This window comes from Cottoperca gobio, chromosome 23, assembly GCF_900634415.1.
Source record: "Cottoperca gobio chromosome 23, fCotGob3.1, whole genome shotgun sequence".
NCBI lineage: Eukaryota > Metazoa > Chordata > Actinopteri > Perciformes > Bovichtidae > Cottoperca > Cottoperca gobio.
This window is the reverse complement of record NC_041377.1, coordinates 10,591,693-10,735,871: the sequence shown is the minus strand read 5'-3', so window position 1 is coordinate 10,735,871 and position 144,179 is coordinate 10,591,693. Positions and strand designations below refer to the sequence as shown.

At 43.5% G+C, this 144,179-nt stretch overlaps 2 protein-coding genes and 1 long non-coding RNA gene across 10 annotated transcripts in view; 2 read left to right on the top strand and 1 right to left on the bottom strand.

Moving 5' to 3' along the window:
* etnk1 (ethanolamine kinase 1) overlaps positions 1 to 13,415 on the top strand; it is a 14,913-nt gene extending 1,498 nt beyond the window's left edge. Inside the window, exons 2-8 of the mRNA XM_029462027.1 lie at positions 119 to 378; positions 1,833 to 1,973; positions 4,493 to 4,635; positions 9,040 to 9,123; positions 9,230 to 9,390; positions 10,383 to 10,456; positions 10,673 to 13,415. Coding sequence (XP_029317887.1) covers positions 119 to 378; positions 1,833 to 1,973; positions 4,493 to 4,635; positions 9,040 to 9,123; positions 9,230 to 9,390; positions 10,383 to 10,456; positions 10,673 to 10,745 — 936 coding nt within the window. The 3' untranslated portion in view covers positions 10,746 to 13,415. The remainder of the gene's footprint in view (positions 1 to 118; positions 379 to 1,832; positions 1,974 to 4,492; positions 4,636 to 9,039; positions 9,124 to 9,229; positions 9,391 to 10,382; positions 10,457 to 10,672) is intronic.
* Positions 13,416 to 44,862: 31,447 nt separating this feature from the next.
* On the bottom strand, positions 44,863 to 126,478 carry sox5 (SRY-box transcription factor 5). 8 transcript variants are annotated; one of them, XM_029461899.1, is made up of 15 exons: positions 126,127 to 126,478; positions 114,332 to 114,526; positions 106,810 to 107,027; positions 86,243 to 86,329; positions 81,734 to 81,906; positions 80,438 to 80,506; positions 72,308 to 72,434; positions 69,388 to 69,482; positions 62,260 to 62,424; positions 57,002 to 57,191; positions 53,305 to 53,480; positions 50,190 to 50,292; positions 49,754 to 49,927; positions 48,443 to 48,659; positions 44,863 to 47,973 (listed from the first exon to the last, which is right to left on the bottom strand). In XM_029461899.1, exons 1-15 carry the CDS (start codon positions 126,201 to 126,203, stop codon positions 47,679 to 47,681), a joined length of 2,361 nt encoding a protein of 786 aa, XP_029317759.1. In that variant the 5' UTR covers positions 126,204 to 126,478; the 3' UTR covers positions 44,863 to 47,678. The 8 variants fall into 8 exon arrangements, with proteins under 8 accessions (XP_029317759.1, XP_029317760.1, XP_029317766.1 ...); XM_029461900.1 differs by having other exon boundaries at positions 53,305 to 53,477; XM_029461906.1 differs by having other exon boundaries at positions 57,002 to 57,101.
* On the top strand, positions 46,461 to 53,691 carry LOC115028260 (uncharacterized). Its single transcript, XR_003834550.1, has 2 exons — positions 46,461 to 46,587; positions 53,652 to 53,691. It is a non-coding gene; the product is annotated as an uncharacterized LOC115028260 (long non-coding RNA).
* Positions 126,479 to 144,179: the final 17,701 nt, after the last annotated feature.

The following is a 144,179-nucleotide window of genomic DNA, read 5'->3' as shown; positions in this document are numbered from 1 at the left end:
GTAGGTTTTCATGCACAGTACTTGTATAGAATAATGTGGAGGATGGTCCCACTGTCAAACTAGATTGACAAACTTGATTCAACTGTTCTTCACTCTTTCCCCTGTTTTGTCTCCACAGTTTTTCACAGACGGGATAACTAATAAGCTGCTGGGATGCTACGTGGGTGCTTTCATGCAGGATGTGGTTCTGGTCCGTATTTATGGCAACAAAACAGAATTGTTGGTTGACCGGGAAAATGAAGTGAAAAGTTTCAGAGTACTACATGCAAACCGCTGTGCCCCACACCTATACTGCACCTTCAACAATGGCCTTTGTTATGAATTTCTGCAAGGAACTGCCCTGGAGCCTGAGCACATTCGCAGCCAACCTGTGTTCAGGTAAATACAAAATATTGCTTTGTCAAGAGTCTTGAGGTGGTTTTCAACAATGTCACCTGACTGTCACCTGTGCCTAAAATCCGAGGCTCCTCGTGCAGGCTTAATAGACACACACCTACACACACACACGCTGCTTCACAAAATGTACACGGTTGCAGAGCTGTCAGTCATTGCCTTAACCACTTAACGGGTGGACGGCCCGCTGGCTGGCTGTCATGTGATAGTGTTGCAGATTTTCAGAGAGGCTGTATCTTTCCCTGTGTTCCTTACAGTCCGCCATGATGGAGTTGTTACGCAACGCCACATATCGTTAGAAAGCTTAGAATCTCGTCTATTTAGTGAGGAAAAACTGTTTTGAGATCAGAATCACAACACCAAGTACAGTAGGCATCTCACACAAGCAAACAAACTCACAATCAAACCCAAAATGTTGAGCCAACTCGCCTATGAAGTCTCTTCATAATCCTGTAATCAATATTAATCCAAAAAACACACTCCTAGTGTCATTGCCAAAGGTCCAATAGAACATTTCCAGTAAAATATATCCATCTTGAACATTGTCACATTGATAAAAGCCCATGAACAGCTGTTGCAATCTTTGAAATCAGCTGATCGATGTGTTTATTTTTGCGGTGATAATCAATTAAAAATGGCACGTAGCAAGCTGTTAGCTTTATTTTGATATTGGGATGCTGAAGTCTGACCTTTCGATTGACACCTCATTTGGAGCCAATCGGAGCTTCCATGCGTTATTTATAGTCATCAAGAGCCAATGAGTGTCAACTTGATAAGGAAGTGCCAGCCCTCTTCTTTTGTTTACAGAGGGAGCCAGGAGCAGCCCAGTCTCCCGGTGACTCTTGTGTCGTGTAGCCAATGAACTGCTCAAGCTTTAGACATGTGACAAGCTTGGTTTTATTTTTACAAATGTTATTCTTTTTTTCATAATAGTATTAACCTCTTAAGAGGTTAAAGACTTCACCAAAAATGTAGGGCCAGCTGAGGAGAATCATTCATGAACTGCAACCTGATGGAGATTATGAATTCCACTGATTTTATTCAGAAGTATAAAACTAATTTAACTCATTTTCAACTTTTGTTTTATAGTTTCACCAAAATACTAATTTACCTGCTCAAATTACTCTTGTATCCGTTCAAACTGTAGACTGTAAATGTTAAAACGGATTTGATAGACAGGAGATATTTGATCTATGAGCTGTAGTAAATTATCTTAAACGATGGCTTAAGTTGCTTTAAAACATTGTTATTAGTTTATCATAATAACACTCTTTGTAAACAGATTTGTTTCTGTAACCTGCATCTTATTCCAATTGTTTGTTTAGTTTTTTAACAATAATATCCCATTTCATTGATGAAAAGATTTCTCTAATGTTTTCCTCTGGAGCCCAGTTGCATATTTCTGCTCTAATTCAAATCATCTCCTTTCTACCTTGCAGCCTAATTGCCAAGCAGCTGGCCAAGTACCATGTCATCCATGCTCACAATGGCTGGATGCCCCAGTCTGACCTGTGGCTGAAGATGGGCAAGTACTTTGCTCTCATCCAAAAGTACCTCAAGGACCCTGAGCGGAACACCAGGTGAGACCATGTACAGTATTATACTTACTGACCCTTAAAGGCTCTGACACACCAAGCCGACGTCGGCCGTTTGGCCAATGTCGGGCTGTCGGTGAGTGTTTGTCGCCAGAGTTTTTGCGGTGGGACCCGCACTGCTAGCACTAGTCGGACCTTGTCGTCAGCTTTTCTGCCAATTCACCATGTTGTATCGCGATGGAGCCCGTCGATGAGAGAAATCGCTCTGATTGGCTGTTCAGCTTCAGCGAATCAGTGCACAAGAAGAGAAACGGACGTGAGGAAAACAGGCAAACAACAAAGTGAAAAGGGCAAACAGAGGCTCTTTTAATTGTTCCTCTTTATTTCATCTGATCACTCAAATGCACAAATATTTTTCGGACGTGGCCATCTGGAATGAAGCAAAGTGGCGTGAAAATGGTCGGCAAACGCTGCTTTGTTTAATGTGTGTATCATATCAACGGCTTGTATATCGGCAGCCCTAAGTTTTTCGGTTTCCATGTTTGAATGATGAATACAGACTCCGGCCGCCAGCTGGTATGGAGAATTATTCCCTCACGCAGGCGCAGAACAAACGTGCTATTTTGCCGTCGCCTCTAGTCTTTGTGTTGTGTTCAAGTGCTTTTTGGCCCAGACAGGAGGCCACTCAACAGTCGCCGCTAGTTCTTTGATGTCGGTTTAGTGTGTCTGGGCTTTGTTCTGAGAGACTGTCAGCCTTTTCCCTGTTGCTCTATAAATGATTTGACACAATAAGTTTGAAAACTTTGTGCAGTTTATGACTTACTGATCAGGTTATCTGCAGCTTTTAAATTGGCTATATTTAGACCAATAAAGATGGCATAGTAGCACTTAAACTTGAAATTACACCAATTGAAAATGTTGAAACCTTTTAAAAGCAGTTTACTGATTGAAATAAAAAGTTTGACGTTCCGGCGGGGAGTCGGCTAAATCAGTGCTAACTGCTAACAGAAGATCTGTCCGTCTCTCTCGCACCGGCACAGCGGCCACCTGGCCGCGGTGAGGACGAGGCGATGCTGCGAGTCGTTTTCTCGTTTCTGCCACTTTAGATTTAATCAAAACAAACTATCAAAGCGTGCAGAGATCATGGATGTAATGTGAACCAGCCTGAGCTGTACTTCTTCTCCCTCTGGTCTGAGGGCAGACTGACGCTACAGTGAATCACTATTCATCGGAGACGTTACGGGCCGGAAGTGTTAGTGTGCTAACTTCAGTAGATATGTCTGCAACACAACACACAGACGTCTTCACATTCTGTAGATGATGTTAGTTTATCGATTTAATGTTTTCAGTTTCAATCTTACACATTGGACCTTTGAGACTGAAGAGTAAGAAGTGGAAACTTTATCTTTACCTGTTGTATATTTCTGTTGTCATTATCTCCACGTGGAACTATGACTCACTACCTCTAGTTTCCATTATCAGTTGTAGATGTGTTTCAAGAAGTTTTCGGAATTCCTTTCATAATGTCCGTAGTGTGTCAGTATTTACACAAAATAATACAGGTGCGCTACATCACAAGCAAATTAAGTCTTGATTGTTTGAACATTGCGTTTGCACAACTACCTTCGTATATATGTTGGCCCCCAAAATGAGTCCAAAACAAACACTGACTTGGCAGGTTGTAGATTTTCTAGGAGCCTTTCAAATATTAACACTGTAAGAAAAACGCTGATGAAGACTCTGACACCCGCAGCATGTTGGGGATTAATTTATGTTGAACAAAAACAATGACATAGGTGGAGCACTTGGCACGTGACTCAGGACCACGAGGTTTGCACAATGTATTGCACAATGTTTAGTTTCATTGTCTCCTGATCAACAAAATGTTAGTATTGTAAAGTCTGACAAATAAACTAATCAACTGAACTAAACCAAGCAGCCAGGGAAAAGCTATTTTGCTTATTTGCATTAAATAAAGGGCATTTTCTAGAAACTAGTATACAGCTATATGTATGCAAGTATCACTGCGTGAGCAGTCTGTCATTAAGGGTGAAGTTAATGTAATCATAGATCCTAATCTAACAGGCAGGAAATGTAGTTGTAAAGAAGCTGTAGTGAGGATTTATGTAGAGTCACAAATTATTTTATTCTAGTAGTAACATCGGGAGGATGTTTACTTTTTCACAACTGTTTTCATGCTAAATTGATTAAATATTATATAATTTAGAGCCTCTGTGTACCCATATCATGAGTTTTCTTTGTTATGGATTCATTTACATACGTACATCATAATTAAATAACTTTTTATTTTCCCCACTTTTGCAACATTAATTGTATTGCAAAGCCTGTTTGTAAAAAATAGAATATGTTATTTGTTTCCCTCTCTTCCCTTTTCATGTTTCTTATTTTCAGTTCCCTTTTCCTATCCTCACCCTTATTTGTAAGTCTACTTTCAGGTTCCCTTTACTGACTGTACCTCCATCTGTCTTTCTTTTAATACAATTAATGCTCCTGCTGATTTTCAATATACAATATTCACCCTCTTTGCTCTCTGCCCCCTCCAGGTTGAGTATGGAGGTGCCCAACCAACGGTGCCTCCGAGAAGAGCTGGTGTGGCTCCAGCAGAGCTTGTCTGTGCTGGGCTCCCCTGTAGTTCTCTGCCACAATGACCTTCTCTGCAAAAACATAATCTATAATGAGGAGGAAGGTGAGTATTAACTGCACAAGTGTAGTCATAGACATTACTGTGTGACTGAATTGTGTTGTAGTGTGAACTGCATTGGTCTCTGCGCTCAGGTAGGACTGCATTAACTGCACTTCCTCAACCCTAGTCACATGCTTCACTCATTGTCAGTGTTTGCATTGGGCTGCAGGCGTAGAATTAGAACGATCAGAAAAGACTTTAACTAAAGTTGTGTTGATTGATTTGGATTGGAGCATGAGGCAAAGTTTTGTGTATCTGCCTCCAATACATTCAGCAATGTATTAAAGAAAACTCATCTGTCACAGATTTGATTTAATCTTCTCAATTTTAAATTTCCCAAACTTTTTAAAAACTCCTGTGAGAGCCCCTGTCACAAAGTGAAGCCTTTTCTAACATGGATTTCATTCTCTTTTCAAAATGTTGTCTGATCTGTCCTTCTGATTCTGTGCTTAAAACCTAGAACGTAAACCACTGTTATCAGCCTGAACAAACAATGCCATTACATCATACCACATACCAAGTCTTAGTTGTATTGACAGCACATGTTTTTGGTGCTTTTAGAAATGTTTTTTTTGATGAAGGTCAAGCAAGCTGTCCTCAGACAAACTCATAAGCTTGCTTTTGCAAGGGGGGAAAGACGAGAGTTCAGGGGGTTTTTATGCATGTGGGAGGTGGGGTGGGGGTGTTTGAGAGCTGTCAGCCCCCTCGTCGGTTCGCGACGAGGGGCGGGGCCCTTCTCACAGCTCCTTGTGTCTAGCCTTTCTCCCATAGGAATGACAGCCGAGGCTGTGGCTGCCCTGCGCCGCCCTGCCCTGGGGAGGCAATGGAGAGAGACAAACCTCACGCACAGTCGGCTTTGAGGGCCCTCGCGTAGTCTGCCCACTGCTCAGGCTAATCGGGATGAGTTCATGGCAGCAGTAGGAGCCACGTACCTACCTATTACCCTCCAATGCTACTCACCCACCAGTTTTCCCTCTGACTGTAGTGAGGCCACGTACAATGCTGGTTATTACACAAATGTTTATATGGTTTGCACTTGCTTTAAGTCACTCTGAGCACCAGCCAAATGCCTAAGTGTAAAGCTACTATCCGTCACTGCTCCTTACTCCGCAATTTCCATTTCATAGCATCAAAGTTGATCACTGGGCAGACCATATTAGTGGAAATAAATGTCTGGCGATATTCTTTATTGTTCTTATTAACAATAAATCTCATCAAAACAATCAAAACCAACATTGAATTCATTAAACTAAAGAATATATGTGTATATATTATATTCCTTCATTGTCCTGGTTGACATGATGAACACAAACAATGTAGTTAAATTTGAGTCGATACATCATACACCATCCTGCTGCTATAAATCATTAGTGCACCAAATGTGTATTAATCTACAGCTGAAAATGGTCAATAAATTCACTGTTTATTCATGTATGAGACGCTAGAAAGTTAGTGTCCAGCTATTTTAGGAAACTACTAAGCCTTTGTTTTTGTACCCCATTTTTAGAAGGTATGCATGTGCTGGGAAAGACAACCAGGCTGTGGGAGTTGGAAAGTATAGAGAGACGGAGTAACGCATTGTTGGTTTTGGTCTTTTCATGGGATTTGTTGACATTAACAATAATATAGAATATCATCAGCTTTAACCTTTTTGAAGCTGAAACATGGTTCTGGAAAAATACGGGGAAATACCTTTTGCCTGAGCGCACAGAAAAAGAGTTTCTGGGTAACCGTAGACCTGCACACCTGCAGAATTTTATTTGAATTATGGTTTTGCATATGAGGGAAGTGCTGCAAGGAAAGATGCCCAGTTTCTCTGGGATTGTGCTGACTTGTGGAACTCCCTAAATTCTTGAAATTCAGTTGGAAGAAATACTGTTAATCTAATGTAAATGAAGTTTAGATCTCTTGTACACACACACACACACACACACACACGTCAATGCAGACTTGCAGAATCATGTTTCAGGCTTCAATAAGTGAGGCTACAATTATCAGAAAAGTATTAATAAGAGCCAGAATCAAAAAGAATGTTCCCTTATCCCACTACCTCTAGTTGAATCACATTATGTCTCAACACTAACTAGACCACACCTACAGATGACGACCACAATGGGATGGACGCCACAATAGAGTCCGGAGACTTCAGCTCCAAGCAATAATAAGATTTGTGGCCGCGCCCAACTCAAGTTGTCTAAACCGTCGGTGCAGACTCAATCCTCATTTCTTTAGTTGACTTGAAAACAAGAGTAGGCAGGAGGAGAGACTGAACAGCTATCACGCCGCTTTACTTCTCAGCTGTAGTTGAAACCACTTGTATGCCAGACGCGACAGAAGAGTGCCACCACTTCCTGTATTGATAAAACCATAAACAGAAGTGGTGGAAACTTAATTATTTTTCTCAGTTTTCCAAAGACGATGTTAAAAGTTTCCAATATACCCCTCAACAAGTGCTTTATTACTTTTCTTCTGTATTTTCTCTCAGTCGGCAACACAGGCTGCTTTAGTTTCCCTGCCCCTTTCACTTTTCTCAGCTGTTTGCGTAGAAAAGAAATCTGCGCACATTTTACTAGGACCCAAGGGGCAACAAAAACTGCAGCTCAGCAGCCAACAGGAAGCCTCTCAAAGATTCTGTCATTTGCAGAAGCTGCAGAGGTGTCATGCTATTGGGTTCACAACGGACCAATGGGAAGGGAGCATTGGAGGGGTGTGTTGTGAGAAGGGGAAGTGAGGTTGCATGTGAGGGGGGGAGGGTTGGCAGCAAGGCCTGATGTTTTTCGACACTGCGTGGGAGAAGGAATGGATAAAAGACAAAAATGTCCGTGTGTGTGTGAGTGAGCATGTGTGAAAGATGTGTTTGCCCCAACCTTTTCATCTGCTGCACAGGGGGGCTATAGCCACTGCCTGGAGGTGTTCAGTTGTGTCCCGCTAGGACCTACACGCCGGCTGGTAACCCACCTCAAAGTGTCTTTCTCTGTAGTCCAGCACCACCTCAAAAACTAATGTTCCATATGTTAAGCCAAAGTAATTAGCCAAAAGCCAAACCAATCAAAAACATTTAAAAGTGGAGACATTTGATTAAATGTGTTGTTCTTTAAAATCATATTTGTATTTGTTAATATCTCTGTAACAACCGGGCTTGTAAAAGTAAGGGTTTGTATTTTGAGATCAATTGCCACCATTTTGAGATCAATGCTTCCCTCTTTGTCCATCGTTAATGCCGACGCCGCATATTCCCACTGGTCTACAAATGCAATCAACACATTCTTTGACCCGTTCCTCTCCATGCACGAGCATTGGATGTAAACGTTTAAAGAGACCCCTTTTGCAGATGCCAAGAATGTATTTTAAGCATTCGAGCAATTTTATTAGAACTCTTGGGTTGTCTTCAACATGTATGAGACCCTCGTAAAAATGACAGGACTATAAAAAAAAAACCTTTTTAAATTGGCGTGTCTCAAAGGTTCAGTGTGTATCTAAGAGCTGTTACTGCAGTTGGCTCTCAGTTACAGACTGGTGCATTGTCTGCTGTTAGTCGACAACGTTCTGAGAGAGTGTGTATCAAACAGTGTGTTGCTTTACATTTGCTTTGGCAGCTCACTGTACTTTTCTACAGACCACTTTAGTGTCTTTGTGTTTTACTTCCTCCCTTTGTCCCTCTGCTTTCTTTGCCCTTTTTAACCCCTTCTCTTCAAAACATAACTTTGATTTGGCCATTTTCCCTTTTTTCTTTGCATGTATCCAAAAACAACATTCTTTGAAAAGCCAGATGTACTCCTTTCTCCCCCTAGATTTGTGTATGCATTCCATTTGTTGCATCAGTATTTGCATATTTTCATCACTGCTAATGTATCCCGGCTGCTTATTTTGTGGTCTTGTAGAATGAAGGCTGATAAGTTGGGTTACTAGTACATCTAACCTGTTCACTAAGATATCATTGGAGACTGAATGCCCAACCTCCATGAAGATATGCAAGATGTCTGTATGTTCTTGTTTTGTATGCTTCCCTTGTAGTCCTAAACTTCCCCACACTTACTTAAGATCTTTTATTCTGATTATATCGGTTGACTCCGACTTCCCTCAATCTTAACAGCATGATTGTATCTGTCCTTAACAACATTATAATGCATGCGTAGAAGTGTTTGTCAGAAGTTATTTTCAGGAGAATGCTTCTTAAAGTTTATTCCATTTCCTGTGCTAAAGTCTCCCTCTACAGTCTACTTTCCTCAAAATGCAAGCTCTTACTCCTTGTCCCACATCTGCTAACTAGTCAGCCAGACCAGTCAGACAGGAAGTTACAGTATAAAATGAAAAGCATTCTGAGTTATAAAAGGGGAAAACCCATCATAATCATTTCTTGTCTGCTTCCTGTGTCTCCTGTCTAAACAACACTGCTTCTTTTTCCAGGCAATGTAAAGTTCATTGACTACGAGTATGCTGGGTACAATTACCAAGCCTATGACATTGGGAACCATTTCAACGAGTTTGCTGGTCAGTAAAACTTGTTAACATGTAAAAAAAAATTAAAGGTGTGTGTGTATGCAATGTTCACTTGGTGTCTAACTTGTGTGTGTGTGTGTGTGTGTGTGTGTTGCAGGGCTGAATGAGGTGGATTATAGTCACTACCCTCAGCGGGCCTTTCAGCTGCAGTGGCTGCGCTTCTACCTGGAGGCCTATAAGGAGAATAAAGGTCAGGGCAGTGAAGTGACCGACAGGGAGGTGGAGATTCTTTATGTCCAAGTCAACCGATTTGCCCTGGTAAGCATTCGTATTGCATGTGCAGCGTTATATTATAATATCCTGAACCCCATGAGATTACAGAGTCATTCTGCACCCGGCTAATCTTTATGGTCAAGTCTCGTGTTTTAATGACCAAGATGGTGACGTATATGTAAGAATCTAAATGTTTATCGGTCTCAGTTTCTGACTCGATTCAGATGATTTTTTTTGTATGTTTCTTTTCTACAAAAGAACTGAGATATTGCTACTGATGGACGGTAATCTTACACACCACAAAGCATCATTGAGTGATTTGTTTTACGGTGTTTTGTGTACAATTTATTATGAAAGTCACTGAGAATTGAAGGAATACTAAAAATGAATAAATGTTAATTTTACATTCTTGCAATAAGTTGATATACATTTTTCAATTATTAAAAACTCCATAATCTTATACACACTGTATCGTTAGCAACATGGCTAACGTTAATGTCCAGAGCGAGAAACAACCGAAGAATTACAAAGAACTACAAACCCTCAGTGCTTTAATAAAGGCAGAGTAAAAGTGGCCTTTTAAATAGTTACTTAATAATTATGCTCAAGAAAATAGTCAAAGAATGGAAATCGAACACTTGTAGAGCTCTGAGGGGATTTTCCTGCTGCCAGGTGTGTTTAATCAGCAAACATGAATGATAGTGTGATGTAGTAAACAGAGTGATGTGGGCTATAACCTGCACGACCTGCTCTGCGTACGAGTGAGGGGTGTGATGTGCGGCCACATATGGGAGTAAGACGTGTGCCCTCTCCCATGAGCCACTCTCTGCCTTGTTTACTGGCGAGAAGAAAAGAAGGCAGTGTGGAGGATGGGCAGGAGAAGCATTTCAGCTATTTTTGCATTGTTGCCATGGGGCTTCTGCTGGCTTTGTATATGCTTCAGTGTGCGGTGTTGGGTAATTAGATACGACATTTATGTTTTAGACTGTGAGTACACGCTAATCTTTTGTGTCTCTGTGTTCTTCCTCTATGTCCAGGCATCTCATTTCTTCTGGGGTCTCTGGGCTCTCATTCAGACCAAGGTCTCCACCATCGACTTTGATTTCTTGGGGTATGTTGCGATCTTAAAATAAACCACCAAGCACACTTTATCAGCAGCCATTTAATTTTACTATGCCAAGCAGATCCAGTTAGTTAATCATATCAGATGTGTAAGAACAAAATGTGAAGCATCCAAGTTGATATCTGTGTCACAGTGTGTTTAAACAGTTTGCCGGTATCTAAAAGATGTTATCGCTGACGCAGCTCTTCTCTCTGTGTGTCTCAGATATGCAGTTGTGCGCTTCAACCAGTACTTCAAGATGAAACTGGAGGTGGCTGCGCTGAACTTACCTGAATAAAAGCCCCCACTCATCATCTTCTCCTCCTGCTCTTCCTCCCTTCCAATCTGCTCTGAGCTTCACATGACGACTACAAAGCGCCCTGTGGGAGTCTGTGTAGACTGAGAGTCTGTCCTGCTCAGTGCCTACAGGTCCCTTCTACATGTCCTTATCGCTAAAGATTGAATGGACCACAAGCTTTTCCATCCTTTGCTGCCACACCTTTTGTTATCCGGTAGCCCAAATCATTTGTAATGTGGGCGTGTGTGAAGTACAGATTTAAGACCTGCTACAATGTGAAGCCCGCATGGCCAAATTTGTGGTTGTGGTCATTTATTCTAATAGAAATTAGGATATCAACGTGATGTATATCATTTACATGTAAGCAGCTATTCTCGTAGCTCAACTCTCCATGAATAAGACGGAGGTGGAATGTCACGTTATTCACAACCCACACATTGTAACCACCTACATGACTGACAGGTGGCCCAAACACTAACCTGATTGCCTGGAGACACCTTCATATGCACGTTCATGGGGGAAACGCTCGAGGGACAGCCCAGCTAACGACCACATTTACAACAACATGAAAGCAACACAAAGCCTGCATTGTTTGCTGAAGCACCAAGATGAAAGGAAAAAAAGAAAAGAAAGGCCAACTTGGAAAGGCCAGAGCTGTCCCTTAATCCCATGTGAGACTGGGCCAAATCATTTAACAAAAAAAAAAAAAAAAGAAAGTTGTGGCCTGCCTTGTGACTCTTGTTTTCACCCTTATTTTCCTCAGCATACTGGTATGCATGGGTGGTAGGCCAGAATAGCCGCGTAGTCATTGTTGCTGTGTAGTTTGGTGAGGGCTCATGTGTTTTGACTTTCTGGACTGAAGGTAGAAACATTGAGTTGTAGGAGAGCATCTCGTGTTTACATCTAACCTCTCCCTCCAGTTAAACGGTTGTACTGTGTCAGTGAGCAGTCTTTTGACTTGAGGGAGATTTTCACTGTAATGTACGTTTCATGTTTGTTTTTGACACTTGGCCTTTTTGTCTAAATCTGAACTGAGGACAAGCTTGCTGTAATTTGAACATTCCATGTTCATAATTCTAGATAGGACATTTGGTTGTAGTTCACATGCTAAAGTTAGCAGTGTTGGGGACTAAATTCACTCATCGACTGTAAGACATGTTGTACTAAACAAGACCAAACCCTTATACAGTATGCTCTGTCAAGGAACGTTTGGGGATCCTCTTAATATTCTAAAACACTGCTGTTCAGTCCCAATGAAGTAAGGACATTGTATACACTTGTAGACCAGTTTTTATTCAAGTATGTATTGAGAGAAGTGTGTCGGATTGCTGAGCCACTGTTGGAAAATTATAATTTTAAGCGCCCGATGTTGAAAGTCTGTTGAAAAGTGGAATTTAGGTGGAAAAAAGAGAAAGAAAGTGGAGTTGTTTGGTTACATACATCTGTGTTAAGTTAAAAACAATGTAATGAAAGTCAGCTGTTTGTGGGACCTGAGGGGCAACAGCACCATCTGGTGGAGAAAAACTATTATGGCTGCTGTCAGTAACTTCTTGATATTAACTTTGACCTTCATGTTAATGTTTTTGAATGAGCTTTAGGAGACCCTAAAAAACATCATCTCTTGGTTACTTTAACAAGCCTACACCAAAGAGCTGTCATGTGTTTTTTGCTTGTACATAATGCACACTGTATCATTTTCAATGTAGCACAAAGAGAACTAGAATAACGGTTATATAGATTTTTTTATACTTGTTGTTGAGGCCGAGGTCTTTAAAAGTGTGTGGATGTTTGCTGATGCAGCAGCAGATGACTCTTGGGACAAATATAGAATATTTTAAAGTGCCAGAAGAGCACCTTATCTTCAGCTTCCTGAGCCATTTAAACGTAAATGTCATGTAGAATATGTTGGAACAAGTTTTCTTGTTTACTCCAAAACAGTTGCCCAGGTGCTCTCTGCTGTAACATCTCTGCAAAGCTCCGTGGAGAGACAATTACTGACCAGATGTCTGCCGGTGTGCCTGTGAAAGCTCTTATTTTTTGTACTAAAGTTGGAAGGTTAGGCGCATTTCTCCTCCTCTGTCTTTAATTTAGTGTTGTGTTTTTCCATGCAGATGAATCAAGGTGGAAGAATTAAGAAGTAGTTTGAATTAGGCCTAAAGTATGTTGGCTTCTAAGATATGTGATGCTGATGTTATCGGTTCAACTTGTGTTGGAGGGTAACGTTAAGGGGCTGTGAAAGATTGGTTTCTGTTGATTAGTACCTCGTCAGACGACATTTACACATAAATTAATGCATTGTGTCGAATTTGACTGAAATATATCCTCTAGGCTTTATTTCCACACCTATCTGAAACAAATACATTTTCATTGTTCATACATAGGTCATCTGAGTACTGCTAATAATATGAACCTTAACTACTATTAAACATTGTACAAAGGTCTGTCCTTAAATATCTCTGGCCACTTTAGCATTTGTTTATATGTACAGTAAACCCATGTAATAATATCTTTGCTTGTTCTCAAATGTGAATGAATGTACATAGAGGGAGTTCTTTTTTTTTTCTAAAAGTTGCATTAAAGTGAATAGTTGCCTGGGGTAAGAGGTGAAATAAAAACATGACATTTTCAATACTGTAAACATGCTTTGAAAATAAAGTCTATTTACCCTTATCTGTGTCTTGTTTTAATCTTGTGTCTCTGGGGGTTTTCTGTCTTGGTGCCGGTTTACCAGTTTAAATAATTAAATTCTCAGCAGGATTACAGTAAAACTGCTGGCTCGATTTCCACAACACTTGGTGGAAGGGTCAAGGAAGAACCCATTAAAATGTGGGTCTTTTAATGAAATAAAATATAAAATTAGAATGAATGAGGTCTGCTCAGAGTGCACTTTAGTTTCTATGTTGTGACCTTGTCTTCACGTTCACTCAGCTTAATTGAGTGAAACAGTGCCACTCCGTGGTAAAGGCTGGAACTGCACCCGGTCGTGACTTACTGGGTCACGTGATGGACAATTAACAAACTCAGTCTCACCTGTGTGGTTTATGTGTCGCTAGTTAGTTAGCAGTAAAGGAGAAATCTGTAATTCTATAAACAAACAAACACGGACATTCAGTTGGATATTATATCACATGGATGCTTCAAGAAAGAATGTCAACAAACGTGAGTCAACAACACTTTATTATTTTCTGTCTCGCTGGTTTCTTTCCATTAGTTGTGAGTCTTTGTGGTGGCTGTGGGTGTTGACCTCGGTGCTGCACAGTTACTAGCTGTAGTTCTGCTGTGTTGAATAATGAGCTGGTCGGTCAGCCTGTTGAGTTGTGAGTTAGCACGTGCAGTTTGATGTTATTTACTGTTATGTTGCATAGAGACATGTTTGATTCTTCTGTTTTTAACTTGAATACTGAAGGTATTTGAAGATATCTTGGGTATGCCAAGCACATATATAAAAGTCATGTATTTGATATGATCTGTGTATGTTATTTTTGGTAAATCCTTTTGGTCTTCAGATCTGTGTATCAAGATCATTCGCTTTGTAGTACCGTATGTTAAGAAATATATTTAAATGTGAACAAATCTGTTGCCTAAAAAACATACTTACTAAACTGAAAGTCATTTCATGTAGTTTCTCGTGTGACACCACGATAGTGATATTGCAAATTATGATTGAACTCTGTTTGTCAAGAGACATGGCATCTTATTTAAAGGAGACATGTTATGCGTAATTGTATAAAGTTGTTTGTATCTTGAGAGATCCTGACTTCTTCAGTTTCCCTTCAGCATCAGCTGGCCTTGGACTGAAGCTGTAGTATGTGTGTAGAAGCTGTATCATAGATGACCGCAAGATGGCAGCACATCCCATAGAAAGAAATGTGCACAGGTCCCCAAACCTGGAATAAAGCTCACCACAGGGTACAAAAATAATCCTTTTCGACATTTAATATTTTTGATATGCTTGTGATAATGCTTATTAACAGATTTCTATATTTAAAATAAAGGCAGCTCATTAATATGCCTTGTATTGAACCTCTCTATTCAAAGAGAATAGGAAAATACTGAATTCAGAAAACATCACATTGAAACCGGCTTAGATTGCTTTGCGACATTGAGCCCTGGGCCAGTTCTCCTTTTTTGTGGAGGAGCAAATGTGGTTATTCAGCCTGGATGTAAGAAATGAGTCTAAATAAAGGCGATATGGAATTAATTAAAAAAGTAAGGTCTAGAGGGCTCACGCCTGATGTCAGACATAACATCTGTTGTCATTGAAAACTACTATAAAATGAAAAAGTGTGAAGCGTTAGTTTGCGTATGTTCTGCAGAAGTGCTGTCAGTAAATAAGAAGTGCACAGACGGGCTTTAGTGCTACACATGTTTACAGTTTGCCATCCCAAGGGTTAAATTAGAAACTCATTCATGCCTCACCCCCCAAAACCAAACAAGTAATTTCTTACCATTCTCTCGAAGCAAATCAGGCCTGCCTTTCGTCTCCCTAATGTGAGCACTGTCTTATACAGTCCAACAATTACAACAGTGCATTATCCAACTCGCTGACTGTAATTCAATTAACTTCCTCCCCCCGGCTTCATCCACCCGGATAATACACACATTAATTAACAACAGAATCCAATATCGGCTGTTCTGCGCCTCCACTTATTTTCATTTCCCATAAAAAGGTCATAGCAGCCACTTTCAGCTGAAGACAATTGGTGTAAGTGTGTAGTAATGGATTACAAAGTTGTATATCACCAGAGCTCAGAGTGTGTGTGATGGGGAAGTGGTCCGAGGCTGAGGCCTGGGAGAAGTGCTGACACAGCTGTAATGCACATCCATCACAGTTGTCATTTCACCAAACTCATAAGGCTACGTCCCCGTGGAGCCGAGTCTCAGCCACAAACATTTCAGGCAGAACAATCTCATTTCTCTGCAGGCAGAACAAGTTAAACCTCAATGGAGGATTTCTCTTTCTCTAAACAGTCAACAGTGGCTCGCAATTGTTAAATCGTAATTTAAAATTCTCATATCATTATCGGTAGGCCTCAACAATCCTGCATCAGATTTATAATGCAGATTCATCCAAATATCACATTTTAGCAGTTTATATAAGACGACTTGAAATTGCTCACATAGTTTTAACTGCCACTCAAGTAATACTTTTATTATAATATGCATCAAAGAAGTAAGCAAATAGAGAATCTGGGAAACTTTACTTGGTGAAGGTTTTGGTAGCTTTACTTAAATAAACAAATACTCATTTATTATGCTTGTGTTTCAATGAATGGACTGCAGTTATCTTCTTTATTCTAGCAATTATTCTACTCTCTAGTAGCTTTTAATCATTTCAAGCTATTAAAAATCAACTAATATTGAAATTGTATTCAAGCTTAAATATTACAAAAACTAATTTGTTTCAAGTTTTCCATTTTTGAAATCAATGTACACATGGACGCCAACGTGTTTTGTGAGTGTCGCCTCAAAATAATATACAAAAGTAATATAATGCTAATATAATATTAATTCAAGTTGTATGAGCAAGGCTGTGTCTATGGGGGGGCGGGGGGGCGGGGGGCTGTATTCCCCCTCACATGCAGATCAGAAACAGAAGGTGTGTGTCTCACCTTGAGGCTTCCTGGTAAAAATGTCCACAACAAACCACTCAAGTGAAACATGTATCCTGCTACAGAGGAGCAGAGAGCGAAACAGAACTGTTGAGGGGTGTGTGTGTGTGAGGGGGGGGGGGGGGGGGGGGGTCAGGGCAGTCTCATTCATCCCCATTCAACATGCCAACCTAATTGCCAGAGGAGAGGGAAACAGTAATTAGCAGCAAGTCTCACCTCGTTAATCACAAAAGGCTCCTTCGCTCTATTTATATCTGATTTAATGGCTTGCTTAAGCACAGCGAGATATTTATGTGTCTGTTAATTGTGAGCTGCTTGTATCCGCTCCGCTCGCTGCGGCTTGCTCGCACCCCCGACTGACACACACAATGATACAGACACACCTCTGCTATAACTACCTCGTCTTATTACAGGCTCCTGCTCATACAGTCATTTACCTGATTTGTTTGTAAATGATAATTAGACCATTAGCTTGGATCTGTTGTCTACCATTAGAGGAGACATGTTGATGACTCTCAGTGCATGTAAGTGTAAATATGTAATAATGAAGCGGAGCAGCAGTGGTGTCAGGTGGACTTTATGTTTGCACCGGCTTCGCCTTTCTGTTTAACATATATACATATATATATATACATATTTTTTGCCTTTTTCTTTATCCACTTATCAATGTTTTTGCCACCTAAAATACAGTATGGACACTTTAATATTCACAAACATGTCAAAGAATATAAGAGATGTAACGTGTGACACTTCTGGTGGAAATCTTTGAGGGAATGGAGATGAAAATCTTGAATATTTATGGTTCTGGCAGGAGGGAGGAGACTTTGAGGATGCTGGAAACGTCTTCAAAACGGTTAACTTGTGAGAATCTACCTGCCAGTTTACCACATTTTGGCTTGATTTTTGGAGAAAACAGTGGCTTAGACTCTATCTTTTAACTTAAATACTTGAAAATGAAGTTCACCAAAAGTCCCAGGAACTTTTATTCCCAGGAACTAAAAGGTTCCATCTGGATCGGATTATGTTAGTTAGAAACTTTTCTTTGGTTTAACCACAGTGTGTTAAAAACAATGCAGAACACCTGACCATGAAACAGGAATGGCTGTATTCTTACTGGTCTGTACTGGTGCACAACCGTGCTCCTAACCTCTGGCAATGGAGAACTCATGAAGGGCTGCAGATGTCTTGTCCTGTCTGTTTGACGAGCTGTGACGGATGAAAAAGTTCCGCGAGAGACGCACGTGGAAAAACAAAAACATCTGTTAATAGACGAGCGTCTGATGGGAGCATTGAGAATTATTTCTCTCTCTCTCTTTCCTTTTCTCCCCGACATTCCTGCACAGCTTTGCCAGACTGGTTGTGATGGGAAGGGAGGCATAATGGGAGAGGATCAAAGAGCTAAACGAGGGGCTAAAGATACTGAAGCAGATTAGCAGCACTTCCCACAATGCCGACAGCTGCTCATAACCACGCTGGGCCTAAAGGTAGCTGCCGTCTGCTGCCCATAACACAATAGGAGAGGGAGGATCAGCGCGCACACTGAAAAACATGTGTTATCATCACAAAGGGATTGTCAGCTTCAAACGCCTTACATCCCTCTGCCATCCCTCTGGATCAAACAGGCTGTTGTCTGGCAGTTATCACAGAGCTCTCTTCTAGTCACATCTATTCTCCACTCTTCACTCTCTTTCTCACTCTTCTCTTTTCGCCCCCTCTTTCTCTTTTCCTTTCTCTTTCTCAGCGGGGCCTAATCTCAATCACTGTTATCCTCCAAGCCATCGTTGTTCATTATATGCTCCTGACATCGCTGACGGACAAATAATCAAGACAATCCCTTTTGTTTGGAGTTTGCCTCTGTCTCAGTCCCCCCCCCCCCCCCCCTTTGCCTCTCTTTTCAAAATGATCACCAACACAGGATCTTATTGTGGAGCGCTTGATACATCTCAAAGCAATACATTGTTTGTCTGAATTCTCTGACAAGCGCCGAGCCATACTCAGCATCATAAAGAGAGAAATGTCTGAAACAGATAGGGGAGCGCTTTGTTCTTTATTGTAATGGATGAACTCTAACTGCAGCGTCCTAAACAGGCTGCAGCTGAATGCATTTGCTCATATGAATGTTTCATATTATGAGGCAACAATTACAAGAATTAGATGAGAATTGTGCTCTGCGAAGTAAATCACAGTAATCACATTCCTGCACACGGGAGATCTTTTCCATCGCTGTTCCCCCGACAAGCTCTCTCATCCCTGGAGTGACACGTGGACGTACACGCACACGCACACGCACACGCACACGCACACGCACACAATTATATTACTCAAATCGTCTTTAAGTTTGTATTTTGATCTAACTTTGTTCCTGAACAGACTTTTAGTAGCTGCACAGTAAATAATGGTCCGTCTGATATGACGTATGCATGTCGTTATTATTGACAGTCTTTGTGTTTAACACCATATTTAATGCACTTTTAACTCGCGCTGTTGTACACACTGTGCTCCTCGGGCTCCAGACAGAGAAGCGTTTATAACAGTCAGTGATTCTGTATGAATAACGTGTGTTCATCCCAAATACACACAAGTACACACAGCACAGGAAACACGCTGAGGTGTGTGCAAGAGAAATCTTTTGGGTTATGAGTTATTGCATAAATACGTTTTAGTTTTTTTATCTTGCAATCTAAAGTTATTTTTTAATTTGTAATTGTTTATTTTGGTCAAATGTCTGTTCATAGTCCCAGTATTTCATCTTGTCTCCATCTTTGCAAATATGGACGAACATAGACATAGAGGTGAAATAAATTATATATATATATATATATATATATATATATATATATATATATATATATATATATATATATATATATATATATATATATATATATATATTAAATGCTAACTAGTACAATTAATGATTGTTGACCAATACAAGTAATTGTTGTACCTTTTAAGCAAATAGTGGGAATCTTGCATCCAAATATTGAATACTTTACATCTAAAATCACTTTGTACTTCACTCAACTTTGAACCCATTTAGCTAAAATACTGTCCTTACATATAAAATGTATTGAGATATATTTGGTGCATAAAGATAAAGACATTGTGCAGAACTCGTAAGACTCGGAAGATGTCCTTAATGTATTGTATTAACTCCGCAGGAGACACGATGTGTAGTTTTGGTACGTCTTGCTGTTATTCGTGGTCCGTCTGCTGCTGCAATCGGAGGTGATGCCTCCGCATGTACTTGGAAGTGAAGAGAGTGAATGTTGAGCGTCTGGGTTTCTCTGTTTGTCCAGTAGATGCCAGCAGTGAACCATTTAAAACGCCGCCACATCTCTCCCCCTCTAATTCGAGGGTGCTCTGCATGTAACTGCTCTGGAGTTGGAGATGGTACAGATGGCTGGCCTAAACGCAACACTTATCCAGACATTTCACTGTTTGCAGAATGATATCAAAGTCAACTCAAAATGGAGGCTGTGCCATCAACTTGAAACAAATTCTAACACTTCCAACAAAATTGTATTGTGAGTAAAGTCGCCGCAGATTTGGTCAGCGTTCAGCACAGATGTCCCCCCCGTGTGTGTGTGTGTTTGCGTTAAATAAAAACTAGTGCTCACATCCTCTTAAAAATTCAGCTGTGGATTTTCAGGGATAAATGCTCACAATTATAATGTTTTAATCCAGATTTGATTCAGACACATTTATTTATTTCAGATTGTGAGTTTAAATCGTGCATGTGAAAAAACAAATGCCCTGAATTATGTAAAATATGGGAGAATAACTAACAGAACATCAAGTCGTCTTTTAAGAGCTGAAGAAACGTCAAACTGATTATTAACATTTCTATAATTCTCTACGTAATTGTAATACAATTCCAGTTGAATATAAAATACTTAGCAGTATTTCTCTGCCCTTTTGTCCTCTTGACAGCGGTTGCAATCGCACAAGCTCAGATCAAAGTCGTCAAATTCCCCACACGGATTCACAGACCTGCTGTCATTTAGATTTTACACAGCAAACGTCACATTAATGAGTGTGAATTAAAGAATTCAAACGTGTCCCTCAATATTGTCCCCAAACGTGTGTGAGGGAAGAAAATACATCTTTGTGAATGTAATATTACATATTTAACAAATGTAATGGTACATTCACAAAGTAGTTACCAAGGATACCTTTTATGTTTACCCTCTCACATCCCGAATGCCCCCTTCCTGTTTCTCTGCTTTTCACTCTGATCCATTAGTTTCTCGTTGCGTGTACACTTTGTGGTATACAATAGATAAGAAAACACTTGCAATACCTGTGTGTGTGTGTGTGTGTGTGTGTGTGTGTGTGTGTGTGTGTGTGTGTGTGTGTGTGTGTGTGTGTGTGTGTGTGTGTGTGTGTGTGTGTGTGTGTGTGTGTGTGTCCAACATTTGAGCTCCAACAATAGGTTATCTGTGCCTACTTCTGGAGGGCGGGGCCCCTGAGACCTAGCCTCCCCGTGTGATTGGCTGGCTTCGCCACTGAGAAGTTTACTTTGGAGGGTGCTATGCTGGATTTTTCCGCTTCCAATTAAATGTGGAATGCAGCGCTCTCGAAGGCCATTTGAAGTGTGTTGTGTTTGCATGTGTTTGTTTGTCTCCGTACCCTCCTCTTTCATTTCCACACACAGAGGTCTTTCAGTGGTGACGAGACAACCTCCCGAGCAGGTGAGATGGGACCCGAAACCCGCTCGGTTATCTCTCTCCGCCATCCTCCGTGTCAGTTAGATTCCATCTGTGCTTGGCGTCGTGACCTTACGAGGAAACTAGCAGGCTACATAAACAGAATATTTTTTAGATTTTTTTTTTTTGCAATGTCAAAGTCTTCTCATCCGGAGAGGAATAACACTTTCTGTAAATGTGTGTGTATGTTCCCTGTGAGTCATAAAAGACTTCTGGCTCCTTGTTTACTGTTTGTCTGAGGTGTCTTTTGTCTGGATGTGATTAGTGCCAGCCTTTTCCTCTTCCATGCGTGCACCGGAGGAGACGCGGCCTGCTTTCAAAGGGCCCGTTTGGACAGAAGACTATTGTCGTGGGCGGCGAGCGAAAGAAAAAGATGTCATCGATTGCTCCAACGTTACGTTTTTCAAGAGAACTTGTGCACCCTGCAAAAACGGATAAACACTAAAACACAAATATTAGCACCCGGACTCAAATGTGAAAAGGGAGGAGAAAAGAAAAGAGAATTTGAACTTAATGAACATGCATTAGTGGCATAGAAGTGCCTTTCATCAGACTCCTTTTCAAACGCGTTTTCACATCCCCTCAGATGCAACATCACAGCACCAGTGAATCTGACAGAGAGGAGAGAAAGTCTTTATTTAGACTCAAATGGGTCTCATCTGAAATAATGAATATGTCCTTGAGAAAAACAAAGAGCCCCACAGAACGGGCTACTCTTCTACAGAGGCAACGTAGATGGCAGATAATTGTTTTCAAGTCTGGCACTGCTCTGTAAATGAGTTTGTTCTGTTCTGCGGGCAGTTAACTGTGTCTCTCCTTCCTTTTTATTTCTCTCCTTTTCACGTACAGACACTTTTATTTTTTTCTTCTCTTTGCCTTTGTTTTCTTGTTATCTGGCCTCCATATTTACCCTCTCGACGCCCTCTCTTTCACTTTCTCTCTTCTCAACCTTTTCCTCCCTTTTCTCTCAGTTCCACATTCTGTGGTGCGGCAGGCTTTTTACATCTTTGCTTTACTTGTTGTTGCCTCTCTTTGTTTCGTGTGCTCACTGAGTGCTAACAACAGAGACATTCTCTATTTTGCTGTGCATTGTTGCACATAGTTTACCTTGACTTCAGCACCTTCATCCTGCTGCATTCTCCTCTCACTGTTATTAGAGCTCCACATCAATTAAAGATTTCCACGAAACACCGAGTTCAGCTCTGAGCAATGAAGGTTGAATTGAAGTTCTAGAACGATGAACAAGGAGCTTCTTATTGGAAACATGATTGAAGTCCAGAAGGACATCAATCAGCTTTTATATAATAAAATAAATGTTGAGAAAGATATTTGTATTTCCAGGATGTCATTACATGATGGCTTCTGTGCGCTGTACATCCAACTAAACTTCATTCCCCATTGCAATGATTGCAGATGCACAATAACGATAACCTTGAATTCAATCAATATGATCCCAATAGTGAGAATGAAAAGGTAGCAGCTAAAGCCTTCTGTAGCAGCATATTGTGACCCAAGACGTACGTACGATACAAATAGTATCAGCGTCAGACCTCTGAATCCACTTTTAAAAGTTCTTTTATGCCCACTGATGGCTGTTTTCCCGTTTGAGAAGCAGTTGACAAATCTGATCCTAGGATTAAGAAAAGGATGTTATTTTCCGATGTAGCTCGCTCGCTAAATTCAGGAAAAAATAATGACATGAAAATGTGCAGATGAGATTGAAAGCTGTACAAGTTGTTTTAAATCCAAAGAGAGAAATAACGACTCTTAAATCCACAAATGCATCGGATATTTGATCAATGTGGAAAACATTTAGTTAACTGCTGGTAGCAACTACGACTGCAGCTTCCGTGTCAAGTTCAGAGTGAATGGACGGCTTCTTTTAGATGTAGCACATATGCATACTGATTCAAAGAAAAGTTGCAAATGGACATTAACGGATGCAATTTTGCAGAGGGCGTAAACTAAGGCAAAGTCTGTGTGAGGGAATCTACTATACTATATATATATATATATATATATATATATATATATATATATATATATATATATATATATATATATATATATATATATATATATATATATATATATATATATATATATATATATATATAAATAAAAGGAAAATAAACATATTTTAGGGGGTAAATCGAGCACAAGAGCGATCGGTGTGTACATTGCTAGCTCGATACATCATGAGTTGAGTCAGTCCATTGGCTCTCCTGCGGTCCATGAGAATGAGCTGTACTTCCTTCTTCCCGACTTCCCTTCTTGTTCTCTTGGGTTTTTATTCCCAGGGTTCCACTCTGGAGAGCCCGCTGTCCCTTGAGAACCCTACTAAGCCCTCTCTGGCTGGGTAATAATGGCTTTCCTACGTCGCCTATTTAGACTGCAAGTTTCCATTAAATCTCACTGTGTCATTACAGTTCATATTCTTAATTATGCAGCAAATGTCCCCAAGGGAATATCATGGAGGCCACTACTCCACAATCTGTCCATATGGCACTTAATTAAAAGTTTTCTTAAGAATAAATTGCATTCAATTCAATTAAAACTGTAATGTCATACCAAAATAATGGGCAAAGCCTCCTACAACGTGCAGCTCAGAACACACACACAAAAATCTTTTCTCTGTTTTTTTTCCGTTTTTTTTGCAATGTTTGCAATGGGAAAAGTGCATATCTCCCTTCCAAAAAAGCCCCCTAGTAGAAAATATGCAAAAAGCAAATATCACCAAAGCCTCCTACATGCCACCGAGCCCCAGGCAACAACCGCGCTTGAACACTCGAGCTATTTCTAGATTCCACTCTTGGAATTCACACCATGACAAATGAACCATTGGAGTTTGGAATTCCTATTTATCTGCTGCGCACAGAGGCACTTGATTTGGGTGTGAAGAATAAAGGAATTATACGGACAAAAAACCAGACGACTTAAAGGATAAATGATAAAAAATAAATAAATAGATTGTGTGTGTGTGTGTGTGTGTGTGTTGTTTGTTCATCTGATTGAGGGCGTTTAGGTGGGCGTGTCCTTATCATCTGGATGCTCTGATCTTTACCAAAGCAAGACAATTTGAAATAAGCAGCATCTGATATTAAACCCTGCCACAGATGCACTTCCACTGAGCCCTGCAGGATTATTTCCAAGAAAAGACATTTCCCTTTTTTAAACAATTAACCATACATTTTATTTTATTTTGTCAGCCAGTCGAGATCTGCGATGAGCGCCAACACCTCAAACAATCAGCTTCTGGTTCAACCAGCAACTTCCCAACCTTCTGCCTGCAGCGCCGGGTGCCATCTTGCAGACGACGAGCATTGATTAGTAGATTGGGAAACAGGGAAAAGAAAAGTCCATTTGGTAAAGTAGGCTGCTGTTCCCTGCGCCCATCTGTTGGGTGTGAGATGCTGACTTCATCTGTTGACGACGCGGCGGGGGCTAGGGAACCAGGGATGAGTTGATTTCCCTCTTTCGCTGGTTGAGCAGTGAAGGGCCCTAAAGCGTAAACAAAGTGTTTTTCTTGTTCTAAACACAGTCTTGGCTCGGCTCTGGCTTGGACTTGGCTGCTACGTGGGTGTGTGTGTGTGTGTGTGCGTGTGCGTGTGTGTGTGTGTGTGTGTGTGTGTGACTCTGCTGCTCACTCATCCTCGCTTTAAAGGCCTGTTTGGTGCCCTCAACACAAACACCCCGCAACCAGCAGCCTACAGGTGATTAGCACGCGCAAATATGCATAAAATGTCCACACCTACCCATCGACAACCACACCCCTGTATCCCTCAACCCCCCTTGCGCACACACACACAGACACACAGACTCACACACACACACACACACACACACACAGACACACCATGCTGCATCTGAGTAATCATACCATTGAATGTCAAGGCATTGAAAGCTAACTCTGAATGGAAGCACACTTAAAAAGATTGGAAGGTTGAGGGTCAGATCGTTTTGTTCCAATCACTACATGCTGGTATTTTTCATTTGCTGCCTACACACAAATACTCTGACTCACAGGAAAGAACACTGGGTTTCAAATCAATCATACAATCACAATAATCCACATCCCAGGTACATAAAAACATGCCTTTCTATCATTGCAACCATTCACTCTGATATTAGAAGCAGGAGAGGCTATTACAGGCGGCACCGAGGTGGCAGATGATAGATTGTCGGAGTTATGTGGCCTCGACCTGCCGCCTCCCCTCTGGAAATGGAGGTTTTAAAGAGATACCTGGGCAAAGCATTTATCTTAAATGGCCGCAAATATTTCAACTGCGAGAGGTATAATTGATTTAACTTGCTGACCAGTGCGCCTGAAACGGGCAGCGGATGAATGGAAAACCAGAGGGAGACTGAAAGAGTTTGCACGAGACAAAGAATGACAGCGAGAGAGAAAGAAAGAGCATAAAAGTATTTGTCCTTTTCCCTGCACAGCAGCCTCCATATACAATAACTCACAATGTGGACTTTAGTAAAAACATTTGCTGTCAACAGCCAGTTTCACTGTACTAAGCCAGTCTAACAGATGTGAACTTACCCAAAGACTTGTGCAGCTGCTCCTGCTGCTGCTCCTGGATGTGTGTGCGTGTGTGCGTGTGTTTTCTTGTGTGTGTATTGGGAAACCTGCTTACGTGTGTGTGTGTGTGTGTATACGGCAATGTTTATGCACAGTTCAGCAGGGTTTATGGGCATGAGAGTATGTACGGCTTCATAACTTTAAAAAAACACAGAATCTGTTCTAGTTTGATTTGATGTTGATTGCATTACCATGTGAACACATTCTTGGCTATTGTCCTGGTCCCCTGGGCGGACCGGGGCTCAGTTTAGGACCATGCTGGGCCGGCCTCTGGATCCTCTCTGCCCTGAGAGGCATTCAGGGACCGGGGCATCCTGCAGCCCAGTTTAGCCTCTCATTCTGGTTCAGGGCACCTGGGTGGCTGCCCTAACCTCTGCCTGGAAGCTCCACCGCTTAATGTTTGTTTCACCAGCATCCTACAAGGTAAACACGCTGACGCTTTTTAGTTTTAGATTTAGATGATGAGAGATTTAAGTTGATAGAAGAGAGAAACATTAACATCTAAGTAACATGCAACCGGATGTAATTGCTGTTTTTATGTTTTAATCTAATTAGTAGTAAAGAAACGCATAATTAACCGGCAACTATTTAGATTTTTGATTTATGTTTTGGTCATTTTAAGCCGAAATAGCAAATATTTGTATGCCAAATGTGCTTTTTATGGACATTTCTGATAGTAAACCATCTTTTGGTCTTGGACTGGATTATCTGACATGTATATGTATATAGTAAAGATTAATTTATTAACAAAGGAAATAATCAGCAGATTAATAGATGATGTAAAAGTCCGTTAGTTGCCGACTCAAATCTAATTCTCCTCAGCTCTCATGTCTCCACTGTTCAAACAGCAAAGCTGCATACTGTCTCTAAAAAAGTATTAAAAGAAAAGGTTTGATTAAAAGTCTACACAAAGTTTTAAGCGTTGGCCCTGTTGGCAATCTTACCTCCTAAATAATGAGAACACAGACACCAGAATCACCCATCTGTTGCTGTCAGATCATTCAGTCTGCTGCTATTGATCATAATATTACTTCAAAAGTGTGGGAACAGAAGAAATAGCAGCAGCCCTGAAGCTAAACTGCAACCTATCTTAAATTAACAGCCAAGTCTGGCAGGTTTGAGAATGTTTTTTCTTTAAACACGTACAAAAAGTCATAGAAAAAGGAGAGTTTGGAGAGAAAGATTGGAGTGGATGCAGATATGATTCCTTACATAGAATCTGATCAGAAATCAACTTGATTGGTGAATCTGCACGTTAAATAATCAAACATTTAAAAGGCATTTTAAAAACAAAGATTTAACAATATAGTTTTGTGTTGAGTTGACCGATGGCCCAAACTTTTAAAACTTTTAAAAGTAGATCTGTGGGGAAAAAGCCAACAAAAATAGTACATTTAGAAAGATCTAATTATTGATGCATGTATGCATTATGCATGTATTCTTTGCTCTTATGAGTCACGACCATAGGCGTCAAATTATAACAAGGCAGCCGTTTCACTAAATCTCATCAACTCTGTACTATGTGGAACTATGCGAACACACTGTTGCACTGAATTCACAGAAAAATAGGCACACACACACAAACGGCCCTTATGCATGTGTGCGTGCATATGCATGACTGACACACACTTGCACACACACACACACACACACCACTCTTTCTTCTTGTCTCATTGGCAGGCTCATATCCCATCTGCTCTCCAGGGGGGCGGACAGAGAGATAGTTATAGTTGTCATTGTGGAACATCTCTACACACACACACACACACACACACACACACACACCCCTCGATACCAAACTCACCGACACACACACAAACGCACCCTATGAACCCCCATACATTCACTTTCAAGCAATATTCTTCTCTGCTAATTGACTGTCATAACGGCTGGAGAGATTAACTTCAGCCCAATCCCTGCTAGATAAAGTAGAAAGATTCGAGGGCCAAACTGGGCTGGGATGAGGGTGTGGTGGCGGCGGCGCTGGAACTGGGCGGAGGGGGCTAATACCACCACATGTCCTATTTGTTATTGATATTTACTGGCTGTCTTGTCCCTCCCTCCTCGCTCGCCACTGCCCCTCCTCTGCACGTCACCCAGAAGGATTAGCGTTAATGGCAGGCTTATGAAGTAAGCGAGCCCCTGTCAAACCCATGTCCCCTCTTTTCCATCTCCCAGATTAGCTGACGCTTTGTGATGGGCTCTCTCTGCAAGACACAAGCCTCCAAGTATAAGAAGGGAACTTTGTCTAAACTCCTCATGAAGTGGTGAAAAAGGGGCGCGTGGCAATGCTTTTTGTATGTGCGATGAGATAATGGTGCATGCTGGGGGGTATTAGCTTGTATGTGATTTATTTATTTTTTATTCAAAAATGATTGACTTCAAAGGCTTAAAACAAATCACAGCACTTTTCTTTTAAAGACACGAGCTGGAGCCTCTGGATTTAACAGATGCTGAATGATGATCTAAGATGGATATAGAGGAGGAAATGAAATGCATGCACGATATAACGTTTCAAAATAAAGGTTAACCTCACGTTACATATGTGACGAGTTACTGTTCATGAAGGAAATATGATCACTGCTGTAATAGTCTCACTGTGTTAAGTAGGATAGTGTGTACTCTCACTCCTCAAACTCTTTGTGTAATAATGCTCGTCAATTCCCGTCTTTCTTTGTAATAGATAGAAAATATATATCAAAGACACAGTTACGGATGAATTTCTTATGCAATCCCTGATTGTGAAATAAAATAAATGTACAGGAGATGAAATAATAAGCAGATTATGTTCCGTTACTGTATCTAATAAATCAAATACTTGTTAGTTCACGGAGCAAAATAACTTCAGTGTGTTTTAAATCATTTTACATCTAGAGATGAAGATTATTTGGTAATTTAGTGAAATGTTGCATTGCTCTTCTTAGCTGCTATTTAAATTAATTAGATTTAATTAATATAAAATAATACTCCTGGTGATGCATGAAGTAGTGTGCCACTTACCTTTAGAGTTGTGTAACATTAGAGATCATAATGAACGGATGATTTCATTAACTGTGTCCACCGTGTAGGACAACTTTAACTGTGAGACTCTCTGTATTATAGATATTATAATATATTCTGCATATTGGGTTTAGAAAAAGTATTTGTCTCCTCAGAGAGAGAGAGAGAGGCAAAGAAACAAATGTTTCCTTATGGAATGAAACAATATTAGGTGATCTCTTCTTTGTGTTTCTAGAATAAATTGTTATTTATATACAATAATTAATACTTTGACCACCATATGAAACACTCAGTGTGGACAGTTTGTGCATGTGCAGAAAAACACCCAACCCCGTCCTCTTTAGAGACCGTCGAGCTTTAGTCTTTATTCTATCTGCAGTTTTGCATATTTGACCAACATATTTTATTCTATTGTTTTTAGGCCGGGTAGTAACTTCTTTATTTAATGTCAGTATATAAGCATTCTTCTAAAGAGAGCAATTTGTATTAGGAAACGAGAGGAAACACACTTCCTCAGCCAAATCTACTTTCCTGTACATTCTCCTAAACAAATCTAAAAGTTTCTTCTTTTTGTTAATTCCTTTCGCTCCCTCCCTTCATCACATTCTTTCAACCTACTCCTGCTCTCCTCCCTTTCACTCTTTTCTTTACATTTCCCTCCATTACAGTTTCCTTCTCTGCTGCTTTCAACCTTCCTTCCTCCTCTCCTTCCCTTCTCCCACTCCCCATGCCTCTCTTTTCCTCAGTCTCTCTCCATCCCGGCCTCTCCTCCCTCTATCCTGGCTGTGCGGATGACAGCCGTGCTCTCATGGCATCTGTCTGCTGCTCCCCAGCTTGTCTGTGTGTGATCAGCTCCTCTCCAGCTCTCCTCCACACTTTATCTCCTCGTCTTAGTGCTCCCTTTTTTCACAGACAGCCGCTCAGCTGCCTCTCTGCCAACTCACTGTCGCTGTTAACTCACATACCATCTTATGTATTGCCAAAGCAGATTGTGTTTGGAGGGCAAGCAATTAAGGGGGAGGCAAGCGCAAAACTGTAATGTAATTTTGGCTGCGATATTTACAGGGGAGAAAGGAGGAGGGTTGGGGGGGACAAAAAAGCAACGAGGAGGGCTTAAGCGGGTCGGACATTGCGGAGTCAACACCGTCGAGAATAATGATTTTGAGCTGAGATTTAATGGGATGGAATCTGGCACTTCCCTAATTACGAGAGGCCAAATGTCAAGCCTGCTCGCTGTCAGCTTGGTGGCGGGCGGTGCTGCTTTCTCTCCATCTCTCGCTCTCAGTACCTCCCTCTGTTTCTCTCTCCCTTTTTCTGCAAGTTTCTACATGTTTTCTGAATCTCATTAAAAGTCATTAAAAGTGTGGTGAGATTTTCACAGCCTCCGCTCTGTGACCCCGTAGTCCTCGTTCTATCTGTGACAGATCTAAGAGAAAGAGAAGCAGAAAGAGAGAGGACATCGGGAAAAAACATGAAACCGAGGCAGATTTGAGTTGGAGAGCGAGAGAGAGAGGCGTTTAAGGTAAACAAGGAAGAAGAAAAGAAAGAGGGAGAAATAGTTTGGGACAGAGTATCTAAGTGGATTAGGTGGTAAGCATCACTGAGCTACGTCTTCCAAAGGTCTAATTTTCACAGGCCTGTAGCGTTATCTGCACTTTTCAAGAAAGCGAGCAGTCTAATACAATAACAGAATGTGAGAATGCGAACAAACACCTTGCCGGAGCCATGTTTTTAGACTAGTTGGCCTATTTTGTGATCAACATCTTTATCCACATCCTTTTCAATAAAAGCTATTCTGCATCTACGGCTCCCATTTTGCAATGGCAGATACAACAAGGGGTCGTAGTTGAGGTCTCTCTGCGTCGCTGAGTGGGAGAAACTTCAGATTCAGCTTACAAGCCATCACAAAGACCTGCTGTTTTTCCTCATTTCGGGGCAGGCCGGGTTGGGGTGAGAGGTCCAACCCTTGCACATACGGTACATTCTTTAACGCCTCTCGGCGAGGATGTTCAGCCGTGAATAGAATGAGCTTCCATCCCATTCAGGAGAGCCACGTAGATGGAGGGGTTGTAGGTGAGAACGGGCAATGTAAAGAGACGGTACGAATAGAAAGAGTGCATGTGTTTGTGAAGGAGAGAGAAGCGGAAGGAGAGATGGCACTAAAAGCAGTTAGTCTGACATATAGCCTTCCAGTTGTTACGCTGTCGGTCATGCTCCCAATTACACCAGTTCAATAGATGGGCTGGAATCACATTGGCCCCCTGTGTTTACGCTCTCCTGCTACAATATCCCCTTCAGACACACACACTTTCACACCTACACACACGTAGCAAAAGCCTCCTACCTCCACACAAACACACACACAAAGGCACACATTGTTGCCGAGTGTGTAGCTAATTGAAGGTGTGCATGCGCATGTGAAAGATTGTAAAAGTAGTTGTGTAACGGCAAGGTAACTTGGTTTGCCGCACCAGCATGTCGAGATGGCCCGGCGCTGCAGAGGTGGTGACGACCGGGGTGTGTGTGCGAGGGAGATAGTGCCGTGGAGCCTTGGGTATCGGCGGGGGCCCCCTTGTGACTTGGCATAGGGAAGGGAGCGAGGAAGGGGCTCGTGTGGGCGGGAACCGGCCGAGGTATGAAATGATTTGGAGAGGTGGAGGGGGGGTCGTCAGAGTGGCAAGGCCTCAGTCAACGGGGCAGGTGAGGGTCTGGGAGCTGTGAGACAAGTAAGGGAGTCGTGTAATGGGGTGAGGCGCAAACGTACAGCCACTTTTTCGGCAAAAGAGACAAAACATGTCCAGGTATGGATGTTGGTGAGTACAGATGGGCTTAAGGAAACACCAACCTGTAATGTAGTCTAGCTTTCGAGTCTCCGTACACACTTCAGTTTCTTACTGAAGATTCATTTCATATCGAGAAGTTTATTTATCAGAGATCACATACAATAAATATGCATTTCAATATTTTCAAATCTGATGCATCGATTGGAAATTCCAAGTTCTGTTACAGAAATAAAAACGTAATTAGCTCTGGAACGTGTAGTTAGTTGTTCTCCGTCTAATATTTGTGTGTTTAGCAGCCGTGACGACAACCGTTTCCTGCAAGCTAAAGACAGTCGACACCTGCTTGATGAGCACAAGAAGAACTCGATGAGATCCATCCTCGTCTCCACTTAGTAGCTTCTGAAGCTGGTGAGCGAGCTGCTGACTTGCCATATAACTCTCCATACTTCTATGTGATCCACTGGGAAAGAAGATGAATCAAATACAATGGAGGATATATTCTTGTTGGAGCCTAATAGGCCTTTTATTCATGGAGCCTGCTCACCCAGCAGTTAGATTTAGGAGAGTGAAGGACACAGACGTTATGGTAACAATGGATTAAATGTTGCTTCCTTCCAAGAATAGATTAAAACAAGTATTTAGGAATCCAACTTTATTTCACAGTGAAATCCTTAAAGCAGCTATAATGCATTTCTTTATATTATTCATGGTTACGGCGACCCAACAAAACAAAGTCGCTATTGCTTTTAATTTCAGGTTGTTTTTCTTCCTCTGAACTGTATCAGGGGGAACAAGTAGCTTACCAATCTAATTGAGTGAATATTACTATGATAGGTTTGAACATCTGATGAGATAAGACAGTGGAGCACAGGGCCTGCAGCATTATCTATCAGAAAGTGTCTATAAAGGAAATGAAAAGGGAATTTAATTAGGGTTAATGCTACCATAAATACAAAAATATATTTTTCTTTATCATAATTTAATTGCTAAATTGAATAGGACTTATATAATATATAAAATCACAGTTTTTCTGAGAAAGCAACATTCTGTATTTAAGTGAGTGTATGTGACAAAGCTTTGAGACATCTGAACAATTACATCATTGTTACATCAAATATGGTAATAATGTGGAAAATATGAATCATGTGATTATAGTATTTCATAATGTAGAAGATGTGTTTTAACTCCCTCTTTCTGTGTTTTTCTTCAAATAATTAATTTTATTTCAGATCTTATTTTAACCTATTTCTTGAAATGACCCAGAAAATCATTAAAAATGTAGTTTTAAAAATATTGTCTCAGAAATATTGTCAAAAAACAAGACACAGATGTTTCATTCAATTAGCTCAGCGGAGATCAGGGTCCTCGCTTTTGGTTGTCTGAGGTGATGCCTGCCACATTACACGACCACACGACTGTGTACACACACACACACACACACACACACACACCCTGATTGGAGAGGCGAGGCGAGAAGTGGGAACGTGTGGGGGAACCCCTACTGGGCACAAAGACATAGACACAGACACACACACACACAGACACACACACACACACACACACACACACACACACACACACACACACACACACACACACACACACACACACACACACACACACACACGTCAGACCGAGCCCTGCAGTCCCACCTTTGACACTAAGCTTCCAGAAGCAGGGAACTCTGGCTCATCCCCGCTAACACAGACTGGCAGGTGAAGCTAAGCGCTCTCTTTTCTCCTCCAGTCCTCTCTCTTTTCTGTCTGTCTTCTTCTCTTTCTCCACCTCTGTGTTTCTTTCTTTCGCTCACTTTCTCTCCTATTTCTGTTTCCTATATCCATCTGTTTCTTTCTCTTACCCCCCCCCCCCCTCCCTCTCCTCTCTTCCTCTTCTCTCTCTCCTCTCCTCTCTTCCCCTCGGAGGCTGCAGGCTGGGGTTGAACTCATCTGTCAGGATCAGAAAGGGGCTGGAGTGACGGGAGACTCCTGTTTCAGCAAGATAAACAGCCAGCACAGATCAAAATACTCTCCCTTAAACACACACACACTCATACATGCACACCTACATGCATGCACAAAGGCGCACACAGAGCGAGCGATCCATCTCGCACAACAGCAACGTCAGATTGAGGGTGTTAGCTCCTTGTCAGCTTAGAAAAGGTGCAGCATCCAAATTCACGAGGCACCTGGTTATTTACAAAGTTAATCACGGAAAATTCTGCAAAACTTGGCCAGAGAACTCAGGCGGCTGGTGATTGACGGCGACAGAGCAAAGATGGCGATATAGATCTTTAGAAGAAACAAACATATTTTTGGACGAGGCATAGAGACATCTGTATTCGCTTTCACTGATATGTTGAGAGCGGCTGAATATCTAAAAAGACTAACTTCCTTCTCTCTTTTTTTTATTGCAAACGAGAGCTACTTCAACACTTGCCAAGATGACAACGGTTGCCCAAATGTTCTATTTGATGTTTCAAGCCTCAAGAGCAAGTGGGAGAGAAGAGTGATACAGAGGGAGAGAGACCGAGGGAAAACAGAGAAAATAAATGGCAATAAGAGAGAGGGAGAAAGGGGAGACTGAAAGCAAATGAGAATGAGAGGAGTGGAAAAGAACATTAGCTTGAGAGATGCCAAGTTCAGTATCTGCCAGCCTGAGGTGTGTGCAGTCCCGGGTGTCGTAGTGGCAGTGGAGGGGAAGGAGGGGTGAGGCAGTGGGTGTCAGGTATGTCTGTCTTTCTATCCCAGCACTCCAACATGCGCCTTTTGCTGCAGCTGCTGCTTGCCCGGATAACAAATCATTCCCTACAGCGCCTTCTGGTAACCTCGTCATTCCCGCTAATAACATTTGGAGATGCTAAGCTTGTAAATTAGCGAATCTGGACCGAGGAGATATTATTTATGCTTGTCTCCCATCCTGAAAGACTTGTCTTGATGGGTAAATTGTGTTTAATTCTTGGAGCAAGCCGTTTTTTTTCTGCGCCCCAGCGTGAGATGAGATTAATCCCTTGACAACCTTTGCAGGCGCACTTAAAAATTGCTCCCAAATGTCACTGCTGCCGCTGCCACACCGACATTTTCAGAGGGTGGAAACAGGGAAGAAACGAGCACCGTGCAGAAATGGGGACACATCCAACGCACTTGATCCTACCCGACACACACACACACACACACACACACGCACACGCACACGCATACATTCTTTAAATGTATTTTCTTTCCCTTCTTAGCATTCACAGAAAAAAAACACGCTTAAACTCGAGGCACAAGCCGTCGCCCGCCCACATACGCAGACATACACCTTGCACCCTCCTATAGATTATGTTCTTGTTATACAGACACACACGTCCCCTCTCAAATAAAACTGTATCACTTCGAACCGTTTGAGCAGCAACAGCAGACACACGCGTTCACACACAGGAGCAGTTGTCCTAACACACACACAACACTTACAGCTTGTTACCCAGATTGCCTTTTACTCATTTGTTCCCTCCGAGTGAGAGTTTGTCTTTGATTTAATGTTTCTTTATGGCTCTTGGTGGGAAGACAGTTTTAGATTTATTTACCAAAATGTCAGACATGGCCGGAGAGACCCCATAGCCTGGGGCTGCTTTTTTATTTGCACATAAATTCACACAGTTGAATTAAACACTGACACAACCCCACAGGTCATCCTCACGGAGCTCCAGGGGGCGTTCAGAGGCATCTTCTCCCAGCCTGCGCTCACCCTGCTGGGGTTTGGTGGACAGGTTGGCCTGGGTGATGAGTGCTGGTCTTGGTTCAAGCTCCCCTGCAGCTTCTAGATCAACTTCCCAGGGAGCGGGTATGGGTAGTGGCCGGGGGTATCTCTTTCTTAATGACCCAAAGAGTGGCGGACATACCAACTGTCAACACACATCCGCCTCCTCCTCTTCCTCCACGCCTCCCTCTCCATGTTTGTTTCTCTCCTCAATTCACAGCTGGGATCGGAGGGGGGGGGGGGGAACAGACAGAGTTAGAGAGTGGAGAGAGAAAGCGCACATAACTAGATTGTAAATGATTCATGATATTTGAGGACTTCAAAGGGCATAACTGAAACGTTGAGCGAGTTTTGTGTGTGTTTACGCCTCTTTGTTGACAAGTGCTTCTGCACGCACACTTGTTGTCCTCCGCGTGCCTGCTTGTTATGTGTATCCGTATGCTCGCGTGTGTTATGCATTATCATTATCAAAGGGGGCTGCTGACCCCTCTTTCTACCAGCTTTGCAGCAGTAAAAACACTCAGAAGTTCATTTCACACCAGCGTGTGAAGAGTTCAGCGGGAACCGCAGCGTGACTAAAAACAATGAGCTTTAATGCGTTAAAAATGAGTTGCAAAGTGCTGTAACCCAAAGTTCCACAGACATCTGACCCCCGCACTCAAACAGAAAATGACACGTGTGACTGTTTTCATGAAACAAGTCATTTCTGGTAATTATAGTTATTTGCGGCAACCGTCCCTACACACCAATTACACCTGTCTGGGGCATTTCTGTGAGTGTGTGTGTCTGAAAGGGGAAAAATAGCGAAGTTGAAAGCAAACAATTGTCACATGAAAACGATGAAACTTGAGAATTTGACGAGACAATGATGTTTTTTATCTGTCAACTTCTCCCTCTTCAACTTCAGAAGCAGGAAGTTAGCCTCTGACCTCCGGCTGCAGAGGATTAGTCGACTTCCTATCCATTGGTCCACGTCCAGCTCAATTTCTGCAAGGCCTCTTAGCATGTTCATTGTGACCGCATTTATTTTTGAAGAACTTTGATGAAAATATGTTACGTGATAAAAAAAAAGGGGCTTTAAAGTTGTTTTTGCAGAGCTGAAGAGATGTCATTTAAACAGAACATAATCCATAAGCTGAATAACAAGCAGAGATGTTCGTTCTCTCCCTGCTTCCTCTCTCTGTGTGTGACACAGCTACATAATGTCTGTCTGTCGCTGTCTGGATGTAGGCTGCAGATCTGGCAACACACACTTTACGAGCACACACACACACACGCACACGCAGAAAGAGCTGTCCTCTTGCACAGTAATGTTTATTTATTGGAACATTTTAGAGCCAGCATACTTCTGTCTGTAAATTGACAGCTTGGCACAATACTGAAGGGAAAAGCTCACTGGACCACTGCTTCATTTCAAGACTGATGGATTGGCATGATGGAGAAGGAGAAATCTCCTACTGATGAGGACTGTTACTGTACATGGAAGTCATGTTGCTCGAGTAGAAGCATATTTATTAGAACAAAGTTTCAAATCTGCAGTTATAAATGTGGGTAAATGATTAGTAAAGGCTCTAATAATTATATTAGTGTAATGCTTGAAGTGAGTTTGTGGATGCTGTGCAGCATTAATATTACTGACGAGTAAAATGAAGCGACACGGCAGTATAGAAAGTAATTAAAATGAACCTTCTGCCATACTAAAGTGACCCGTGCATTAATCTATCAGTTATGTAATATACATTATTCTGAAAGGGACCAGTTTACATGATTTTGGCAGCGTGCAAACATCAGTGAGGACAACCTGTGCTTTTACAACATACATGTTAAAACCATCCGAATGTAGAACCAAACCTCGCAGCAGTTAAACTGATCCAGTACTGAATGTTTGGATGCTTTTTAACCAATCACAAATTATTATGTTTGCTTTTCATCCTGAGGAAAACAATACACGTTAACACAGAGTTTAACAATTCACAGCTGGAATTTGAAACCTTAGTTTCAGTTAGAAATGTAGTTTAAAAAAAATAAAGTGTATCGACATCACAGCATGTTTCTGGGTAATTAATCCCTCAAACTGTCAAAAGAAAGGATCCCCTGCTTCCTTTGGGGGCCACCAAAGAGCAAAGTATGTGCAGCGCTATGTAATGTTTGCAGACATGACCAGAGAACATTGGAGATGCATTAAGTGCATTTACAGATTACTTCGGACGTTCTGAACATTATACATAACTTATAAAATGAGACTTTCACGGTAATGACACATGAATTCTTTCTAATGCAACTTTGAACATCAGTGCAAACGGTCACAGGCTAACACTAGTGTAAAACGCTGTATCAGTGTGTGACTTCATTACTGTGAGTGAAGTTATACCGCAGACCTCCCCGGCTCCATGCTCAGGCCGTCCTGGGCGGAAGCTGTCTGAGTGTTTATGGAGCTGTGTTTTGCGGTCGTGTGGTCTCTCACTCGTCCCTGAGGTCGTGTAAAGAGCCTCACGGCGGGCCCGCTCAGCCACACTGTGCTCCCACCACCAGAACTCACACATGTAGCGCGGCTGCATGTCGGAGCTCCAAATTTATGTTCGGTACCCGACGGGACATCAGGAAGACCGCCTGTCTCGATTTGGGTTTGATGTTTTATCTGGCTCAAAACAGTTGCTTTATTTTGTGCAACAATTAATTTTTGTTCTGTCTCTTGAAGCTGAATGTGACTTAGATTCAGTCTGAAAAATCCTTATTAATCTTTCAAACTATTTATTTTCCTTCCAAAAAAAGAAACATAATTTTCTTTTTATTGTACAATGTATTATTTTGTCATCATTTCTATTTTATAAAGTGGTTTGAGCGATTGTGCATGATCGTTGGAATTTCCTTTTGATTAATGCAAGCAGAAGCTTTTCATTATCCAAAAAGCATTTCAGTTGCATAAAGCATTTATGTGAAGTCATTTAAAGCATTTCAGAATAGTGTAATATTGTGAAGCAGATCGGATTGGAATTTCAATGAACATCGATGCTCTGGACAATTTATTTCTCTCACACACACACACGCCTTCCCCTGTGTCCCGGCGATGATGGCTAACACATGCCCTTTAAACAATCGCCCCAATCCTCCCTTATCTTCAGGAGTTATGGGCCTAAATCTACTCATAATACACAGCTCACTGAGGGTGTAATCCCTGGGAACATCAGAATAAATCCAGGCTATATCCGCTACATGCAGACTAGCGGCTCGAGCCAGGGCCATTATGGTAGGACGGAAGAAGAGGAGGAGGTGGGTTAGTGAAGGGCGCTAATGGGTTGTCTATGAATTCATATTAACACCAAGCCATTAGGACACCTCCATCCAGGAAATCCCTCTTACACTCATGATACAACAGCTGTCCCAAGTTTAAACTTTAAACCGACAATCCCTCTGCTGTCACGTCTCTTCCTGTCTCCGTTTCTCTCCCTCTCTCGTCCACACTGCGGCTGGATTGTCCTGATTTGTCCCAATGGAAAAGTCTTAACAGTTCCACACAGGGCCCAGAGGCAGGGAGATGGAGCCAACTGGTCATGTTTGGTTGCAGTGAGAGGGGAGAGAGGACAAATACGTGACGACAACCAAGAGGGCAGTGCGTCTTTCACGCAACCTTTTGCAACCTCTTCCTAAAAATAATAAAATACACAGAAAAAACAAAGCTGTTAAAATCAAGTTACTCTCGACTCTGATTCAAAGTCAACTGTCAGGACACATGGCTGTCTGCTGCGTGGCTTGTGGCGTCTGTAGTGGCGCCTGGAGAGCATGCATGCTGGGGAAATCCTTGTCGTATATAAAAATAAATAAAAGTCCAAAGCAAAGAGAGGAGTAAGCGGGCTTTTTAATCTTGGAGCGAAATAAAGTGACGAGGCGATCGAATTAAAAATGCAAACTTGAGCCCTCTCTTTCTTCCTCCCCGTCCTCGCTCTTCCTCTATGTCCCTCTGCCTTTTCTTTCCCAGGCTTGAATAAGCAGCCAACACAGCCATCTTAGAGTCTGGAGGGGAACCGAAGCCCCTGGGCTCTTTGGCTCCTTGGCTGGACGACAATTTCCTGGCCTGAAGGGGTCAGCGGTGGGCTGTCTGAGAACTGGCAGCCATTGGGGTTCCAGAGGGGATGTTTTTCAGGAGTGGGGGGTGGGTGGGTATCTTGTGGCTGGTTGGCATAGCACGGACACTGACAGTTTCCAAATAGTGTTGTTCCTGCCAGGGCCCGCTGAGTTTACACATTACGCTACACACAGGAAAAGACCAGAGGCACTTGAGGCCTGGCGCTATAAAGCCCCTGACAGATTCATAAGAAAACGATAGGGCGCCTTATTTATTCAGGGTGTTCGTACTGTAATGTTTCACAACTCTCAATACTCCAAACAATTACATGGTGCAACACGGGCTGCCGAGAGTTTAATCCCTGGTAGAGAACAGACTTCATGAATCTCTCCAGATAATTGCGTTGAAGAATTTCCCAGAAACTATGTTTGTATCTTTTGCACGCGATAACTTTTGCAGTCCTTCATATTCATTACAGAGTGTACATTATTACATGACTCTACTGCGAATAGTCTGACCCCAAAATGAGCATCAGGCTTGAGAAATGCTCATCTGTCTCACAATGTCTGTGATGGTAACAAATGAACATGTAGCTATTTGTGTATTTGAAGTGGACGCAACAAAGAATGCTACATTTACTCCTTACTGTAAGAAAGCCATTTTTTAAAATCGGTAATTTGACTTTTTATTGTACTTTGCGAAATTGAAGTTTCATCCGTTACAGAGTAAAAACAAGTCGCATTAAAACATCCTGATAAACTGCGTGAGAAAGGATCAAAAGGAGCAGCTGAGAGGAAGCTGCGTATACGTGCTTATGGCTATAATTAACATGTTTGTACCTCGGTATAGTCTATCTTAGGTAAATGCATGATATAATGCACCACCCACCGTGGAGCTGAGTGACCCGTCCACTTGAGAGTGCTTAACATACCAGGTGTCATTGTCATTATCCAGACAGATCACATGTTCACACCAGGTGTACATGTTTCATTCATGCTGTGCACCCACACACTCGCTCTACCTGCAGAATCTACGTTTCCAGGTTCACTGTAACATTTGTAGTCGTTTGGTTAAAGGTGGGACAGTGAAGAGTTGTAAAAGAGTCGTTTCTTCCCAGACTACATGATGACGACCTTTACATACACGTCCTCCTGTACTCTCTTCACCTGTCTTCACCTCTGTACTCTTCGTCTTCCTTCTTATACATAATTCCTTTCACACTGGTTTTTGCTTTATCCTTTTATTTGCAACCTCCTTCTCCCCGTGCCTTTTTAATGTCCCCGGTTCAGCCCATTTGACTTATTTATCTTCCCACTGTCCTGTTTCTTATTCCCCTTTTAATCCCTGTGCCTCCCTTATAAACCCTTCTTACCCCTCTCCCCCCACTTATTCCTTTTACCCTTGTCCCTCTGCTTCTTCCTATTTCCATATCCCTGAGCTCATTCCCTCGTCCCCTCGCTCGCCGCCTGTTGTATTCCCAGTCTCTCTTCTCATCCGTTTATCACTGGCCCTTGTTCTGTTAATCCCCGAGGGTTTTGTTTATTTGTGTTGGAGCTGCTTTTACAGCTTGCGACTGACCCCACCTATTTTCTCACCAGTCATTTGAACAGCAGGGTTGCTTTGCAGCTACTCCACCAATTAACATACCATTAGCATAATATTTGCATGTGTGCATTAGGGTGTTGATGGGGAGAGAAAATAACAGTTTTGCAGGTTTTTTCTTTTTTTCTTTCTCAAAAAAAATATTTCATGGAATGACGTTAAAGCGCCCACGGCTTCTTTATTTCCCTTTGATACTGCTGCTCAGAGAACAACATCATGTTTTGGAGTTTGCTGTGAAAAGTTGTGTGTCTCTTGAGTGACTGGTCCACCTACACGTCGATGATTATCATCTTCTAATTTGTTCTATCACCATTCTGTTTTCATCAAATGTCAATCCTTTTACCACTTTACCACAAGTGACAGATCAAATATAATTAGTGAGAACATGATTTATCCATGTCTCCAATTGCACAGTTATTAAACTACAGGACGTAAACTCGGATCATTGAGGTTAAAGGTGATGAAAAGGCACAAAATGACTCCATATATGCAGCTTTTTGTAAACGCGGGAAAACCTGCTGAAACCTGCGCCTCCTTTCATGTCACAAACCGGCCGGTAAGCAGCGTTTAGTAAACATTAGAAAGCTACTGTGGTTCCTTCTCTTTTATATCTGAAACTTATTCAGCCTCTCGTTCAAACTCTCACACCAGTCAATGATTTGTGTCGCAGTGGAAAGACTAACAAAGAGGGTTTTGATGAATTTCTATTTTGCGTCTGTCGACTTTTAATGAAGTGTGTTTTACGGCGATCACGAGGAAACATTGGTGTTGTGTGAGCGGAGAGGTTCTCCAAACAATCCCTGTTGATATTATTATATATTCACTTCAACGCGCCGCTACACAGCATCGTGAAATCAGCGGAGCCGATGAAAACCTTTTGACTACTTCCCTGGAATGAAATGATTATAACCTTTTCCACTCAAGACAAGACACAGATGTTAGTTTCTGGTCCGGTAGGAAAGCGGAGGGGAAGATAGAACTATGAATGAACGAAGAAAAGTGGCCACACGTCATTGAGAAAGAGAAAAACAAACAATCATGGCAAATGGAAATAAACAAATCCATACATTTGATGGAGACAGACGGGGAGAGAGGGGTGAAAGTAGGCCAGCTGCTGATGAAGCCGGTGAGTGTTTCATGTGCGACGTGTCAGGGGAGTGGAGCCAGTTTCCCAGTCTTGATTGGGGATCAGCCCGCGGGCCCCACTGTTCCGCTGCGTGCCACGCCTGTCCCTCACACACCGCCGCTCTCAGATCTGTCACATTAGGACCGTCGCTCAAACACTGACGCCGCGTTGTGATTGTTTGTCTCGTGTCACGCTGATTACTTTGCCCATTGAAACCTGACTGAAGGAAGTGCATGAAGTTGTGGTGAGGAAGTCACACCCGGGAATGACGCTGATATCTGCTCGGTCATTGGCCAACGTTTCCTGAAATCGTCTCGAGGCTCGCCTCGCGTTGAGTCAACCCTTCTCCCCTACAGAAACAACTGATGCCAGATACGATAGAAAGTAATCCGTCATGTTTGTGTTGAGACACTGAGCAGTGCTGTCATGAGAGGATGTCGCACATTAATCCTACGTGTAAAAAGTACTCTCACTTAAATCACGGAAAATAAAGTAACTGGATGACCATCTGCCAAAATGATTTAAAATAAATATCCAGTATATTTAATATACCATATGCTTGCATATCTCCAATTTATTTTGCATCTCAGCATCGTTTTTCTTTATTTTTATGGTTTGAGTGCAGCACTTTCTGATATGGGATTATTTTATGGACTCTTAATGCATCAGCCACCTAATATTAATGGCCAGGCACAGAGCTTCTTCTCACTTTTTTTTTTGCATAATTGAGAATGAGGGACGACTGATGAAATATTTGAAATATTTTGCAGTTTAAGTACTTTGCTGAAATCAGACTTTTACGATCACCTTCTTTGTTTTAATGATGTGTATATGTTCAGTCTGTTAGGCAGAGCGTTAGCTGGGCAGGAAGGAATGAGAAACAGTTACCTGATAAACACGTGTTTAAACTATGTATTCTTTGGATTTTTGTACATCACAATAATAAGTGATTAAGTTTAACATGAACATCATCCGTCCTGTTTAAACTGTATTGTCTCATGTATTACGTCTGCAGCTTATGTGATTTTATAATTAATTCTCAAAGCTTTCTCCGTCAAAATAAACAAAAATAAATAACATGTTGCAATACAGTCAAATTTAATTATAATATCCTATCGCTTTATTTTAATTCCATGCTGCTGCGCCACAGTATTCTCTCTGTGTGTGTGTGTGTGTGTGTGTGTGTGTTCTTCCTCCTGCATTGTGCAGTATAAATGCAGTTGTACGTATATAATATCTAGCAGGCCTGTTGGCCCCGTCTGCTTTGCTGCACTCAGCTGCTCTTGTCTCTGTGTAATCCCCCCTCCTCATGAATACATTAACGCCGGAGCCTTAAACTCAGCTTAGCTGGCGGCTCAGCGTCACAGCACATCCTATTACCGACTTTAAATCATTAATGTGACATCGTTTTCACTCAATTTCCAAACACCCACGGTCGAAAACTGCATATTTCACTGAGCCGGTGCAGAGAGAGGGCCGCACTCAAAGTCACACAGTTGACTACATGCACGTGCACGTTTAGACAAACATTTAAGTGCACGTGAATCACAAGTTTTTATTTGAGCTGTGAGGGGTTTGCACAAGCAGAAAAAGTTTTAGTGAGAATATGCACAGCGAAATACGAACGTGCGTTAAAATGTGCAACTGTAGTAGTTTTCACTCTTTTGTCTCAACTATTGTGATTGTGGTTAAAGCTGAGCTGACTCCTACAGTACACCTTAGGGTGTGTGTGTGTGTGTGTGTGTGTGTGTGTGTGTGTGTGTGTGTGCGCGTGTGTGCGTTTTAATCTGTGAGTCTAGCCACCGTTTGCGTCCCCCAGCATCGCGTGTACTGCTGACAATAAAAGAAAAATCTGAATCCCCCTTCTTGCTCCTCAACTATTCACACACACAAACCTTTTCTCAGGTTTTTACCTCCAGGCTGGTTCTGAAAAATTCACAACGCCCAGAGAACAACTAAGTCCTTCACTTAGCTGCCGTAGGCTCGGAGTTGTGGATCTGCCCCCATCGTGCCTCTTTATTGCATCAAAAGGGCTTTTTTATGTGAAGCTATGGTAATTAGCAAAGCACGTAAAATCATCTCCTCTGAGTGCATTTAACTGTTTTTATGCGCGAAATGTTGGTCGGGGCGGTGGGGGTTGATTGCTGAACATATGGACACAGATGGGGACAGCGTTTTAATGGGCGCACTGAGTGGGGTTTTGTGTTTTTAACCCTTGAAAGTGGAGGTACGAACATCCTCAACATCCTTAAGCGAGCATCAATTAAAGATTTGCTTTTAAACCGGCGACAGCAGCAGGCGGCTGGCATCAGGCTCTTTTTAGAGACGGTCAGAGAACACAATCTTCCCTTTTTTTGTTTGTGTGACTCACACACCCACACATTTCATCACTCGCCCCCCCGTCCTCTCCTCCCATGTCCCTTGTTGTGCTTAATTAGGTTATCAGGTTGCTAACGGGCCGTGATTCGGCTCCACGCCTCCCAGCTGGCCCTCTGATTGGAGGGGCAAGAAGGTGAACTTAGCATAATTAACACATTGTTATGGAGATGATTGAATTGTTCTGCGACACACGGGCAGTGCCACCGCCGTGATGCTTCACATTGTGTGAGTGGACAATGGAAGTAAACATTTTTTTTTTATTAAACACAGGTGGGACAAATCTAAATCCCCTGTTTTATGTTTTTCAAAAACTCCTTTAACTCGTTTGTGCATCTCTGCATTTCATTAATATCATTGGTGTAGATGCATTCACTGTGCTCTCTCTCGTTACTATTCCTGCAAGTTTTCTGCACAATAAGGACATGGCAGTGTGTATGTTTATGTGAATATGTTGGAACTGTAAAACCATTGTGTGAATGCATGTGTGGAAGAAAGAAGTGACCAGGACCAGCACAAGTTTTACCGAACACATTGCTGTCTTTATTGGAGCCTTGTCTGGCAGTAATACTGAAAAAAAAGTGAACTTAGAACAGATGGTGGTGGCAGCCCACAGATTTTTTTTTTTCTTCTTCGTCCTGTTTTTCTTTATTTCTTTGATATTTTTCTTCATTTTTTTGTGAGAGTACTGCGACTTCTGCTTTTCTGTGGCATGAATAACATCAATAAAAGAGACAGTAGGGAGAGAAAAAAAAAGAAATATACAACTTATATTACACTGTGTTATGAACAAAATATAAATCTATAACTCTATGTTATATTTACATAATTATCTTTCTTGATTTTTCAAGTTGAGATGGTAAGATATTTTTTTTTACTTGTAATAATTCTTACTTTGTTTTGAGCTCCACTCATGACTTTGATTGATTGTCTTAAATAATATCTTCATTGTCTTGATATGGGGTCAGACCTTGCCAGCAGGGATGATTGACGTCTTAATGCCCCACCCACCTGATACCCTAGAAATGGATTGATCCACTTAGTCCCCTCTCTCCAGCATCGGGTTAAACCATGTTGTGATAACAGGGGTGACTATACAGCAAAATTAAGACCCAGAGGCTCATTATGTGGCATGTAGCGAACATCTACAGCGAGGATGATTGTGGGGATCACTATGTGACAGCACACCTGAAGAGTAGTCAAGGCTCCTGTAGCGTCGCGTGGAGCTCAAACAAAGCAAAGGGCTCCTGATGAGAAGTGACTTTAAAGATACTGTCTGGTCGTCTCACACACAGTGGAACATCCTGCTGGACGGTAAACACTGCTTTCCTATGATTTAAAAAAACACCAAACAAAATATATATGTACAGGATTTTAAATCTAGAATACTAGATTTCATAAAACAGAAAAAAGGACAGCATAGGATTCGTTTGGTTGTCATGATAATCTCTTCGTTTGAAAGGTGTGTGGGTGATTGTGTTCGTGCATGTATGTGTGAGTGTATCAAAGCCAAAGATGTTCCACTGCGTCTCGTGAGGCGGCCACGACTAGTAAACGGGGACGGGACTCTTTGTTCACAGGAAACAGTTTCAAAAAGTGATAAAACTGTTCCCTCCAATAAAAAAAAAGGCAAAAAAAGAGGAAACTTCACATTATACATTATAATAACCATTACAAATAAAATTATAATAACAATAAAAAATCATGTTCTTCTTTTTCTCAAAGTCTGAGTGCTTTTTAGAAATGGGTTTGGACATGAGAAGGTTATGTCTTCAGCTCGGAGGGGGGCCGGGGTCGACTCGCCCGCCCGTCCGGGGGATTAATACAAAACGAACGCAACAAAAGAATGCGAAACAAAGCAAGGTAAAAATGACAACTTTTGTTTAGATCTAAATACCTACCAGCTAAATAGAATAATGTTTCATTGACTGTCATAGTTTCATATGGTCATAAAGAGGAGAAAAATAAATTATACTGTACATAACTTACTAAACTTAGGAAACGCTGACCATCCTTATAATTATTGTTAATAATATTATTAGACTAGAGGCAGTTTGAAGAGAAATAATAAAATACAGTATTCAAATACAAACAGAAACACTGACTGGCTGCTTCAGCTCAGCCCGCCGGGGCAGCTGCACGATGTTGGTGTGAGGGAGCAGGAAAACACTGAGGGACAGAAGTGTGTGTGTGTGTGTGTGTGTGTGTGTGTGTGTGTGTGTGTGTGTGTGTGTGTGTGTGTGTGGTACAGTAAATAACAGCAGCCCGTCTTTCTGTATCCAACACTGAAAATGAGATTTTACACAAAGGTGCAAACGGCCAATAAATGAGTACACACACCGACACACACTCGAGCAAAGTCGTTCTGATGTTTCGCCCTGGACGAGATCAAGATAGAGGGACGGAGCGAGAAGAAAACTGGTGGATTGTCTCACAACACAGTGCTTTAGTTTCTGCTCCGTGAACCCAAAGAGACTCTCCTTCTCCCCCCTGAAAATCCCTCAAAGTGGGACAGTCCACTGGTCAGTCCTGGCTGGACCGTCCCATCGAATTCCAATTAGGGGGGGGGAGTGGGCAGTCACAAAAACACAGAGAAAAAAGGGGAGAACCGCTGACAGCACACTGCGAGGTCGAAGAAACGATATGTTTTTGTTAAAAATAAACATGTCTGATATCTTTCAGGTGCTTTACAACAAAACAGGGAAAAAAAGAAATGTCTCTTTTTCTATTATTATTCAAACTTGTAGCACAAAAACAACAAATCACATTCACAAGCCACTTATTGGCACCGTGTACCTGAGTGAGAATATTATAGAACCAAAGAACAAAAAAAGCGTCTCTTGATAATAAACAGGTCCGCCATCTTAAAGTGTCATCTGTTAGCCTTTGACAGGTCCACTGATTCGTCTTTCATTTGAAAAGCTCTGCTTTTACTACAAGCAGGACTAAAAGGTTGCTTTTTGAGTGTGATTTATATTTCTCCTCACTCGTGTATTACACTCAATAATCTTGCAGTAGTACTTGAATACTCCTCAGCAAGCTTCAGAGGCTGGCTTGGTCGTCAGACTCCAGTTAGTGTAACAGTCAGTGTGAGTGACAGGTCCTGTGCTTCAGTTGATTGATCAGATGCTGGTATCAGGACTCCAGTGGGAGGGCCTCGGCTCTGTTAGAAGAGTCCATGTAAGTCAGGAGGGGGAGAGGGGGGCGGGTGTGGTGACATTGGGACACAAGGTGATTGGCAAAAAGAGAAAGTTTTCTTCCTGATTGGAGGGTTTTGGGATTGTGTGGGATTAACCAGCTGTGATTGGCTTATAATTAGGCGGCTGTCACGCCTTCCTATTGCGTGATACGGTTCTCATTATCGCTGGTGTAATCTGCCTCTTCGTCCTCGTATTCGAAGTCGTCGTACACGTCGCCGTTGCTGTCGTCCAGCCGCAGCTCCTCCTGCTTGATTCGTGGCTCCTCCTTCAGGCCGGCCATGTGGGGGTTCTGGTGGTGGTTGGCGTTTGGCTCGGGGCTGCTGGACATGCTAGAGTGCTCAGAGGGCATCTGTGGTGAGGGTATTCCCGCCATGGACAGGGCACCTGGGTAAACCACGCCTGCAGAGGACAAGGGCATCTGGCCCTGCTGCCTGTAGCACACGCAGAAGAGGGATGTTAGGACATGAGTCAAACAGATGATCTGCATCCAGGATAGTGGACATGAAGGGACGTTCACATCTCTGTGACCAGTGTTTAAAAAAAATACTTTAGCATTCTGAGGAAAGTAACATGTTGAGGCCATTCACAAGAAACAAAGCAAAGATTAGAGGAAAGTTTGAATTATTTTGTGTAGCAGAATCCTCCCAGGTTGGGAACTGTCTTTAGAGTTTATATTAGTTAACCTGGTTTATCAAGAAAATCATAAAGAGATTTTATATGTATATATATATATATATATACATATATATATATATATATATATATATATATATTAAAAAAGAAATCAATAACCAGAAATTATCACCACCTTGAGTACTATATTTTCAATTCAATGAAATCATTTGAGAATAAATATTAAATCCCACTGAAGGCCAACCACCTCTGTATTTGATCTCTTACCCCACACTGAAGTATTGTCTCATCTCCTGTCTGCGGGACCTCATGATGGCCTTGTACTCGCCGATGCGCAGCTTCTTGCCGTCCACCAGGCAGGTGCGTTTGGGTCGCGGCTTGTACTTGTAGTCTGGGTATTTCTCCAGATGCTGCTTGCTGAGGCGAGCCTGCTCCTCGTAGTAGGGCTGCTTCTCCAGGTTGGTCATGGCTTTCCAGCGTGAGCCTGGACAGGGACACATTAATGATGAGAAAACTGTATCTCTCAGGATAATGGCTACAAACAGTAGAAAAAGAAATTGGCATCGTTTGAAAAATAACAGCAAAGCAGTAAACAGAAGAAATAATCTTCAAAGGAGCATTATGATCGTTATGAAATGATAGAAATCAGCTGGAAGAAGTGATTTAAATTGAGTATGTATGTCGGCTTTAAGATCAATGTGAGGAACAAATGTGTGTAGCGGCATGCGTGACCCTACATCACATGTGCATACCGACACACTCACACATCCATAAACACACACGGATAACGGTTGAAGTTTCACCCAGAAAGAGAAAGCGGAAAAAAAAAGGTTAACGAGGAGAGCATTGAGGACGGCAGGTACTTATCTATACTAATGAGGACTTCACTTAACCTGCTGTCATCTCTCTCAGCTCACTTTCTGCTCATAGATTTGTCGTGTTAGTCCCCTGCGTTTGTGTGTGTGTGTGTGTGTGTAATCTTGAGCAAGTCTTCCCCTGTGTGTTTCATATCTGGTCTGAATTTGCACTTGACTACTGTATGTTTAATGGTTTAAAGCTGTCAGCACTTGGCTGTTCTCGCTCTCTGTCTTTCTCTCTGTTCTGCGATCTGTTAGCAATTGAGAGAGAGAGAGAGAGAGAAAGAGGGGGAGAGAGGGAGGGACAGAGAGAGAGAGAGGGAGGGAGAGAGAGAGAGAGGGAGCTTATTAAAACCAGATTTCTCTGTGTTATAAAACGCTTAGGAGCTCTTTAAAATGTCAGGGCCGATCCCGGCGGTCCGGGGGAAATGTCAGGCGGCCTCGCGTTGCTTGTTTAATGCATAATGAATTATATCATCATTTGTCGGAGCCGTGCTCTCCCCAGCCGTTCATTAACAGCCGCTTACACAATGCCACCGCTTGTAATGAAGTCACTGTGTGTGTTTGAGAAAGTGGGGAGTAGAAGCTGCAGAACATGCATCTTCCTTTCGCTTGGGTTGTGCGGAGAGAAGTGGTGGGTTAGGTGACAGGGGTGGGGACAAAGGCACCTGTCACTCAAACAGACTGTGTGTGTGTGTGTGTGAGAGAGTGTGTGTTTTACCGAGGATCTTGCTGATGTTGGAGTTGTGCATGTCGGGGAAGGCCTGGAGAATCTTTCTCCTCTCGTCCTTGGCCCAAACCATGAAGGCGTTCATCGGCCGCTTGATGTGAGGCTCGGCGGTGCCGCGACCCCGAGCCTCCCGAAATATTCTGGAGTCTGACACGCTGGGGGAGCCTGAAGAGGAAGAGGGGGAAGGAACAACGTGAGGAGAGGCAGACCACATTTAAATACACTAAAAATAAATACAGATATAAAGTTTACAGAAAATTTAGTGGAGACAATAATGTTCTTTAAGTATTTGGTTAAATTAAACTCCTAAAAGTAAGAAGAATCATATTTGCCAATTCCTTTTTAAATCAAAACATTTTTTTGCACAGTTGTCGTCACCTAAACCGCATGCATCCATGTGTGTGTGTGTGTGTGTGTGTGTACATACCGTCAGAGTCTCCGCTCATGGTGAAGTCCAGCATGGCGTGGCTGAACTTGTCCTCCGCCTGCTGCTTCAGCTGTTGACTCAGACTCTCCAAGGCAGCCTTGTCCTGAACACAAACAGTTCACAGTTGCAGTCGGTCAGCGAGTGTGAATATGTGAATGAGTGAGACACGGACCTGCAGTGTGCTCCGACTTTTACCTCACAAATTGGCTCCTTTTCAAGTTTTTATCTCTGATATTATTTATTTTATAGTTATAGCTACAAAGAGCAATTGTTTAATGTCATCATTTGGAATCACCATAGGATTGTGTGTTGGCCCAAAGCCAATCTGTCCAGAAGCAAATCACGTTTGAAGATGTAGAAACTCCTTCACAGAAGTTACAAATCAAAGGAGGAATCTCAGACATGTTCCCCTTTTGATCTGTTATAAATCAGTTAATAATAATATTTTTTTATCCGTGAATCCAAACGCAGAAACCAGACGAGTAACAGAAGCGATTTCAGTCGACAGTTTGTGTCGCGCTTCGTTTCAATGTCAATTTGAAGAAATGTTAATGTCAACAGCAAATAGTTAGAGTGCTGTACGCCTGCATGCTTGAACACACATCTGTGTGTATGTTTGCATGCGCAAGAATGTTGATTACATTTAGTCCTATTTGGATGTTTACTGTTTTGTGTGTATACAGTATATAATATGTGTGTGTGTGTGTGTGTGTGTGGCAACTCCTGGCAGCCACCTGCGAGAGTGGAGTGCAGCGGCTTGCCTCCCTCTCGCAGAGGCCCCCGAGGGTCGACGCATTAGAGAGAGAGAGAACAGGAGAGTGCAGCGCGGATGAGAGTGAGGCCACGCCGCACGGCCCCCTGGGTATTTATTACAACCAATAAAAGCCTGATTTACTGAGCATTTACATGCTTAATGCAAGCAGCCGGCACACTCTACGCTGGAACCTGACCGTCGACAAACACACGCACTCGCACATGCACACACACATCGCAGGGCTCCAGCGCCAGCATTTTACAGTTTAATTACACGATTAGGAGTAGCACCCTAAACACTGTCGTCTTCGAAAACAACCTTCCAAAAAGTGTCCCTCTCCATTTAAATGTGACCCTGGCGAGCTGGGTGTCTGGCTGGGAGGAGGGCAGAATGATAATGAAATGCATTTTCTCTGTTTTTAGTCTGTTTGGCTTTAATTGTTAGAGATAATTTCCCCCCAGATTGGAATAAATACGGCTAAAGAGAGGAGAGAACGCAGGGCAGAGGCACGCTGTGGAAATGTTCTTTCTGTTTAATTACAAGTCATTTACAAAGTAATTTATTTAGAATTTATTATGTTTTAATAAATGTCGTTTTCTGCCAGATTTTGTCATTTGAAACTAAATCAGAACTATTTTAAGAATTTCCCTCATTTAACACAAATGATCAGCTTCATTCAAGGAGAAACGAAATGTGCCTCACACTTTCAGACTTTAAGCTTCAATGTGCCGTTACAAAAGGCTTTTTGCCGCGTGTGTGAGACAGAGACGGAGATGAACAGGAGACAGAGTGGATGACAGCCTAGTCTGACATTAAGCCCCAGTACAGTACATGAGAAAAGTGGATTGAATGGCTGACTCTGGAGCCAAGACACAAAGTAGCGACAAAACTAATCCTCTGAGTGTGTCAGAGATGACACTGTTGTAATGCCGAGAGCTCGCCGGCTTCACACTCACGCAGCACAAAGCCAAAGGGTCGGCGAGGCTTTCGGAAGCTGAGAAAGAGTCGTGTTTTTTCTAAAACAAAAGTCATCGAAAATGCCTAAACTTTACATTAAAAAACACGTATTATAGTCTCTAATAAGTTATTTTACAAAAATACAAAACATCATATTCGTACTTGAAAAAATAAATGTTCTGGTAAATATATATTCCTACCATTATATCTGGTTTGAGTCGCATTTCATTGGATTGATAAAACACAATTATTTAACAACAATTATGTAATAAAATGTCTAATATTTTACTGTCTCCTGCAATGCAGTCAAACAGCTAAATACCTCCATTCAATGGACTGAATGTGACACATTGTTCCCTCACTAGAATCGCCCTGATGTGAATTTAATTGGCTGTATTCTTTATACTGTACCTACAGTACACTAATATCTACACTCTTTAAAGTGTACAAATAAATACATAAATCAGTCTGAGACGCATCAGATGAGAGTAAAAAAAAAAGAGACGGAGACAGATAGAGCTGTTGAATGTCAGCGGTGCAGATGCTTCAAGCACACTGTTGCTCTGTAAGTGTGTGTGTGTGTGTGTGCGTGTGCGTGTGTGTGTATGCGCGTGCACCAGCTGACTCCCAATGTGTTTAACAAATAATCACAATTTAGCCACGCTGCCGAGGAGCCGGCGCCGTCACTTCACATTACCGTCTCCTCAACGCTCCGCTCTGCCACACACATTGAAAGCACACACACGCACACACACGAGAAGCCCTGCAGTGCGCCTTACAGACACACTCATTACCTCCGAGACGCCTCTGGTTTTACCTTATCTGGCCCTGTTTAGCTTCAACACATTTCAGCGAGCGCATTGAACACCGATTTACCTCCTACATCGTGCAGTCGGGATGCATATGGCAAGACAAATTATTACACTGACGATGAGAGGTGCAGCGTGTGATGGCTTCTTCTGCATTTAACTTTGGAATCTGTTGTATTTAAAAATATATATATGACCCATGCATTGCCCTTTAGTGTGTGATGATACTGATGGGTGGGAATAATTATTTTTACAGATGCAAGAAAGACTTTTATTAATAAAGCCTGTTTTTCAGTGTCTACTTCCATCTGAAATATAAATAAATATAAATACACATTAAAACACGTGAACTTCTGTTGTGATGAACTTAGGTTGAACTCATACAGCTGTAACACGCTGGCTGTTAAATAAGCTCTGCTGCATCTTCCAGCTTTTAATGAGGACAAAACACCATTTGTTGAAAACCTCAAGAAATAAACTGAGGAATATAAAAAACCTTGATTTCTTGTCGCACCTTTAATCCTTTGGGGGCACCTGTGACACCTTGTGGCGTGTTGCTAAGGTTACAAACATACAGATGTGATTTAAAGCTTACCTTGTCCGAGCGTCCATTGTTGAGGCTGAGGTTGCTGACGGCGGCGACCTTGGCGTCCAGGACCTGCTGCTCTCTCTTCAGCTGCTCCTTCATCTGCCGGGCCTCGGCGAAGGCCTTGGTCACCGCCTCATGGTCATTCAGGTAGGCGGTCGTGGACAGTGACGACAACAAGTCTGCTGAGACACAGACAGGGACACGGAGAGACAGGGACGGGCGATTAATTCGATTTAACATATTTGTTAGTAGTGTGTAAAAGGTGAATGTCAGGTTGAGTGTTTTTACCGACTATCTTTACGTTAAGTGTATTTAAAAATAATAAGATACCAGAGAGAAATATGGAAAAGCAGTGTGTGTGTGTGTGTGTGTGTGTGTGTGTGTGTGTGTGTGTGTGTGTGTGTGTTTGTGAAGATGGCAGGAGGCTTTCATCCGGAATAAATCTTCCCCTGAACCATGAGGTAAAGACATTAACATACACTTGATGAGGGGAGTTTTCCAGGGCATCTGTGTGTGTGTGAGTGTGTCCCTCGCTCTCTCTCAGACTCACACACTGACCACTTCACAGTCGAGCTGGGCATGTGAGTCAGAGTGTGCCCCGAGCTAGCCTTGATACAAGCTGCCCACCGCCTCCTCCACCTGCTCTCACCCGAACACACAAAACCCCGACATCTATAAACATACGGCACTTCCTCACAACTTCCACCCTTGGATCCTTTAAATCCAATTAAAACACCCACCTTTCTCCACACACACACACACACACACACACACACACACACACACACACACACACACACACACACACACACACACACACACACACACACACACACACACACTCTCTCTCTTTTCATCTGAACCCTCACAGTTCCACTTTGAAGAGCGGTGGCCACATGACTCTTATTACGGCTACAAAGTCCTGCTAATTTCCCCAGTTGAGAACATCTGCCCTGACACATAACAAAGATCAGATCTCCCCGCTCTTCCTCGCCGCCTATTATTTGTATTATTTCCGCAGCTTAGTTGCCGATGAGGCATCTGCTCTGACTGTGTTTGTGAGGTTGTGTGCATCGCTATCGCCTCTCTCTATCAGTCGGGTTAGAGCTCAACAAAGAGCCACGGCGGGCTTATGGGGCCTTTATCAATGCTAATCCGCACCGCTAATGCCATCTCAGGCCAGATTACCAGCTTCAGATTGGTAATGACAGAGCCATGAACTCTTTCAGAAGTCATAACCGGAAAATCTGAATGTGAGCGGGGCCAAAAACTAAAGGGGGGGCGGAGGGTGTCGAGAGAGGAGAGAGGACAGAGGAGAGGGCGATGGAATCGGGTGGCAGTCCATTTTAATCTGGATTCAAACGAGAGGGCGGGGGACAGAGAGATATTCTCCCGCTCATGAATGTGTGTGTGAGTCTCGCTTAAACTGACAGCAATGCCAACCATCCAGATAGTGAATGTGACCCAGATAGAAGGGGAGGGGGTGTCTCTCTCTCTCTCTCTCTCTCTCCCCCTCCACACTCACACAGTTTGTCTCTCTCTTAGCACCAAATCTCTACAGACAGGCTCAATACCTTTTTGACCAAAAGCAGGGAGGTCAGAGGGAAGTGCAGAGTTTCATGACAGGGACTAAGAAACGTGTGTGATGGCGGTAGAAGTTACAGGCGCTGACAGCACTTCAGTTTAGTTTGAGATGGATGGATGGACGGAGGGATGAAGTAAGGGGGAAAGAGACACACGCCTTCGGGTTGATCGGTGTCAAAAAGAAAGAGAGGTGAGATGTGGGGGAATAAGCAAAGTCAGACAAACTGGAATTCATCTGGACGCATAAAGTGGAAGGTGAAGCTAATGAAAAGGAACTCCGTAGATCTCTTTACCTGCGGATATGACCCAGAAACCTTATTGAGCATAAACACCGCTGTAAGAACAATCAGATGTTCTGCACTTAATCCATAACATACATAATATCTTATGAATCTTAAAGTAACTAAAGCTGCCAGATAAATGTGAAGTAAATTACATTTTACTGGCAAACATATAAAACATTCATTTCAAAGTGGTGATTTTATTTGACATTTTTTTATTAACAAACACAATGTCCCGGTTGTATTTATTCTATTTTAATTTCCACGACTTCCACTGCATGTGTGTCTGTTTGTTTTTAAATAACCTGAACATATATTCATACACTGTACCACACACGCACGCACGCACACACACCAAAACGACCGCCTCTAGACTCTTTTCCAATTTGTCTGCCCCTTCTATCTGCTCTGAACTTGTAACAGGAATCCTAATACGACTATGAACTGCAATAACAAACGTGCTGGTGACCGGCTCAACTCGGTGGCGACAGATGGGACCACGAGCGACAACATAACCGGGATCTGCGACACGAAACACGCTGGTCTCCACGCACAAATAATTCATCGGGGATCACACACAAACTTTAAACACTGTAATCCATTTTTCTGAACAAAAAACATCTGGGACTGTAAATCCACTAATCTGATATTAAATCCGGCGATTTGTTGAAAAACAGTGAGATTAGCCAAGAAGTCAGGAAAAAAAGACTAACTGCCTATTGCATAGGAGGAGGAGGTGGGATTGTGTGTGTGTGTGTGTGTGTGTGTGCTGTCATTGTGTCATTAATGCTGGGTGTTTGCGCTGTCCTGGCTCATGTAAGAGGCTTGTCTAATCTCATTGGTGATACCTCCTGTCTGTCATGCGTTCCTCTCTTTATTATTCCCCCGCTTCATCGCTCAGAAAAAAAAAGTGCTAATCCCCATCTCTCTCCTTCCCTCACTGCGATGTCTCCGTCTCTTTCAGTCACTAATAAACACATAACAATGAAGCAGCCCTGAGGCAAAAACACAAACACACTAATTATAGCCTGTTACATATGTTTAATATTTGAACTATCAGTGTTGCGTGAAAAATGGATTAAGAGTACAAAATAGTGATTCATTTGTGTCATATTTCATGTGCGTGTGCATATGGCCGGGTATGATTATGGTACTGGCAGGAGCAACAATGGCAACACTGGGAGGTAAACGCTATTCTTGTCATCGCCACGACCAGCGAGGCTGTTTCTGCTTTCCTTAAAGACGCTCATCGTCTTTACAGGAACATGTATATAGTGTAGGAGCACTTATGTACACACTATGCATTCATACATGTTGTGAGTGAGCGTGTGTGCATTGAGTAGGATTTATTATTTTTAATGAATAAAGCTTAGTAGCTGGCTAGCTTTGTAGGAAGACAAGTCAAATGTCTCCACAGCCAGGGGACAACAATCAATAAGCATCAGAACTATTTAAACACATTGGAGTTGTGATTGAGAGGCTGTGTTCGCAGTAGTAGTAGTAGTAGTAGTAGTAGTAGTAGGCGGCGGCGAGGAAGAGCGGGGAGATCTGATCTTTGTTATGTGTCAGGGCAGATGTTCTCAACTGGGGAAATTAGCAGGACTTTGTAGCCGTAATAAGAGTCATGTGGCCACCGCTCTTCAAAGTGGAACTGTGAGGGTTCAGATGAAAAGAGAGAGAGAGAGAGAGAGAGAGTGTGATGTGTGTGTGTGTGTGTGTGTGTGTGTGTGTGTGTGTGTGTGTGTGTGTGTGTGTGTGTGTGTGTGTGTGTGTGTGTGTGTGTGTGTGTGTGTGTGTGTGTGTGTGTGTGTGTGTGAGTGAAACTTAAGTCCACTTACCTATCGAGCTGACTCTGGTCGGTGGACCTCCGATGCTGGAGGCGGCGATGCTGTGCTTCATGGCAGGGCCCAGCTTGGCGGCAGCAGCAGCAGCAGCGACCTGTGGGGAAGTTGGGGGGGAGTTGGGTGACTTGCTCTCGGATGCCTTAGGCTTGGCCGACAGGTTCAGTGGCTGTGCACCCTCACTGTCCTGCAAAAACCAAAACAGCACAGTTTCGCCTGCTGTGACCACCGTAGGAATTTGGAAGCAGAAGGCAGGGAGCGACCCCTCCCCTCACCGAGACCACTCGCAATTAAGGCTTTAACACGTACTAATGTAACAGGAGCCCATGCACAGCAATGGGACGGACGACAAGGTGCATGCCACTGCCTGTTTCCAAACAGCTCATCATAAGCAAAACATTGTTTGCAGCAAACAATAAATTATTGACATATTTTGGTGCAATAACCACTGACATTTACATGCAAAATACCTTCCTATCACAGCAAAGTCGAGATGAATCATGCACATGCATGTGCACACTCCACATGCAGGCTCCAGTAAACATGCACAATAATTCTGTTCCTCGACATGCTTCAAACAAGGCCGGTGGTCAGAGCAACAATCACACCTGAGACCGAGAAACACCTTGAAATCTTTCTCGGCAGTGGACGCCGCTCTCTCTTTCACAAAGTCTAACACCTCCCTGAGTCTTTTCAGCAGAGAGTCTAAAGACATGCTGATGTCTCAATGTTTCAAACCGCGCTCACAACAGAGGACTGTCTGCCACTTCAATGTGCACTTGCTCCATTAGAAACAAGGGTCATGGCTGTGAACATGGGAGTGTGTGGAGGGAACAGCGAAGCAGCACTTTCTGCCTCAAAGACACACACACACACATCCCCATCAACCAATCAATAACTCTTGTTGATGCCAACATTATTTATATATTAAAGTATTATGATGCCAGACAGGACTTAATATATATCATTAAATTCAGTCGTTCATCTAAATCAAAGCATTTTGGCACGCAGCAACACTGTCAGTACAAGTAACAGACAGCGGCCCCCTAAATGAATCTGCATGTGGACCCCCGCTTGACGCCGCGGGCTGTTATCGCGTTAATTGTCATGGCAACAACACCCCTGCGGATGACCTAATCCAATCAAGGGGAGTTTTGCAGGGTCACATGACAGGAAGGAAGGAATTAGATCACCCAGGGGCCAGATGTACACAGACCACTCTGCGTAATTAAAACTCCGCAATTAAAAGGCAGACACAACACGGGGCAAGGGACGGCTTAATGCGTCCGCCAGTAAAGATGCATGACACAAGTGTCTGTGAAGTTTAGAAATACAGTTTGTATTATTTTGTTTGATTACAATATAGATTACAATATATTAACTGTTCCTAAGTGTAGGTTTTATTAAAAAAAACAAGCACTTAGCTTTACAGGTGTGTCCTATTGTAGCTAAATTTAAACCATAGAATAGAGACATTTATCTTTCTTTATTTGCTGGTCATTAGTCTAATTGCTGCTTAGGCGGAGAAGAATCCGGCAAACAGTGGGATCCAAAAAGGAAGCAAGTACTGTATGTGTGTATGTGTATGTGTGGTATACCCACTCATTAAGGCCGACTTTCCCTGATTCCCACTCCTTGAGTCGTACTAAGCCTTATGAGCCCCTCACAACTCAATTAAGCCCTTCCAATTAAGCCCCTACATGTGTACGTGCCTATGCATGTGTGCGATCACCACTGTGTGTGTGTGTGTCTGTGTGTGTCTGTCTGTGTGAGTGTGTGTGCGATGAGGCCTAACCGGATTGTCCTTCATTAGGGGGTCTTTCTAAATAGACCGAGGACCCCCAAAGATGCCTTCAGTGAGACAATGGGCCGGAGAAGAAGAGAAGAGAAAGGAGGAGAGAAGAACTGAGCGGGATCTTCTCTATCCTGACCCATATTATGGTGGGCTTTGGCTTGGAACGCGTTTGAATATTTATTACAAATAGATAATGCCTCCGCCTCTTGTACAGTGCATGGGGGGAGTTTCCTCTCCGCGCCAAGCCAAATCCTACGGTGGGAAGGTGGCCAACCTGCATTATGCCAGTGTGGAGGAATTAGTTTAGACAGTGGAGCTGAGAGGCTTGGACCGACTTGTTTATGTGTGTGTGTCACTGCAAGACATTGTTCAACTAGCTCTAAATCTCATGGAAATGTGCGTGTGCGTGTGCGTGTGCGCGTGTGTGTGTGTGTGTGTGTGTGTGTGTGTGTGAGAGGCCTCTAAAGCCTCTGAAAGCCTTGGAATCTTGAATTAATACAATTGCTTTTGTGTCTCTCTTGGCTGATGAAACAGTCTCCAGCTTTGAGACCGAAAACATGCAGAGTGACAACGAGAGCCAGAGGGACAGAAAGGAAGCAGGAGGGGAGAGATAATGTGTGTGTGTGTGTGTGGGCTGTATTTCACTTCTGTGGATGCCGACATGTGAAAGCGACACCAGAGTTCTGCATCTTATCACTGGAGCTCATGGTTCAATTAACAGGACAAGTGTGTGTGCAACTACTATTTATCATGGGCTTCTGTGTGTGTGTGTGTGTGTGTGTGTGCGTGTGTGCGTGTGTGCAACAACCTCCATGTCAAGACCTTTTCATGTCCCCCTCTCCTTTCATCTCTCTCTTTCCTTCCAGCTGTAAGTGACTGTTTGGATATTAATTATATTGTCATATCTAATTCTCTCCGACAGCAGACGACACAGAAGAGGCAGATTTGACACCGTTCCTCACACTAGGTGGCACCGATTCAAACACTAACTCCTCAAGTACGTAAATGCACTTCACATTTTCTACTAATTTGGAGAAAACAGACGCGCAGACGTAACTTCACCTTGACAGTCTAGACTGATTGTTTTATTTTCTCTAATCAGGGTACGATTGTTGGCTCTTAGAAGCAAATGACTTTAGTACAAGTAGTAATACAACCATGAAAAGATGCTAAAACTAAACTAAAAGTCAAGCTTTTAGTAAAACACACTGAGAATACTGACTATAGAGAATGGCTCCTTTAGGAGTGTTTTATTTTTATTATTACATTAGCAAGCAGTTTTATTTAACAATGTCTCTGGCCATGAACTATGATAACTACTTTATATAATGTTAAATATTCTGTAGAAATACATCCTATTTTATGAGCTGATTTATACGTCAAATCTATAAATAAAGGGTGCATTATTTTTCATCATAACTGTTAAATACAGTGCTGGTGAAAAATGTACTTAGTTACTTTTGGCCACTGCGTGAGTGTGCCTGCATGTCAGCGAATGTGCTACATATGGTACACAACCTGAATGTTACTATTGTATGCGTCTGTATGCATGCCTGCCTACATCTGAAGGTCCACTCTTGCGTATAAGAAAGCTGCTGAATGTATGCTGCTGTGATTTGTGCATGTTTATGTGTGTGTGGGTGAAGGGACTAGTTGGCATGGTGTCTTCTTCAACACCTGTGTGTGTGTGTGTGTGTGTGTGTCCGTGTCTCACCCGAGGGTAAAGCACTTAAGCGTTGTGTGCCTGAGTCCAAACAGCTGTGAGCAGAGGCAGGCAGCACGTCTCTAAATGACTAGAGACCTGAGATGGAGCCCACAGGGGGAGCACACATCTGAAATATACATGTCACTCACCCAGAGAGAGGAAAAGAGAGAGTGTTAGAAAGAATGAGTGAGAGCGCTGCAGTGGTCAGTAAGTAAGACTGAAGCAAAGAAAAAGACAAATATCTATAAAATGCCACAAAGCACTCTTCTAAAGTTTGTGTCTTCAGAAACAGGAACACACAACAGCGCTGAAGTCAATTGTCCAGTTTGGCTCCACGGGGCCTGTCGGGTGCCATGTGGGTTCTCTCCTCAGTCGGCCATTACGCCTCCCCACTTCCCCTCCACCACAGGCCGCAGCACTTGCCCGTCAGCCAAACTCCATATATATGGTAATAAGACGAGTGTGTCGGTGGGGCGAGATAGTAGTGTGTGTGGGTGTGATGGAGGTGTAGGGAGGGGTTGATGAACAAGGAAGCAGGGGTGAAAGCTCTGGGGTCAACCATAAACTTCAATCTGTTCCATGAGACCTGAACGTACGAGTGTGTGCGTGTGTGTTGGTGGACACAGGGGAAGGCATAGGTCCAGAACAAAGTGCAAAATAAGGAGAAAAGGGAGGAAAGGAAAGGAGAGGAGAGGAGAGGAAAAGAAGGGAAACTTTTAATGTGTGATCCATTTGTGAGCATCAATCTCTGTGGGATTTTCATAATATTGTCCTAATCTTACACTGACAAGTCTGATCCCATGTGTGTGTCAATGCCTCTGTGTGTGTTGATCTGTGACTGACCACTACACTTGTGGGGGGTCCGAGGGTGGGAGGAGGATGGCAGGGGGCACTGGGGTTGACGGCTGACCAGATATTCATAGAATTCCACTTGGTTGGACACGAGGCTTCTCCTCGCCCCTATTGTGCAGCCAGCCGAGAAAATGGCACAAACACCAATACATCCGCAAATCCACTGCGAGCGTACCGTATACCAGCTGGAGGTTTGTGATAAAGTTGGACTGTTTGATTTGCAGAGGTGACCGCGAGTTTTATCAGGGAACAAGTTGTACCAAGGCATGCTTTAGAACGAGGAGCTGACCGTTGCTCAAGACACACACACACACACACACACACAACCACGATTTGGGATGCAACCTTCAAACTAGCTCGGACACACATTTCAAACATGCACTGCAGCTAAGCACAATCTCCACAATCACTCTGTTGTAACACTAGAAAGGCCAAAGTGTATAAAGTTTAACTGCTTATGTAATTTCTGTCTATACTTGAGTGTGAAACTATATTCATAAGTGAAAGAATTTCCGAGCACAGTAAGAATATTTTTATTTGCTTTCAAAATAAATATTTTTTCAAGAATTCTTAAGAAACGAGTATCTCTTTATCTTTAAATAAAGTCAAACTTAATTAAAAAAAAATGCTTGTAAAAAGTTGACTTGCATTGAAAACATGCGAATATACTAAACTGTCAGATTGTTTCACATGTTTTAAGATAATAAGACTTTAATTTTTGTTCATTTGAATGAAATAATAAATGTTCAGCCTTAATGTCCTTTCAAGTAATTTTGTACCTGGACAATTGTATTGGACAAGGTGGTTAGTATTGGCCTTGTGAGTCAACTCTCAAATCCCTAAATCCACTGGCCTTTCTAGTATTAAACACAGATACACACACACACACGTTTTCCCCCTTACCTTGGCCTTGTTTGGTAGCGGGGAGTTGCGGCCCTTTTCGCTCTGTGAGTGCATGTTGGTGGGCGGGGAGTGTGTGCGCAGGTTGCCTTGGGGTGGCAGGCTTCCTCCGTGCTGCTTGCCGCCTGGGGAAACCTGCATGGCTGCCAGCTGAGCTGCGTACAACTGCTGTGTGAAAAGAGAGACAGGTAGGAGAGAGGAGACAGACAGACGGACATGAGACGAGTTGGGGGGGGGGGGGGGGGTAATAAGAAAAGAAGAAGAGGGGGAGGAGGGGAAAAAAGGAGAAGAAAGGGACAACATGAATAAATGAGAGCGCACAAACAAAAAAGAAGACGCCGGCTAAAAAGCTCTGGAAGAAGAGGCCATTAGTGGCCCGGCCTGTGTTTGTGTGACAGAGAGATAGAGAGGGACATCTCCACTGTCAGCCCCCTCCCTCACCCCATGGGAGAAGCGCTAACAGCCTCTCTGACAGGCCCAGAGATGGCCATGTCCCCTCCAGGTGCATCGTGGGAGAAAGGGAAAACATTCAGGCTATCGAGGTCATGCCGGAGAGCCCTGCTCTCGCTCAAGGTGAAAAAAAGTGATGATGGAGAAGGAAAAGGGAGAGAGAGAAATATGTGAAGCTTTATGCCAGATGGGACATGCCAGAAGTGTCTGGTGCCCCTGCAATGTTTTTAGGTTACTGACAATAAGACGCAAAAACACACAAGAACGCTATAAAATCGTCTAAAATGAAGATAAATCGATTCAATAACTGCTGTGGGAAACACAAAAAAACTCCCCTATTCTTATTTATGTATTTAATTAATTTCCAATTAAATAAAAGCATTATGGCTTGAGCTGCTATGGTGTGAACATACTCGGGAATATTTATGCAATACCATTGTATAACACAAAACAGTCTCTGGCCAATATTTCCACAGACAGACACAGCAGAATATTCACAATTTGGAAGGAGCTTCAATGTTCATAAACACTTCTTTCTGTGTCTCTATCGTGTAAAATCCTCCTGCAAAGCTCCATTACTTTCATGTGGGCTAATACAAATCTGTAAGACGCTGTTTTGTCTTCTCAGAATTGTTTTTCTCCCTCTGAAGAGCAACAGAATGGTTGTTTAGCGAGAAGTAACTGATGTGTTGTTTTTTTGAATAGTTATAATTGTTATCATTTATTTCTGGTGGAAGATTTTTCTGGAAAAGGACCATCCTTTTTTTTTTTTTTTTTTTTAGTTTAACTTCCGTCCTTCTGTTGGTGCTTGGCTGCCGGCCACCGGCGTCAAACAAAGGCTGGTTTATGCAAATGGACAAGAAGAGATGCTGTCACTGCTATCGCTCTCTCTCCGTTTGTACCTCTCTCTCTCTGTCTTGACAGCCACATTAGCTCCGACGCTCCTCTATCTTAAATAAAGACATTTATCTCTTTTTATACAAACAAGAAAAAAAAATAAGAGACATTCAAATTGGCAGCACACACACTCCTCACAAAGAAGTACTTTCTGGAAGAAACTCATATTTGAATTTGAAATAATCTCCGCCTGACTGTCAATCACATGTGGTAACAACAATATTCACCGTCCAACACTGGAACAGGGATTTTCTGTTACAGTTCTCTTTCTATTGCTTTTATTGAATTCCCAAACTTTTAATTTCACTCTTAAATAAGACACCTGCCGTTATGTAACTTCATCTCTGACAAACGTCCAGAGACCTGATGCTTTACATTAAAGAAATAGTGAAACTGTTTATGGACATTTCTTCTCCACTAAATATCAGGCAGTTTGTCTTCGAGTGTCAGTGGATGTTACGGACACCGATGGGAACGATGATAATTGAGGTGCATACAGTCGACAGGGTGTGCTGCTGCTGCTGATGTGGGAATCAGCGGGAGATTGGTCCTGCTCTGGCGAGCTATGTGAATGCGGCGCGGAGGACCAGCTCGCTGAGATCAGATCAGCCTCCACTCGCTCATTTCCCAATTAGCTGCACTGTGGCTCCTAGAAGAGAGTGAGGGGGGGGGGGGGGAGAGGGGGTGCAGCCGAGCATGAACACCCCTCACCCGCCCTTCCCTACCAGCCAAACCCCCTAGCAAGTGGACCACAGGCAGTGTGTGTGTGTGTGTGTGTGTGTGTGTGTGTGTGTGTCCTGCCATATTCGGACCAGTGGTTCAAAGGCCTCTTTATTTGCGGAGTGAATTGAGTTCCATTACAAGGCCAGCTCCCGTCACTCAAAGCCCGCTCAATGGGCCGGCGAGCAATGACACACACTCACACACACGCTCACACACACACACACGGTACAGAGGGCACTGTGGAGCGCGCCCAGAGCGTCGCCACAACGACATGCATGTCAACAAACAGGAAGTGACAGCGCAAAGCCCCCTAGGGTGACCAGAGGAGCGAACACACACACAGACGCGGACACACACACACACAGCAACACAATGAGTGTGGGGTGGGGGAATTCAATCGTCGATGCAGGACCTAGGAATTTGAAATGTCACTCACTGGCATACTGCTGAGCCAAGCTCTGTGTGTGTGTGTGTGTGTGTGTGTGTGGGGACCTGCTCCTCACTCTTTCCGCTCCTAATCTCCTAATGTGAGACGAACACATCTGCATGTGTTTGTGAGCATGTCTGGTGGTCAGCGTGTGCTTGTCACATGACACCCCACTGTGTGTGTGTGTGTGTGTGTTTGGGTGAGAGTCTTGGTCAATAATCTGCAGTTTTAGTCAGATTATCAGCCCGCCTGGTCTTTGTTGTCAGAATTAGTGGCGCTTCAGAGCTCTATTGTTTACATGGACACCGAGGACTATTGTATGGATCTCAATGGATTCTTGTCTGTCTGTCTGTCTGTCTGTCTGTCTGTCTGACTTCCTGTCTGACTTCCTGTCTGATGTGTTGTTATTCAGCTGCAGCGTGTTTGTGCTTAAATAAAGAACAATGAACACAAACCTCTTCATGATTTCTCCTTCGATTATCTTTTGAGCCTTTGTTCTCATTTGAGTAACTGAGTAACTATTTGTGAGTGAACTAACAACTGATGGAGAACCAACCCACACAGAGCTGAATGCAGCGGTAACGCGTTAATAAAACGATTACAATGCCTTCCTTATACCTTTTATGGCAAAGCCTCAAGGAAATTTTCTTTTTCTTTCACAACAAACATCTCAAGTGTTATTTTTTCTTTGTGCTCTCTTTAAACAGTTGAAACACAGAACCACGACAGCGAGTTTTCACTTTATATCTGCTGACAGCGAAGTCCTATTACTTCAACATTACAACCTGGATGTTTTGCTTTTTGAGACAAAATACATTAAGCTAATTCCACCAATAATATATTAGAGGATTTATACATCTACGTTTCCTTTACTCATTATGTTTAGAAGTGTAAGGCAGAATTAGCCTAACTATAGTCCCCTATCTCCGCTGCCTATTGATTTTACATTGATCCCTGCTGTTATCACAAAATGGCATTTTCCTTACGGCCAAATAGAAGATACAACACTGAAGCAATTCTTTCATCGGAGAAAATGCTTTGCTGCACGCTTTCTCTCATCCAGATAAGGTTTTGTGGGGAAACGAGTTGCTCGATTGATATCTCATTTACCTTCTGTCATCTGTCCCTGTCTGTTTCTCCCCCCTCTCCTCCCCCTCACCGCCTGTCCGTTGTTCGTCTGTCCATCTCTCCGGTGTACAGTGTGGTAATCCAGGACAATATGTTCCAACATCTGCCTCTCCATATGATGCCTGACCCACGCCATTGACCCTCTTTATACCACGCCACACACACAAACACACATTTAATCTCTCATGCACATTCACACTTTTTCTCCTCCACTTACTTCCATCCCCCCATCTCTCCGTTTATTCTTTTAACTGATCATCCTTCTAAATACCTCTGCCTTTTCACCTTTAATGCCGATCTCTCTCTCTCTTGCCTGGATAAGTGCATTTTTCTTTTCATTCTGTCTGTCCTTCTCAGTCCATTTGTGGATGATATCAATGATATCCAGGGTCAATAGGGAGCCAGATTAACATGCTCTAATGCACAATGTCACACTCATCCCCCAGATTAAGATGCTAAATGCCAACCTTGTACACTCGAAAGCCTCCATTGCCTTGAAAACCGTCTGTGAAGGATTCTGTGTTAAGCTGCCATTGACTGTAAGAGCTACTCTTTCTATAAAGGATGTTTTACACATAGAAAGAGCTTTAAATCATTGAGAGATTAATACATTTTTCTAAGAATTGCACTCAACTCAAAGCTGTTGAGATTTTTATCGAAATCTTTTTCACAGTTTTCACAGTGTAACCAGATGAAAGCCAATCTTCCTCGCTGATTTCTTCCTTCATGTCAATACTTTTCAGAGAAGGATGATTTCAAATTTAATGCACCAATAGATTTTTATTCAGTACGTAATAGTGTGTGTGTGTGTGTGTGTGTGTGTGTGTGTCTGGATGTCGCAAAACATAGAGATGTTTTATCAGCTTATAATTGAAATGTAGTAGATTTGTCCATATTCAGTTTGTGCAAGTCTAGATCTCCAACAATTTTACAAATCTGGTTCAGTTTTAAAATATATTAACTTTAAACTACAAATATGGCCGTTCTTGTAGTCCCCAGTTACGTCACCTATATTTCGGCAGGGGAATGGGGACTACAAATTTTATCAGAAAGCCTGAATCACAAATTGGGGGCATGAAGTTTACAAGGCGACACAAGAAGATGCTGTAGAGTTGCATTATGGGAAATGTAGGATTCAGTGTTTATGGGGCCTGACCTATAAATTGATACTAAAACTGAGATTCTGCTGCTTTGACTTTAATCATTTTAAAATATCTATCTCTTGTAAGTTCCCTTACATACATGTGCAGTAATACATTTATGTAGTTTGTTTGTCCACTAGCTACATATTGTTAGATTTATCCAACATTGCAGTAAGTGATGTATGAATCCAAGCATAAAGCAGAAATCCCAAAACATAATCTCTGGTTAATAAGAATAGTTCCTAATAGCAATGTGTGCAGGTGCAGCTGTAATGTTGCACTGTGTGTAAAGATGTGTGCACACAGTACAGGCTGTCTATATGAGTGTACCAGTTCCCCAAGTGAGTCTATTAAAGCCTGATGTAAGCACTGAGGACCAAAGGTCATGACCTGTGTCAGATTAGATTCAGATAAGAAATCCACTGTCAGATGAGTGTTGCTTATTACTTCAATAATTACATATTTTTTATCTAATTCAAGTATTACATTGTTCCGGACTGGAAAATATTTACTCATCTTGGATTTACAACATCTTTTCAAAAAATACATGACATAGCATGCTTGAGGATTTTATGCCAGCATTAGTGTGTACAGGTAATTACACTGTAATGACTGCTTGTGTGTGTGTGTGCGCAGTGTCCACATGTTGAAACAACACATCTGTCAGCATGTTTCCATGCGCTCCTGAATGCAGCAGGGATGTTCATTGTGTGCTTGATCTGAAAATCTTTCATTTTCAATTTCTATTTGTGTGTGTCTGTGTGTGTGTTTCAGTTAAGTGGGTTCATTTGTGTCTTCTCCGCCAAACCGTGTTGCCGTGGCGACCTGAGGCCCAAACTAACTGTCATGTCTCGTCTCGGCGACAGAAACACCTCCTTATCAAATGAGGGCGCAGAGACGATCCCAAAGGAAATCCATCCACATTGAGACATCTGTACTTGTGTTAGCCTGGGCAAATCCGTTTCTTTCAAAGCCTTAATCTCAATATGTGTGTGTGTGTGTGTGTGTGTGTGTGTGTGACTGTGTCTGTCTGAGAGGATTGTAATCTGCTAGTGAGATGTTTTTTTGCACTTGTTGTGTCCTCTCACCCTTCCCTGCTGGTGAAAAAAAATCCAATTGCAAGGTGGACAAAGCCGTTCAACTGAAGATTGAGTGTGTCGGAACACAGTCCAACATATGGACAGCTAGATTGAAGCAGTGATAACAGCGCAGAGGACATTATTATCAGGCTAAACACAGAAATGTGCTCACACACACACACACACGCGCAAGTAATAATGAAATGAGTGACGACAGCGGGGTCCGTTCTCCACGATAGAATTACACATCTATTCTCGTCTCCCTGCAGTGTCTAGCATATGGGGCAGCACATTTGGCTGACAGGTGCAAATGTATTACACACACTCTGCTTAACCTTTAACCCATATTTTCCTCATCATTCCCCGCGTGTGTTAACAGTAAGTGAAAAAGATGTAAAGTGAAATATGTGTGTGAATGCAGCTGCTTTTCTCAGATATTCATGCGCGTGTCATATTTTATGATAATGTGTGTCGAGGAGACGTGAGGGCCAAGTGCAGCCTGTGCAGAGGCCGAGCTCAACACCGAAGGTTAATGTGTTTCAGACAGGCAACCGGGGAGACGCCCGCGCAGGCTTTTAACCCCTGGGAGAGGAGGGGGCCCCAAAGCCCACGTGGATCTGAGTGGAAGTGCGTGAGGTCTAGTCGTGTGTGTTTGTCTGCGAGACAGTGAGTGTACGAGGGGTGGCTGTGGGGTCAGGATTACCAAGCGATAGGCCGCTTATTCTAAATATGCAGACAGGAAGAGGACCAAAGTCAGACTCATGAGCGGGACTATTTTAGGTTTTACTTCTTTCCCTTGGTTTTGTGTCTTTCTTCAACCTGTGATGCACAGATGGACTGACCCTGAGATTAGAGCGAATGATCTGTTACATATCTGATCAAAGTGTAACCGTTTCGATCGTGATGCCACACAAAGATGCCTCCGTGCTGTTGAAAGAGATTGAAATCTCTTCAGCATCACCATCACATTAGCTTTGACAGTCAATCTGAATATTGCCGGACAACGCCGAGGGCGAGGATGACACTTGTCAGTTCTGTGTGATTTTTGAGCTCTGATCTTGAAGATCATGTTTTTATGGGATCACTTCACTGTCCACACTTTGGCTGAAAGTGACAGCCCCCCCCCCCCGTGGCTGTGTCTGTGGTCTTGTATAACTCAGTGGGCAGTATGTGGTGTGAACACTGTCAGGGGATTTACACCCGAGTGAAAAAGTCTTTAGTCTGAGACATTCAGACTTTTGGTTGTTGTTATTTACTCCCTAAATCTAAAATACTGTTGTCTCACCTGTAGCTGTAGGGGTCCCAGGCCTGGTGTGGCGGCAGCGGCAGCAGCAGCAGCAGCCATAGTTGTGGGGATGAGCTGGAGAGGGTAGGGGTCACCTGCAGAAACCCAGAGGAGATCACGTTTTAAAGCATGTCAGTGATTTGTCGAGCATTCTCGCTCCATCTGACGTCATTTCTCCTTCTTTTCTACCTGTAGCATCCCTCTCTTTCTCCATCTCCCCTTCCTCTGCATCCCCCCCTCCCTATACCCTCATCCTCTTGTTTTTCTCCTCCCTCTCATCCTACCTTTGTCCCTATCCTCCCCCCCCACCACCTGAGTCCCTCTCTGCAGCTGTTAAAGCCGTCCTTTGTGTGTGCTGCCAGTAGGGCCTTAATGAAAAGCCTGATTGTGTGTCCTCCTCCTTAATACCCCCTGACAAAGAGCAGTGAGGTGAGGGGATTCTGATAAAGCTGGCCCCAGCGCCATAATTAAGAGCCGCCACTGCTGATTGCTGCTCTCTTTTCTTTTTCTCCTCTCAACTGTCTGTTCTCCTGCTTTGTTGGGAGAGGGCTGCTTTCAGTCTCTCTCTCGCCCGTCTCCCCCTTTCTTTCGCCTTGTTGTCATCTTTCTTTCTTCACAAGTTACTCTCCACCTTTATCCCCCCCCCCCATACACGGTCAGGAATGATAAATCAAGAGATAGATGGATGAACAGGGCGGAGGAGATGACAGAAGTGCAGGGAGAAGGAGACGGAGAAAAAGACGAGAGTGGTTTATTAGTGACTAGGTGCAGATAGGCCGCGCAGTAATTACTTGGAGAGAGAGAGAGAGAGAGAGAGGTCAGGGATGGGGAATACTGCACTTAATAATCATCACATTGAATAAAACCTGCCTGTTGACAGCTCTGCTTCACTCTTGGACATGTCCACTAACCCAAACACAGTGAGCAGAGGTCAGACGGTCTGTGGTAGCACATCGGGGAGACTCTATTCTTCATGGAGAAAAACTTCCAGCGAATGTTCTCAGGGCTTGACCTTCCATCTCTGACCTGAACCTTCAGCTTCTCGGCCGTATCGGGACCTTCTATTGTGCATGTGTGTGCCTGTGTAAATGTGTGTGTTTCTTTCCGACATATTTTCCCATATAACTCAGCTCTTTAAAAATAAAAAAAAAGCAAAGCTGAGACATTCTTTTCTCCAGCGGGAAGGGAGGGCAGGAGGGATTAAAGAATTATTTCAGGACTGTGTATTCTCGGAGATGGGTTTTTTCTCCTGGCTCGCTAGACAAACATGAGCTGGGTGGATATTTATGCTCCTCCTGGGGGTCACTGTAACAAAAGGGAGAAGGACGGAGGGAAAGCAAACATGTTGCTCTTGGCTTGGGGACAGCGACCTCGGCAGACGAGGATGAAATTTCTCACTGACAAACAGATGAAAGAGGGAGATAGATTGAGGAAAGTGAGACGCAAAACGGCATCAATATTCCTTTGGTGTCAATTTTTGCACTATTTTACATTTCTTAAATTCTTAAAGGGGCACTCCAGATTTAAAACAAAGTTCGGGTTACTCGTCATGAGTGCTGAACCTGTAAAAATAGCTGCAGTGTCTTACTCTGCTCTGAAGGGAGTTTTGTAAAGAAGCGGAAATAACCCTGATGATGTCATCATGCTTTGAGATCAACAGCATTCTCACGTTTGTCATATCTTTTTAATTGATCATATTTAAGAGTGAAAACAAGCTCCACATTCAGCGTTTTAAGTCATATCTGTTCTTTAGAACTCATTTAATTTCCAATATTTAGACTGGATTGTAAAAAGTCCCCACAAAGTTTAACAGTTACTTGTAGCTTTACTGTCAACAGCTTGGACGACAGATACATTGTGTTAGTGTTCAACACAGGGCATCGAAATCCATAACGTGCGGATAAAATCTATTCATATCTTCAAAGCAATGAAACGCTGTGAGAATATGTCAGAGCACAATGCTACACATGTCCTATTTAGAGCGGCAGCACCAAACTACATCAACTCACAACAACTTTGAAAGTTGCCAGAGAGTTTTCTCAGGGGCGGCTCAGCCTGGCGCAGAGTGCCAGTCCGGTTGGAGTTGGCGGAGGCAGTGAAAAGACGAGCCCACCACTTGATAGGGTATTTACGTGGGCAGTGGGCGTGGGTGAAGATGGCACTAATTAAAATGGAATGGACTTGTTTGGGAAGCTGTGAAACTCTAAGGGGGTGGGGGGAGCGGGACTGAGTGTGCACGAGCTCGTGTGCACGCTCACATATCTGTGGCAAAGTATTCTTTTGGGTTTGCTATATCACAAAGCAGTCTCTGGCTGCTGCTGCGTTTGTGTGTGTGTCTATGTGTGTGGGCTGTGTTGGAAACATGTTCTGGCTGCTTCCCGTGTTAATGTGAGGAGAACCTGGGGCAGGTCACATTACCACCCCCCACCCCCCCTCTGCTAACCCCCCCCCCCATCGTGCATTTATTCCCAGCATCCCCTGGCAAGCACCCACCTCTCTCTCTCTCTCTCTATCATGGTAAACAACACATTGCCACACAGCCGGAGCGTGATGGCCAAAAAAAAAAAAAAACATGTCCTGCAGGACGCTTGTATTTTGTTGCTTTTATACATCAAAAAATAGACAAGACAAAAGGATGGAGCCAAAAGGACTGAGCGCGAGTGGGAGAGAGAGAGAGAGAGAGAGAGAGAGAGAGAGAGAGAGAGATTGAGAGTGTAAACAGGAAGGGTTTATTTGGACTGGTTTTTCTATTAAGAGAGAGATGTTGTTGTAAGGGCGAGCTCGTCTTTTGGGAAACAATCCGAGTCCTTGTGTGGGAAAAATGGTCAGACTCTACCTTGCTTGGTGAAAAACATTTGTAACATCACACATATAAAAGTACTTTAACACCTTTTTACGAGTATTTGTGGACGTTACTTACTGCAGCCAGGCTTGTAGCTGAAGCCAGAGGGCATTAGGAAGCCTTGCTGGGCTGCAGCCGCCGCCAGAGTCCTCTGGTCCGGAGGGAAAACGGGAATCATCAGCGGAGGGAGTTGGCCCTGGACCTGCTGATGAAGTAGGTGCAGGAGAGCGGGACAGGGGGCAGAGAGGAAGACAAGAGGAAGGGAGAAAAATTTAAATAAAACATGAGCATCTTTGGCATCTCTTTCAGTGACCACCAACACACACACAGATAACAATGCTCATATGCTAAAAATAGTGCTGTGTGTGTGTGTGTGTGTGTGTGTGTGTGCGTGTAACAGACTTAAGTACCATAGTGAAGACAGTTACATCTGAATTACATCATAATTATTTCTCAGAATCATATGCATTCAGGCTCATATACATATCTGTATGTATGTGATACATATGGAACACACATATGACATATGAAGTCTCCCCTCCCCGCCCCAACACACACACACACACACACACACACACACACACACACACACACACACACACACACACACACACACACACACACACACACACACACACACACACACACTCACTCACACACTCTCTTCAAAGACCAAAAGCAACAGTTCACTAAACTCGCACAACAGCTGGCCTTTTCCTTTTATTTGAAAGATGATGTTCTCTCCCTTCTCCCCACATCAACCCCCTCAACAACCCAAACACATCAACACTAACACAAACACACAGTAACACACAACCCTCTTTGCGCGCCCGTCGGCAGAGAGCCATACGACTTCACAAGGTTTCCAGGATTTTAAAAGGAGAAGCAGAAAAAAGCTCCTCCGATGGGTGGCTTTGGCAGGGACGACAGGAGAGGGAAAGAGAGAGAAGGAGAGAGAGGGAGACAGAAAGAGAGAGAAGTAGGAGACAGATGGTTGCACTAAACTGCGTTCTGCCAAAAACAACGCACAAAGCCTCGCGTGTGATGGACTGACTGACAGTTTGAGAGGAAAGATAGGAGAAGAAGAGGGGAGGAAGAGGGAGAGTGGGAAAAGGTGAGACAAGGAGGGAAATAAGGAATGTGATGGAGCTGTAACGCTGTATGATGTAGAAACCACAAATATGAAGAGAGGGAAGGAGCTCAATCCAAATTCTGTGCAAATTTTAAGCAATGTTCCAAAAAGTCAGTAAAAGAAAATCAATGTGCAACAAGATCTGATTCTGGATAGAGTCCCAGGAACTCTTAAACTCTCTATGTACATCATGTCATGTATGTTCAATCAATTAACTTAGTTTAAACATAGAGTGTGGTTTTCAAAGGCATCAGTTTTGCTTTTGAATCTTTGGGCAACAATACAACAATGCTACGCCTACACTGCGCTGAAACAAGATAAACAGAAAAAGAAGAAGAAGAGGCACGTTTCTTTATCTCATGTACTTCTCTTTATCAATTATGATTTTACACCTCAGTCATGCTGCAAATGTTTTCATGCAAAATTGAAGCTTTGTTCACATTTCTAGTTTTGAATATAAACCTGTGATTCAACCTTTCTAATTAGTTTACACGTGGCGTGTTTGTATCTTATAGTTAATGTCCTGAAACCTAAGTTTTACGTAGATGAGTATTTCATTTTGACAGAGAAACTACAGAAGACATTATACAACCCTTTTCAAAGGCTTTCATACTCCACATGACGAGTAAACTAAACTGCTTGTGTAGAATTGGTGCCCCTTTAAATCACATCTCTGATAGGGTCTTTAGGCCTTTGACCTGTATTCCTGCTTGCAAAGCACTTTGTTCCCTCTTTACAACTCATCACCTCTCTCCTCCTTCCTCTTTTATTTTGCCAGGAGGACAGAGTAGCTGAATAGGTTAATGGGCAGGTAAAAGCTGCTGGATGTGGGAAGATTGATCTAGAATGAAGGAAATGGCTGCGCAATCATAAGGATGCGGTGGTGCCGTGGTACAATCAGGTAATATCTCTGGGATATGGACACTTGAAGTGCTTGAGACAGGTAAATAGAGAGAGATCGGCTCTCAGTGCTAACAGCACTCCCAGCTTTCCCTGCCTGTGTGTATACTCAAGTTTCCCTGGGCGTATGCAAGCCTGTGTACTGTAAATACCTGTGTGTGTGTTTCTGTGTCTCCTCCTACCCCTCCTCCTGCTCCTGTGTGTCGGCATGCGGCAGCCAGCAGCACTGTAATCAAACTATCACAGCGCAGGGGAATACAGCTCTCTTCAAGCGGCTCCTGTTTCCCCTTACACCAAAAACAATAATTACTCCACCATTTTGGTTAACCATAAACCGCCGTGCCGCGCGATCAGAAGGGAGAGGCGTTCCAGCGCGATGCTCGGACAGGACCCCCGCGGAGACAAATCACAGACAGAACAGTTCCGCTTTGCCTTTCAGGCCTAATTGGACATATGCTGGAGTGGAGCTGGCTAGCAATACTGTAATGTACCGTAGGGAGTAGGAGGAGAGGAGGAAAGAGGAGAGGAGAAGAAAAGAGAGGAGGAAAGGGGAGAAGAGGAAAGAGGAGAGAAGAGGAGGGGAGAGGAGGGGAGAAGAGGAGAGAAGAGGAGGAAAGAGGAGAGGGGAGGAGAGAGAAGAGGAGAGAGGAGAGAAGAGGAGGAAAGAGGAGAGAGAGGAGGAAAGAGGAGAGGAGAGAGGAGGAAAGAGGAGAGGGGAGAAGAGGAAAGAGAGAAGAGGAGGGGAGTGGAGGAAAGAGGAGAGGAGGAGAGGTGAGAAGAGGAAAGAGGAGAGAAGAGGAGGGGAGAGGAGAGAGGAGGAGAGAGAAGGAAAGAGGAGAGGAGAGAGGAGGAGAGAGGAGAGAGAAGGAAAGAGGAGAGGAGAGAAAGATAAGTCTGTGGCAGCTGTAATTCATACATACAGTACATAGACACACTGGCACATATACTGTGCGCAGATGGCTTCTCTCTATATCTGCCTCTTTTTCTATCTCATCACAAAAAGGCTGCATACAATAGAAATATATTAATCAGCCTACAGAACTGTTGCACACTACATGTGATTCTCCACAATGGGACGAGAAGATCAAGCAACAGAAAGACACAAAAGAAGAAGAAAGAAGTAAAACATACAGAGAGAAAGACAGAGAATGGTCTACGGAGGATCATTCGCTCCCATATGGTGCCGTTATAATAGTTGAGTTGGATACATGTGTAACAGCTGTTGAGCTGATGAGCAGCACCACAAACCTACCATGGTCACTGGCACGCACACACACACACACACACACACACACACACACACACACACACACACACGAAGCAGAAAACATGGATCAGAGCAAGTTGAGTGTAACAGTGAGAAACAAGGGACTCTACAAAAAACTGTCTGAACTGTGTGTGTGTGTGTGTGTGTGTGTGTGTGTGTGTGTGTGTGGGGAGGGGGCTACTAGCCGTGCATTCCTTCACATTTACATTCCTTTACCGTCTACAAAATGACTTAATCTGATATTTCTGCTGATATATACATTAATGCAATACCTTAAAGTGGATTATGAGCTCGGTGTGTTAGCCTCGTGATCATAGTGTAAACTTTGAAACCAAGACTAGTAGAAAAAGTGGGAGAGCTCTCCTTAATCAGAGAATCAGAATCAGAGACAAAGAGATGCATTGACAGAAGGAAAGAAAAGCCTGTGAGAGAAAGTGAGGGTGAGAGAAACAGAGATAAGGAAGTGAGAGCGAGGCCAGATCTATCAGACAATCTCCAGATCCCACATAAAGGAAAAGGCACATCTGAAACAGCAGGCGCTTTGGGGAATAACGCACTCCTCAGCTTCTCTTTCACATCAGGCCCAAAGCGAACATGAAAACCTATAGCACACAGAGAAAACATCACACTGCTGCTACTGTAGGCTGCAGACGTGGAGGATGAGGGGCTTCGCTTTTTATCTGCAAACCCCTCCTCCAGATCCAAAAAAGAAACCTGAAACAAACAAAACTGGAACTCATCTGAAAAAAATCCTCTAATCAGGGATAACTGAATACAAAACACTCGGAGTGGAAAAATAATCATATATATATATATATATATAGATAGAGAGAGAGAGAGAGAGAGAGAGAGAGAAAACGTGTGGAACTTTTTTTTGAAAACTTTCACAGGGGCAAAGAGGACAGAAAGAAAAAGAGAAGTCACCCTAGCGAGAGAACTTCTCAGGGAAAAACCAGCAGAATGAACAAGAGAGGGAGAAAGAGCGAGAGAAAGAGAGACGGAGAGGGGAGCAAGAGTTGGATAATTGGCAGCGAGTGTAGGCTGCGTTCACCACACGCCAGGCGGCACAGCTTGAACTTAAAGCGCCGCTGCGGCATAATGAAGATGTGGCCGCTAATTAACATATGGGGTGCGAAACAGGTTGGTTGGCACGCGGCGCGCTAAAAACTCCAAGGTAAAGTTATTATTGGGGAGTAATTAGCTCTATGAAGTTAATGCGCTGAACAATAGCTGCCAGCGCCGCACAATATGGCTCGCATCTGAGCGTGCGAAAAAAATAGCCCCCGCTAAAGTGCGAGTCCCACAGCTAAAATCTGTTGCCGACCATATGCTCCGGCAATTAATGCAAGACCTGGATGACCTATTGCTAAAGAAGAGACATGCGAGCGACAGAACCAATAATTAATTTGGAGAGAGAGAGAGACATCGCTGGCTTTTAATATTAGTCCATTAACTTTTTATGGACAGGGGCTATTAGAGGCCAGCCTGCTGTGAATGTAGGTGCATGGTGCATGGTTCATGTCCCCCCCCCCCCCCCACACACACACACACACACACAGGTATATCAGTGTGTGAGTACATTAGAGAGAAGGCAAGTGAGAGAGGGTGCGTCTCTGTGGGAATGGTGCTTGGTTGTGGTCCAGTTTAGGAGTGTGTGTGTGTGTGTGTGTATCGACACATAAAGTGCATAAGGAAAACACAAATTACACTGGTTGCGGTGTAATGGGAGTGATTAAACAATTACACAGGCAATTGGGTTAGCCGCTTCTATGCACAGACTACAGAGGTGCTGGTGTGTGTGTGTGTGTGTGTGTGTGTGTGTGTGTGTGTGTGTGTGTGTGTGTGTATACAGTATGTAGTTTACTGTATGTGTGTGGAAATGCATTTTTGGGTTTTTGCTAAAACCCACAGAATAAAAAATATTGAACACGGACAGATGCTTGTGACTGCATCAGGTACAACACTTGGAGGATGTGTGTGTGTGTGTGTGTGTGTGTGTGTGTGTGTGTGTGTGTGTGTGTGTGTGTGTGTGTGTGTGTGTGTGTGTGTGTGTGTGTGTGTGTGTGTGTATGTGTGTGACGTGTGATTGAGTTACCAATGTGGGTTAGCTTTAATAGAGAGCTTGTTAGCTGCTGTCACCAGTGCGTCTGGCCTCTTAAACTAGTCAAAGCATCAGGTGGCTTTACTCATTCTCTGATTCTTTCTCACTTTTTATTTTCTCCGTCTGCTTTGCTGCCTCTAACATATAGCAACGGTGGTGCTTGATGAGATGAAAGACAGTCAGCAGGGACACACACTCGACTGTGTGTGTGTGTTTTGGTTGAGTGAGTTTTGATTCATTAGGCAGGACACACTCGTGTCCCCTCATCCCTCTGTTTCAATATACATCGTTGAGTGTGTGTGCTGCCTCTAGTCTATGAAAATTGTTGTGTGTTCTCAAGGTAAACCCTGAGCCGCTCGGCAGGTGAGCTCCTTTCATCCCTGTCGCGCTTCCCCGCACAGCGGCAACACCGGAGGGAGCCTCGGAGACAAGTTGTTTAATTAGAATGAGAGAAGACGAGGGGCAAAGTAAAGGGAAGTTCCAGGAAATGTGCTCACCCCTTCGAGCTTCACAAGAAGGCCCCTAGCAGGGGGTAGGAGAGTGTGTGTGTGTCTTTATGTGCTCACATGTTCTTGTTTTGTAATTCTTTAGAGAGCAAGTTGTGTTTTAGCTTCAGATTGAGCTCAATGTTTTGCAGAGTACGGCAGATTTTTCTTGGTTGGGATTTGGTTTAAGATTAAAATGTGGATTAGGTTGGTCGGGTTATGGTTCAGGATAATCCAGGTTGAATGGTTACAGATGTAGGATTAAGGTTAAAGTTAAGGTTAGTTTAAATTCAGGACTTGGCCTAAACAACAGATCAAGGGTTAAACTAGGATTAGGTGATTCAGAATAAAAGCTTGTGTGTGTGTGTGTGTAACGGCGTGTGTGTAAATTAATGCATCATAATTGATGTTAATTCCAGGTAGAAACAATTAGTCAAAGCAATAAATCACCAATCACTGACTTCTGGACACTAATGACTGGTGTGTGCTGCATGTCATTAGCTTGTGTTGCTGTAAATGAACTCACTTGTTTGTCGGCTCGCCATTGGCCTAAATAGCGGACGCTAACTTGCATATCGCTAGCTTGATTTGGGTTTCAGGGTGAGAAAAAATAGGAAACCGGACGCGAGGACAATAAATAATTTGTCCTCCTTTCATGAGGGATGTATGTCACTCTCCTCTTTTTTTCATGAGCTTGATTATTCGTTTCATCACCTCCCTCTTCCAAGTGGACGGTTGAAAGCATTCTTCACAGGCCTTTGGGGGTTCAGGCCTAACAAAGCCAAGGACGCAGACACACAAACACACACACACACACACATACACACATACACACGAAGGGACAGCTGAACTCAGCCTCGTTAGGGGGAAATGCAATCACAAGGGGCTTATCATACAGACAGAAAACACACACACACACACCGAACCTGGTGCCCTCACTCTGGCAGGCCATTGTATTGTGGGATTGTGCGGACAATCTCTTCATGAATGATTAAGCAGTGTATTTCTCGACCAAGTCTTTGATGATGAGTGTGTGTTTGATCATCAGGCGAGTGTGCTGCTCTCTGAGACTGCTTGCAATACGTGTGCGCGAGCGAGTGAAGGCGTAGATTTTTGTATGTCTGTCCGTGTTTGTGCACTTTGATGTGTGCGATGTATGTAATTGTGTGTGTGTGTGTGTGTGTGTTTTTGCGCTCCTGTGATGAGCCCCTGTTGATTGTGTCCCTCTCTTAACGAGGCTGCCTACAGCTGCCCCTGCTTGTGAGAAACTATTGTTGGGCCCGTTCAATGGAGAGACGCTTGTTTGGGAAAAGGTTGCAAAGTCATGGGAAAAGAGAGCTTTGTCTCGGCGGGGTCGCGAGGGAGTGAATCATGAGCGGACGTGTTTATAGCTTAACACACACAGCTGCAGCGAACACACACACGCACGTATGCACAGATGAAGAAATGGAAGCTCGAGAATGCACAGAGAAATCCTCAGAAACAAACTTCTTTTTTTTGTCAGAGACAAAACGCGAACAATTCAGAATTTATCTCACACAAAGCAAATAAACACAGCTGCTTTACACAGACACACACGTCCCACACGCATGCTATCACAAGGTCTCTTATCACACAAACTGTGTATGGCTAAACTCTTGGGGGAAAGGGAGTGTGTGTGTGTGTGTGTGTGTGTGTGTGTGTGTGTGTGTACGTGTTCCCTCTTGGACAGGGTGTCTCTTTATGATACAAAGCCCTGCTTTCTCAGCTCAAAATTCAGTGTCATCTGCTTTTACAAAGGCCTGGGCTATTCGTTCCAAGCCACCTGGAGCAACATAGAGGCTCCAGTGTAGCACCCAAAAGGACAATACCTCCATTTTTAAGTGTTAGATATATATACCCACCCATTTTCTCTGAAGCGTAGACAGAGTCACAATGAAATGGACTTTTTAGTTGATCTACTTAGAAGGTTTATTTTGTCTATATGGTTATCATCTACTGTATAATAAAGACTTAAAAACATACATACTGTACTAGTACTGATTTTTCCAAGCAGACTGACCACTTCCAAGTGATTACACAGGTTGTGTGTGTGTGGGGAGGAGGGGCTAATATCAGTCAACACTGATTCAGGCCCAAATGCTGATGGCTGAGTAAAGAAAAGCTGCAACAATCACAATCACAAAATTGCCTTTGTAGAGCCATGTACACACACACACACACACACACACACACACACACACACACACACACACACACACACACACACACACACACACACACACACACACACACACACACACACACACACACACACACACACACACACACACACACACCTCACCTGGATTTGTTGCTGCAGGAGGTTGATTTTGTGTTGCTGCTGCAGAAGCTGCTGCTGTTGCCGGGCAATCTGAGGACGGAGGAACAACACAATATTAGAATGTATATGCAGTATGTTTGTGTGGGAGTGTGTGCATGTGTTGTGAGTGTTTTGGTGTGTGTGCAGGGCCTGTGGGAGATGCGACACATCTGCAGGTCTCCGAGGTCCCAGTTGCACGACAGAGGGTCGATGCCCTGCTATCAAAAATTAAAGAGCTCTTCTCATCAGCTCACAGCCAAGTGGACAACAGTGTCACACCGACACACTTACTGACACGAACACATTCTTAAAGCCCTTTATTTCTTTTATAATCTATTAGTAAAAATCTAAAGTTTTGTTGCTTCTAATGTGACTTCACTCTGTTTTTAAGCCTTCGTTTGCATTTATTCTTAATCGTTCTGCAACAACTTTATGCCTAAAATAACTTCTGCACAGAAACTCTCCAGTGGCTCATAGAGTGGAATGGAAGCACAGGAATAACGTATCCACATACAGTACATTCATGTCCAGCCAGGCGCGGTGCACCCTGGTGCAGGAGGCAGCCACGGGCACTATAAGGCATTGTGCTGGTCACAAGTGATTTGTCCTTACAGCTGTGTTTCTGCATGTGTGTATGTATGTGTGTGTTCTCTTTGTAAACCCAAGCTTTCCAGAAGCTAAAAAGCACAACAAAGAGGTAAACCCTTCTCTATGCAAATACCTGGCAGACTCCTGCCTGGGAGCTTGGAGTGTGTGTGTAAGTGTGTATGTCTGCGTTACATCCGCTCCAACACTACATAGCCTCAGCTTATTCCTGTGCAATGTCCCTGTGTTCAAGCTGCCAAAGGCGCATGTCTCTGGCTGTGTGAACACTATACAGTATAAGGTGTGTGTGTGTGCGTGTGTGTGTGTGAGAGAGAGAGAGTGTAGAGGAAAGGAAAATTCTTTGATATGTTGCTTTTTAACCACACCTTTCAGCCCACCTTAAAATCTGTGTGTGGATTTCTGATGACCATTTGTGATGTTTAAGTGTGTATGTGCATTTGTGTGTCAGCACGTGTGTGTGTACAACTTGTGATTCCAAATCAGCGGGTGCCCTTAATGTGGGGAATGATATGTTATTTAAGTTTTATATTTAGCTGATCTGATCTGAGCTAGGTGGAAATATTTTTTGGATTTTGTGAATTGAAGTGACTTGAAAGAATTAGTTTTGCAGCGAGTGCATACAGTAAACAGCATTTCCTAATGAAACCCTTCAGATGCAGCGTGCCTCTGTACCTGGTCCTGCTGCTGCTTGGCCAGCTCCATCTGCTGCCTCTGCTTCTCCATCTGCGAGGCGGCCAGTTTCTTCTGATCCTCATGGGCCGCCAGGAGCTGCTCCCTCAGGCTGCTCAACTGTCCAATCATGCCCATGAGTTGGCGCTCTTTCTCCGCCAGGCTGTCTGCGGTACCTACAGGGTGAGAGGGGGTGGGGGAGAGAGGGGTCAAAGGTGAGATGGTAGCACTTTGAATAAAAGTGCAAAACTCGGTTGAGGTTACGTGATAAAACTTCTTTCATCATTTAAATTGATTAAGCAATTATAACTTCTATCCAGACATGTAAGATGTGAATGGAACAGGATCAAACAGGGATGTCATGCCGTGTTCTTCTTCTCTGAGAGATTTTCATGGCTATCCGGAGGACAGAAAGGATTGTGGGGGTGAGGGTTAGAGGTCAGAGGCATGAAGGAGAGGAGCGGAGGAGGAAGGAACTACAAAGCAGTGTAAAGCAATCCTTGGTTTGTTGGTCAGCCTAATATATGACGGCAGGAGAGGGCATGTCAAAGGAAGGTATGGTTAGCAAAGTGCGTATGTGCGCTGCAGAGTTGTAAACCAGATGTTGACTTATTTGCCTGGGCAAAGGCCAGCAGTGATTACTCAAGCCACATCCATCACTCCCTTTATTGCCTTATTGAAATGAAGAAAATAAATCTGGCTGAGGAAACACTTGTAAACAAACTGTGGTGGCAAAACAAATGTAAAAACTGAGCCAGTTTCATATGTTCAACAAACAAAGTAAATCTACCGCCAGCTTTGAAAATGTACATTTCTTGCTAAAGCTTTAAGTAAAATCTAAATTTATTTCATTGCCGCTGAATTAAGGGTAAATATGGAGATCAGTCTGTAGCTATCAAGCTGTATGGTGACTGTGTGAATGTGTGTGTGAAAGAGAGATGAAAAAAGCGCGAAAGAGAGAAGGCGAGTGTGTCTGGTCTGTGTTTACCCTGCAGTCAGCCAACCTCCTGCTCACATTTAGCATGGTCTGACCTTTGACTTCTCAGATCCTGAAATACCAGCTCCATTACACACACACACACACATACTCACACACACACACACGCATACACAAACACACTTCCACACAAGGCCTAAATCATTCAACAGGATGTAGTTAGAAAGAGGCACACTGAGGCACAATCAGTACGAGTGTGTGTGCGCCCATGTCTGGTCATATGTACCGATGTTTGCCTACATGCCTTTGTTGTGTGTGTGTGTGTGTGTGTGTGTGTGTGTGTGTGTGTGTGTGTGTGTGTGTGTGTGTGTGTGTGCGTGTGCGTGTTGAATAGCACAATCCCCCATTGTTCTTCAGCTGCTACCTTTAACAGGGCCACATTCCTGCACCAGTCAAACCAGATGAGGAAGAGAGAAGGAGAGAAAGAGGGAGAAAGAGAGGAAAAGAAAGAGAAACACACCGGGGGATGAAAGGGGGAGTCAGGAGAGAGGATGGAGGGAAAGAAGACGAGGAGCCCCGGCTGCTGACCTGCCCTTTGACCGCTCAGGAAGGTGAGAGACATCCATTTGTCCTCCCTGTTGGTAGCCGCCGCTTCACGCCACCCCCGCACCCACCCACCCGCCTCCACTGCCCACTGACAACCCTCCCCTTACTTCCCCCTGCACTCCATCCATCCGCCAACAATGAACAATAAAGGCAACTGTCGGGAGCACTGGCCGCTGGAAAAATAAACACGCCGCTGTCCTAACTCACAGACCCACCTTTGTAGAGCCAGAAATGTGTGTGTGTGCGTGTATAGCCAAAGCTGACCAAGACAAGAAAGAGCCTTGTGTTAAAAACGTTAGCCTGTTCAAATGGGGGGTGAAGAGTGGGGAGGAAGGGGGCAAGGGGGAGAAAAAAAAAGGATAAGGGGGGTTGCAAAGGTGAAACGATGGATCAAAGGAGTCTTTCTTGTTGGGGGTTCTCATTGGGGTTAACCCCCCTTTACACACACATCCATGCACATGCACAAATGCAAACACAGTAAAATTGGGTACTTCTGTTCAAATAAGTGTGTATGTTGAGATGGAAGGACATTCCTTCAAGCAGCAGTCTGGATAGTTAGGTGTGTGAATAACGAAGACAAGCAGTCGATTCTTTTTCTACAAGCTGCTCTCAATCCCTCTCAGCTGTGGATCGCTCATCAGCAGACCAGAGGATTTAAAGAAGAAGAAGAATCCAAGAAAACAACACGCTTCTTAACTGAGACGAGATTTAGAAACTCTTCCACGTGGACGTGAGCCGCCCTGTCTCCCCCTACTCTCTCCCTCCCATTCAGACTTTCTGTTGTCGCCCCATAAATCAGCTGGCGTCGGCTTGTTTCCTCAGCTGCTGCGAGGCAGGCTGGCGGATCGATAACTGGTTTCCTCCATCGGTTTACACACATTCCTCCTTAGGCAGATTGCTACGGCCGGTGCTTACCTACCAACCTGTCCAACCAACACCAACTCTCTTTTTCACTCGCACACTCGTGCATGGCGTAATTAACCAATTTGTAACAATGTAATACTTGTCACCGTGTTCGCAGTGCTAATTAATGACCCTGGCTGCATTGATAACGGGAGAGTGGGGATGTGGGCCGAGGAGGACATGGAGAAGACACAGCATGATGGTGGAGGAGAGGGGGAAGGAGAAGTGGCCGAGGTAAACCGAAGTATATTTGCATGGACATGATAACACAATTACTGTAAATAATCACATTAGGTTAAGATTAAGGTAATAAAGTGAAGCTTTCATTAAAGCACTTACTACATGGTATGCAGAAACGTGATTTTCCCAGTAACTTAAGTTTACTTGATTTGTTTGACGACATCTTACTATTAGTGGCATTAGAGGTTTGGAATCTGTACCATCATTGAATTGTAATGAGGTGCTGAAACAAGCTGTTACTGTATATACAACTGTAGTACAGTGAAGAAGCACGAGGGGCAATTCAAAAAGAATTTAAGAGATGAATCTTTCCTGTCACTCTCCACTATTCCCGGCCGCAGATCTGATGGTAATGACACTATACTGTGGAGACTTGTATCGTAGCGCTTTGACTTCCATACTTGTGTGTATATGTGTGGGTTTTGTTATGTGAACCGCATGGGGCCTTTTACGAATGTTGCTTCTCAATAAGGCGGACAGAGCGAGAGGCGGTGGTTCAAAATCACTTTGTTCCCCCACAAAAAGCTCTTCAATGGAATTCGATGGGGGAAAAAAAAAAGTCAAGGGATGAGAGCACCGTACACACACACACACACACACACACACACACACACACACACACACACACACACACAGGTGTAGGAACACTTGACTTTCCATATATTTCTCTTTTTTTCACAATCAAAGTACACGTTCACCCTCACAGACACTGTAAGCACTGTCGAAGACACACACACATGGACTCAACTGTACATGCACTTACCGTCCACACACACACACACACACACACACACACACACACACACACACACACACACTCCTGATATTGCTCCCCAGCTGTTGGTGTGCAGTGCACCAAGCGGGACGCCCCTACACAGAAATGTCAGCGCGGCAGGGAGCTGCAAAAAGGGGGTTTGATCAATGGAGCCCCCTCTCGACGGCCACACCGCTCCGCGAGGCTCTTTGATTACATATTGCTTTGCTTCCTAATGAAGCTCAATTACTGGAGGAGAACGACAGCTTTGCCCTGGAGTTACAGGGAATAATAGCCAGACTGTTGCACCTCTCGCACATCGTTCCCCCCTCACTCTCTGTTTCTCTCTGACTCTTGCTGCTGCATATTCACAGCGCAGCTCTCTTGCTCCCTTTTTGTTTCACTTCCTGCCCTCTGTCCTGCTCTGTCTGTCTCGGATGTTAAGAAGGGTTAGTGTGGATTGAATGGGTGATTAACGTTGAGATTAACACAGAGCTGGCGGAGACGTCATTGACTGTTTGACGTGTCGTTCAAACGCGAGATGAGGCGGCAAAATTGGTTCAGTTCAGGGCAGCTCAGTACATTAGAGTTCAACTCAATTTAAGCTTACCTTGGATTTCACTTCATGGTCTAGTCACTGTCACTGTTTTCAGGAACAGTTGGGCTACTCAGAAATGCCATCAGCTGACATGTGAGTGGTTTTGTACACGATCTGTTTCCTCCCTTGTATGTATTTATATTATTAGACTAATAATAATTCCTCATGTAAAACACAAAAGCAGATTTTTATAATTTCCTTTTGATTATGAATATGTTTTGAGTTTATGGTACTTTGTCTTTGAGCCTTCTGTAATATCTCTTTGTATTTGGGTGAATCTGCACTGTGCAAGTCAAGTTGTACTGTAACTATGGAATCAGTCAACCACCACCTGGATTCCCTTTTGATTATGAAGAATTATTAATTTATTTTTTCCCCTCAATGGACATCGGAGGTGCATCTTATTAAGTTCAAAGAGTTAATTGAATTCAGCTCACTTAAGTTTAGTTCTGTTATTATTTAGTTGTACCATACCTTTAATTTCTCCGATGTGCCCTGAGCCCATGGCCAAAAGTTTATCCTTCCAGTCCTTTGACAACAGCCTCTCAATGCTGGGGGCCTCTGTTTAGGGGGGAGGGTGGGGGCAGAGGAAAGAGAGAGAGAGGGATTCAGTTGGCTGGCCAACATGACAATAAAGCTCATTTAAAGTCCATTTGCTGTAATAAAGGCAGCGGCAGCTCAGCCTAATGGCCGCATCAGCAGGAGAGAGAGGGAGAGAAAGGTGGAAAGAGAGAAGCTGATAATCGAAAGAGAGGAAATCTGAAGAACAAAAACAAGTGAGCAAAAGGGAGAGAGCGAGAGAGGCAACGCAAGATAAAGAGAGGGACAAGTGGGGGAGAGAAGGAGAGAAAGAGAGAGGCTTTTTCCCTCTCACCTGCTGCTAGAGAATCATTAGCCCTGTGGGCCCTGAGACAAAGAGGGCCTTAATGCACCCGCCACAATGGACACATTATCAGCTAGCGCTTTGTTTTCAACACACACTCCACAGACCCTTACACACACACACATGTGCACACACATCCACAGGATCACTAATTACAATCCTAACCATGTTCACACTCACACAGTGGTATACGCACGCACACGCACAGTGGGGGAAATGGAAATGTCACACAAGAGAGCATATGCATGCAGAGATTCAACTATACATGTGTGCACATATATGCACTAATAGCGATCACACACATGCATGTGCACAGACATGCTGCCATCAACCCAGTCACCCTGTTGACTGTTATTGACATGAACAAAGGGGACGAGGGAAATGAAGGGAGACCGAAAGTGTGAAGCAAGAGGGTGAGAGAGAGAGTACTCTATTTACTGGGAGCCATCTGCACTTTGGATGTGAGGCCTTGCTAAGGAAAGAGGTTTTACACTTTGAGTGGGGAGATTAACCCTATCAGCCAACGCAAACACACACACTTGAATGCACAAACACCCGCAAAACACACATGCATGCACAACACATACACTCGAATGAGCCCACGCTGTATATATAGCTGCACACACAGACGCACACACACTGGCAACTGCTGATGGCAGGCGAAAAGTTTGTTTGTCCCCGGATTATTTTTTTCTTCTATAATGACAAGACTGATTTAAGAAAAAAGAAGTCTTAATCTCACTGGTATGAGACAGCTTGCCTGCACCGACACCAACACTAATGCTTTCCACAGGAAGAGGTCCGGCGTGTTGAGCTGCACAGCTTAGCTCGTTTTCTCCACTAAGTGAGACATGAACACACACACACACACACACACACACACACACACACACACACACACACACACACACACACAGGCTACAGTCAACAATAAAATCTTAGTATTTTTATCATCACAAACACAAAAAGCAATGCGTTGCCCAAACTTCTTGCTTTTCTATTCATCGCTCTATTTTTTTTCTTCCTGCGATGGAGTGAATGTGACGAGATGAGGATGAGGAACCACCTGCAGATTTTCAGGATTAAAATGACACATGATCACACACAAACAAGGACGCATGAGACCAGAGACATACAAGCTCTGCTCACGCACACACGGACACACACTGCAAATGTCTTACATACTGTACCTCAGTGTGTGTGTGTGTGTGCCTGCAGCCTCCCCAGAGGCCTGAATCAGGTCCTTTCCTCTGGCTTCACGACTAGAGCACTCACGCTCCGTGTTGATTACAACGGCCACACACACACACACACACACACACACACTGAACTCTTTCTATTTCTCATCCCTCAATCCTGCCTTTCTCATCCCTCCACCGTCCTTGGACTCTGACTGGTGTGTCCTTGAGTTTTCGACGCTGCCACTCAACCAGTTAGTCAGTTTCAGCACTGCGTCCCTGATGGGCCCTAGTGCTTTCTGTCAGAAGCCACTGTAGCCTTCAGGGAATAGGTTAGCAGTGGGGGGAAAGTGGGAGGTGGACTGAGAATCTGTTGCAAAAACAAGGAGGACGGAAGGAAACACGCGTAGAGAGGAAGAAAGAGTGTGCTCCTGTGCCCCCCCTCCCCGACAGCTGTCTTACCATCACCCCAACAGGTGCTATTAGCCCCTGGCACTCCCCCTCTCTCCCCCTTTCTCTGTGTCTCTCACTCTCATCCCTCCCTGCAGCCCCCTCTCCCTCAACAATGACAGAGGCTTTTAAGCCAAAGAGCTTTGACAAGTGAGAGGGAACAACAAATGGCAGTGTCGCCTGTTCTCTTTCCATTGCACTCCCTCTCTGTCTCCATCTCCTAGTTATTATTTTTATTTATTAACAGGGCTGCAGTTATTGTCCCCAGTGACAGGCCAGGGCCACTTTAACTATTAATAAAAGCCAAGAGGCTCTTTCATTGTGCGGCGGATGGCAAAATGGGAGGAAATGGGCAAGAGGAGTGGAGGGGAGAAGAGAGGAGAAGAGCAGAAGAGTTGGCATGCTGTAGCTTTTAGTGAGATGTTGATTGATGTGGTGAACACTATGAGAAATGAACATTCACTGTCACCCATGATAAACACACACAGACCACATGCAGACACACACACGCTTGTGAATCACTGTGTGTGTTTGGACATCCTGATACCGTGACCTCACAGAATGTCCCCCCCCCCCCTCTCGTACACGTTAGCTTCTCATGTTTGTTTTTCATATATGAAATATGTCCACCATTACCTGACACAAACATAACAACTTTGTCTGAAATCAACTCTTAAAAGACTCCACTTCTCTCACATTCAAGGATTTATTCGCTTCAGCCCAGCAGATGGAAATACACCTGATTTGATGTTCTGCAATATTTCAAGTGTTTTAAAAAGAATGCACTTGACAGTTGGATGGAAACATCGCAAGCGTCTACTACTACTAATCAAAGCCAAGAATCACATAATAAAGGAGGACAGCACAACACTTTCCATGAAGATCAGAGCAGCTACTCCCTGTTCTTCTGACGTATACGTTGTATATGTGTGTGTGTGTGTGTGTGTGTGTGTGTGTGTGTGTGTGTGTGTGTGTGTGTGTATACATGTATGTGTTCTGTGAGGTAAGCGGGTGGAGTTTGGTGCCCACGCAGGGGTGTGGGCCGCATATTTGCGTGTTGGGAGCTGAGGGCGAGGGAGGACGCCGGCCTCCCCCTTGACAAAAAATGAAGGGTGAGAAATTTAAGAGAAGAAGGGGAAGTGTGAGGCGCATAGGGCGGTCAAGGAGTGTGTGTGTGTTTGTGTGTGTTAATAACATTTATATTCTGTATCAGCTTGTTCCAGCTCCTTATTAAATCTACATGATGTTTACACTAGATGAAAAATTTAACCCCAACATTAACATTACTGCGACATTGGAAAATTGTTTGCTTTTGAACATGCGACTGAGAATCCTGCTTGTTATATTTTCATAAAAAAGTGCATTAATTCATGTGAAAGTGACGTTCCCATTCCAATCCCGCATGGCGGAGAAAAGGATTCTGGGAAAAGCAGAGGGGGGAAAACGCTGACAATAACTCTGGAATCGTTGGCTATTATCTTGGCTCATTGGCTCAAACGGAGTCAAGCTGCTGCCCTGCAGCCGAGCCAAAACAACCCCATCCACCTGCCGAGAGAGGGAGAGAGACACTGTGTGTGTGTGTGTGTGTGTGTGTGTGTGTGTGTGTGTGTGTGTGTGTGTGTGTGTGTGCGTGTGCGTGTGTGTGTGCGTGTGTGTGTGCAAGCCCCCATCCGGCTTTTGGATCCACAGTGAGCTTTTGGTTCAGAAGCTGCTAGAGAGAGAAGTGGAGAGAGAGAGGGAGGGAGGACACAACTTCAGTCCAACTTGCCCCGACCAACCTCACAAACAATACCATCTCTCTCCCTCTCCCTCTCTCTGTCTCCCTCTCTCTCTCACACTCACTTTCTATTTTTCACTCAGACGTTTTGCCCTGAGTCACCACAAGCGGACAGCTCTATTTTTCCTATTATCTCATATTTGTGAAGCCTGGAGACCTTTAGAGGAGAAGGGAGGGAGGTATGGTGAGGGGGAGGTTTGTGGAAAGAGAGAGAGAGAGAGAGAGAGAGAGAGAGAAGAAGAGAGATAGAGACAGAGAGAGAGAAGGAGAGAGAGAGACACAGACAGACAGGGAAAGAGAGAGAGAGAGAAAAAGAGAGAAAAGAAGACAGAGAGAGAGAAAAGATAGATAGAGAGAAGAGAGAGATACAGAGAGAAGAGAGAGAGAGAAAGAGAAAGAGAAATGAGATAGAGGAGAATAGAGAGAAAGAAAAAGAGAGAGAAAGAGACAGAGAGAGAAGAGAGAGAAAAGAGATAGAGATAGACAGAGAGAAAAAGAATGAGAGACAGAGAAACGACAGATAGAGAGAACGAAGAATAGAGATAAGAGAGATAAGAGAGAGAGAGAGAGAGGAGAGAGAGGGAAGAGAGAGAGAGAGAGAGAGAGAGAGAGAGAGAGAGAGAGAGAGAGAGAGAGGGGAGGGAGAGAGGGAGGGAGAGAGGGAGCCCAAGCCCTCGGGTGCACAACAAAGGGACCTCTGTGCCAGCGCCAGGCCCAGCCGGGCTCAGAGGAGGGTGGATGATGAAGGAGGAGAACGAAGACGAGGAGGAGGAGGGCCGACAGGAAAGGGCCCTGGCTTGGGACCCGTGGCCGGCCCTTATATCCCGAAAAAACAGGCTCCACATTGACTTGGGCCTTGGCAGCCAGGGGGAGGGCTCCAGCTACTCCCCCCCTCCCCCTTCCTTCTCCGCTCCTCTCTCCGCTCTCTTCCCTCCTAAACTGAGCAGGGGTCAGCATTGAATAAGCAATTATACAAGCACTGGTGGAGTTTGTCTAAGACTGCCACCCTGAACACTGAAGTATTGAGATGGAAGGAAGAAGTAACAGAGAGCGAGGAGAGATGTGCGGTGACTTCTGTGGTGAAACAGTCGCTGGCGGCCATGATGGACAGTGTGATTATAAATGTCCTGTAAAGCAGGTTATAACGGAGTTACAGTCAAAACCTGATATATTGAGTCATGGTAAACAATATACACCAGTCCATGTTGTTCTAAACCTCATAAATGCACAAATCATTTCTTCTTAATATATGTTATATAATCTACACTGATGACACCTCAACACTTCACCTACAGTCACTGTTGTAATGAATACTTGCTGTAGTTTAAAAACTAGTAATTACTATTTAAATAATATGAGGTAACTTAAGTCTGTCAGTACTAAGATGTTACAACTGGATCGACAATATGGAGATGTTCAAAGGAACTTCAGATGTAATCCAAGTCCTCTCTTATTTACAGCCTCTCTTTGCTTCTCAGTCTGCATATTCCCCCCGCTCACATACTCCATTACCAAATCATGATGTTGATATTTTGATGATCAATTCATGTGTGGTTGAGCTGGGCCATGTGTCTGGACACATTTTCATCGATTCCTTCTAAAGACGGTCCAATCGTTTCCAAAGAGAAGCGGGCCGTGCCAAGATGACGGGCAGTCTTTTGTAAAGAAAACCGGGGGCACTATCCGCGGCTTGGGAGAGGAGAATGAGATAGAGAGGGTGTAGCAAAAAGCTTTTTGTCCAAGCCCACCTCGCACCACCACCTCCGCAAGGTTAGCTGCTAACAGTACCAATTACTGTTGTTGGGGAGAACAGTGCTTGGCAACAGTTGCCGCGGTGGCCAGGCCTCTGTGTAAACACAAAAATCCCCCCCCCCTCCTCCTCCTCACTTTCTAGCCCCTTCCCGGTGCTCCCCGTCTCCCACTGAAGCAGAGGATCGCGGCGGGGAAAAGAGTAAAAAACTAAATGTGCACGTCTATCTACTGCATGTGTGTGTGTGTGTGTGTGTGTGTGTGTGTGTGTGTGTGTGTGTGTGTACGTCCACAGTGACTTTTAATTCAGAAGCAGCTCCAACATTAGTTATTAATAAACACCCAGACCACTAGGCAGACTAAGGGGACGCTTCCACACACAAACTGAAAGTATTTGGCACACACTCACACACACGGAGCTACATGACATCAGCTTCTGAGAGTGAAGACTGTTATTCACCGTGCAAAGTAAGTTTTTGGGTGAAGCATCGAGGGACATATGGTCCTCCTCTAAAGTACTGCGACAATCACAGACGCGTCTCTAAACACATTTTGGGACGACACACCTGTTAACAGAAAATCGCACACACACACGATATCTTTTGCCAAAACACCTAAAGACAAACCAGAGAGGTCTTTATTTTGTCTTTTTAAAGTGAGATGAAGTTTTTGGGAAAAAAAAGGACAAATTAGCTTTTATGTTCCCTCTCATGTAAATGTGAGGCCAATCTGCTGGAAGAAATATATAAAGAAGAGCTTTAACACAAAACAACAGATGTAGTGGGATCTTTTTTCCAGTCTAATATTAGGGATTGTATGAATGTATAGCAACATGTTTCCATTTCTATTCTAAGAATAGGCCGCAGCACATAAAGCGAACATTTACAAGGGTGTCAGTCAACAATTTAATAAATTGAAAATCCATTTATCTGAATACAGAGTTCTGCCCTTCACTCCACTGCCTTTCCCTAACAGATGGTGTTGTGGGTGCTTATGTCCAATTTGATTTGAACCAAACCCTCAGCCAATTTTTACACTGGCATGAAATCTCAGCGAGCCAGATCCACACACTGGCAGTCAGAAATAGCAGCGGAGAGGGCGCGACATTGTGAAAGAACGATGAAGGGCAAAATCTGGAGCGACATTCGAGAAAGTCGCAGAAAAACTTTCCTTGTTGTTTCTTTTCACCCGTGTGCTTTTCTTCTCTCTCCTTTCCTTCTCTCTCCCCTCCTCTGCGTGTTGTTTTTTGTGCCGAGCTGGAGAAATTAGCGATGCTATCTTAATGCAGTGTTTTTACGGGAGACAGAGAAACGTTCATTTCACACACACACGGACACACACACACCCTTTTTCCCAAATGCCTCTGTGACCTCCATTATCATTAAATGGTGTTTGATAGCATCTAGACATTTGAATCCGCTGCGGACTAATTCAGCTCGGCCCCTGATAGCCGCTGCCACTGCACCTTATTAGGGACAAGCTATGGGACCGAACACAGATCCCATTTTCATTTTACTGCCTCGTACTTTACAGGTTGAAGAGACCAAGTGTCAACTGTGGTCCTGATAACCACCACATACTGCCTGCTAATTGCCTAGTTAACAAACATGGCCTCATGAGAGACTCTTGAATAGATAATAGAGGCTCACACGCAACAATGCCTCATGCTGTATTTAAAACTCAATGTATTCAGTAAGGATCCTTTGAAAGCTGCTCCGACGTGTACGTCGTATCCTGGTGCTGCCGGCAGGTGAAAGCCTTCTTACTGTGAGCTGTTTAGGCTTTTTAACATCAACCAAATCTCTTAAATGAGGTTTTCAGCTAAATGATCTGTGTTATTTGCAGATCCAAATGTCATTTACAGACTCGTGAAACTTTAAAATGTCATTAACAAAAATGAGATTTATACCCAGTTTTTCTTTTTGTGCGTCTGCAAATTCTGCTTTCTCAACCTGATGTCAGAGTGAGGAGAGGGTTAAATACTCAGGGCCGGCACTCTTTTAATGCACACACATCTCTCCCTGTCAAAAGCATCCTGTTGAAGTAGGCCAAGGCATGTGTATCGGTGTGTATCTGTGTGTGTGTAAGTGTGTCGTACACAGTGGCTCAGGCTGCTGTAATGGAAAATGACACTTGCAATCTGTCTCGTGGCAATAACCCCTCTTCAGTGCTCTTGTCTCCACTCCACACACACACACACACACACACACACACACACACACACGTGCACACACACACACACACACACACTCAATGTCTCTGTCACCGCAGCAGCCCCTGGGCCGTCCTTGTCACTGCACAGCTTTATTGCATCACTTTAACGTGACAACAAAAGAAGACATTGTGTATTGGGCCTGCCGTGTATAGGAGGGGAACGGACCCACGCATTAACTACGCCAGAGACAGACGGAGAGCACACACACACACACACAGAGTGCAGCGTTTTCTCTTGTGAGTCGTGACATTTTTCGTCTGCCTGTCAAAGCAATGACAGAAAGACAGACAGAACAGCAAGACACTCCTGACACACTAATGTTGCTTTGCATGTTGGAAGCCTATTCAAACAGGGCTGAGTTGTGACTTTAACCTCCCCAGCGTTGTGTGTGTGTGTGTGTGTGTGTGTGTGTGTGTGTGTATGTGAGACTGATGGGTAAAGACTGTTATTTCTGATGCTATCATAGTTTTGGCCCTGTGTTTGCCGTTTGATTGACAGTTGGCTTGGCTTTAGAGTGGCTCTGCTTTGGCGGACGGCGGAGGCGGGACCCGCCTTTTCTAGTTAACGCGGACGCTGTTGACAAGCACAAACAGACGCACATACACACACTTCTCCCTCTGTTTATGTGTCTGTTTGAGTCTTAATATCCATCTCTGTCTCTTTCTGTGTTTCTTCACTATGTGTGAATGTTTGTTCCATCTGTGCGTCGATCGGCCTGAGACAGAGCGCGTTGTGAAGCCTTAAGAATAGCCCACATTGTCCTGTGTGCTGCTCAAAGACAGGGCGACAGACATGTGAGAACCATTAGACCAATGGCAACAACAATCCAAACAGCACTGGAATGCTCTCCTGACTAGCATGTGTGTGTGTGTGTGTGTGTGTGTTAGGCCGGTTGGAGCCATACAAGCCACTCCAGCGTCGACATCTCCCCATGTAAAGATTTTCCCACTCCCCAATGTTTCCTGGCAAGATAACATCATTTTTGACGATGAAAAAAAGTTTGATTGGTTGATTAGATTTTCCTCGTCAATAACAGCTGATGCTGCTGGTTAGGTCACATTTAGATCACTTAGCCATCTGTGGCCAACAAACAGCAAGAGAAGAACTCACACTAACTAAAGGACAATAACAGCATTGATGAAACAACATGTATTGACAGAGTATGGATCATTTTGTTCTTGAATTTCAGGCGTGGGGTTTGAAAGACGTGGGCATTTGGGAGGCAGAGAAAGATATTGCTATTGCGATGCATTATGGGAAATTTAGGATCAAGTGTTTTCTGTACTGGGGACAAAAAGTCAGGATATCTCGGCCATTGCTGCTTCGCTTTTCACCTTTCCTTTTGTGAGTTCCCCTTTAATGAACTGCTTTTTTAAATTCAATGATTGTCTCGTGTCAACATTTGTCACTTAATATTTGCTCTGCCCAGTGTGTCAACTACAAGCCTTGTATGTGTAGTAAACAGCAAGTAATGTAATCAGTCCTGTGTTAATGTGATGATTCATATCTTTATCAGAACAAGGTAACTGTCCCAATTCAATTAGACTTGTATTAACTTTATTGATAAATATCAAACTGTCTTTGACTGCAGCTTCTCCCCGACACAGTTCTCTCGATGCATCAGTGCTTCTTTTCTTCCTGAACATTCCTGTGTGTCTTTGACCCTCTCCTCCTCCTCCCCCCACCAAGACACCCATGACTCTGTGAGTGGGCTAATTGTCTTAACAACATTTGGCTCAGAAGAGACTGCAGACTACAGTCGGGTATGATAACCTTGGCCGTAACCTCGTTAGCGCAATTAAACGAGCCAACATAACGGACGAGGAGGGCGTGATCCAAACCAGTTTGTTTTAGGGCTCGAAATCCTGCGTCTGCCTGTGTTTTTACATAGTAAAGTGATACCGGGGGGGCAGGGAGAGCTAGACAGAGGGCTCAATGTTAGAGTGCGCTGGGTGTGTGTGTGCTTTTGGGTTTAAGAGTGTGTCAGACAAATGGACATGACCTAACAAACAAGTGTCCAGTGTCTCAGTGCGGACGGCTCCTTGAACCAGCATCACAAGACCATCTAGTGTGAAGCAAACAAACATGAGTCCATGAGAGAGATCAGAAATCTGCCAGAAGCAAAATATGGATTGTGGAATGTTTCCTTCAATACTTTGAGTCTACGAATGTATTTGCGCATTAAAATAAGACCCAAATACCAGCATCACCACTTTGAAGCCCACCACCGACCATCTGACACACACAGACAGGAAATACAGCTTTAAATAGCGCCGTTACCCACCGCTTACACTCTGCTGATCATTGATATTCATAGTTAATCATTATTTTACTCACAAATTTGACTTTCTAAATTTAAGCGACCAGAAAAGGGTTGTGAGCGTAGGAAGGACGTCTGTGCCAAAACACATGGTGACGCACGCAGTCACAGATCATAGATGTATAAGGCGAAGGTTTTATGGTAACACTTTAAAATGAAGCAAAGAGGGATGTGGAATGTACGAAGGGATGGATGTTTTGGAGAAAAGAAAGGAACAAGTGAGTGTGAGCAGGGAAGGGAGGGAGGGAGGGAGGGAGGGAGAAGGTGGAGAGGTAGGAATCATGTGTTGCCTTAGGAATGGAGAGTTTCTCCAACAGCAAACACAGTTACAAGCCAGGCTGAAACAAACAAGCCTTATTGAAGGTTTACTCTCTGAGTACAGAAGAAAATCAAAGAGAAATACTTCATTCCTACAATAAGGCCTTTAAATGACGGACTCTAGTTGTCTAGGAGAGTCTATAGCAACTCTGGCTATGTATTAATGATCCCTGTAGTAATGTGTCATAACGTCCCTTTAAACACACTGACTGTGATGTTTTGGAGCGACTACGGAAACACACACCTGTGTTACAGACAAGACTGGCGTACAGCAGCTGATTTGCTTTGTCTTTATTACAATGAGCCAAGAGGCCCTGTTTGTGCACGCTTTCATCTGAGTGTGTGTGTGTGTGTGTGTGAGTGTGAGTGTGAGTGTGTGTGTGAGTGTGCGAGTGTGTGTGTGAGTGTGTGTGTGTGTGTGTGTGAGTGTGTGTGTGTAGGTGACAGCTCCAGCCCCCAAACTGACTGGCATCTGGCGGTGGCAGTTGTTTTAACAGCTGAGCTGACAGCATTAATCCGAACGCACCCAAATCAAAAGGAGACAACACCTGTTCACTGCTCCTGAGCCCAGCCGAGGAAGAGATGAGGGAGGAGGAGGAGGGAGGGAGAGACAGCGAGAGAAATATGAATGGAGGCAGAGAGTGAAAGAGATGGAGGGGGAGTGATTAGAAGCAGGTGGAGAGAGTGACAGGGACAAAGGGAGGTAGGAGGAGAAGGATGGAGGGAAGGTGGAGGAGAAGGATGGAGGGAAGGTGGCGGAGAAGGATGGAGAGAAGGTGGAGGAGAAGGATGGAGGGAAGGTGGCGGAGAAGGATGGAGGGAAGGTGGAGGAGAAGGATGGAGGGAAGGTGGCGGAGAAGGATGGAGGGATGGTGGAGGAGAAGGATGGAGGGAAGGTGGAGGAGAAGGATGGAGGGAAGGTGGAGGAGAAGGATGGAGGGAAGGTGGAGGAGAAGGATGGAGGGAAGGTGGCGGAGAAGGATGGAGGGAAGGTGGCGGAGAAGGATGGTGGAGGAGAAGGATGGAGTGAAGGTGGCGGAGAAGAGAAACAGAAGCGAGGGTGAGGCAAAGATAGAAAGCAAAGGATGAGAGGGAGGAAAGAGAGAGAAGAGGGAAGGATGAGGTTGGAGGAAAGGAGTAGAGGGGGGGTGAGAGCGGGCGTGCTGCCAGGCAACACACACACGACACTCTCTCCCCTGAGCGAAGCGGAAAGGGGCAGTGGGCCAAACGAGGAGGGAGGGGTGAAAATAGAGGGAAGAAGAGGGGAGATGTGAATGGATGGATAGAGGGATCCCACCGGGAAGGAGGGAGGGAGAGAGAGAGGAGGGATGAGGGGGGAGCAGACAGAGAAGTACAGCAGTGAAGCCGGAGTGAAGGGGGGGAGAAGGGGGGGGGGGGGGGGGTTGATTGTCTCCCAACATCTGGCTTAAATAAGGCCGGGCCGCACTGTGAGCTCGGGGTTGCGACCCCTGAGGCTGACAACACAGACACCACCACTTCATCTGCAGGACCCGCCCTCTGACCAGCAGGCCAGGGGTTAATTAAAATGGACCCTGTGGCTTCAGAGACTGACACAAACCGGCTGAGAGAACGGATGTCTGAGTAGCAACAAGACACAGTCGCTGACTGGCTGACGCATTGTCGGACTGGCTTCCTCGCTAGCTGACTGACTGAAGTGCTAAGGCTACACTACAGTATGCACACCACCTTCATATCTTTCACATAAGACAGTAAGGGTGGCCCGTGGGTGTTGGCATGTGTCTATTCACTACCCCTGAAGCTGCGGCTCCTCGGGCAGGTCACACAGGCCGGTGCGCTCGTCATCACGAGTGGGGCGACATCCTGTCTATGAGTGATTTTACTGCGTGTTCACAGACTAACAAGAGCTACGCAGTTATATGCACCAATCCCACACCTCCACTCAGGCTGTTAAAGCCCCTTTACATCCGTGTCAGGCCCTAAATCCTGCGCTGGACACTGCTGACATGGGGGATAGGGGGCTACAGCTCTGATGCTTTCACATGTGTGTTGGGAGCTGAGATGTAAAATAAGCAGATTGTGCTACTTTGCACACAAGCCTACATGGGATTATACAGAGGAGACTGGGTGTAGTCTCTGTCACACATATATTCACATGCAATATATCGCAGAGATGCACAAACATTCAGACTGAATCTGCAAAAACAGCCACAGCTAATAAGCTCTAACACAGAGCTTACTTACAGTCTATTTAAGGTGCATTATAGCCTACAGTAAGCTCACATGCTGCCATGAAGGTGCCATAAAGTTGTGCACCTACAGTATAGGACCTGTTTAAATAGGTCACATAGACACATGCATCTGGTATATATACGTACTGTAAATGCAAATATACATTAAGATTGGTCAACTTTAATCTGGAGGTGCCGAGACATTTGCAACATGATCATCTGTTTTTCTTTGGTTGATTTGCTTATTTATTCCTAAACTCTACTTCCTCTATGTATATTGAGTCATGGCACAAATGTTAACGTACAAGAAATTGTTCATTAGGGCTTTATTTTACGGGACTATAATCTCCTAATATTTTAAGAATTCTGTAATGTTGTACTCATTACGCTGTAGGCACCATAGAAATAGTTCAATTGTCCAATTAACTAATTAAGTGAGTGTTTAAGGTGCACAGAAGGTAAGCTGAACATGCAAATATGTGAAATGTGTCTGCAGGTAGGCGTATAACTCAGCATATAGGAATACAGTTTAAAATAACTATTGGATACGGAATAGTTTTTATTTTTCCACAGGATGCTTCAAAACTCAACACAACCAACTAAAATGTGACTAAAATAACTTCCTCAGAACCTTTTTATTTTCCCTGTGATTAGGACCAAAATACGTCGTCCTTTCCAGGAAACCTCCGAGGAAATGATGGACCCTTAAAATAAAGCGTTACCAATTGTATGTTATTAAAAGTCATGAATGCATAACTTATGAGCCACCCCCACCTGCTCTGCAACTTAGAGATGCCTCGGTGCACACACACTATAATATCTGGATGTTAACAGAAATGTCTGGAGAGCTCGCAGCAAAGTAATAGCTTTTTATATTTTGCTATGGCTCGATGTCAAGATGTGTTTCATTCCAAGATGCAACATCCACCTACTCACTAAGTCACTGCTGGTCTGTCAGTAAACTCCTTAATAGAAGTTATCGGCTAACTTGACGATTCTTCTGATTAAGTAAAAGCGTTTGAGGGTACAGCCGTCTGGCCTTTTGAAAACTGGTTGAACTCCAAGAGGCAATTCCTTTACACGATGTTTCTCAGAGCGTTTTGTTGTATAAGTGCCTCAAAGTTTTAAGATTATCCAGCTGCATTTCATATCCTTTTGATAAAGCAATTGAGGGACAAAAGTCGGTGCACTTCACACAAAACTCATTCATCTTGCAGCCATTCTGCAGCATAAAAACATTCCTCTGTCTCTCCATGGGAATAGCAGAAAAGACCAAGAAAGGAAAATCATAGAAAAAGAAGAAAAACAACAACAGGGCGGGCAAATGATGAGAGTTTATGAGAAAGCTGAATAGATAAATCATGGATTCCACTGGTTCGGTCATGGGACATGGCGCTGAATGGAAGTGAATGGGTGGATGCCAAAACACTGGTGCCTGTCTAACATTTGGGAGTCGGTGACAGGAGGCCTTTATGTGGGACAGTCTGGCGCACAAACACACACTTACACATACAGACATATGATTGTATAACACACAGGAAATGCACAAATACATTCCTAATGCCAAGAAATACACGCATAATACCTGCCTCATCACCAGGTACACAGAAAGTACACAGTACTGTCGGGCAGTCATATTGTGGGTCGGTCACAATGGCTAAGCTATGGAAGCCCTGGCTGATTCATGAACCTCAGGCCTTTGTCCATAACTTAATGCAGCGCCGGGAGGCCAATAACACACACAGACACTAACACACATACACACACCATCAGGAAAACCACAGGACCCTCTCTCCTCTCTCTAAGCCCCTTTATGCTCATGTATTGGACAAAAGCTGGGGCACTGCTTTTCCCCAAAAAACACACACACACACACACACACACACACACACACACACACACACACTATTCATCTCCTTAATATCGCTCATCTGGGCTGGGAAGAATGGTAGAAAGGAGTTTCATCTCCACTGATTGTCTCGCGCAAGGCTGGAGAGAGAATGCCACGTTGAAAGCAGACGCAAAACAATTCAATAAGAAAAGTGACTTGAATGCGCCTTTCATCGAGCCAACAATGGCCGGCCCCACAATAGGCCTCAGGTTCGCCCCATGACGTTGCCTGTTTCTCATGCCACAAAAGGGAGAAAAAACCCCCGAATTGACTCGATTTGAATTGTGAGCCATATCCGTGATGATTTCTCCCCCATCTACTACAAACGCTGTGAAGTTAACTGACACAATGACACTCGGCTGACTGGTAACAATGAGAAATAAAAATTATCTGGGTTTCTTAAATTAGCAACGCAAAGTACGTTTTATTGGTGCTAAAGGACGCCATTTTCTTTTTCAATATGGTGATCTCTCTCAGCAAATAATGTCGAGTTCTGTTTTTCTATGCCAGGTCACTGGATATGACGGGTAGCATAAAAAACAACACACAGAGTTCAAATCTCCTTTGTCAGAGGTTCAAGGCAGAGTTAGTCTCATAAGCATGATGTCAACTTCTCTTTAGCAAATGCTCTCAGAGTATTTAGAGCCTTTTAATTGGTGAACAGGACAAAATCTTGCTTTTTTTCTGGCTCAACTGAACTTTCTTTTTAGCTTGTAGTGAATTAAAAAAGAAAAAAAAACAATTCTCTCTTCCAACCTCCCCCTCTGTTTAATTTCATTCGCCTTCCTTTTCCCAGCGCGAGAAGAATGATCGCGACAAACAATGGCTGTGAGAGTCCTGCTGCACTTCATGTTAATTTATACAACTAACTAATTACCGACAAAGGGTGGAAATCACATAAAGACGTTCGCCCGCTCCCACGCTAGGGCTGTGAACCTGCTGCTGTATGTGTATGTGTGTGTGTGTGTGTGTGTGTGTGTGTGTGTGTGTGTGTGTTGCAGTCGACAAATTCCCCTTAGGGACCTGTGCCTGAAAGTCACAGGTCCATGTGATGACTTGCATGGATTGTATATGCCATTGTTGATATTTATAGTGTGTGTGCATGTGTGTGTGTGTGTTTGACAAAACCCCATAGATAGCATAGCAGAGGAAGGATTAAGCAAAGTGACCGAAGGGTTGGACTGATGGACGGATGAACCAGAGACTGCCTCGATCCCTCCACTTCTCCGGCTCTTTTTTTCTCCCTTTCTTTCTCTCTCTCCTTCTTCTTGACAGAATGTATCCGCCCTTCCCATTGTCACCCATTGGAGTGTACAGAGGCGTGAGGGAGCTCTGGTGTGCTTGTGTGGCACAATGGCCTCGCCTAAGTGCTGTCCTATAAAATGCCTCAGTGCTCTCTAAAAGCAAGCCCTGGGTTTCCTCCCTGCCTTGAAAATAGATGAAGTGCTGTGCGTGCATGTGTGAGCGAGTGTGTGAGTGGTTGTGTGTGTGTGTGTTGTGTGACATCTGTCATTGAGTTGGCATTTTCAGTATGGAAACCAGTGCCTTGGAGCAGGGAGTACGCTCAGCCATAAAAACACCATTCTTGATGACCTCAAGGTTGCCGGCACGGCTATAAACCTGCACAACGCTCGCGAGTGTGTGTGTGTGTGCATCAGTGTGTCTCTTGTTCCTCTGCACGTGTGTTCAGGTCAAGGCCGTGCAATATAGAGGCCAGGGTCTGACCCCAGATCTGCACCACGCTCAGTAAAACAACAAGAATATTGACATTTATTGACCCTGACGACGTCGTCACCAGCAGAGGCCACACAATCAAGTTCAGTGCAAACTTGTTTATGGTGCTAAGTTGTCTTTTATAGGAATAGCAATCATTTTGTCAAACTGGATGTCAGTTTACAAGAAAGTCTGCAATTTGTCGTCCATCAATCCGTTATCTTCCGACTGATTTTTTCTGAGTTTCTTTTCTTTGCTTTTTTGTCATCTTTGTATTCATTGTTGTTAAAATCCGACACAGAGTGTAATTCTGATGTTTCTGAAACGATGAGGTTAATACATTTCAAATTGATGCCGAATCAATACAAATTTTATCACAGGTTTTTTTCACAGGAAGTGAAGTGTTGACACTGCGAGTCCAGAACACTGAGCGATACTGATGAATTTGGATGCTGTGCTTAAGTGAAAAGATAAGAAATATAATTTAAAAAGTTAAAATTTGAAGGTGTTTTTTTCAAATCATAAAACTGCTATTAGAATTTGCAGCTCTGCACATAAAGTGATGGATGAATCACATCATTTAGACAGTGTCCAAAGGTTTATTCAGCTAAAAAGATATGCAGAGGAAGCATCATTTTATGAGGACCCGTGTTTATTCCTGTTGACACTAAAAAAATTGAAAACATAAATTGTCCCAGAGGCCATGGAGCCCCAGTGACGGGTAGCTGTAGCTGGGTAGCAGAGGGTCAACAGACGGGTCCAGAGATGGAGCTCAGCTGGCACTCACTGTGAGCCACTTGCAGTCAAAGCTGCCATAGAAATAGGGAAGGAGCGAGAGGAGAGAGGAGGAATGAGGCTGAGTGTCTGGTGAAAGTCCAGGGCAGTGGAGGCACCACTCCAGGGGCCGAAAGGAACATCTGTGCCCCATTTAGTGATGTTTCTTCTCCCTTCAATTCCCCTCGTTTTTCTTCTCTTTCAATTTGCAGTTTATAGTCTCATCTGTCCATCTGTCTGTCTGTCTGTCTGCCTGTCTGTATGTCTGTCTATCTGCCTGTCTGCCTGTCAGGTACATGTCTTTTCCCACTGCTGGGCTAATAGATTATCACCAGGCCTTGCTCTGTGGCACAGGGATCGCAAGGGGTTAAATGGTGAGTCCAGAGGAACTGTCCAATTGTGTGTATGTGTGTGCATTTAGCTGTACAGGTGTGTGTGTGTGTGTGTGTGTGTGTGTGTGTGTGTGTGTGTGTGTGTCAACTCTCTTGGGGTTTAGCACCGGCTCTCCTTTCGACCCCGCGCCTCCCGCGCCTCCCGCGACGCTCTGCACTCTGCTCTCATTATTCCAGGTAATGACACACACACACACTCCAGCACGAGCCGCTCGCCCTGCAGCCTCTCGCCTCCAGACAAACACACTTAAACTTAAACACACACACACACACACACACACACACACACACACACACACACACACACACACACACACACACACACACACACACACACACACACACACACACACACACACACACACACACACACACACACACACGGCGGTGTCATGGCATTCGTATCTTCGCTGTTCCTCCCTGTCGCTCCTGAAGAATTTATTGAAGACGGCGGCTAGCGGTTTGTGTGTGTGGGTCTGCATGTATATGTGCCAGTGTGTGTGAGTGTGTATCTCGAGGGTAGCAGGTGGCCGGTGGAGTAAGACAGGAGATGAATGGAGAGAGCAGGAGAGCGGTGGAGCATGGTTGGGCCAGGCCATGGGGGACAACATGGCTAGTCATTTATTAGAGGCCAACACACAAACACACACCTTGCCTGCATGCAGCCAAATGCAATCCTTCCCATGACACACACACACATGCATTGTCACAAATTCATATGCAAATACACATACACAAGTATACATGCTCCCAAAGGCTTCAACAGCACACACACATACACACACACTGACCTAGTATCTACCACTCTCCATTCATCTAGCCTAAGTAGAGCAACACTAGCCACAGACACAGAAGTATATCTTCAAACTTCAGCCACACTTGTGTGTGACTGTATCTGTGTTTGTGATGTGTAGCTCAGGGCTTGCCTTCCATAAGTCAAGCTTCTCATTCTGTTTTGAGATGTTTATCGTTTTCTGACCTATTTAGTGTCTTTGGCCCCTTGTTCATATCCCTCCTACTGTTAATGCTCCTACACTCTGAGTGTGTGTGTGTGTGTGTGTGTGTGTGTGTCATTGATCCAGCTGGAAGCAGTGTGTGAGTGTGTGTAAAAGAGAGACGGAGCAGTAATATTCCAGGCCTTTCATAATGATTAAAGCCTTCATTAAATTTTCATCCCAACCTGCTGTTTGCTGCTAATGGCCTTTGTGAGCCACACAGCCAAACAATAGCTAGCCGGGCACAGAAAAGGGATTTCTATCTCGCGCTCAATACCGCCCCTCGTCGTTTCTCTCACCCCACCATCCCTCTCCATTTCCCTCTGCTTCTCTTCATCTTTTCTTAGCAACCCCTTTCTTCCTTTACTCTCTTTTCTTTCTTCCTTTCTCTCTTGCTTGGCCTGGGTTTTTGTGTGTGTGCCGGGTCTGGAGGCGCTGGGGCCTTTTGTTAGCGTGTTTCATTTAAACGTAGGGCAGATAATGCTCCGGGTTGGTTTGGATGCCGCACCACTGTGGCACTCCGCTAATGGGGTCTGTGAAGACACTGCTCTCTCTCTCTCTCCTTCACTCTTCTCATCCTCCGTCTTTCTTTACATCTTGCTCTCTCTCTCTCTTTCTGCGCTGGCTGACTCATAAAGATCCATTATTGCTGTTTTTCCTCCTGTGCAGCAGGTTCATGAGGTCCAGTGAAGCAGCGAATATCCCAAAACACACCTCAATTACAGCTCAGCTCGACAAACAGCCCAGTTTTTTTCTTTCATTTTTTTTATTATTGTAAAATGTGCCACAACAGGCCTCTCTATTGACTGGAATAAAAACAACCAGACGGCGAGAGCTGACCAGCAGTCTCGACCACTTTGAAAGCCTTACAGAAAAGTCTGGAAAATAAGGTTAGCACATCGCAGCTTGAAATGAAAGCCTGTTGATGTACTGCAGGAAACACACACAGCAACACACGAACACCTACACTTAAAAGACAAACACACACTGTACCGCTGCACTGTACCGCTGCACTGTTCTTTCACCTTTTGGGCATGGTGTCATACAGGCTGCCAACAGTTCAGAGCTGTTTGAATAGAAATCCCAGCGCACAGCAGTGGTGGATTTAGAAGCTAAAAGGAAAGTACAGACGTGTATAAGAAGATTTAGTTGTTATAGCACGCATCTGCCATAAAGGTCTTGACCGTATCGTGGATTCTGTCCAATTATCTTCCTGTCTTTTGGGCTCAGGTAGGTGAGCACAGCTACGTGGACCCATGAAGACCTCGGGCCTGCTTTTCTTAAAGGGGACATACTCTGCTCATTTTGCGGTTTCTACTACTACTGTTTACTGTACATTTTTTATTTACTGTCCTCCTGAATTCCCCTGCATCTGTCTGAAACGCCCCGTGTTGCAGCCTCTCTCTTTAAGCCCCCTCTTTAAGGGGGGGGGGTATATAAGTGCGTTTTTCATGATGTGTCCCAGTTGAATCCCTACCAGCCTCAGTGCCCGTCCTCTGACCTCTCTTTGTAGAACACAAAGACTTTTCCAGCAATGATATTTATATTATCCCATCAGATGGACACCTGTTGCTAATCTACTCATCACATTATCACTGTTTCATAGTGACTTAAGCCCTCATTTAACTGTCCAATGAGGAATTAGAGCTGGCCATGAGCTAATTTTATCTCTTGACTCCAACTGTTAGCCCAAGGCTAAATTTGTGAAGGAAATGTGGGGGCTAATTGAGCTAAGCTATGTAGCCCAGGGCAACAATCTGGTTTAGTGTCTTCAACTGTGTGTGAAATCTTTATCTAAAGGCTGAGAGAGCGTCATCCAAGGTTACAAGTGATCAGATACATTTAACAATCACTCATCCTCGAGCAGAGAGGGAATGTGAACATTTGGAGAGTCAAGAAGTTTCGTGAGAAGCTTTTCACACACTCACATCCTATTCGTCAGGTTGTGATAGATATGCAAAGCATGGTGCATCGGCCCAAACAGCTGATGCTGTCGGTCTGTGTGCTGGACAAACAAAGGTTCGCCTCTCTTCTGAACGTGTGCGGGTTCATAACAGAGCAAGAGAGAGAGTGATAGAGAGAAGAAGAAGAGAGAAGGGACAACAGAGTGTGATGAAAGAGCGGCGAGTTGCAGATCACACATCTGGACGCACAAGTGTCCCCTTTTGTCACTGACCTTCTGGCTCGTTCTTGATCAGCTGCTCCATCTTGCGTTGTTTCAGTGTGTCCACCACGTCTGCCAGGCTGCCCTTGCGTCTCTCTGGGGTCCCGAGGGTACCCGCGGCCAAGCCCCCATCGCTGCAGGGCCGCCCTCCGCCATCCTCTTTACCCGGTGAGGTAGCATTGTGCTGGGGGTAAGGACTCAGAGAGCTTCCGCTTAATGCCATCCTGCTCCTGGAAAGAAAGGAGGAGACAAGAGGGAACGGAAGAGATCAAATATTGGAATATGACCTAAACTTTACACACAAAAAACTAACTGTGGGAAAAAGAAAGGAGCAGGAGGAGCTGGCACACACCCTTCATTATTTCCACCCCCCTCTCCTTCCCTTTATTCTCTCCATCTCCGCTTCTCATAGCTCAATGCAACCAACTGTCATCCCCGGCCAGTTATCTCAAGTTAGGGCAACTTCTTCTTTCTCTCTCTCTCTCTCTCTCTCTCTCTCTCTCTCTCTCTCTCTCTCTCTCTCTCTCTCTCTCTCTCTCTCTCTCTCTCTCTCTCTCTCTCTCTCTCTCTCTCACATCCTCGGGAATCTGCATCTGACTGACTTGGAGGTACTTGACAGAACGAGCACATGAAACAACAGCAAGACTCCGCACACTCTCAGAGTCACACTAACTCTTCATTACAAAGCCTTCAACCGCGCCGCTTTGAGGGACATCCAACGCAACTGTACCAAATCCCTCCGAGTTTCATCGCTGCGCAACTTTTGTCCTACGATTCGGGACAATTAATGATGAGGATGCATCTCCATCAAACGCCGGAATCACAAAAAAAAACACAAAGCTTTGGAGAGGTGTCAAATCATTTACATAAATACATAACAGAAGTGACAAAAAGAAACAATCACCATGACAGATACAACATATAATATATACAGCTCAAAGTCAAGCTCTGAGACTTTAGCCAAGCTGTCTCCATGAATAATTATCCCACTGTCTAAAGTTTACACAGTAACAGGTGAACTTTAGTGACCTTTGGAAATCTTAATCCTCTTATAAGTTTAACAAACTTAATTCTTAATTCCTAACTGCACTCTTTAATTAAAGTCTACCTGCACTCAAAAATGTGTACGCTTCAGTCAGAAGAAAGAAGTTTGATATTAGATGTTCTTCTGCGCTTTGAGTTTCAGGCGAGTACGTCATCACTTGAAACCGCAAATACTTTTAACCTTAAGAATGTAATGTCATTTTAGGAATGTCTAACTCAGATTTATTTTTATAAATACGTGTTATGTTAAGAAGTTTAACAATACGAATAAAAGCTGTTGACAGCAGCTGTAAGTAACTTCCAGCATCTTAATCTTTGACCTAATAAAACCTGTGTTTGTTTGGATCGCCCTCGCGATAGACTTAATGCCGGCTAAGCCCAATTTACAGCGACACTGAGAAGCGGGACGGCGTCAGCTTGGAAGGAGAACACACACTACCTACACGCAGACGCGCACGGTATCCTCCCACAGGTGTGTGTTGTGCTCTTTAATTACAGAAACAAGTGAGTCAGTCTGTCAGCTCAGCTCTTTGCAGACAGGAGGGTCAAGGGTCCACAGGGTTAATCTTTGGCTTATCACACTACAATATGGAGCACGCCACCCGGGACACATGTACACATCTCCGTATGTCCGTGTGGTGCATTCCAGCGAAATTAATAACATTATAGTGTATTGAGGCAGAGATTTCTCTTTAATCATTAACTCGCAGGCTGCTGGTGAAAGTGGAGTTTAATACTGAGATCATAGTCCACAATGAAGTCATCTCGACCCCAAATTCTTTCTATCCTGCTGCAGGAGAGGAAAGAACTGCTCAATACAAAGTTTCAAATCATTCTTCTGTGTTCTTCCCAGAGAATAGAGCCAGGCAGAGGCTTTCAATATTGACAACTTTTATTGTCAGTGGCCAAACACTATATGAGAGGTACAGCCGAGCATTATCACTTTCTGTTTTCTACACTTCACTGACTCCCTCTCTTCGGCGCTGTGTGTTTCCACACTCTGAATAAGTCAGCACGCTCAATAATTAACTAATTCTCTCCTCGGCGTGCTCGCACAGGCATTGTATCGGAGGGAGAGTGCGACAGCGATGATATGTCTGTAACAGTCGTATGTACAGTCTATGACGCGGTGATGAGGCTTCAACCACTTGCTGGTGAGGCTCCGAACACTTCGGCTGAGGGCTGCGCTGCGCTGAGGAAAGTGTCTTGTGATCTTAAAGCGCTGAAAGACTTTACTCTTCCCCGCTCACCGCCTGACCAAGTGATGGCTCGACCTGCTCCTGTCTTTCTTCCTTGCTTCATTCTCCCTTCACCCTCTCCTGTTCTTCAGATTAGGGAAATTCAGACTTCAAATGAGCGGCTTTGTGATTACGAGTTGCATCAGCGCAGGCACGACATGCAAATGTAAGGAGACAGAGGACGAGAAGGAGTGTAAGTGGGTAGAAGTCAAAGAAAGAAAGAGTGAAAGCGGAGAGAGACGATGTTATTAGAGGAAATGAGAGAGAGAGAGAGAGAGAGAGTTGACAGAGAGATACAAGGAGAAGGAGAGAGAGAGAGAGGAAGGCAGGCATCTTGAAGGCAGCGGTCACACCTGTCACATCCCATTTATCTAATCCAGCGCCTACTTAAAACAGCCGTACTCTTTCTTTCGTGAAAGATGTCGCGCAAACAAAACAAACAGAACAAGAATACGGGAGGGAGACGGAGGGAGAGAGGGGGCATGGAGTCGGGGGGTGAGGGGTTGTCGGATCTCTTCGCTCTGTCGAAGAACCTGCCAGGGAGATGTCATCTCACTGCGTCCAACAATGAAGGTCATTTCCCAATCAAGGGGAATTAGCAGGGAGCCGTGGCTTCTTCAAAGATCTGGTAATTTAGGGCCCATGACATTATGTATGTGTGAAGTCAGACAGACAGCCTTATCCCGGAGGCAACTTAAATGGCTTATGATTTTTCCCCCCCCCCATCAACCTCCCAGCATTTAATCCATGTGCCCTGCTGACATTCTTACCCCGGCTATTTGCAAAGTCCAAGACAGAGGGATCAGAAAGACAAGGCACAAGACGGATCCTCCATTGTAAGCGGGTGTCAGTCACCGCGCGGCGACATGCTCCTGCACTAACACGGGCTGCAAAACTTTTCTCATCAACATGCATTTATTCACACAAACAGAAATCCTGGATACTGTAAACGTTCATGCCCTCCTCCCGGTGCGTGCATGCAGGTTTTTTTGCTATTTCTGTGTGTATATGTGTGACACTGTGAGTGCACATAGCCTGTAGGTGTGTGTGTGTGTTAATGTGTTAGTGCCTGCATATATGTATTTATATGCACTGGATGTGGCAGGCTGGCAGTGTGGGCGGTTCTGCCTTTACTTTGCAGATGTCAATTCTCTTCCAAAATGACTGGAACAAAGTAAAAATTGCGCCTCACTCTCTTTATCCTTTTACTGCCTCTGCAATGGAACCGAATTAAACAACTTTTGTCTTCTTAAGCTCATCTGTGAGGGGAGGTTGGTTTAAAAACACATAACTCTTGCCAGAAAAGGGGGGGGGGGGGAAATCAAATGCTATTTTTTTCCTCCAGCCAGCACAGATGCCGCTGTTCATGTTTTTTTTTTTTATTCTTCCACTTCTTCCCTTCCTCCTTCTCTGTTGCCCGACAGAAGAAACTCTTTCTCTCTCTCTCCCTCCCTCCCTCCCTCTCTACTATAACCTGACATGTCTCGGGCTGTGCAAGGTGTATGTGTGAAAAACAATATTTGATGCTTGGCGCGTCGCTGTGGATCAAGGCATGGACAATGTGGCAGTAGGAAGAACTGGAAACAGCTGCTCAACTAAAATACTCGCACACAAATACACATCAAGAGAATGTCACTGATCACTCCTGCAGGGGGGTAAGGACTTAGCTCCACTGCCAGAGCTGCCAATCTCCACGACATACACTTAACACACCTCCGATTACACTGGCAAACACACACACACACACACACACACACACACACATACACACACACACACACACACACACACACACACACACACATATGCAGCAAATCCCTTTACATGCCATGGCTAAACACAGACACTGTCAGTTTTGACTGCGAGCTCCCTCAGGCTGGGACAAGCAAGAAAACACACACATTACTTTTATCCTCCTGTTCCAACAATATGGTTGAGCTTTTCCATGAAAACCATCAAATTAAATGTTCTTTTTTTAAATGTATTATATTACACAAAATACAAAAATATATATTTACACTTATTCTCCAAGAATGACACACCTGCCCTTTCCTTATCTAAAAACAAACGTGCAGCTGTATTTTTTGTATTTTAAATAGCAGTTTGGCTAAAATGTACGCCAGTATATTTTACCACGACCTCTCGCTGTTGACAGGCAAGCGTGTGTTGATTCATTAGTGCATTACTGGCATGAGAAATTAAGTGTGACCACTGTGTCTCAAGACTGCTCAATGACTGTGTAAATCTGTCAAATTCACACACACACACACACAATTTTTTTGCCTTTTGTAGAAAAAATATTTCTACAAGGATTTGCAAAACACAAACATAAAAGACGAGGTATTTAAAAAATCTGCACTTTATAATAATTTATAATTTTCAGATATGTTTTTTAAAAATCTATCCTTTACTTACTCTGATGCATCATAGCTGGATTCTGTGATGATTGGCTGACCTCACTGAACTACTGCTAAAATGCTTCCCATCAGGCATTTGAACTGAGCTGCTCTCAGCCAATCAGGGTTCAGCAGCACGGCGAGAACTTCACATTCAATAAAACACCCATTTAGCTAAAATACATTCATTTGCAAACCATTATGAAAACACTATTCTCGTCTACAGCCGGGGTTTGTACAAAAACAACATTTTAAAAAAGTGAATAATGTGGCACCTTTCAGCTTTTTAAAATGTGTGTGTGTGTGTGTGTGTGTGTGTGTGTGAGTGTGTGTGTGTGTGTGTGTGTGTGTGAGTGTGTGTGTGTGAGTGTGTGTGTGTGTGTATGTGTGTGTGTCGCTGTGCAGCTGCAGCAGGCAGGTAAAGCGTCCGGGCCAAAGCCGAGCAGGCAGGCGAGGCAGGCTGGATGAAGAGGTCAGTGTGTAGCTGAGCGCTTCTCTGCCGCCGTGTTAATTTACTATGACAAGATAAAGCTGTAATCTCGTCTCCCCCCCCTCTTTCCCCCGCTGCCTCCCTTCCAAGTCAACCGGTCGCAGATGAGCCATTTACTTCCCCCTATCACTTTACGACAATAGCCCTGAGAGAGGGAGACCCCCACCCCTCCCTCAGAGTCCCACTGACACCCTCACCAAGCTGTAAAGCTCCCTCTGTATTTCTCTTCATCCAGTCTTCACTGACAGTCAGCGGCTAAAGGATTGTCACTGTAACCCCCCCCCCCACACACACACACACACACACACACACACATTTTACAACAGGCATTCAGATAAGCCCCCATCCCACCTGCTAGACACACACACCCTAGCTTGCCACTTTATAAGCCACATCAGCTATTATGCTGTGTATGAGAACCCCCCCCCCCCAGAGGGGTCTCTTCATAATGACCCCCATGATGGGGAAGGTATAAGGCCAACTAATAACAAATTATATTAATGTTTGTAGCATTTGCTTGAAAACTATTTTGTAGTGTAAATAAAAAAGGGTGTGTGTGTTCCCCCCTGGTCCCAGGACTTTGGTTTACAGTGGGCACCTGCCACACATGCAGAGTCCACTGTGGGAGGGGCCTGCAGGCTAATCAGCAGGCTAATTACAGAATTAGCTTCCATTACAGCTGCTAAGCACAGTTTCATTGTTTTACAGCGTGCAGGGTATTTATCATCAGCATGGGGGAAAGGTCGACGGTGGTTATCAAAACAGTGCTGAGACGAGGTGTGTATCGAGATGAGGTAAGAAGTCAGTCGAGTGCTGGCGTGCACACTGACAGTGAAAAGACTTCTGGTACAAACACAAGAGAGTCGAAGTTAAAGAAGACAGAATCCTTTAACAGATGCCTTCAAATGTTGAAGACATGTTTCTCACGGTGGATCGTCAACATTTCGTTACGCAAACCTGATTTAAAAAACAAAACGATGCAAGTCGTACCCTATAGTCACATATTCACACTTCTGTGCTGAACATGGATTGTAAATCACACCACGTGTAGCACCAGTAGTCACATGCATGAAAAAAGTCATCGTAAAAAAGCACACGGAGCCTGTGTAAACACACTAACACACACACACACACACCACAACTAACAGAAGTTTGCAAGAAGCCCGTATACTGCGACTTCCACTAATATTTAACATGAATCATGCAGAAGATGCAATTCAACTGTACACACACACATACAGATGCACTTACACATACAGTGCCATACATCCAGCACCAGCACACACACTGTCACACTTCATCCCCAAGAAAATGACTCACTGCATTGCTTCACATTTTGCAGTCACGCAACTGTGCATCAAATGGGCTCAAGGCGATGGCTGGTGCCGCGCTCATAAAAGCAAAAACACGTGTGCACCCAAACAGTAGCCTTGAACCTTCATTTCTTTTTTATATTTCTGGGAAAAAAAATAAAGAATCCAGCTCCGAGCGACAAACTGCTTTTCACTCACGGAGACGGTCAATTTCTGCCTCTTTAGAAATCTCATTCTTTTCATGTCTGAATCACCAAACATATATTTTATTTCCTCATTGTTGAGATTTGTACAGTTGCTTTGTGTTGGGGTTTAAAAGTTGAATCTAAGTCTCCATTAGAGGAGTAAACAACATGCCGGAGACGAGTACAAGCCTCCATTTTGTTTTCAATATGCACATATAATATTGTTCAATTGTTGACAATAAAAGCAACATACTTCTAATTATTTTTGAACATATTTACCCATCTCAGAAGATAAGGAATTAAAAATGTCAATGACGTTAATTTCTAGCTGAACACATCTGCAGAAATGTAACATTTAATTAAAGTCTACGTTTTACAAGTTTAGTTCCCGTCATGCAGGAAGCAGTGAGCTGCAACTTCAGCCCCGTTATTTAAACTTATATTTGTTTACATTTTGATATAAGCGCTTTGTGTTTGCAGAGCACCTGAAGATGCATCGGTCATTACTTACACACTTACAACACAACGATTCAGCAAGTTCTGGAGTTGTGTCTTTTTATATGCGTCATGCCAGTGTGCTTATATTTAGGAGCAAGTTGTGGGAATTAAGAACTACATCTTCCAATGATGATCAATCATTTTAAGCTAACGTCTTTAAATAAACAGCTTTTGAAGGGCTAAAGAGACACAAGCGATGTGACTACTCTGTCACAGCGTGGGTCGTAGCAGTTGGAAATGTCTTCACATGTTGCACCTGTTTCATAGCGTGACCCTGAGTCAGCGCTCCAGGCCGCCATCATCCAGTCGGGGACTTTCGCAGCTCAATAAGCAGAGAGATCGGATGCAACGCAGAGAAAGACGTCCTTACCATGTGGGGGGGCTGTCCAAGTTGCGGTTGTGGGGCGAGCGAGGGGACACCTTGCCGCAGTAGGAGGCCAGGGGCAGGTGGATGACACCGCCCGGTCCCTCACTATCCTCATCATCCATTCGCTGTCTGCTGGTTGTCATGGTTACCTCTCCATCTGTCCCCCCATATGGAGAGGCTGGTCGCTTGGAAGACATCCTGGAAAAAAAAAAGAAAAAGAGAGAAGGAAAAACAAGAGTGAGCAATATTCAAAGGATGATATAATAGGTTGGAGACCGGAGTTATATGATGGGAGCAGCAGAAAGTGTGCACGTTCCTGCGGATACAACTAGCCCCTGGAACCTCCTAGATTAGCCTGATCCCACTTTAAATCTGTGTGTGTATGAAAACATATTCCAGTCTTCCCAGCAAGTATTCTCAAAATCCCGTTCAGCTCATCAACCTGCACCAATTCTCCTTCCTCTGCATCGCACACTCGGCTCGTTCAGTCGACAGTCGTTCAGTCGGTGTGTGAGTCTCCAGCTTTTTTTGGCAGACCTTCAAACACACTCTCAGGTCTCACAGTATGTTTACCATGGGGGCCATTCAACGTTCACATTTCCAAAAGACGGGGCCATTACTGCAAATGGAGCCCGCTTGCACAGGCATTGTGGAGGAAATGACCACGTCTTGACAATGGGCTTTCAGAGAGAGACACAGAGTAGGGAAGAGGAGAAATAATAAGAGAGAGAGAGAGAGAGAGAGACAGAGAGTGAGAGCAGTATGCACGGTGACAATAATATGTGTTTATGAAAACCTCCGGACAATAGAGGAACTGGAGGAAAATAGCTAGCAACACGAAGGCCCTGCTGTTTGCATTTGTTACAGTGGCTTTGTTCCCTTGAAAAGAACGAAAGGATATAAAGCCACATCTATTAGGTGAACTCTGTCTCTCACAAGGTAAATTTGCCTCCCTGTACTTCAGCTGAATAGGGATGCAATGACTATGCGGCAATAATAGAATTTAATGTGGTTTTCAGCATCGCCTGAGTGCTTTCAGATGCACTTGTCAGCCTTGAAGGCACTGCGACTATGACCCTGGGTAATAGGCTGCTAAAGCTCAGTCGCTCAGAGGCAACGTATGACAGGGATGGAGGCGTGGAGGGACTGTGAAAACTTGAGGGGAGGGGTGTGTGAGGGGAAGCGGTGAAAAACAAGAAATAAGCAACAGGCGTCTGACTCTCAAAGTCGGCTCAATCTTTCTCTGCCATTGATTTAACAAGTCGTTTTTTACTCTTCTGCTCATTCTCTTTTTCACCTCCTTCGTCATATCTTCATCCCACATCTACACCTCGTCTGTCTCCGATTTACTCTTCCTCTCCAGCCTTGCTCTTTCAAATTCTTCCCCTCTCTTCCCCGCTTGTCTCCGGTAAACTGATTACACTCTTGACTCTATTGGATTTCCTCTGGACTGTACATCTGGCATTGTTCCTCGGAGCAGCCCTGCCACTAATTCATTGCTTATTTACCTTATACAGTGGACAGACAGTGGAAGGGAAACACTGCGGAGTGCTGCTCACTGGAGAGCGTCCTGCTAACAGACGCAACAAGCAGCGTTATTCACTCCAGTGATACCGTACAAACACAGACTGACTCTGCACTATGGTGATGTCATTTCATTTCCTTTAATTGTTTCTGGAAGAGTTTGCCTGCAGGATTCATCGAGCTCACAGATAATGTAATAATTGGTGTTATCATTTGCAAATTGCTTTGAAGCTTTTTATCTCCAAAATGTCAGAAACACAAAAAAGGAATTTGTTTACTCTGCATGAGTTTCGACGGGCTCCGCAGGGCTTTTAAAGGTTGTAATATTTTATCCACTTATTGGAGACCAATGTAATACTAGTAACAATCACCCTCACAGAAATATACAGCTTTTAAATCAAAGTGCAGAAAACTACCATTTTAAGAAGCATGTTGTGCTCTTTCATCAACGTGAGATTAACAGTTCAGTGTGTTCACGTAGGAGTACAGAAGACCACAAACACGTACACATCTGTTATCTGATTCTCCTGGACGCTCTATCTTCGTGGACTTGCTCAGCAAGATCTGGCGCCATAAAGGTCCCGTAAAGATTTTGCATTTGTTTCAATGACAAAAGATATAGGAGATAAAACCGCTTACTGGTATCATTACATCCAATTTATATCACCTAATTGACTTGTGATAACATTTATGATACTTATGCTAGAATGACTGAGGAGAAAGAAAAGTGTGTGTGTGTGTGTTGTTCCACTCGGCATCCAATAAGAGCGGCAGGCCCAGCTGTACAAACTACAGGGCTTTGAGTACACACACCGACACACACACACCGACACACACACACATAGAACAGCGGCGGCCCGAACACTACAGGTCTGTCTTCATCACTGCCTGTTTACTTTACCGCCTTTCCTTCTCACACACTGAGGCCTTTTGTTTCAGACGCACACACACCTCCCCTTGTGTCCTGCGCACACCTCTGCCGGGCCATCACCCCACACACAGACCTGGGGTCAGCTTCGAATCCTCTCACCTCAATAATGTTGCACTTTGGCTCAGCTGCATAAGCATCGCTGTGCATGTGAGGATTGGTAGTTTTGTTTTTACAATTTTATAATCCGTCATTTAAGCACAGTAGCAACACTGACACATCTAGCTGGACATGCAGTCCGTGGACGAGAGCAGTTACACATTAACGCAGGAAACAGCACAGACAACTCTGCGGGCCGCAGCACTTCTCTCTTCCAAAGAAAGTAACTCCGTGGCAAACATTTCATCATGCTTTCTGTTCCTCTTCTTCTTCTTTTCTCTCTCCTCTCCTCTCTTCTCCCCCCCCTCCTCTGCTACTACTTCTCAGAGGTGGGTGTCTATGAATGGGGAGGCCGTTCACAGCTCCTCTCCGGCTATAAAATCCCTCTCTCCCTCCCGTTCGCCTTTGAAGTCGAATTACTATACAATTGGGCACGGCGGGTGTGCAGGTTGTGCCGGCTACTTCATTTAAAGTTTGGCAGGGCTGTCATGTCGGCGGAGACCTGGAGGTTACCTGGAGGAAATCGCATGAAAGCGCGGAGCGATGCAAGGATTAAGAAAGATGAGGCTTTATGAAGTAGATCAATTGGCTGCGTCATCCAGGTCATAATTACAGACTATTAGCATCATTTTACCACGTCCTAACAACGCCAAAAATCGAACACCTCACACCAAACACACACTCGTTAACACACTTAATACATACACATATGCTGCTAGCCTTTTCCATAGAGCAGCAGAGGAATGATATTTTAAATGACATAACGCCAGTGCAACAGTATTGCAGTGTATTCTTTTTAATTTACAAATAAAATGAATAAGTAAACTCCAAAGAAACACATTTTGTCTCTTCTGCCCCCTTAACTCTCATTCCCCTTCACACACACACACATACACACACACACACACACACACACACACACACACACACGGTGAGAGCGCTAAGCTGAGATTAGAGCGCCACTTCCCCTTGGCTTTTTGATGATTAGCGGCTCCTCAGTTAAGTCCCTCTCATATCACATATGTCCACTGCTGCTAAGTCACTAATCGGACAGCGACGCACGTCCATTAACGGGCCGAATAATCGCCATGGACAGTGGTTAACCGTCTCCTGGCCTTGGCTTACTGTAATCAACGCGTCCATTTCCAAGTTGGCACGTCAGCACCAGCAAGTTTACGCACACGCAAGCATGTTTTAATACAGGCAGCAAGCTTACGAACACGCCAGAGAGGCTGCTCGCACACACACATATCCAACGAATTAAGCAAAAATGGGGGCAAAGATAAGTTTCAGCTTTATTTAAGAGTAAGAGAAAGACACCATCTATCACACACACACACACACACAGACACACACACTCTCTGTGTCTGGCTGCTAACATAATCATGGTGCTAACTGCTCTTATTAACTCCTCTACTCAGAACAAGCTTTCAGGGAGCGTGGGAGCCTCCTCTGGAGAATTCCACAGTAAAGTGTGTGCACTTCTGCATGTACGTGTGTGTGTGTGTGTGTGTGTGTGTTCAGCCTCTCTTTAAATTACAACCCATTATTTCAACCACTACACCAACACGCTGCACAGTCAGTCGAATCCATCGTCTACAGTAAAAATAAGCACGGCGGCTAATTCCAAAGAGCTGTCAAGAGTCAAAGTGACATTTGTGGTTTTCTCCCCGCCACCTTGTGACTGCTAAGAACTTCCTGCCTGTCACTCAGGTGCAGCTCTATTTGTGTGTAAATGTGAGCTATCTTTGAAATGGTTCTCTGAGGGAATGGAAGGGCATATCAAAATAGTTGAGCGGAATGTGCCTTTTAGATAAGGCACGCAGGGTGTTTTGCCTCGGAGGAGCCGACCGCAACATTTACATCTCTGTGACACCTCAGGCGGGAATTTAAACAAATGTTTCCCCCTGTGTCGCGCTATCACTTGCTTTATTGCCATCACTTTTTTTCCCATCTCTTTTTCTCTCTCGCTGCATTTGCTTTTCCTTGTCTCAGCTTTTGAAACGATTTCTCTATCTGTCTCTATCTCTCCGTCACACACTCTTGAACTTATTTTAACATCGTCTGTCCTCCTGCTCTTTCTCCCTCTCCCTCTCCCCCGGTGTTGTCTTACTTACTGTTCCCTCTTTACACAATCAGCTGTTTGTAAGAATGTCACTCCCTCTCTCCCTTCTTCTATGTGCAGACTCTTAAGGATATTGCCTAATATCTATTTATAGGCTGTCCTTTTGAACAGTGGGAAGAGTGGGGCAGCAACATGGAGGGAAGGCTGAGATGGAGGGATAAAGATTAAGGCAGGGAGGACCTGGAGGAGGGGGTCAATGATACTAACTTTTCATATTCTTAACAAGCATTAGATGCTTATTAGACTTTGAAATCCGACTTTTAAGTATAAAAGTTAGGCTACATGTTTTTACATTCCTCTCCCTTAGTGGAAAAAAGCCAAAACAAATGTCTGAAGTCTGAAGGCAACTTGCCAATTTAAAAATCATTTCCAAAGATGTTTGGACATGCAGCGTGACATCGTCAAGTAACAACGTTCTGCTTCTTAGTATTCATGTTAAATGCTTTTCCCTGATGACTTTCTCCACTGTACACAGTGTGTAATGTGAACACAGCTCCTGCCTGTATATACTCAACCTCATATACGCAGAGACACACCCTCACACACACACTCAGCCTAACACACACAAAGCATCCTCTGTGAGGTGCCCTAAATCAGCGGCTGACAGCCCAAACCCTGTTTCCTGTCCAGCTTAACCACAAAAGGCAATAACACACAACCTAATGTCACTGCTGTTAATCACACACGCTGGAGAGACAGTCATGTGTTGTGTATGTGTGTGTGTGTGTGTGTGCGTGTGTAGAAAGATGTGGGCCAACTCATGTGGCCTCTGGGACTACCTCTCTCTCTTATTCTGCCTGTCTATCTGCCTCTCTCATCCATTCATCCACCCAGAGCTTTAGTCACCAGCGAGGCATCGCTGCACATACTTTCCTCGTCATGTTTTCAGCTTTTTTTCCCTCTTTAAAACCTTATTCATGTCTTTACACTGAGTCACCAGAGGACGTGAACAGCACTGACATTTTAAAATGGAACAAAGGTTGGAGAAAAGATGAAGGATAGAGGAAGGAAGGAAAAGGAAGAAAGTTGTTGCGCTTGTCATCTGCCTACCCATCTATCTATCCATCTATCTATCCATCTATCCATTTATCTATCTATCTATCTATCCATTATCTATCCATCTATCCATCTATCCATTTATCTATCTATCTATTTATCTATATATCTATCCATTTATCTATCCATCTATCTATCCATTTATCTATCTATCTATTTATCTTTATATCTATCCATTTATCTATCCATCTATCCATTTATCTATCTATCTATTTATCTTTATATCTATCCATTTATCTATCCATCTATCCATTTATCTATATATCTATATATCTATCCATGTATCTATCTATCTATCCATGTATCTATATATCTATCCATGTATCTATCTATCTATCCATTTATCTATATATCTATATATCTATCCATGTATCTATCTATCTATCCATTTATCTATATACTATCCATGTATCCATATATCTATCCATTTATCTATATATCTATATATCTATCCATGTATCTATATATCTATCCATTTATCTATATATCTATCCATTTATCTATATATCTATATATCTATCCATTTATCTATATATCTATCCATTTATCTATATATCTATCCATGTATCTATATACTATATCTATCCATGTATCTATATATCTATACATCTATCCATTTATCTATATATCTATATATATATCCATGTATCTATATATCTATACATCTATCCATGTATCTATCCATCTATCCATTTATCTATATATCTATCCATCTATCTATATATCTATCCATTTATCTATATATCTATATATCTATCCATTTATCTATATATCTATATATATATCTATCCATTTATCTATATATCTATACATCTATCCATGTATCTATCTATCTATCCATCCATCTATCCATTTATCTATATATCTATCCATGTTTCTATCTATCTATCCATCTATCCATTTATATATCTATCTATCTATCTATCCATTTATATATCTATCTATCTATCTATCTATCTATATATATATATATATATATATATATATATCTCCATTTATCTATCTATCCATTTATCTATATATCTATATCTATCGCTCTATCTATATCTCTCTATCTATCCATTTATCTATATATATATATATATATATATATATATATATATATCGCTCTATCTATCTCTATATCTCTCTATCTATCTATCCATTTATCTATATATCTATATCTATCGCTCTATCTATATCTCTCTATCTATCTATCTATTTATCTATTTTTGTCATCAGTTTAAGGCCAAGTGAAAACAGCTCGTGGGAAAGTCTTGAGTGTTTCTATAGAATAAGTAAGAAGAGAGGCAGAAGGAGAGAGTTCAGGGAGGAGGGGGGAGAAAAGTGACAAGCGGCGAGCGGAAAAGTGCATCCGGTGGACGGTGGCCCTGTTGTTTTGCGAGGGGAAGACGCTGCATAATGTTCATTGAGCGAGGGACAGTGTTTTTCCATTGTTGTGTCAGGACACTATTTGTGGTGCATTTGTTAAGCAATCCATAAAGGAGTCACAACATTTGTCTCACTGTCAGCGACTTGGACTGCCCCACACACACACACACACACACACACATAAATGACAACACACAAATACTCGTACACACACTCCCAGCTGGCCTCTTTCCTTCCGCCTGCACTTTGAAACTCTCCCACCTCGGCCCAAATGGTCTCCTCCTTTTTCCTCTGACCTCCCCCCTGTCTCCCTCTCTCCCACTCTAATCTTCCCTCTCTCTCCTTCACTACCTGGAAACACAGCTTTCATTGTAGTGCACTGGTAGAGAGCTGCAAGCCTCTAACACACTGTCTCCTATTGTAGATGGGAAGGATGGTAAATGGTGTGTGTGTGAGAGAGAGAAATAGAAACAGAGAGGGACAGAGAGAGCAACAGAGTGGGATTAGTGTAAGACAAGCTGCCTGAATCGATGGATGGCTGAAGAAATGGAAGAAGAAGAAGAAGAAGAAAGAAATAAAGATGGATGTGAAGTGTGAAATCCTGGATACACACACACACACACACACACACACACACACACACACACAACCTGACATTTGACCCTAACCCTGTGACCTCTTGTCATATGACCAGACTCTAGTTAGCCTGCAGGGACACGTCTGTGTGTCTGTCGGTGTTTTCCACACACACTTCTTCTAAGACTCCCTCACTCTCTCCCCCCCACCCCTCCTCTCCATCCATAAACAACAACAACAACAACAAATGCAGCCAAACATACCCCCTCCCTTTCTTCTATTGGCTATCAGAGAGGGTCAGCTGATCCCACCAGGGTGGGAGGCCGTGATGGGAGAAGGGGGAGGGTGGGAGTGTGCTGAGAGAGGGGAGGAAGCGGGGAGGGGGTGGGGGGGCTTTAGCATTCTCCTCTGGTATTTTTCTGTCTGTCGTTCTTTCTTTCCTTTTCTTTCTTTTTGCCCCCCTCTCGCTCCGTGGATGGAGACACGGTTATCAAGGCTCTCTGGGGACAGACAATATGGCCCAGACAATGGCCTCCAGTCTGAGGTGGTGGTGGTGGGAGAGGGAGAGAGAGAGAGAGAGAGAGAGAGAGAGAGAGAGAGAGAGAGAGAGAGAGACACAGAGAGAGAGACGAGAGAGAGACAGAAGAGAGAGAGATGAAAGAGAGAGAGGAGAGAGAGAGAGAGAGAGAGAGAGAGATGACAGAGAGCGAAGGGAGCGAGAGGGAGGCCGGAGGACAGGGCCACAGGGAAGAGGGCAGAATGGCGCATTAGTTTGCAGAGCACGGACACTCTACTCAATTACTCTACTCGCTCTCTCCCTCTCCTTCACGGACACACATTCTCTCTTTCCTCAAACACACACACACACACACACACCACTTTAATTTCGCCCTTTTAAATGAAGTACAGAGACACTCACACTGGTCGCACCGCTCACATAAATTAGGAACAAGTTTTTATCATTAGCAAAAATAATTTCTCTCTTAAAAAACTGTCCATAGTTGTATAATTACAAAATAATAAGTCAATATGTATTAAATTAAATTAAGCAGAACCACAATATAAAAATAGTCCATTACAAGTCACACTCAAAATGTTACTTTTGTAAAAGTATAATCAGCACAGATACTAAAAGTTTTAAAAGTATTCGTTCTGCAGAACAATGTACATGTAATAATGGATTATCAATAATGGTGCATTAATGTGTGCACGGCATCGTACTGCTCTAGGTGATCAATGCTGCACTGATGGCTCCTTAGAGCCATGATGATACATAATATTTTATAAGTTGATCATACTTTTGTATATAGCATCTTAAAAGTAACTATTGTGGTAATTAAAGCTGTGTGATAAATGCAGTTTATAAAAACAGATGGAAATACTTACTTTTAACTACCTTAAAATTAAACTAAAGTACAGTACAGTACTAAATGTACTTATTTACTTTCCAGCGCTGAAAATAAAAAAAGCAGTTTGTATTAATTAAATGAAGTAAAACCTTCAGGCTGCTGATGCCGTCCTTGTTGCTGAGTGCGACGCAAGTGATGTCAGATTGCATCTGAGTGTGTTCTGCTTCAACCGCTCTGAGTGTTGACACGACCACTGACACACACACACAAACACCCCAATTTACGGAGGGGACAAATGGAGGGGTGTGAAAATCCACCAGAGCTTTAACACCACATCGACAGCGACCTCTTCCTCTCCTCCCTCCTCCTCAACATCCCCCCTCTACCTCCCCTCTTATTCCCTGGCACTTTTCTGTAACCCTGCTTCTTCTTCTTCTTCTGTTCATCGGAGAGGAATGTGTCAGTTTGACCACATCGTTCCCTTCATCTCTCCATCCACACTGTCCTCTAGCTCCTTCACATGTCTCTCTCTGTGTTTTGGTTGCTTTGGCTTTCCCCCGTTTCTCCCTATGTGTGTATTTCAGTGCGAACAGATGAGGCCGTGTTAGCGAAGGCAGTCTGTTTCCACTATTTTCAGCTTCGAATGGAAATGTTGATACACAGCCGAGCGCTCGTAGAAGCAAAGAATGAGTTCAAATCATAAAAGACATGATTTAGAATATAACATTAGAATATCAAATAATACAAATCACAGAGTGTTCACGCTTTGTCAAAGCATGAAGTGCATTTTTAAGAGCTAAACAAGTGGAGATGAAAACCATATCACAAGACTTTTGTGGGCTTAGAATGAAAACGGATCTCTTTAAGCTTCCAAGTAGATAATATGAGATAACTCACAAACAAATACAAAACAGCTCAGATTCAGGAGTGATCTCTAAAACAACAAATATTTGCTTTCAGACAAACCTTCTTCTAGAAACTCTGACAGTGTTCTTCGTCGGGTATTTCCAATCAAAACTCAAAGTGAATTCTAACAACAATATGACAAAGAAGAAAAGAAGAAGAAGAACGAACAGGGCATGAGTGTTGAAGACGAGAGGAAGAGAAGAAGAGAAGAAGAGTGGTGAGAAGATGAAGAAGAAGCATGGGTGAAGGAGTCCAGCGAAAACTTACAGAGACGCAGGAACCGAGAGCATCGCGACCACCGAGGCTGGAGAGCACACACACTGGCAACTCAATACACACTCCGCTCCGCAGAGAGACTAGTGCTCAACACACACACAGGAAACACACACACGGAATGGAAGATACCCCTCTCTTGCTCACACACATACATCCACATACGAACGCATTAGACACACACGTACACACACGTACACACACACGGCCAGAGCCACAGTGATGGAGTGCATTACTGAAGAGCAAGAGTTTTAAGCGCTCTCCTCCTAAGTCATTGTAATCCCTGCATTTATCTTCATACATTCTGCTTTTCTGTGTAATCCTTTAAATTTTTAATTCCTCCTAGCTGTTGTTATCTTTTTTTTTTCTCTCCTCAACCACTTTGCCGGATTGAACAGTTTATCAAAAACACATTTTTGCTACATCTAAATGTGTTCTTAATTCAAGGGGCCCCTAAAATCCCTGCCAACCCCCCGTCCCCCCCCCCCAACCCAACCCGACCGACCCCACCGACCCTAGTTTATCTCGGAACAAAGATTAGTTTCATCGGGCAAAACAGAGCACTCCTTTAATGCAATAAAAGTCAAGCAGGAGAAGGGAGAGGTGTGTGTTTGCGTATGTGTTCGTATTAAAACGCCGGGTATTAGAACATAATCCGTCTCTCGCAGCATTAGCATCAAACAACCATTATTTCACTGGAAAAAGCCACTTGTGTTGACAGTGTCGGAAAAGGGCAAGAGGGTTCGCACCTCTAAATGAAGCAGGCCCGCACAAACAACAGAGGGGCACAGTGAGATTAACATTAACATAAGGCAAGAAGAAGAAGAAGAAACAACAACACCGTGCAGATTGACAATAGGATTACTGAGGGTTTGCATGTATTGAGTTTGGATTAAGTGAAAAATACATCACAAATAAGTACATTTAAAAAGACGCTGAGCGGGAAGGCAGCGTGTAAACATTTTAAATTCGGAATGAAAAAGTTATACGGGTGTTTTTTTTTGTTTAAAAATGGAGAAATGATTGATATAATTTGGACTTGTTGATCGCGCCTTAATATAAAAAGCTGCTGCGAGGAAGAGACGTATTATAGCAGAAGTAAATAAAGCTGTGATGAGCAGTGGACATGAGATAAGAGGAGGGGATCACACATTCTGACTGACACAAACACACTTCTCTCTAAGTGTCTCTTTTTCTCTCTTATCCACACACACACACACACACACACACACACACACTGTTTTTATAAGTTTGTCTATGGAAGTATTGAATCCTGTTAATCCTGGGGAAAACATGCAAGAACACACACTCTCCTAAAAGAATAGGAGTCAATCATCAACTCTTCTTTTACCATCTCTCACTTTGTCACACACACACACTCACCAGACTCAAACTCAGCCGACTCGCTGAGACACTTCACATGCTTTACGCACACACAGACCGAGTCTTCTCTTCACACACATGCCTTTCTACTTTCTACTCCTATCCTCCCTGCCCTCCTATCTCTGCCCCGCTCCGTCCTGTCCCCCGTCTCTGTCATCTCAATGTGTGTGTTTGCGCGTGCGTGTGTGTGTGAGAAAGCGTCACGTACCTGTTACACTCCTGAGGTAGCTCAGGCTCAGTGAGCATGCTGGAGTAAGGGTCCGCGTCTCTCGTCAACAACAACATAAAACAGTCCCACAATGCTCGGATGAACAAGGTTAGTCTCCCCAAAACAAGACGGGATAGAAGTGATCCTTCAACCTCTCACACACACTGCTGATTCTCTCTCTCTCTCTCTTTCTCTCTCTGTGTTCCTCTCTGTCTCTCTACTCACACACTTTCAGCCTTACACCCTCCCTCACTCTCTCTCTCTGCCTGTGTCCCTCCTCTTCTCCCTCCCTCGCTGTAAACTGTGAGATCTAGGCTCAGCTCTTAAAGGGCCAGCAGCGGAGCCTCTTTCCCATTTTGCTCAGTGTGTGTGAGTGTGTCCGTGTGTGTGTGTGTGTGTGTGACAGAGAGAGAGCAAAGGGGAGGGGCGATTTCACCATAGGGCTCATCACTCCCTGAGTGCAAATGCACAGCAGTGCTGCCCCTTCCTCAAAGTCCGTCCATCTCTCTTCTCTCTATCCGCTCTCGACGCGCGCTCTACCGCGCAGGCAGCGCGCAAGCAGCGCGGAAGCGCCCGCCGCGCGATCAGGAGCGCGCCATAGTCGCCAGGCCCAGCGCGAGAGAGGAGGGACGCGGCGCCGGAGAAAGGGCGAAAGCGGACGCAGAGCAGGGAGACAGAGAAGAGCGGCAGGGAGAAGCGGCAAAGAAGACACGAGAGCGAGAAAGGGAGACAGAGGGAAAGAGGGAGGCAGGGCGCGCCCAAGGGGGAGAAAGGCAAGAGGGGAGGCGACCGAGCGCAGGGAGCGGCGAGAGAAGGCAAGAGCGAGCGCCAGAGAGCGCGCAAGAGAGGCCAGGGAGAACGAGGGGAACGAGCGAGAGCGAAAGGCAGGTAGCAGATATCAGGGAGAAAGCGAAAAGGAGACGGAGAGAGCCCAAGACAGAGAGACGACAGCGGGAAAGAGGAGAGGAAAGAGAGAGAGAAAGGAGGAAGGGAAAAGAGGGAAAGAGAGAGGAGAGGGAGAAGCTCTCCATTCTCTCTCTCCTCTGCCTCTTTCAATTCTCTCTCTCTCCCTCTCTCCATCTCTCTCCCTCTTTCAACTCTTTCCCCTCCACTCTCTTTCCCTCTCTTTAGCCGTCTCTCTCAATTTTCTCTCCCCCCCCTCTCCATTCTCCCGCCCTCTTTCACCCATATCTTCTCTCCCTCTCTCTCCATTTCTCTCTCTCTCTTTCCCCCTCTCTCTTTTTCTCCGTCTCTCTCCATTTCTCCCTCTTTCCCTCCCCCCCCTCTCTCTCCCAAACACACACTTGGTTTTCACACAGTCGGACAGCAGTGAGAGATCATGTAGACACACTTCAGAGTGATAAGACCTCAGCGAGCCCTCATGTACTCTATTATGCAACACAAAGTGAATTAATCAATATGAGATGGACTACAGGGAACTATATGAAACACAAGCTCGTGCTCTGGCTTTGCCACAAACTTCTTGGCTGATTTTTTCAATTAATAAAAAAACAAATCAAGAAGAATTATGTGTAATTTCTGTCATTAATGCAGTTTCAACTGTATTTTCTCAAGACTTGCAGAGCAACAGCTGGACATAAAAACACTAATTGGATGTTCATCTCTTTGTCCTTTTCGAAGTAAAGTTCTAAAGAGTAATGAGAGTACCTCACACTGTAACTGAACTCCACAGCTGCGTGTAGTTTAACAATCCTGTGTACTTGCATGAACCCTACGTTACAACACTGACAGACATTTAAAGCATAGCGTTATCTCATATTGGATTAGTGCACCTCTGCTACACACCATCACTGTGTTGCAGCCGGACATAGTACTGCACAGTGAGTCTGCAAACCTCTGCTCAAAGAGATAATCTACCTTAAAGCTGTGATGGTCCGAACAAAAAAAAGAGAAGCTAAAAGTAATACTTTTTACTACATATTTGGAACGCCGTGGACTCCCCCGTGCTTAATTGGTTAACTTGTGTTGTTCCAGCCTGTTACTGTCCCTTTGGTTCCACTGTGAAGGGAAGTGAAGCGGTGTTGTACTACACTTTGACACGTATTATACTTTTCACATGATTGGCTTCACTAACAGAATAAAGTAACAGTGGACATAGAACAAGCCTTGACACAAGATTAATATATCCTGAGCTTGAAGCGATTATATATGGTCTGCTGCGATGTGCAAAAAGGTTCCATCACATGTGTGATGCATTAAAACAATATTATTAATGCGTCTTACACAGTATTACTAGGGGACGCTTTAGACTTAGTCGACGCAGTTGATTAGTCAATTTTATTATTTTTTACAGATCTTTCGATTCAATCAACTAATACATTAGTCGACTAAAAATATTTATATATATATATATGCAGATTGTTATTCTGATCAAATAATAATGTTTGTAGAAATTTAGAATCCGTGTTTCTGATAAAAACGACAGAAAAATGTCAACTTTACAGGCTCTATCTTTGTCACTCTAGAAATACATTTTACTTTATAACTCCAACAAGTAGGCAGTAATATCATCATAGAGATTCATCCAGCTTAATCTATTAATGCATATATGTGTCTATGTGTCTATGTATCTGTGTATCTATGTATCTATGTATTAATGTATCTATGTGTCTATGTATCTATGTATTAATGTATTAATGTATCTATGTGTCTATGTATCTATGCGTCTATGTGTCTATGTATCTATGTATCTATGCGTCTATGTGTCTATGTATCTATGTATCTATGTGTCTATGTATCTATGCGTCTATGTGTCTATGTATCTATGTATCTATGTATCTATGCGTCTATGTATCAATGTATCTATGTGTCTATGTGTCTATGTATATATGTATCTATGTGTCTATGTATTAATGTATCTATGTATCTATGTGCCTATGTATCTATGTGTCTATGTATCTATGTATTAATGTATCTATGTATTAATGTATCTATGTGTCTATGTATCTATGTGTCTATGTATCTATGTGTCTATGCGTCTATGTATCTATGCGTCTATGTGTCTATGCGTCTATGCGTCTATGTGTCTATGTATCTATGTGTCTATGTGTCTATGTATCAATGTATTAATGTATCTATGTATCTATGCGTCTATGTATCTATGTGTCTATGTATCTATGTGTCTATGTATCTATGCGTCTATGTATCTATGTATCTATGTATCTATGTGTCTATGTATCTATGTATCTATGTATCTATGTATCTATGTATCTATGTGTCTATGTATCTATGTGTCTATGTATCTATGTGTCTATGTATTAATGTGTCTATGTATCTATGTGTCTATGTATATATGTATTAATGTATCTATGTGTCTATGTATTAATGTATTAATGTATCTATGCATCTATGTATTAATGTATCTATGTGTCTATGTGTCTATGCGTCTATGTATCTATGCGTCTATGTATCTATGCGTATACGTGTCTATGCGTCTATGTATCTATGCGTCTATGTATCTATGTATCTATGTATCAATGTATCTATGTGTCTATGTATCAATGTATCTATGTGTCTATGTATCAATGTATCTATGTGTCTATGTGTCTATGTATTAATGTATCAATGTATCTATGTGTCTATGTATCTATGTGTCTATGTGTCTATGTATTAATGTATCAATGTATCAATGTGTCTATGTATCTATGTATATATGAATCTATGTATCTATGTGTCTATGTATCTATGTGTCTATGTGTCTCTGTATCTATGTGTCTATGTATCTATGTGTCTATGTATCTATGTGTCTATGTATTAATGTATCTTATCTATGTGTCTATGTATATATTTATTAATGTATCTATGTGTCTATGTGTCTATGTATTAATGTATCTATGCATCTATGTATCTATGTATTAATGTATCTATGTATTAATGTATCTATATATCTATGTATTAATGTATCTATGTATTAATGTATCTATATATCTATGTATTAATGTATCTATGTATTAATGTATCTATATATCTATGTATTAATGTATCTATGTGTCTATGTATCTATGTGCCTATGTGTCTATGTATATGTATTAATGTATCTATGTATTAATGTATCTATGTATTAATGTATCTATCTGTCTATGTATTAATGTATCTATGTATTTATGTATCTGTGTCTATCAAGGCCATTTTCAGCCTTTCTTTCCTTCTTCCCCTTCAGATAGTTATTATAATATTTGTAGCCACTAGTTTGAATAGAGTGTTAATATGATTTTTCTATGCCTTTAAGTGGTAATGCAGAACACTGACAAGGCTGAACCTTTCAGATACACTACACACACATCCTCCAACCAATCACAATCCCTCCCTCTCCCCCATGTCCACAGTACGAATAAAATGTTTAACAGACTTCAATTTCCTTTTTCTTCTGATGCAGTGAGATGCAGACATTTGATTCTGCGACAAGGAACAGTTTTGTTACAAGAAGACAGCTGAACACTTTCAACAGAACATATGCTGAAGCTCACATGCATGAGTGAGCGCACACACACACACACTGACTGAAACCTTCACCAATCACCCACACCCATTGTGTCCTCAGGTGTATGTACTGTACAGTGTGTGTGTGTGTGTGTGTGTGTGTGTGTGTGTGTGTGTGTGTGTGTGTGTGTGTGTGCGCGTGTGTGTGTGAGTGCATGCTGCTTCCAGCCCTTAGTGCTGTCAGTCACTATTAGGGGTGTGTGGTCTATGTGTCACACATACGGCCAATCCAGCTATTGTTCTGGAGAGTGCACAGAAAAGCAGAGCTGACAGACTGCCACGCACGCACACGCACACACACACACACACACACACACACACACACACACACACACACACACACCCTACATACATACATCGGTCGGTGTTTATACATCTTTAGACAATTAGAAACTTTTCAGTCACAAAAAAATCTTACTAAATATATTCAGTGACTGTTCTGGAGCTTTCAGTCGAATTACACAATCTTCCTTAGATTTTTTAGCACTTTAAGGTCTTTTTGTCCACTTTAGCTACTTTAATCCATCATCCCACCTGCATAAACTCTCTTAAACCATCAATCAGTTATTAGATGTAATATTTGATCCGGTGCATTTTAAATATATAAAATTAAACATTTCTTCTGATAACTTTACAGACGTGACCTGAGTGTTTGTCGTATTCAGAGAGCTGCCAAACGGCCAGTAGAGGAGATGCACTGGACTTTCACACAGAGCCAAACTCTGTTAACAAAGAATTTACACAACTTTGTATGTGTACAGTGTGTAGATGTGTAACAATACGGGGGAAACACACATCCATGCCTTCTTCCTCCTCTGCTCTCTATAAGGCAGCAAAATGAATATGTCGTTGCCAACAACAATCAGTGACATTAGTTTTTTTTAATCTAATTCATGCTCAAATGGAGAGAATACACAAGGAGGGATAAATCGAATCACATTCTCGGACTAAACTGTGCATCGATTGGAAACGGTATCTCTCCTTGACCCCGCAAACAGCTGCAAAACCAATGATAACCTCATTTGTGCATTACAGAAATGTAATTTCTGTTTTATGCAGCTGACTCTTTGGCAATCGGTCAACATAGCAGAGCAGCCCCTCTGCACAAACCTTGCCATTCTTCTCTTGCTATAAACAGCTGAGAGAATGGGAATGGGCCTTGTGTTCGACATATTTTGAATGTATGTTTATATCATTACCATTTACACACTAGGTATGGCTAGAAACGGCTTTCACACGTTACTGTGCCATGAACTTATGTGTTACTTATTCTGACTTGACCATGGCTTGTATAGCAATATATATATTATAGCAATGCGGAGTATAATGCAACAATGCATGTAACTAAGCGCTCATGCATGCAATAAGTTTCTCATGAGCAAGCAGGCTGAGGTCAGGGTTTCTCAGGAAGCCATGCAGCGAAGAAGGGGAAGACATGTAAACAAGTTCTCGGAGGAACCAACCTCTCCGGTTAGAATGTGAATCAACAAGGCCACCGGAGTGTATGTGGAGAGAAGTGACAACTAAATTAAAAGGGTGGGGGGGGGGGAGTCAACTGTATTGTATGGATTTATTTTATATGACTTTAAATACCAATAAAAAGACCTTGAGCAAAAAACTTTTTTTATTTTACCTGGGATGTAACAAAAGGGGCCTGTTCAGAAATATATAGGTTCATAATCAGAGCTGTGTTTTTGGGAGGACGAGAGGGAGGTGACATGATGAAGACGGAGTGAGAAGGTATCACAAAGCCGCTACTATGAGGACAGGATATGCAACACACACACACGAACAAAAGATACCCAGTAGGAACAGCAAATATTCACAAACAGGAAAAAAAAAAACACGGAGAAGCAAGTACACACACACACACACACACACACACACACACACAGTCCATTACAATGAATCCGTTGATGGGAGGCCCCTGTGTCGGGACCCTAACAGCTGTAGTGCATTAGGGGCCGACCATGTGCAGGGGCAGGGAGAGACCGGCAGTAAACAATCCCAAAGCTTGAAAACACACATACAGACACACACGCACACACACACACACACACACACACACACACTTTCACAAACATTCACGCAACATATTATGCAAATGGCGACACACACATCGGACACAATGCGGCAAATCAGTAGTTATGGACCCAAGAGGGTTTTCTGTGGAAGAGCAAGATCACATCTAGAAAATGACATAGTTTGCATTTAAATCGGAGAGAAATGAGCATGATGGGGCTTGTTGAATATTGCTGTGCTGTGATGCTGTAAATCTAAATTCTGGGACAGAGAAGCCCAAAATTTGGCAATGTTTTTGAGAATTTCAATCGTAGTCATTCAGTACAAGATGAAAACGGTCAGCAATTGCGATATGAATGACTGGTTGATATTGATGATTGATTATTCAGCCCGGTATCCCAGAGAATTAGCTTCATATTGTATATTTCTGCAGACACACAATTTGGCAACCGATGCCAAAGATCAGAGCCAGATCAGGAAGACGTGAGCCCTTCATGTAGCATTGGAGTGAGGGGTGTGTGTGTGTGTGTGTGCCACAGTTTGGCATGTGCAGGTAGACAGTTCATTTTTGACCTTGGAAACAGCAGTTGAGAATTCAATCTCGCTTACTGGCTTGTTCTGGGGCTTTTGACCGTCAGCAGATGTAGTTTGCTGTCATGGAAATGTAGTGTCTAAATAAAAAAGCTAAATATTGTGTTGAATATACTCTAACCTTACACCTTAAGTGTGTGCACTTACTGAAACGACTGAGTGTGTTGGTTTTCTGTCTAGAGAGATAGAAAAGTACGACACAAACATTAATGAATTGCAGATGAAACAATGCAGACATCATCGTGTCTGGTGACCTGGACAGGGCGGTGCTGCTACCACTGGAATAACATCAGTCACTTGACAGTTAGAACTTTGGCACCCGCAGCAGCTTAGCTGAGCCAGTATTAATACATTAATGACACAGAGACACAACAATGGAAAGAAAGCCAGATGGAAAACTGGACTGGTGTCTGAAGAGACACCTGACGTCTTACTTACACAGTTACAAAACCAAGTCGCAAAACATGCAGGCAAATTAATCCAAAACTAGTTTCCCTACAAACATATGTTTTGACAATGTGTCAGAGATCATATTCTACCGTTACATCGGAGGACAGTCTTATAAGTATCAGATATAATCAACAATTTAGACTTGAGCATGGAGGGTGGTGGGTTTCTCCCGTCAGTCTCTCCCTCGCAGCTCGTCTCAGGGTGAGCTCATACATCAATACCTCTGGCATCTTTTCTTCTCTCTCTCTCTCCCTCTCTTCTGAGCTGGGAGAGGAGGAGAGAGGAGAGGCTAGCGTGGAGAGGCACAAGCCCCTGTGAAGTGGCTTTATCGTGGGGAGACACGTGCAGGCGGAGGACCCCATCTGAAGGCTGAGTGGCAGGCGGCAGAAGCCATTAAGATAGAGTCGCTATCTCTTGCTGCCAGGGCTCTCTTAATACAGGCAGGGGCTCAGGCCACTCTCATCCACACACTCACACGCACACCTTCTATCCTGTGGTACTTGAACTGACATGCGGTGACATGGATGTAGACACGGGCGCGTTCATTTACGCTTACACGCAACTCTTTCTCTCCGTCTGTGTGTCTGTCTGAAGTCTCTTACTCCTCCGACAGCCATCCGTCCCTGCCGGGGCAGCAAACTGCAGATAAATTGGCAGGTAGAGACCAAAGGACAGAAACAAAATTGCTCTCTCGGCCACAAAGTTGTGGCAGTAATGTGCGGTAAAGTGCACACCTGATATCCAGGTATGAATATAACTAAGATGCTAACACGAACAGAACTAGGAGTTATTTCAGATAAAACATTTCTCCCTGTCTCACCTGAAAGCATTTTAGTCCATCGCTTCATTTGACAGGCTTGATCAGAGATTACCGGATATGCACCGCTGTGTGTGTGTGTGTGTGTGTGTGTGTGTGTGTGTGTGTGTGTGTGTGTGTGTGTGTCAGGGACCTTTTCCTGCCGTGCTTCTGCAGTAAGAGTGCTCCTCTAACCGCCGTGGCGAAAGTTGCACTGTAAACAAAGCTGTTTTCTTTCCCGACAATAGCTGCATGGAAAATTAATTAACAATCTGTACTCTTTGTGCAAATCTTAACTCACTCCTAATTAGCTGGATTTTTTTTTCCCTTCTCTCCTTGAAAACATCAAGTCAGTTAATTATGGCTGAGAGAAAATAGACGGTGTCACTTATTTATTAGTAATCTTTAGTGCTGTGAGAGAGCAAGCGGCGGGAGCAGAACATGCAGAAACGAATGAAAGGGAGTCTGTGTCACAGCGGGGTTAATGAAACACGAGCCTGGGAAGACAAATAAAAAGTGAATGATTTACCCCCCAAAAAAAAATGACCGGTCCTGACATCTTGGAAACACACAAAGTGTTCATGCATGAGCGCACAAACTCACACACAAATACACGGCAACTACCTGACTCCTCCTCCTTCAATTACCTACAAACTAAAGGCTTTGACGGACTGAAATCATTCTGCAGAGAGAAAATAATAAGAGAGAATCAAATATGCATTGGGGGGGGGGGGGCACTGTCTTACTCAGGAAGGACAACACCTGTTGCTCTGGTCCGGCATGACGTCCACCGGGAAGCTTTTTTGACATCCTTTTCAATATACGATCACATCATTTCTGTCGCATGGATCGTCTGTGTTGTTTGTTCTCTACACACATCTGTCCGTCCTGGGACAGGGATCCTCCTCAGTCTCTCGCTGAGGTTTCATGAACATCGGGCCACTCGTGTTTCTGTAATACTGCTGAGAACGGTTCAGTGAAGATGATCACTGGATGACCCTGCAGACAAATCTCAGTGAAATCATCGGACAGTAAGGTGGAGAGGTGGAGCTCCAAAGTATGATAATCGTCTTCCTGCGTGAACTTCCCGCTCGTATTTATTTAACGATGCGACGTTCACAGCGAACCACCCGTACAGAAGTTTACAGACAAACTTCCTGCATCATCTTTGGTTCACATTAGTGCAATGAGGGACATCACTGATATGTTAGGTGCTCTCATGTTTGTGGTTTACATAAGAGGAAATAACAATATAGATAAGAATCAAGATAAACATCTGACTCCTTTTTTGTTTCCTTCCTCGTCAATTTTGATGTTTAGCAATAACATTTGTCGGTACAATAGTATTACTGAAGATAGAATAAAACCCAAAAGTGTAATAAATCGGAATGATTCTGAAATTTTAACAACCATTTGACAATTCTCGTCTGTCTCGAAGGTGAACTTTGTTCTTCAGCTCTGGAAGATCTGCTGACAAAGTTAATAAGATTGAAAGTTCCTGGACAACTGCTTCTGCTGATAAGCATGTCCAACCTTTAATTGAACTATTACATTAATCCGCATACTCACGGTAATCAAGTTATGAGTGGGGATGAGGTGGGGGAACTTTAAAAGGTTTGTGATCTTTGTGACACGGAGATGAATTATTTCCTGGGCATCACAGATGAAATAAAAGTTGATTCCCAATCTCATTATATCACAGAGATAGCAAAACATCTTTAAATATGAAAACCGGATTATCACTTTGAGACTCTCTGAGCTTTGTTCTTATCCCCAGGAGCTGATGTTCTCCCTCTCCCTCCTCCTCCATCACAGTTGCTATCTCTCTGCCTCTTTCTCATTCTTCCCCTCCTTTCCATCCCCTAACCCCCCTCCAGTACCCTCCACCTCAAAGCTGTCAGGATGCTGCCTCCTTCGGTCTGAGGCTGAATGGGGGGATTTGGCACCGCTCCCCTCTCCACTTTCGCTGCAGCAGTGTTTTTTTTTTTTTTTAAGAGCACACATGTTTATGCACCAAATCTCTGCACTTTGTGTTTCTCCACGTCAAGGCACAAGCTCAAGCCTGGATTGATGCGCCCAGGCAGCCCCCTGTGGACTTGCTCTGAGGGAGAAGGGGGATGACGGAGAGAACAGAAGAAAAGACAGAGAGAGAGAGAGAGAGAGAGAGAGAGAGAGAGAGAGCATGAGGGAATGTAGAGTGAAGAGGAAATGATTTTCTGATTTTCTACACAGGCTTTGTGGTCCTGGAAGGATGTTTATATGTGTTTTAAGTCCATTGGTGAGAACAAGAGGAGAGGAGATTGTGCTATCCAATGCCTGAGGGCTATGCTGAGCCTATATATTTAAGCCCCCTCTGTTCCTTGCTTAACAATAACGCCTACTACTTTTAATTTAATTCTGTCATTTTTTTAACTAAATAATCCACTTCCATTTTCTATGTCACAGCTGGAGAAATAAATCTAATCTTATCTCACAGCAGACTGGGTGTGAGGCTCGACACTTAAGAGTTGTTCTTTCTCTTTTTCATCTTCAAGGCCATGTGTGATAAAGAACAATAGAGACAGAAGTGTGTGAGTGTGCATGTGGAGTTTACAAAAGGCCAGGTAATGCACGGGACACAGTATGTGTGTGCGTGTGCAGCCGTGCATGTTTGTTTGATGGTGGGGGAGCGTGACTTGAGACGTAAAAAGATAAACAAGATACCAAAGTAAGACGGCGACAGAGTGAACGAGAGAGACGAGTAAAACTATTTAACAATTCTGAAGAAGAAAAGAAAACAGTGCTGCTTGAGGTTTACGGCAACTAGCCAGTTGGCCCGTGGCCACTCCAGATGCGGCCGGCTTCCTAAACATCTTACAACCCCGCAGCCTCGGTTAAGCAGCATGCAGCCTACACCCACACGCCGTCATTACCAGACCACAACTCACCACCTTTTTATAGAAGCCATGTACATCACATTACTATATTGGTTCAATATGCAGTCAGCGCGGAAGCCTTTTATTTATGTGCTGCTAGACTGACCTGAGACACCACCACAGGCATGTGGCAGGTTAACCAACTGCGTCTAATAATGTCCGAGTAAATTATGTATTCTTAATGCGTGCATTGAGTTAATAATTAGTTGTATTTAACACTGGAGGCCAATCAGAACTCTCTCTTCACACCTTGAGCGGACGTTTCTCATGCTTCATGCACGTCATGACGTCGCAACTTTTCATTTCCACTTGGATGGAAATGCATTTAGTGACACTTTACAGAATGAATCCAGAGCTGTAAACGTTACTTGTGGACTGACATCTCCATCATTGTGTTGACATCATCTTACGGTGACGGACAGCTGGTCATGTTGCACATTGTTATGCCTCATGTGTGTATTTTATGTTCTCTCGTGTCACGAGGAGCTGACCATGAAACAACTGATGATGAGGATTATTAATCACATCTGACACCCAGGCAGAAACATTACGGGGAGGATTCTTTCACCTACTATTTAATGAGGAACTGCCAAACACTTGGAGTTAGACACAAGCACAATGCACCGCTAAACTCTTTACATTACAGACTCGTAAGATCGCTTCTTTAACAGTTCATAGCCAGAAGATGGATTTAATGCTCTATGAATTCATGAAATGATAAGATCAGTTGGTGTGTTGGCCTCCTCTTCAGATTGAAACTCATGTGTTTGTGCAACAGCATATGCATTAACAACATAATGCACAAGTGTTTGAACTCCTTCCCTTCATGTGCTTATTCACTGCGTTATCATACGAGCAGTGAGACTTCCATCCTACCGCTTCCACCCATGCTCCATCTTTGCCCACAGGAATACTATCAGGCCACTGTGGCTTTGACCTTTGACTCTTACTATTGGCTTCTTATAATGTTGGCGCTCGAGGAGTTTCTGACACTTATCCAGCTGCTGCTCTCTTTGACTCCCTCTGGACTGCAGCTTCAAGCTTAAATGATTAAAAAACAATATGTGCATATACTGTGCACAACATGCTCCTATATTTATTTTAAAAAGGGAGAATCACCTTACAAGCGCAGTGGTTCCCAAACCGTTTCCCTAAAGGACCCCTTTTCTGTCATTGAGTAAACTGACGACACTAAGTGACATATTTTATGGATATTTCTCGTTATATTCGATGCATAACAATAACAGTACAGAACAACTAATGAACTGTACAAATAGTGAAGCAATAACTGCAGGAAGTTTCTGTAAAATTCATTTTGAGCAGATTATTCATATATAGTGTTCCTTTTATCTTTTAGGAACTGTTAATGCATATAGTTTTTTATGCATTTTGACAATCATACACACTTAATAGGCTTATTATACGTTTTCTTTGACTGACGCTTGGACTTTGTTCTATTAGCTCTTTGGTTGTTGTTGTTGTAATGCAGGAAGTGGCTGTTTAGCAAAGTAAATAAATAATCCAAACTTTAAAAATGTAGTTTAGCTTTTTGTTTTACACAGAAATGAATAAAAACCTGAGATAAAGGCCGACTGTATATATATATTTTTTAAGTGTTTTCTTACTCCCCTTAAACTCAAGAAGCCCCACGACCCCGCGTGAAGCTTTGGCGACGCCCAGGTTTAGATGAGCACTTTATATTGTGGGACATTTGCACATCAATTCTACATTTTTAACTCAACATACAGCACAGTGTGCCGCTTTGTTTTTGAATGTGTGTGTCTGTTGTGGCAACCCCCGTCACCACCACTACGACCCCCCCAAGTCCCCTTTTTCTCACTGTGGGAACACACTGGCACACAGATGGTTAAGCCCACCCTTGTGATGAGTGGGAACGGTGGGAGGGGGGGTTGCTGCAGATGGCACAGAGGGCATCGCCAATCAGCCTACATGAACGCACACACACACACACACACACACACACACACACACACACACACACACACACACACACACACACACACACACACACAAAGAAATAAAGAGGAAGATAGAATTAGGTAAACACATAGGGGGAAGTAGGAGATGCACGTATGGATGGAAGGTGTAGGTGGGTGAGTCCTGAACCTCCAGGCGCCTTGTGTGCCGTGTGCAGGCTGTGGCTGGTGTTGATCTAGCGTGGCACACAAAGCCCTGGAATCTCGCTGGCACCTCTGCCCACGCCATGCCACACTGAGAGGCACGGCGAGGCCTGCCAGAGGGCCCTGGCAACACAGTGTGCCTCTGACTTTGCCTACATTGTATGTAGAAGTGTTGTGTTTCTATGAATTCTGTTGATGTGCGTTAGTGATCACAACCCTTTCGTTAAATCCGTGCGACAGGGTGCTATCTGTAAAAAAATTAATACAAATGTTTTAAAAAGAAGCAGGAGGCTTTTGAAGGTGTGTGTCTAAGTATGCAACTACTGCGACCCAACCACACACTACACACTCCCACCCACACAAACACCGGTCCCCCCCTCATTAGGAAGACCCTACCCTATGTCTCTAATGTCTAAGCCTTTGATATGCAATGACGACTAATTCCCTCCTGTGTTCCACTCTCTGCAGACAGCGCAGTCATTAGACCACGGACGAGGACACACACACACACACCACACCCACACCCACACCCACACACACACACAGTTGTGTTTGAGAAGGAATCTAATCATTTAACCCGTCCAGAGGTTCTGATTCTCATCTGTCTTCACCTTACGTTATGAATTGTCTACCGGGGGACTCGCTCCCCTCACTTGTAATGTAAATAGAACGATATTTACATAAAAACATTTGAATTTATCATTAAAAATCACTCTTCTTGATGTGGAATGCTCTTTAAGGCAATAAGGTGAGCCTAATTTGCTCGTTCCACTGTTTGTCTTGTATGCATAAGTTATTCTGACATCAATCTCACTCTGTAATGAGGCAGAGAAATCCAAACATACAAATGCACCTACTTTTTAAAAGTGAGGACAAACAGTGCAATGCAAGCAGCTGCAAATAAAACTAAATCAAGTCTCATGGAAGCTAAATGGTCTGGTCTGGTTCCAAAAATATGGATTTAGAAATAGGATATTATAGCATTTCTCTGCACAGTGAAGACAAACATATAGTGTTAAGTGCTTTTTAGTATTGGCCTCTTAGTACCAACATCAATGCAACAATAAATGACATCATGGGCTCCTTGGATTTCAATCTTTTACACCTGGCTTCCGGCTTTTATTACTTCATAATCAATTAAACCTTTCAGTTCTTCAAGCAAAAGATGTTCTGTGGTTCCTCAAATGAGAGGAAGTGCTGCTTCTCTTATATGAAAGTAGATTAAATATATTTGGCTCCTGGGCTGTTGGTTAGACATTCAATAGACTTAACCATTCATTGAAAAAAATATAATCTGTAGGTTAATTAAAAAACGAGTAAAATTATTTGTTGCAGCTCGACTATAATCCACTCAAAGAGACAGATAATTAGTGTTGCACGCGTGTAGAATTGAGGCACTTTTTCAAAATGGTAAAAATGGAAGGAGCAGAGGTTGTGATATTGTGACATCATGTCCATAAACTATTTCCACAATGCAATTAAATCATGTTCTGAAACAAGTAAACAGCCTTCACAATCCACGCATCAAGTCTGTAACAAAGGCTGTCTGTTGTGAACGTGTTGTCTGACTGATGTCCCTTCAGCTCCTCCAGAGACAGAAGACTTTACACGACTGTTTGACAGGCTGAGCAGAGCCCATAGGATGCGCACACTTACTGAATGACTTCTACACACAAGACGTATATAAATAATTACAAGTGGAAGTTATGAGACGGTGCTCAGTGATTATTCCCTCCTACACTCCTCTACCTCTATTACCGTCCTCACCTCTGTCATTACCTATTGATTTATTTCCTCCTCATAGTACCTCCAACATCTCTCCTTCTTCCCTTCCCTTGATCCTTACAGCTAAAGTCCCCACCTCTCCTTTGCTTCATCATTCCCTAACCCCACTCTCTTCACTTCCTTTCTCCCTCGTCTACCTTACTGTTATCACTCTATTACTGCCCCCTTAGTTCATTCTGTAGCTATTAACCTGGTGAACAGCCTCCCCCCTGCTGACCCCGAGCCAGATAATACAGCTTACACACGCTCAAACTCAGCTGGATGAATTGGCTCACTTCCCTGCTCACTTCCTTCCTAATTGGCGTCTGTCTGTGGAAGTATTGACAGATTTACAGACACACAAGCAGCCTGGGCGGTGTCTCTAATGTCAAGACGATGCAGCATTAAGATAAACGGTTCACAAAGTAGTACGGCATCAAAGTTTCATAAACAAACACACTTATTACAGAACTTCTTATTAAAAGGTCTGGTACGATCCACCAGATCAGTAAACGGTGTATCTGTTGAATAGTGCCACTGAGTCAGAGATGGAGCAGCTATTAGCAGAGGACGTGGAAAAGCTTTGTTTGATTCTGGCAAAAGGCCGGAAATGTGGCCATTAAAGTCTGACACTAAGGACGGTTGCACAGTTACCACTAATCAGCACTGCGTCAGTAGGTGAGGGTGAGAAGCCACGGCTCCGCTCAGCTGTGAGCTCCGCTCTGCGATGGACCAGGCCGGCTGATTCTGGAGGATAGAAGGTGGAGACAGGATTGAACGGGTGGAGACTGAGGCGTGTGGTGAAACCCTCAGAGACTCTCCAGCTTTCCTTGACAGTCGCTGATTGCTCAGCTTGTACTCAGACGTGTGTTTCTTGTTACCTGGTGGACATGTTTGACAGAAAATACAGCTTACGGATATTTCCCCCGTTCCCCAACAACTGTACATACTGCAGTAACATCCCGGCTTTTATTTTCTCTAATAACTAAACTATATTCAGGGAAAAGCCTTTAATTCCTTTTGCACAAAGGATGGAAAATGCTGTCAAATGATTTAAACTAGCATTAATATTACTTGTATAAAAATAAGGCAATTACCAGAAAACATCAATTAAAATCATTAGATTTAATCTAGCTCCAAAACAGTTGGAGCGCTCGTTTAGCATCACCCTGCAGCCCGACACAACACCGCTCTTTATCCTCTGAAAGTGGGGACACTTTTATATTGGAGCCGGCAAGGTAACAAAAACAAGCACACACAACAACACGGAGCAGGAAGGAAAGAAATATTATCGGTTACTTCACATGACAATACTCCACCCTTATGGACTAAAGGAATATAAATACTGAGGAATGGTCACATATTCAGACTTAATGATGTACATGTAGATCTGCACGAGTTATTCTTTGCTGCTCAGTGGTTTCTGTAACAACATAAAGATTTGTGGTATGACTAGCGTCTATTTGAGACCTGCGTTTATTTTTCGAAACGTGTCGCCACACCCGGCGAGTTAAAGGGACTCTGCATCTAATTGAGGCTCAGCTCAGTTTCTTAAGTAGATGCATTTAAAGCTTCAGCAGCATCTTTATATGAAGACATTGACAATCATCCTCCGGGGGAATGATTTATCCCACAGGAGACTGGAGATTCACCCCGTCAGGCTCAAAGAAAGTGCTAGAGTCAATATATCCCACTACTAAACAGTTTGATCAGCCTAAGCTGCCAGTTTACTCCGTCAGAAGTGCGTGTAAGAAGGTCGAATAGCCTTGAAGCCCCCTCCCCCCTGCACTTTTCCGGTATTGCAAGGCTACAGAATGTCCTCCAAGAGAGCGCGTTTGGAAATGTTCGCCGTATTTAAACAATATTGCATCTCCTCCCACTCTATGATGAGCGTCTTCTCTCTCTGCCTTTCGAGCGTGGCCATTAGCTATCAGACAAAGTAGTTCTGTTTGAGCAGAAGCCGACCCTTATGATCTCGTACCACTGCAGCTCCCAGAAATATACCTGGTCAATGTTCGGTTCAGTAACTTTAGTTCAACAACCTGACAAAGAAACCTCGATTCTGTCAGTACATTAAAAGATTTGAGTCGGCAAGTCTTCATAAAAAGCTCGACTAAATATCCAAAATGGCCAAAAATGCATTTCAATTACATTAAAACGTTAACGTACAACTTCTAGTACATTATTTTGTTGCCCGTTTGTAGTCAAGTGTTTGAGGGGTTTACAGGGAAATTGTTGTTCACAACACCGGGCTGAAGTTAAGTGAGTGAAAGCATTAAAGGGTTGTTGGGGAGCCCAGCTCGCTCACCGCCCGCGATAATGAGGATGTTTTCTGTCTTCAGTTCAATCAGCTGCAGCTCTCTGAGACGGGAGAGCCTAGCAGATGCACGGCACGTAGCAGATGTGTGCTATTGGAGTGACATCTGAAAGTAAAACTCTAGAGGCTTTTTTTTTTTTTACGACATTGTGTGCTGCTGTTTAGATGCTCACGATTTCCTGGCGCCAAGGAATGGTGACAACTGCAACTCGGGGAACAAGAAAAGGGCGGAGAGAGAAAAGGAAAAAGGGAAGGAAATCTTTGGCAAGGGCCTCATCTTTGAAGTGATTTGGAGAGAGATGACATGCAAAATTAGAGAGTAGCGTTTCGCCCTCTCCACTTTGACTACACATTAAACGCAACAGGGAGAAATTTTTCCCCACAAAGATAAATGCCGAGTGGGGCACGCCGCGGTCCCTAAACAACACAGATTACCTTGTCTGCGCACTTTCAGAATCTGTTAGGATTTCAAGCTGTTTGATTAAAGTTTTGTTGCTTTTTTCAGATACAGGTACATATAACTTTCCCACTGTTCAGGTCCAACTTTTCAAAAGTCC

Coding starts and splice junctions, on each gene's coding strand:
- sox5 (XM_029461899.1), bottom strand. CDS start 126,203: ATGTTGTTGTTGACGAGAGACGCGGACCCTTACTCCAGCATGCTCACT. Junction 57,192..62,259: donor CGCTACCAAACAAGGCCAAG/GTAAGGGGGAAA, acceptor TGGTTTTTGCAG/GACAGTGAGGGTGCACAGCC. Junction 53,481..57,001: donor GACCAGAGTCAGCTCGATAG/GTAAGTGGACTT, acceptor TCTGTGTCTCAG/CAGACTTGTTGTCGTCACTG.